The sequence below is a fragment of the Oncorhynchus mykiss genome, chromosome 5 (genome assembly GCF_057628025.1).
Source record: "Oncorhynchus mykiss isolate SJ-2025 chromosome 5, ASM5762802v1, whole genome shotgun sequence".
NCBI classification, from domain to species: Eukaryota; Metazoa; Chordata; class Actinopteri; order Salmoniformes; family Salmonidae; genus Oncorhynchus; species Oncorhynchus mykiss.
This window is the reverse complement of record NC_143026.1, coordinates 22,111,977-22,256,155: the sequence shown is the minus strand read 5'-3', so window position 1 is coordinate 22,256,155 and position 144,179 is coordinate 22,111,977. Positions and strand designations below refer to the sequence as shown.

The following is a 144,179-nucleotide window of genomic DNA, read 5'->3' as shown; positions in this document are numbered from 1 at the left end:
AGACACAAATAGAGGAGAGTGAGAGAAGAGTCACAGTGTGTGTGTGTGTGTGTGTGTGTGTGTGTGTGTGTGTGTGTGTGTGTGTGTGTGTGTGTGTGTGTGTGTGTGTGTGTGTGTGTGTGTGTGAGTGAGTGTGTGTTTTCTAGCTCGTGCGAGTGCATGCGTGTGTCTGCTAGTGTGTGTTTGTACGTGCGCTCATATGTTTATGTGCGTATGTGTGTGTGTCTGTCTTTCTGTTCTCTCAGAAGAGGCTGAATGGACATTCTAGGCCTTAGCTACTTTTTCCCTAACCACACAGTGTTATATAGTATATTGCTCTAGCCACTCCAGAAAATGCAATTAATTCAACTCCCAACCTCCCACTCTCTTTCTCCCTCCCTTCTATACCTCACTCTCACTCTCTCTCCCTTTTACTGTCTCTCTCCCTCTCTCATTCTCAGAATTCTTCATGTTCTTTGGCTTACTGTTTAGCCCTTCATACCTCTCTCCCACTACATTTCATCCTCTATAACTGCATATTCCTGTATATTTACACACAGAGATCACCTGGGATAGCAAGGTGTGTGTTTATCTGTGTGTGTTTATCTGCAGGTGTGTATGTGTGCTTGCATATGTGGGTATTCGTACCATCATTGTTTAAGAGGACAGGAGATCAATAGAACACTGACCTATAGATGTATAGAGTCAATTTAAACTGAAATGTCAAGAGAAACCAGCAGATAGACCAGCACACCATTAGACTGTACTAAACCGCACATTAACTTCTGTTGTGGAAATTCTTACACAGGGACACTCAAAGTCAATCTTAAATTAATCATTGTTCACTATCAGCATGCTGAAGAGGTTCCAACCAACTCAATGCACTATATATACTCATGTCGATCAGGAGCTCCAACGGGGCAGTCCCGTTAGTTCTCTTATATACAGACACAGAAAATAATATTTGCATGATTTAGCTTATTCATTATTCATAAATTAATTTATCAGTAACGTTTGCTATCATTCATGTGACAGACCAATACCTCTTGAAGCCTTTTCTCTTCAAGTCGAGACCTTCAAAGTGAGATATCATTCTCAAAACAAGGGTCTGGGCGTACTGCCAAATTGCAGATACATACTACAGTGCAGGCGTTCCATCAGTCACTTGCATGAACACAGAAATTGGTTATTAGAAAAGCACAAACATAAAAATGTCCATCACACTTTTTTCTAACATGTCTGACAGCACCCAGATTACTAGAAAACCCTCTCTTCCTCTTTTTACATGTTCTATCTTCTTTTTGTCTATTTCCGCCTGTACTCTCCAATATTCTCCTCCTTTCTCCTACTTTCTCTCTCCTTCTCCCATAATTGGTCTGTCCGTCAAGACTGCGTGAAATAGAGGATAGATCTTCTTCACTTTTTCTCTTTTCATTCTCTCTCTTCACTCTCTCCTCTTTACCCCCAATTTCTCACCACTCTCTCTTTTACGTTATTCTCTATCCCTCTATTCACTCTCTCATTTATCCCCTCTTTCTTTCTTTCTTTCTTTCTTTCTTTCTTTCTTTCTTTCTTTCTTTCTTTCTTTCTTTCTTTCTTTCTTTCTTTCCCATCTCTGCCTAAAACTGAGTATGTTTATAGTTTTAACAGGAAGTCTGCAGAAACATCATATGATATGACACATTGTTTGACACATTGTGTGTGTGTGAGTGCATGCGTGCATCCATGTGTGTCCTGTTCCATGTCTGTCCCGGGTCCACACCACCTAAGGTGCTACAAACACCTTGTCAGGAAGCCTGAGTGTTCTGTCTAAACTGCAGCATACATTTCCCATTTGATCCCATTTGTGTAATTTGTGTAGTCACATTCTTATCTGCTCTGTTAATGGGCATTTAATTTTGTCAGTCTAGGGAGACTGGAGCCAAGTATATTAGATTAGATTGTGTGTTTGTTTCTCCATGTCGTTGAGTTACTGTGTCTGTCAGGTCAGGACACACTGTGGAAACGTGATACCTCAGAAAACAATATGGTGAGAGAGAAAACCACTACCATTTTATAGCACAGTTAAATGTGTACATGTAACAGTTTAAGGAGTTACGTCTAATCTACTGGAAGTACAAGGCTCACTTGTTGGATGGAGGCCAAACCTGTTTTAGTTAGAAAGCTTTGTAAAAATGTAGTTTTTTCATGTAAAAATTAGAGAGAGAGAGAGATGGAGATGGAGATGGAGAGGAAGGTGGAGAGGGAGATGGAGAGAGAGATGGAGATGGAGAGGGGGATGGAGATGGATAGGGAGATGGAGAGGGAGGTGGAGAGGGAAGTGGAGAGGGAGATGGAGAGGGAGGTGGAGAGGGAGATGGAGAGGGAGGTGGAGAGGGAGATGGAGAGGGAGATGGAGAGGGAGATGGAGAGGGGGATGGAGATGGAGAGGGAGGTGGAGAGGGAGATGGAGAGGGGGATGGAGATGGAGATGGAGAGGGGGATGGAGATGGAGAGGGAGATGGAGAGGGAGATGGAGAGGGAGGTGGAGAGGGAGATGGAGAGGGAGGTGGAGAGGGAGAGGGAGAGGGAGATGGAGAGGGAGGTGGAGAGGGAGATGGAGAGGGAGATGGAGAGGGAGATGGAGAGGGAGGTGGAGATGGAGAGGGAGATGGAGATGGAGAGGGAGGTGGAGAGGGAGGTGGAGAGGGAGATGGAGAGAGAGATGGAGATGGAGAGGGGGATGGAGATGGATAGGGAGATGGAGAGGGAGGTGGAGAGGGAAGTGGAGAGGGAGATGGAGAGGGAGGTGGAGAGGGAGATGGAGAGGGAGGTGGAGAGGGAGATGGAGAGGGAGATGGAGAGGGAGATGGAGAGGGGGATGGAGATGGAGAGGGAGGTGGAGAGGGAGATGGAGATGGAGAGGGAGATGGAGATGGAGAGGGGGATGGAGATGGAGAGGGAGATGGAGAGGGAGGTGGAGAGGGAGATGGAGAGGGAGGTGGAGAGGGAGAGGGAGAGGGAGATGGAGAGGGAGATGGAGAGGGAGGTGGAGAGGGAGATGGAGAGGGAGATGGAGAGGGAGGTGGAGAGGGAGATGGAGAGGGAGATTACACATCATTTTATTGGTGGATGAGGTAGACAACAACTCAAAGACAGGATGAGGTGGGAAAGGGATGAATGAGTACTCACCCTAGTCAGTGAGCAGAGGCAGCAGGTCAGTGGAGTAGCTGACTAAAGGAAGGCAGTGTGAAGGCCTCCTGCACAGGCTGGAGGGTCATCAATGTGTGCTCTCATCTACCAGGGCCCTGTTGGCAGTGACCTCATCAGGGAGGAACACATGCTTCATCGGAACAATCTGCAGAGAGAGATGGAGGGAAGGAGAAAGAGGCCGGGAGAAAACAGAGAAGGGGAGAGATCAGATCAGTTGGAAAATATGTTTATGAATTTGTAAAAACGTTTTATACTAGGCTGTGAGAACAAATTAACTGTGTCCTTACTATGAAGCCCAGGTCTGAGTTGATTCCCAATTTCACTGGATAATGGTCCTGGGTCATCAAGGCAATGCGCGTGAGTACCTTCCCATGTAGCTGGAAGTCCTCCATCCCTCCACTTTGACTGAAACGAGTTATCCATCTATCTATCCTCTCCTGTCCTCTCCAAACGGCACATTACATTGTTCCAACTTGGAAAATTATTTGAAGTGCAATATAGTCCACTTGTCCGTTTTTTTTGTTGCTAGCTACGTTATGTAGACACGCCCAAATTATGTAGACACACTCAAATGTGAAGAGCTTATCGTTACACACAGAACATGTTTAGGCATACACAAAATATGAAATTGTTTATTAACAGTGACTGGAGTCAGGGGTTGCCATTCACTTCAATGATTTGAATGGAGGAAAGGAAGCCATGAATACGCTGTTGCCTTTCCTGAGGATTTGATGCAGTTTAAGCAGATTTTCTGATATTGCATAAAAACCACCAGAATCACTGAGAAAAAAACATTACATAACAAAAACGTTTTTATATAATTACATTTTTTATTTGGCTTTTTATAACAGTTAAAAAATATTTTGATTATCACAGTGTAAACACTGCCCTGCCCACCCTGACTGCAGTGTGTGTGCATGTGAGTGTGTGTGCATGTGAGTGTGTGTGCATGTGAGTGTGTGTGCATGTGAGTGTGTGTGTATGTGAGTGTGTGGGCATGTGAGTGTGTGTGCATGTGAGTGTGTGTGCATGTGAGTGTGTGTGCATGTGGGTGTGTGTGTATGTGAGTGTGTGTGCATGTGGGTGTGTGTGTATGTGGGTGTGTGGGTGTTAAAAGCAGGACATTCTGATTCTGGGATTTTTCTTGTTCTTTCTTCTCTTTCCAGGGACGGCATTATGGCCTGAAGATATATGGCATTCCACTTTCTCTCCCTCCTTCATCTGTTTTTGTCCCTTCATCCCTCTCTTCTCTCCAGCTTTTATTCCCCCTGTGTCTCATTACTCTGGATATGACTGGGTGCCGTGACAGAGAGGTAGCACATGAACACGCACGCACACACACCCACACACACATGAAAATGAACACACACAAGCTGGCATGGTATTGGTGTGCCCACTCAGAGCGGGTAAGAGGGGAGCCAGTGTTGGTGAGAATTCTGAGAGTTCCGTGGGTGTCTCTGTGTTCCGCCTGGCATGGGGCAGAGGGAGGGAGGGAGGGAGAGTGGTGTCTCTGTGTTCCGCCTGGCCTGGGGCAGAGGGAGGGAAGGAGAGTGGTGTCTCTGTGTTCCGCCTGGCCTGGGGCAGAGGGAGGGAGGGATAGTGGTGTCTCTGTGTTCCACCTGGCCTGGGGCAGAGGGAGGGAGGGAGAGTGGTGTCTCTGTGTTCCGCCTGGCCTGGGGCAGAGGGAGGGAGGGAGAGTGGTGTCTCTGTGTTCCACCTGGCCTGGGGCAGAGGGAGGGAGGGAGAGTGGTGTCTCTGTGTTCCGCCTGGCCTGGGGCAGAGGGAGGGAGAGTGGTGTCTCTGTGTTACGCCTGGCCTGGGGCAGACGGAGAGAGGGAGAGTGGTGTCTCTGTGTTCCGCCTGGCCTGGGGCAGAGGGAGGGAGGGAGAGTGGTGTCTCTGTGTTCCGCCTGGCCGGGGCAGAGGGAGGGAGGGAGAGTGGTGTCTCTGTGTTCAGCCTGGCCTGGGGCAGAGGTAGGGAGGGAGAGTGGTGTCTCTGTGTTCCGCCTGGCCCGGGGCAGAGGGAGGGAGGGAGAGTGGTGTCTCTGTGTTCCGCCTGGCCTGGGGCAGAGGGAGGGAGGGAGAGTGGTGTCTCTGTGTTCCGCCTGGCCTGGGGCAGAGGGAGGGAGGGAGAGTGGTGTCTCTGTGTTCCACCTGGCCTGGGGCTGAGGGAGGGAGGGAGAGTGGTGTCTCTGTGTTCCACCTGGCCTGGGGCAGAGGGAGGGAGGGAGAGTGGTGTCTCTGTGTTCCGCCTGGCCTGGGGCAGAGGGAGGGAGGGAGAGTGGTGTCTCTGTGTTCCACCTGGCCTGGGGCAGAGGGAGGGAGGGAGAGTGGTGTCTCTGTGTTCCGCCTGGCCTGGGGCAGAGGGTGGGAGAGTGGTGTCTCTGTGTTCCGCCTGGCCTGGGGCAGAGGGAGGGAGGGAGAGTGGTGTCTCTGTGTTCCACCTGGCCTGGGGCAGAGGGAGGGAGGGAGAGTGGTGTCTCTGTGTTCCACCTGGCCTGGGGCAGAGGGAGGGAGGGAGAGTGGTGTCTCTGTGATCCGCCTGGCCTGGGGCAGAGGGAGGGAGGGAGAGTGGTGTCTCTGTGTTCCGCCTGGCCTGGGGCAGAGGGAGGGAGGGAGAGTAGTGTCTCTGTGTTCCGCCTGGCCTGGGGCAGAGGGAGGGAGGGAGAGTGGTGTCTCTGTGTTCCGCCTGGCCTGGGGCTGAGGGAGGGAGGGAGAGTGGTGTCTCTGTGTTCCGCCTGGACTGGGGCAGAGGGAGGGAGGGAGGGAGAGTGGTGTCTCTGTGTTACGCCTGGCCTGGGGCAGACGGAGAGAGGGAGAGTGGTGTCTCTGTGTTCCGCCTGGCCTGGGGCAGAGGGAGGGAGGGAGAGTGGTGTCTCTGTGTTCCGCCTGGCCGGGGCAGAGGGAGGGAGGGAGAGTGGTGTCTCTGTGTTCAGCCTGGCCTGGGGCAGAGGTAGGGAGGGAGAGTGGTGTCTCTGTGTTCCGCCTGGCCCGGGGCAGAGGGAGGGAGGGAGAGTGGTGTCTCTGTGTTCCGCCTGGCCTGGGGCAGAGGGAGGGAGGGAGAGTGGTGTCTCTGTGTTCCGCCTGGCCTGGGGCAGAGGGAGGGAGGGAGAGTGGTGTCTCTGTGTTCCACCTGGCCTGGGGCTGAGGGAGGGAGGGAGAGTGGTGTCTCTGTGTTCCGCCTGGACTGGGGCAGAGGGAGGGAGGGAGGGAGGGAGGGAGGGAGGGAGGGAGGGAGGGAGGGAGGGAGGGAGGGAGGGAGGGAGGGAGGGAGAGTGGTGTCTCTGTGTTACGCCTGGCCTGGGGCAGACGGAGAGAGGGAGAGTGGTGTCTCTGTGTTCCGCCTGGCCTGGGGCAGAGGGAGGGAGGGAGAGTGGTGTCTCTGTGTTCCGCCTGGCCGGGGCAGAGGGAGGGAGGGAGAGTGGTGTCTCTGTGTTCCGCCTGGCCTTTGGCAGAGGGAGGGAGGGAGAGTGGTGTCTCTGTGTTCCGCCTGGCCTGGGGCAGAGGGAGGGAGGGAGGGAGGGAGGGAGGGAGGGAGAGTGGTGTCTCTGTGTTCCGCCTGGCCTGGGGCAGAGGGAGAGAGGGAGAGTGGTGTCTCTGTGTTCCGCCTGGCCTGGGGCAGAGGGAGGAGAGTGGTGTCTCTGTGTTCCACCTGGCCTGGGGCAGAGGGAGGGAGGGAGAGTGGTGTCTCTGTGTTCCGCCTGGCCTGGGGCAGAGGGAGGGAGAGTGGTGTCTCTGTGTTCCGCCTGGCCTGGGGCAGAGGGAGGGAGGGAGAGTGGTGTCTCTGTGTTCAACCTGGCCTGGGGCAGAGGGGGGGAGGGAGAGTGGTGTCTCTGTGTTCCACCTGGCCTGGGGCAGAGGGAGGGAGGGAGAGTGGTGTCTCTGTGTTCCGCCTGGCCTGGGGCAGAGGGAGGGAGGGAGGGAGAGTGGTGTCTCTGTGTTCCGCCTGGCCTGGGGCAGAGGGAGGGAGGGAGAGTGGTGTCTCTGTGTTACGCCTGGCCTGGGGCAGACGGAGAGAGGGAGAGTGGTGTCTCTGTGTTCCGCCTGGCCTGGGGCAGAGGGAGGGAGGGAGAGTGGTGTCTCTGTGTTCCGCCTGGCCGGGGCAGAGGGAGGGAGGGAGAGTGGTGTCTCTGTGTTCAGCCTGGCCTGGGGCAGAGGTAGGGAGGGAGAGTGGTGTCTCTGTGTTCCGCCTGGCCCGGGGCAGAGGGAGGGAGGGAGAGTGGTGTCTCTGTGTTCCGCCTGGCCTGGGGCAGAGGGAGGGAGGGAGAGTGGTGTCTCTGTGTTCCGCCTGGCCTGGGGCAGAGGGAGGGAGGGAGAGTGGTGTCTCTGTGTTCCACCTGGCCTGGGGCTGAGGGAGGGAGGGAGAGTGGTGTCTCTGTGTTCCGCCTGGACTGGGGCAGAGGGAGGGAGGGAGGGAGGGAGGGAGGGAGGGAGGGAGGGAGGGAGGGAGGGAGGGAGGGAGGGAGGGAGGGAGAGTGGTGTCTCTGTGTTACGCCTGGCCTGGGGCAGACGGAGAGAGGGAGAGTGGTGTCTCTGTGTTCCGCCTGGCCTGGGGCAGAGGGAGGGAGGGAGAGTGGTGTCTCTGTGTTCCGCCTGGCCGGGGCAGAGGGAGGGAGGGAGAGTGGTGTCTCTGTGTTCCGCCTGGCCTTTGGCAGAGGGAGGGAGGGAGAGTGGTGTCTCTGTGTTCCGCCTGGCCTGGGGCAGAGGGAGGGAGGGAGGGAGGGAGGGAGGGAGAGTGGTGTCTCTGTGTTCCGCCTGGCCTGGGGCAGAGGGAGAGAGGGAGAGTGGTGTCTCTGTGTTCCGCCTGGCCTGGGGCAGAGGGAGGGAGAGTGGTGTCTCTGTGTTCCACCTGGCCTGGGGCAGAGGGAGGGAGGGAGAGTGGTGTCTCTGTGTTCCGCCTGGCCTGGGGCAGAGGGAGGGAGAGTGGTGTCTCTGTGTTCCGCCTGGCCTGGGGCAGAGGGAGGGAGGGAGAGTTGTGTCTCTGTGTTCAACCTGGCCTGGGGCAGAGGGGGGGAGGGAGAGTGGTGTCTCTGTGTTCCACCTGGCCTGGGGCAGAGGGAGGGAGGGAGAGTGGTGTCTCTGTGTTCCGCCTGGCCTGGGGCAGAGGGAGGGAGGGAGGGAGAGTGGTGTCTCTGTGTTCCACCTGGCCTGGGGCAGAGGGAGGGAGGGAGAGTGGTGTCTCTGTGTTCCACCTGGCCTGGGGCAGAGGGAGGGAGGGAGAGTAGTGTATCTGTGTTCCGCCTGGCCTGGGGCAGAGGGAGGGAGGGAGAGTGGTGTCTCTGTGTTCCACCTGGCCTGGGGCAGAGGGAGGGAGGGAGAGTGGTGTCTCAGATTGATTTTTGTATTGACTTTGTCAACGACTGCTCCTCTTTTGGTTTCCCCTGGTAATCCCCTTAACCTTAACAGATGCATTCTGAAGACGCTGTAACGTCCTCTCATACTTTTGTTCAGTAACAGAGAAAAGCAATGAATAAATAAAATGCATATACTGTACATACAGCACCATACAGCACAGTACCTTGCATGCATACGTACAGGTACTGTAACTGCCAAAATAAAGGAAACACTTGAGTAAATGAGGGATACGAAATATAGTTAAAGCAGGTCCTTCCCCACAGATGTGGTTCCTGAGTTAATTAAGCAATTAACATCATGCTTAGGGTCATGTATAAAAATGCTGGGCAGGTCATTATTTTGTCTACCATGCCTATGCCCCCATCCACAGTGCACGACTGTTGACTGAATGTTATGAGCATAAAAATGATATTAACCATATTTAACTAGACAAGTCAGTTAAGAACCAATTCTTATTTACAATGACTACCTTGTTCAGGGGCAGAATGACAGATTTGTACCTTGTCAGCTCAGGGTGTCACAACTTCTGCCAAAGTTGGTTCCTCTCCTTGTTCTGGCGACGTTCGGCGTTGCTGGTCTTCTACCTATCATTGATCCATTTTTAATTTGTTTTGTCACACACCTGGTTTCAATTCCATCATTACATGTTGTGTATTTAACCCTCTGTTCCCCCCATGTCCTTGTCCGGTAATTGTTTATTGTAAGTGCTTGTGCACGTTATTTTCTGGTGTGCAACAGGTTTTGTACCCATTGTATTGATTGTTCTGTTTACGGTGATTTTTATTATTAAACTGCGCCGTTGTAACAGTTTTTGCTCTCCTGCGCCTGACTTCTCTGCCGCCAGTACGCACCCCTTACACGGGGATTCCATCTAGCAACCTTTTGGTTACTGGCCCAACGCTCTAACCACTAGGCCACCATATGTCATGGCCTTCTCAGTCAACAGATTCTCAACCCAACTGAACACTTATGGGAGATTCTGGATCGACGCCTGAGACGCCGTTTTCCACCACCATCAACAAAAAACCCTAATTATGGAATTTCTCGTGGAGTAACGGTGTCGCATCCTTCCAATAGAGTTCCAGACAATATAGAATCTATGGTGCTTTGAAGATGTTCTGCCTCGTGTGGCCCAACGCTCTATTAAGACACTATGTTGGGGTTGCTTTTATTTTGTCAGTTTCCTATACATACAATACATACACACAGGTTTGCACATGCATGCACACTCACAGGACCCTGGTCATCTGCCTTCGACTTTCCTCTAGAAAGTCCTCTAACACTCTGTGTCCCTCGCTATCTTTGTCCTCTCTTCTTCTCTCGTCACTGACTTTCTTTCTTCTGACCCTCCCTCTTTTCCTCCTCTATTCCTCTTCTGAATGTCCTCCTCTTCTTCCTTCCTCTCTCTCTGTCTCTCCCTCCTCTTTACCCCTCCATCTCTACATCTCACCATTTCCCCCTGCTGCTGTTCTGTTGACTGACAGCTTGCCCGCTGAGCAGCTCCTCTCCCTCTTCCTTTCTTACCCTTTTTTCTTACTTTATTCCCTTCTTCCCTCTTTCCATCAGCCAGGTATTAATTAGATGATCTTGTACTCCCTCTCCCCTGGTCTATGATAGCCACGGGCTACCAGTTCCCCCTCCAGTCCAGCTGCTCGTTCTCACGCTCTTTCGCTCTCCCTTTCTTTCTCTCGCTCTCACCTTTCTTTCTCTCGCTCTCTCACTCCCTTTCTTTCTTTCTCTCCCTCTCTCTCACTCCATTTCTTAATCACTCTCTCTCCATAGAAGAGGGTGACTAGAGACATACAGAAGAGGGTGACTAGCGACATTCTTAAGGTTAAGATAGCGACATTCAGAGGCGGGTGACTAGTGACATAGAAGAGGGTGACTAGTGACATATAGAAGAGGGTGACTAGCGACATTCAGAAGAGGGTGACTAGTGTTAGGTTGCGTCAATCAAATCTGGTTTCGGAACAGAGTATGACACTGAGTCACCTAATATGCTCTTGTTGAACTTTTATTAATTATTGTCAAAAGAAAAATGATAAATGGTAAATGCAATCTTCATGTACATGGGCTCACTGTAATACCACACAGGGCAAGACTGGTCTGTTCCTAACAAGATTCTTCTCAAATACTCTGACAGAAATAGTTCCTGCTTCTGAGTTGGCCTATCAGAGTAGAGGCTGAGTGTGGTTTAACCTCTTACAGCCACTTCCCTACTTTTTTCAATTTCTGCCTGAAGACATACCCAAATCTAACTGCCTGTAGTTCAGGCCCAGAACCAAGGATATGCATATTCCTGGTTTCATTTCAAAGAAAACACTCTGAAGTTTGTGTAAATGTGAATTGAATGTAGGAGAATATAACACAATAGATCTGGTTTAGATAATACAATGGAATAAAAATGTTTTTTATTTTTATTGTTGTATCATCATCTTTAAAATGAACAAGATAAAACAAACATTCAGAGGGGATGATGGGGACAATTTCAGTGAAAAGCATAAGAGGGCAACAGTACTTGTGCAAAGTTTCAGAATGATAACTTCCAAAATGAGTGTGCTACATGACATTTATCATGAAGTCACCCAGGTGTCCCACACAAGTAGCCCACATGTACCCAAGTGGCCAAATTGGTGAAGTTATACATTTTGAATTGAATAACTATATACAAAATACCAAAATGGTATTCTAACACACCCTCCCCCCCAAAAATGGAGAAAAAACATGAAAAAAAACGAACATTTACAAAATAACACTTTCAATATTTGGAAGACCCTCAGTCCTCTACACAATATTGTGCTGCTGATGCCAGGTGCCATAGCAGTCTCTTTCTGCTGTAAAGCAGAGAGTCACCAAGTATGTGGTGCAGGTGATGGGGGACTTCATTTTGCAAAGAACACAGCGACGCCTCCATGCTGTGCCCTTTTGGCCCTGAGTCACATCCATGCCTGCAGAAATACATTTGGGCAGATGAACACCACTTGTGGCAGGAGCAGAAGGGACAGAGGTAGATGGGCCAGAACGTGGTGCAGTGGTGCTGTAGCCAGTAAGCTCCTTGATGAGCAGCCCTCTGAAGGCTAGCTGTGAGATGGGGGGCTTTACACAGCTCTTAGCCATTTCCTTGTGTAGGATGAATGCATTCACCACAGCAATATCGATGAAATGATAGAAGAAGGTCTTGTACCATTTCATTGTCTTATGGAGAACATTGTAATAGCCTATCAGCGCATCTGACATGTCCACACCTCCAATGCTCTTGTTGTAGTCCTTTATTGCAGTTGGAATGGGGACATTTCTTGCGGTCCATGCCCCAGTAGCGCTGAGACAACAGGTGTCCGACTGGATGAACCAGCTTCAGTGGGGGATGGACACCTTGGCACTGGGGGCTCCCATTCGGAGTCAGTGTCACGGTGAAAGAAAATGTTCAGTTAGAATAGTTTCACTTATGAGCCCTGTATCAACAGGTATAATAAACAGATATATGTAGAGTACAGGGAACATAAGGTTGAATATATTATTATAGACCTGCTAGATCTACTGTCTCATTTATATTATCACAGACCAGCTAGATCTACTGTCTCTATTATATTATGACAGACCAGCTAGATCTACTGTCTTTATTATATTACAACAGATCAGCTGTATCTACTATCTCCATTTAACTTTGGCCATTGTTGTGGGCCTGCCATCCCCTCAACAGCCTCAAATAGGCTATTTCATGTGGGGGTGGGGTGGGGTGGAGCAACAGACACACGCATCTCGGCCATGCTCCCTCTAATCCACAATATATATATATATATATATATATACACACACAAACATATGTGTATGACCCATAGCCTACTGTACATACAAACATACCCCCACCCACAATGTATAGCCAACGTGTACTTTACACATTTCATTACATTTTTATATATTGGTACTAAAATGTTAAAAAATCACAAATAATATTTTATATTATTAATTTCAAACAACGGCATTAGTATGAGAAGAACTTACCAGTCCAAAATGATGTCCACTCCGTTCAAAAAATATTCCTCCATTTGGTAATCAAAGCTATGCTAGCTAAATGAATCATCCTCCAACAATCTCTGTCTCACTTTCCCGGTCAATTTCTTCTAAAATTGTGTGTACATCTGTATATCTAGACTTAGATTTAGCTTTCCCTTACTTAGTCGCCATACTGATTGATATATAAACAGTTGAACATGCGCTGCTCCTTCCAGTATGAATCTTCAATGGCGAATGACCCTCTTTACGCCAGAGTTTACTACATGGGTTGGTCTTCCAACACATAACCATTACATATTGCCGTTTACCTCAGCTCATTGGCTATCGACCAAGCTAGATTTCAAGACGATCAGTGGTCATTGGGTTAAAATACAGTCAATCAACGAAACAGCGGTCATATCATTGGTGCACAATGATGTCATTACTTGTTGTCTTCAAATCGGTTTCTTTCAGTCAATACGTCCCGTGAAATGACCCATCACGTTTGGTTGTGTTACAAACAACCAGTTGATTGCAATGAAACCAAACATGACTGGAAAAGTCCAGATTAGTGTGTGTATTTACATAGAATGTGTCGTCAAAAATTGAATGAGACGGAATTCACGACACAAGCGGTTCACAAAATGTTTCGTATTAGGCTATAAAAATGGATTTGATCAAACAAAAGACCATTAAATTGTGTAACAATGAGCATTGGGATTGCAAACAGAGGAAGATCGTCAAAGGTAAACTATTTATTTTATTGCAATTTGTGATGTTGTTACGCCTGTGCTGGTTGAAATAGTTGTTTTTTTATGGGGCTCTGTCCTCAGATAATCGCATCGTATTCTTTCACAGTAAGTCCTTTTTTAAATCTGACAACGCAGTTGGATTAGCAAGATTCTAGGCTTTCGAAACACGTGAGACACTTGTATTTTCATGAATGTTTAATATGACTATTTATGTAGCGATCACCGTATGTTGTCGAATTTAATCGCGCTAACGTGTTCGGTGCGCAGAGAGGTTAAATTTGCTCAACCTATTGTTGGCGCACAGGCTGGTCCCAACCCCCAGGCGCTTTCAGTTGGCAGGCGTAGTTGTCGATGTGCAGATTATCTATGTGATCGCACCCTAGAGACTGCTGCCGCAGGCTCAGTTCCTGTTTTCGTGTTCCAACCTAAAATTGACTGTTTGCAACACTTCTTCTATGCATGTGTCAATGACTCAAACTACCGTTTACACCCAAGCTTAACCACAGCCTCTCAGCTAGTTACACTATATGGTGCACACTAGTGACATAGAAGAGGGTGACTAGTGACATATAGAGCAGGGTGACTAATGACATATACACAAGAGGGGGAATAACGACAGAATATAAACAAGAAGAGAGAAGGAACAAAAAGGAGGAGAGATGTAATCAATGAAAAGAACTGTCAGGCAGAGGGAGTGTGTGTGAGTGTCATGAAACAGGAGAGGTTATGAAAACCAGAGAGAAATGGAGAGAGAGAGAGAAAGTGAGAGACAGGATATTATATTATATTCTGCTAGATCATGAAGACATCTTCTGTCTTGTCTCATCTGGCTCCTGAAACCCTCCGATGAGATTTAGAGTCCTGACATCTCAACCTGTCAGATGTCAGGGCTCTCTCTCTCTCTCACACACACACACACACACACACACACACACACACACACACACACACACACACACACACACACACACACACACACACACACACACACACACACACACACACACACACACACACACACACACACACACACACACACACACACACACACACTTGCGTTTGGCAGGTGGCAGTTGTTAATTTTAGTCCCTGAGTAATACACAGGACAACTATGGTTTTCTTTTAGCTAAAAATTCTACAAGGGTGCAGTGGGAAAGGCAGTAAAAAGTGTCTGGCTCATTATCATTGCAGTAGGCCCCAGCGAAACAGGCACATGTACAGGGCAGCTGTGCTATCTCATCTGGCAACAGCTGATTTGCAGCTGCACAACATAGCGTAAACACTGTGTTGTGCTCTCCGTCAAAAGAGTGTGCAAAGGGTGGCTACTTTGAAGAATCTAAAATATATTTTTATTTGTTCAACACTTTTTTGGTTACTACATGATTCCATATGTATTATTTCATAGTTTTGATGTTCTCACTATTATTCTACAATATAGAAAATAGTACAAATAAAGAAAAACCTGAATGAGTAGGTGTGTCCAAACGTTTGACTGGTACTGTATATATATATACTGTACATTGAAATAACAACAGGAAAGAAGAACCGGTCAGATGAACACGTGGATACCATTTTTAGGTGTCTTTGTCCAGTATGAAGGAAGTCAGAGGTAGACTTCCATTCTTTGTGCTAAGTTAGTTAGCATCGTTTTGCGAAACTATCTCTAACTTCCTTCATACTGGACACAGAGACATAAACATTTATTCCCCAAATCCCGAACTATCCCTTTAACAATTGACAGTGAATGTGTCCCAAATTATACCCTATTCCCTTTATAGTGCACTACTTTTGACCAGGGCCCATAACGCTCTGCTCAAAAGACATGATCAATCATCAGTAGAAGAAGCCACAAGGAGTGCTGCTGGTGCTATCTGGCTTCACAACAATACCTACCAGAAGTGACTACAGACAGACTACCTTGTCCTAGAATTAGTGTTAACTATTTGAGTAATTTACATATTGTTCAGTCATTGATGCCTGATTGACATGAATGTCTTGGCACTACCAAATATATGTGTTTATTTAACTAGGCAAGTCAAATCCTTATTTACAATGACGGCCAAACCCTCCCGTAACCCGGACGACGCTGGGCCAATTGTGAGCGGCCCTATGGGACTCCCGAGCACTATGAAAGCAATTTGAATATGTTTTGTTTGGGACATGGTGGAGTATCAGTATCTTTGGTGGAGGTGGTCAATACAATGGTGACAAAGGATGCAGCCTAGTATGGGTTTCTAAACGGACACTGTTGGTCTCTACAGTAGACATTAGCCCTGTTGAGAAATACTTTATTCACCAGCACTCTTACATAAGCGGGTCGTTCCACAAAATGGGTGCCTTTTGCCTCCCTTTGATATTTTAAGTAGGTATTATGCACCAATATGGAATTTTAAAAGCCTGTTATATTAAATGAAGTGCACTTTAATATAGACCACATCGATAATTCAATACATTTTGGATATGAATACAGGCTTGCTAAAGTACAAAAATTCTGCATTTTGACCCTCTGTCAACCCTGTGTCACTCCTAAGAAGATTTCAACCCACTTAATCCCAACATTTCTCCAAGCTTCACCATCATTAGTTAGCTTTCCTTTCAGTTGGGGACAGATTTTCATGCAAATATTCTCAAATCCGCATTAAGAAAATATGTGCATTTCAAATCAAATCAAATTGTATTCGTCACATGCGCCGAATACAACAGGTGTAGTAGACCTTACAGTGAAATGCTTACTTACAATCCCCTAACCAACAATGCAGTTTAAAAAATACAGATAAGAATAAGAAATAAAAGTAACAAGTAATTAAAGAGCAGCAGTGAAATAAAAACAGCGGGACTATATACAGGGGGGTAGCAGTACGGAGTCAATGTGCGGGGGCAATGTGCGGTATAAAGGGGGGCAATGCAAAGACTGAGTATCTATGACAAATCTTTTCAATCTTCTGAGGGGTTCTGAGAATAGGTTTTGTCGTGCCCTCTTCACGACTGTCTTGGTTTGCTTGGACCATGTTAGTTGTTGGAGATGTGGACACCAAGGAACTTGAAGCTCTCATTTTCCCTTCAGTGGTTTGTTTCCACCCAACTGACTTGTTGTGAAGAAAAATCGTAGCTCACCACCAAAAAATGTTGCTTAAGTTTTCAGGTACCGAATTAAAATCTAAAGTTCAATGTGTTTCCATGACATATTCAACTCTACCAATTTAAATAGGGATAGGTAATGTAAAGTGATTGACGTGTCAGAACCTCATTGTTTCTGCAACAAAAGAGATGAGAGGAAGAAGAGAGAAAGAGAGAAAGAGAGTGTGGGGGGCAAATTAAGAGATTGAAAAAGTGCACAGAGGGTGAAAGGAAAGCTTGGGGAGGGAGAGAATGTGAGAGAATGAGATGTGGGAGAGGGAGCATGGGAGAGGGAGCGTATTAGAGTGGGAGAGAGAGAGAGAGTAGGAGAAGGAAATAAAGAAAGATTTAAACTATGCCTCCCTGATTTCACTCACTTCACGCCTCAGCATTCACACAGAAAAGAATATTGCTTGCTCACTCATACTCACACACTGGTGCGTGTAGGCACGCACGGACACACAAATGTACAGGCACGCATGTGCACACACACACAGGGTAGTTAAACATCCCTAAAGAAGGTTCACACGCATACATAAATATATAACCTCATGCACACCACTGGCTCCAAGCATCCCTTCAGTTCAGCATGAAGGAAATAATCATTCTATATGTTAGCATTCTATAGAAATGCCATTATTCATGAGATTGCTGCATCTATTCAAAAATGAAAATGCCAGTATGTAAACAAACATAAACATATAGCGTTTACCAGTCCGCTCCGGGATTCAATACCATACTATTGTAATGACCTGACTAGATCATAAAGGAACAATTGTCCAGACTGAGGCTTGAGTTTACGAATTGACGGTTTATTAACCTCTAGGGGGCAGCATTCGGAATTTTGGATGAAAAGCATGCCCAAATTAAACGGCCTGCTACTCAGGCCCAGAAGATATAATGCATACAACTGGTAGATTTGGATAGAAAACACTCTAAAGTTTCCAAACTGTTAATATAGCGTCTGTGAGTATAACAGAACTGATTTGGCAGGCAAAAATCTGAGAAAAATCCATTCAGGAAGTATTTTTTTCTATTCAATGCCATTACAGTATCCATTGACTTAGGACTCAATTTGCAGTTCCTATGCCTTCCACTAGATGTCAACAGTCTTTAGAAATGGTTTCAGGCTTGTATTCTTATAAATAAGGGAGTAAGACCAGTCTGAATGAGTGGACCCTACTGTGTCACAGAGCTTTTTCATGCGCATTCCCGAGAGAGTGCATTTCTTGTTTACCTTTTATATTGACAACGTTATTGTCCGGTTGAAATATTATAGATCATTTCGGCTAAAGGATTGAATATAAACATCGTATGACATGTTTCTATGAACTTTAAGGATACAATTTGGATTTTTTGTCTGCCTGTTTTGACTGCGTTTGAGCCTGTGGATTACTGAAGAAAACATGCGAACAACACAGAGGTTTTTGGATATAAAGAGACTTTATCGAACAAAAGGAACATTTATTGAGTAAATGAATGTCTTCTGAGTACCACCATATGAAGATCATCAAAGGTAAGAGATTCATTTTATCTCTATTTCTGAGTTTTGTAACTCTTCTGCCTGGCTGGTTACTGTTTGTAATAATTTGTCAACTATTAATCTGACACCGTGGTTGGATTAACAAGAAGTTCATCTTTAAACTTATGTAAAATATGTTTTGTTTTCTGAAATTTTATAATGAGCATTTCTGTATCTGCAAACTCACTGGATGTTGGCCAGATGGGACGCTAGCGTCTCACATACCCTAGAGAGATTAACCCAACTTTACACAGGCTACTGTTTGGCCGTAGCCCATGCCAAATAAATTAAGGATACCCTATAAAACAACCATGAGCTTCTCTTGTGAAGGCCAGACGTAAGAGAGAGAACAATGGCTAAACCTGGTCTTAACTTCCAATGCTCCATCCCCCTGCCCAACCCACCTCCACGCCACTCCGCCAACCGCCAGGATACCCGGCATTAGAACATTCCAGGCATTCCCGTGATTGGCAGATAGCAGGTTGATTGGCATGTCGGACCCCGCGAATACTGGTAAGTACAACACAACCCACTAATAGCCTAACACATAACACACAGCTGTCTGTGCGGGTCGCTACACTATAGTCACAACGACACAATGTATTCCATGGCCATGGTATATAAAATCCACGGCATTAATGGCTGGGAAGCTCAAGACTTTAAGTCACAGGAAAGGTAATGTCACTGGGTGATTCTAAACTGGTCTAACTAGCCAGCTGCACCCTGCTGTGTACATTGTAAATGTTTTTCAAGACAAACTATCGTCAGAAGATGCAAGAGTATATGTGGCAATTGTGTTCTGCCAATTCCATGGGACTACAGATTACAACTAGTTGGGGTAACATTTGAGCCTAATATACTGTGTAAACAACATGTTAACAATGTATTTGATTGTGTCAGGTCCCCATGCTTAACAGATAATATACCACAAATATATGTATTTTACTCTCCATATTGTCCATCATCCAGACAGAGAGTACACTCTTAGAAATAAAGGTGCTATCTAGAACCTAAAAGTTTTTTGGGGCTGTCCCCTTAGGATAACCATTTGAAGAACCCTTTTTGATTCAAAGTAGAAACCTTTTGAGTACCATGTAGAACCCTGTACACAGAGGGCTTTACATGGAACCAAAAATAGTTATACCTGGAATCAAAAGGTTATTCTATGGGAACAGCCAAATAAACATTTTGGAACCCTTCTTTCTCAGTGTACTGTTAACTATAGATGATGGATTTTATGCTTGTCCATTCTTAGAAAAGCAAAACATTCCTAGACTCATATTATATCTTATATATGTGTGTGTGTGTGTGCGAGAGAGAGAGAGAGAGAGAGAGAGAGAGAGAGAGAGAGAGAGAGAGAGAGAGAGAGAGAGAGCCTGTACTGAAGGAGAGGCTAGCCTGTACTGAAGGAGAGGCTAGCCTGTACTGAAGGAGAGACTCTAGCCCTGTACTGAAGGATAGACTGTGTGTTTTGTATTGGTCCTATCGAAGCTTTTACTTTTCACTTTGGGCTGAAAGCAGGTGGTTTGTGTTACTCTTACATCAGACACACTCTTGCAGGCAACCTCTTAAGAGTGTATAAGGAACTGTGTTTGACAGAGTGTGATAATGCAATAAATGCTTTGTGTGTGTATATGTGACTCCGACCTACCAGCTCTCACAGTCTCACGTCAGAATTAGTTGTTCACCCATGTTTCTCAAACGTCAAATGTTGAAGTGTTAAGGTTAAGTTTAGGCATTAACTCCAAATGATTATGGTTAGGCATTAATGGTTAAGGTAAGGGTTCACGCTTGGGATAGGCTTAAAACTAAAATATATATATTTTAAAAAACCAGGATGATAATAGGACCTTCCTGGAATATGATCAATTTCCGCCACTGCACCTTTCTACTAGCTTGAACCAGAAAATGGCTGCTCATTGTCTCGACTCCAGGTGAGTGTAAATGGATGTGTCTGTACTAGAAAGAAGGAGAAGAATCGTTCTCGGTGTGCCTGCCTTCTTCCCCCTCGTTCAGGCTTTCAAATCGCTTTGAGCCCCTGTATCAGCTGACTTCTGCCGGCGGCTTGGGCGTTCCCTCCATGGCTGTGGATGCCCCTCCAGCTACCTCTCCCTGTCCTAGTTAATCCGCTGCCTGGGCACAGCCTGGACCACCACGGCCCCCCTTCGCTGGGCCATGCTCTCTGGATCAGAGCTGTGTCCCTTTGGCTGTTGTGGCCTGCACGCAGCCGGCGTCTCAGCAGCCCTCTTCTCAGATGAGTTCTGTGGCTCTGGCCTCGCAATCTGGCCTCGCAGTCTACACTTTGTGTTTTCCTGGGGCAAAAGTTCAGGATATCACCAGGGGGTTTGATACTGTCATGATTCATGTGGGGTCAAGTGACATTATGAATGGCAGCTCCAGAACAGCTGAAGATGGATTTTAAACAACTGATTGGGTCTCTACTTGACACCAACAAATGCCCCATAATATCTGGCCCTCTGCCCTCCCTAAATCGTGGCATTGAACGGTTCAGCAGACTTTTAGTCCTCCATAACTGGCTACGAGACTATTGCAGCTTTGTGGGTGTAACATTTATTGACAATTTTGATACCTTCTGGAAACAAAGCTTGTATTATAAGGAGGATGCGATCCACCCAAATAATTTGGGTTCATGGATCCTTTCACAGCATTAATCAAATCAAATCTAATTTTATTTGTCACATGCGCCGAATACAACCTTACCATGAAATGCTTACGTACAAGCCCTTAACCAACAATGAAGTTCAATAAATAGAGTTAAGAAAATATTTACTAAATAAGCTAACGTGAACAAATGTAATAAAATCAAAAAGTAACACAAGAAAATGACATAACAATAACGAGGCTATATACAGGGGGTACTGGTCAATGTGCGGGGATATAGGTTAGTCAAGGTAATTTGTAAAGTGACAATGCATAGATAATAACTGTGAATGGCAGCAGTGTAAAAACAAAGGGGGGGAGGGCAATGTAAATTGTCCGGGTGGCCATTTCATTAAATGTTCAACACTCTTATGGCTTCGGGGTAGAAGCTGTTAAGGAGCCTTTTGGTCCTAGACTTCGCGCTCCATTACCACTTGCCGTGCGGTAGCAGAAAGAACAGTCTATGACTTGGGTGACTGGAGTCTTTGACAATTAGAAATATTTTCAGTCTCCAGAGGGGGAAAAGATGTTGTCATGCCCTCTTCACAACTGTCCTGGTGTGTTTGGACCATGATAGTTCGTTGGTGATGTGGAAACCAATGAACTTGAAACTCTCGACCCGCTCCACTTCAGCCCCTTCGATGTGAATGGGCCTGTTCAGCCCTCCTTTTCCTGTAGTCCACGATCAGCTCCTTTGTCTTGCATTATAAGGCTGCATTGAGATAATGACTTATCAATGACCCAAGTCCAACTCACTTGATGATAAAAAGATTGTGGGGGCTGTTTTTTTTAGACTTCAGTGCGACTTTTGACAATATCGATCATAGTCTGTTGCTGGAAAAATGTATGTGTTACGGCTTAACACCCCCTGCTATATTGAGGATAAAGAGTTACCTGTCTAACAGAACACAGAGGGTGTTCTTTAACGGAAGCCTCTCCAACAAAACCCAGGTCGAATCAGGAATTCCCCAGGGCAGCTGTCTAGGCCCTTTACTTTTTTCAATCTTGATAAAATGATTTATATGTTTAAAGATAATGATTAAATACTTCCACTCTGAAACCATATAATTGTATGAAATTCATTAGAATCATAAAACTATAATCTGATGATGTGTGTAGTTTTAGTCAGAATTAGAACAAGGACCTTTTGTTCCTTTTTAGTATGTAAGCAGGGTGGCGGAGGGAAACAAATGATAAGAGGAGCTATCGACAGACAAGTTGTAATACTGTGTTCCTTACATGGACATTCTGTCTCCAGCCGTGGAGGGGAGAAACTGTTTGGCTTGCAGAAAATTATGAAACATGTTGCAGACTAAACAATGTGTCTGTGTAGTGGAAACACAGACTGTCTGAGCAAGGCGCAGCTTAAGATTGGAACTTGTTTGAGTGTGTTATAAAGACTGTGTTTGCATTCTTGACTTTAGAACGTTCTCATGAATAAACTGTACTAACCTTTTGCATAAGCTGAGTCTTTGCCTAATTATTATTATACCCATGGTCTGTTGTTAGTTATTATCATTGGGATTTAAAATTATTGTGACAAATCTTTACTTCAAATTTTATTGGTCACATACACATGGTTAGCAGATGTTATTGCGAGTGTAGCGAAATGCTTATGCTTCTAGATCTGACAGTGCAGCAGTATCTAACAGGTAATATCTAACAAATTCCACAACAAAACCTAATACACAATCTAGTAAAGGAATGGGATAAGAATATATAAGTATAAAATGTATGGATGAGCAGTGACAGAGCGGCTAAGATGCAATAGGTAGTAAAAAATAGATAGTGAAGGATACAATATACATTATATACATATGACATGAGTAATGCGAGATATGTAAACATTCTTAAAGTGGCATTATTAAAGTGACTAGTGCTCCATTTATTAAAGTGGCCAATGATATCAAGACTGCAGGTAGGCAGCCGCCTCTCTGTGCTAGTGGTGGCTGTTTAATAATCTGATGGCCTTGAGATAGAAGCTGTTTTTCATTCTCTCTGTCCCAGCTTTGATGCACCTGTACTGAAAAAATCCCAATGTAGTGTGTGCGTGTGCATGTGTTCTGTGCAATGAGGTGTGTAATGCAGTAATAATGCCGGGTGCCTTGTGACTCCAGTCACGGCAAGCGCTACCAGAGTGCCAAGTCTAGGTCCAAAAGACTCCTTAGCAGCTTCTACCCCCAAGCCATAAGACTGCTGAACAATTCATCAAATGGCCACACCGGACTGTTTGCATTGCCCCCCCACCCCCTGTCCTCACTGTATACAGCCTCGTTAATGTTATTTTATTGTGATACTTTTTTAACTTTCTTAAATCAATTTCGCTACCAGCACATCGCTACCAACACCTTCCCGCCCGTCCAGCATCACTACTCTGGACGGTTCTGACTTAGAATATGTAGACATCTACAAATACCTAGGTGTCTGGTTAGACTGTAAACTCTCCTTCCAGACTCACATTAAGCATCTCCAATACAAAATTAAATCTAGAATCGGCTTCCTATTTCGCAACAAAGCATCTTTCACTCATGCTGCCAAACATACCCTCGTAAAACTGACTATCCTACCGATCCTTGACTTCGGCGATGTCATTTACAAAATAGCCTCCAACACTCTACTCAGCAAATTGGATACAGTCTATCACAGTGCCATCCATTTTGTCACCAAAGCCCCATATACTACCCACCACTGCGACCTGTATGCCCTTGTTGGTTGGCCCTCGCTTCATATTCGTTGCCAAACCCACTGGCTCCAGGTAATCTATCTAAGTCTTTGCTAGGTAAAGCCCTGCCTTATCTTACTAGCTCACTGGTCACAATAGCAGCACCCACCCATAGCACGCACTCCAGCAGGTATATTTCACTGGTTACCCCCAAAGCCAATTCCTCCTTTGGTCGCCTTTCCTTCCAGTTCTCTGCTACCAATGACTGGAACGAATTGCAAAAATCACTGAAGCTGGAGACTCATATCACCCTCACTAACTTTAAGCACCAGCTGTCAGAGCAGCTCACAGATCACTGCACATGTACATAGGCCATCTGTAAATAGCCCATCCAACTACCTCATCCCCATACTGTTATTTATTTTTTCTCCTTTGCACCCCAGTATCTCTACTTTGCACATTCATCTTCTGCACATCTATCACTCCAGTGTTTAATTGCTAAATTGTAATTATTTTGCCACCATGGCCTATTTAATGCCTTACCTCCCTTATCTTACCTGATTTGCACACACTGTATATAGACTTTCTTCTATTGTGTTATTGACTGTATGTTTTGTTTATTCCATGTGTAACTCTGTGTTGTTGTTTGTGTCCTAATGCTTTGCTTTATCTTGGCCAGGTCGCAGTTGTAAATGAGAACTTGTTCTATACTAGCCTGGTTAAATAAAGGTGAAATAAAAATAAAAAAAAAGTATTTTTATTTTTATTGAACTGCATTGTTGCATAAGGGCTTGTAAGTAAGCATTTCACTGTTGTATTCGGCGCATGTGACAAATAAAATTGGATTTGATATGATTTTACTCCAACATCCTCCAAACACACACATTCAGAATCCTTCATCCCCAGCCTGACACACTTACTGAAGAATGTGATGAAGTTACGTAGAACACAGAGCACTGCTTGTATCCTGATATGGTTATGGTACCACAGTGTGTGTGTGTGTGTGTGTGTGTGTGTGTGTGTGTGTGTGTGTGTGTGTGTGTGTGTGTGTGTGTGTGCCAGGGGTGGCGGCTATAACTATAACTTAAGTGGTCCATACCTGAACAGCTACTGTCCACTGTATATATTACAGGCAGCTATAACTATGACTGTAATGGTCTGTAGCAGACATAACTACTATATACCTCTCACATGGCGACGCCAGTCGATAACTTTTGTATAGGAGCCGTGCCACTGTTGGAATGTTAGGAATCTCATTTATGTAGCCTGCATTGTGGTGTGTGTGTTTTGAGGAAATGAACACTCTACCCCCTTTAGAGAAGGAGAATAACAGAAAACAGCAGGCAAAAAAGGTTGTACGCAAGAGAGAAGCACAACTGAGACTAAGATGATTCTCTGCTCTAACTGTTCAACAAATGACCTTAATACTGCTTAAAGAGCCACTGAGACAGTATATCTCCCAGGTAGCAGAAGTCATACAAGCCCCATGATGGCTCATCAGGCTCCTACAGTTGCACCACCCCAATAGGGACAATTCACTATGACAAGGAAACAGAAACATAATGGCAGCCCACGTAGGAGACAGACATCACAGCACCCACGTACAGCACTGAGAGACAGACACACAATGGAGGAGCTATGTGGGCAATGACAGTGTGGTCTTCTGACGCGGATCTTTTATTCGGGGAGGGGGGGGGGGGTCAGTGGTGTCTCTATTGTAGATTCAATGAGGGAGAAGATCGAGAAAACATCTTGAATACAATCATGGTTTTCAGAGAAAGACAATTGGATTCAATCTAATGCGCGTTATAGAGCAGCGCACTATAACCTTTTTTTTCAGGTAATCTACACTTGAGCCGACGTGCAGTGTTTACCATGATTGCAAATGTCTGGGAAAAGTCAGCACTGAATATAATATGTGTTACCTAGTGTACACTTGCATCCACGAGCCAGAGTGGGTGAGATAAGCAGGCCTGCAGAGATTGTGCCCCCAGACTTTGCAGTGTTTGAAGAACAAGAAATTGAGTTGCATGTTCATCTGTCAGCCCATGAAGAGGCAGACCCAACCAGTATTATGTACAGTCAAGTCCAGTATCTTCCGGTCTCTGTGGATGGGGACTTTGAGCACTTAATGAACCAACAGAGGAGTCAGTTAATTCAGTTGCTCGGACATGTTCTCCAATACAGACAACACTTTTGGCTACACAGACCAGGTCAAGCATCGGATATAGACAGGTGATGCAGAGCCAATCATGCAGTACAACTGATGCATCTCCCCTCAGGTTTACCAGGCAATCCTTAAGAAGACCCACCGCCCATGTGAGCATCACCTGCAGTGACCATTAAGAAGGACGGCAGTGTAACGGAGACGCTGAGTCGAGAAGCAGGTGCAACGTTTAATTAAACAACAAACATGAAACAAGACACCATAACAGTAGCGTCTACGCATAAACCCAGGAACAATGCCAACTGAGGAAATAACCAAAGGGAGTGACAGATATATGGGAGGTAATCAGGAAGGTGATGGAGTCCAGGTGAGTTTCATGATGATGTGCAGGTGCGCGTAAGGCTTGATGCCAGGTGTGTGTAATGAGTTGAACGCCGGAGGGGAGGAGCGGGAGTAGACGTGACAGGCAGTGTAAGGCTTGATGCCAGGTGTGTGTAATGCTGAATGCCAGGTGTGTGTAATGATTAATCCCAGGGCCGGTGGTTAGTAGACCGGTGACGTTGAACGCCGGAGGAGAGGAGCGGAAGTAGACGTGACAGGCAGTGTAAGGCTTGATGCCAGGTGTGTGTAATGATGAATCCCAGGGCCGGTGGTTAGTAAACCGGTGACGTTGAACGCTGGAGGGGAGGAGCGGAAGTAGACGTGACAGGCAGTGTAAGGGTTGCTGTGACAATCGTGGATTGAACAGTGTCATACAAGGATGTATCAAATCAAATGTTATTTGTCACATGCACCGAATACAACAGGTGTGTAGACCTTACAGTGATATGCTTACTTACAAGCAAGCCATTAACCAACAATGATGTTTTAAGAATATACCTAAAAAAGTAAGAGATAAGAACAAGTGTTCCACTGGGATGCTGGCCCAGGTTGACTCCAATGCTCCCCACAGTTGTGTCAAGTTGGCTGAATGTCCTTTGGGTGGAGGACCATTCTTGATACACACATGAAACTGTTGAGTGTGAAAATAAAAAAACAGCAGCATTGCAGTTCTTAACACATGGCCCTGGCACCTACTATAATACCCAGTTCAAAGGCACTTCAAAATGTTGTGTTTCCCATTCACCCTCTGAATGGCACACATACACAATCCATTTCTCAATTGTCTCAATACTTAAAAATACTCCTTTAACCTGTCTCCTTCCCTGCATCTACACTGATTGAAGTGGATTTAACAAGTGACACCAACAAGGGACCATAGATTCCTGGATTCACCTGGATTTACCTGGTCAATATATGTCATGGAAAGAGCAGGTGTACTTAATGTACTCAGCGTATATGTTCTATTGATATTAATGGTGATCTACAAAGAGTATGACAGTATTAGCCCTGCCCATTATATTAAATTAGAGGACTGGCAAGACTCACTGTGTCTCTCTCTCTCTCTCTCTCTCTCTCTCTATTTGCTCTCTCTCTCCCTCTTTGCTCTCTCTGCTCTCTCTCTCTCTCTCTTTGCTCTCTCTCTCTCTCTTTCTCTCTTTGCTCTCTCCATTTGCTCTCTCTTCTCTCTCTCTCTCTCTTTGCTCTCTCTCTCTCTTTCTCTCTTTGCTCTCTCCATTTGCTCTCTCTTCTCTCTCTCTTTGCTCTCTCTCTCCCTGACTACCAAGAGCCCAGTAAAATGGAATGCCCTGAAGATCTTCATGACATCAGCCATGGGTGAGAGTAATCTTTATTCTGCTCCAAACCATAATAATAATGTTATGAATCAGACTCTCACAGATGACATTTGAGATGACCTGGAATCACATGCCTCATAATTCCTACAATAAAGCCACTTTTGACTTTGCAGCTGGCCCATCTGGCATACATCGCTTAGTTCTGCCTGCAGGGCAGCATTCATGACAATACACATCAACCTGCACATGTTTCACTATAAATCACACAAAAAAACACCTAGGTGTACCCTGGCAATGATAGAATCTGGTTTGCTCTGAGTTGCTGGGGGACTGAAGTGCCAGAGCTGAGCTAGCAGACGTGGCAAAGAAACACAGATAAAATCATGATGATGGAATAACAAATGGGTGTTTTAAATTTAGTAGTCTGAAGATTCTGCATTTTATGACGGTGGAGGTGAGAACAACAGAAACAACATGTGGTTATGAAATAGGGTTAAAGGGTTGCTGAGAATGTTCTTGTACGCAGGAAATGCAGATAAGCTTTGTGATATGCTGACAATCCGCTCTAACACGCGATTAATTTAACAGTAATGCACTTTACATGTAGTCTAATTTTGTCCAGCTAATAACCTAACCACCGATCAAGCAACATATGATCTACAGTGCCTTGCGAAAGTATTCGGCCCCCTTGAACTTTGCGACCTTTTGCCACATTTCAGGCTTCAAACATAAAGATATAAAACTGTATTTTTTTGTGAAGAATCAACAACAAGTGGGACACAATCATGAAGTGGAACAACATTTATTGGATATTTCAAACTTTTTTAACAAATCAAAAACTGAAAAATTGGGCGTGCAAAATTATTCAGCCCCCTTAAGTTAATACTTTGTAGCGCCACCTTTTGCTGCGATTACAGCTGTAAGTCGCTTGGGGTATGTCTCTATCAGTTTTGCACATCGAGAGACTGAATTTTTTTCCCATTCCTCCTTGCAAAACAGCTCGAGCTCAGTGAGGTTGGATGGAGAGCATTTGTGAACAGCAGTTTTCAGTTCTTTCCACAGATTCTCGATTGGATTCAGGTCTGGACTTTGACTTGGCCATTCTAACACCTGGATATGTTTATTTTTGAACCATTCCATTGTAGATTTTGCTTTATGTTTTGGATCATTGTCTTGTTGGAAGACAAATCTCCGTCCCCGTCTCAGGTCTTTTGCAGACTCCATCAGGTTTTCTTCCAGAATGCTCCTGTATTTGGCTCCATCCATCTTCCCATCAATTTTAACCATCTTCCCTGTCCCTGCTGAAGAAAAGCAGGCCCAAACCATGATGCTGCCACCACCATGTTTGACAGTGGGGATGGTGTGTTCAGCTGTTTTGCTTTTACGCCAAACATAACGTTTTGCATTGTTGCCAAAAAGTTCAATTTTGGTTTCATCTGACCAGAGCACCTTCTTCCACATGTTTGGTGTGTCTCCCAGGTGGCTTGTGGCAAACTTTAAACGACACTTTTTATGGATATCTTTAAGAAATGGCTTTCTTCTTGCCACTCTTCCATAAATGCCAGATTTGTGCAATATACGACTGATTGTTGTCCTATGGACAGAGTCTCCCACCTCAGCTGTAGATCTCTGCAGTTCATCCAGAGTGATCATGGGCCTCTTGGCTGCATCTCTGATCAGTCTTCTTCTTGTATGAGCTGAAAGTTTAGAGGGACGGCCAGGTCTTGGTAGATTTGCAGTGGTCTGATACTCCTTCCATTTCAATATTATCGCTTGCACAGTGCTCCTTGGGATGTTTAAAGCTTGGGAAATCTTTTTGTATCCAAATCCGGCTTTAAACTTCTTCACAACAGTATCTCAGACCTGCCTGGTGTGTTCCTTGTTCTTCATGATGCTCTCTGCGCTTTTAACGGACCTCTGAGACTATCACAGTGCAGGTGCATTTATACGGAGACTTGATTACACACAGGTGGATTGTATTTATCATCATTAGTAACTTAGGTCAACATTGGATCATTCAGAGATCCTCACTGAACTTCTGGAGAGAGTTTGCTGCACTGAAAGTAAAGGGGCTGAATAATTTTGCACGCCCAATTTTTCAGTTTTTGATTTGTTAAAAAAGTTTGAAATATCCAATAAATGTCGTTCCACTTCGTGATTGTGTCCCACTTGTTGTTGATTCTTCACAAAAAAATACAGTTTTATATCTTTATGTTTGAAGCCTGAAATGTGGCAAAAGGTCGCAAAGTTCAAGGGGCCGAATACTTTCGCAAGGCACTGTAAATGTTCAAATTCTGTTTCTGCAGGATTATTTTGCAGCGACAATACGGCTGGCGTTAAAGCGATGCTAAATGTGTCAAACGCAATTTTGTCATGTAAAAACTGGCGCAACTGGCATTTTACAGCATTAACGCCAGATTCTTCAATTTATTTGTCTTATATCCAGTGTTGAAAAAAGTACCCAATTGTCATAATTGAGTAACAGTAAAGATACTAATAGAAAATGACTCAAGTAAAAATGTAAGTAACCCAGTAAAATACTACTTGAGTAATAGTCTAAAAGTATGTGGTTTTAAATATCCATAAGTATCAAATGTAGATGTATTTGCTAAAATATATAAGTAAAAGAAAAAAATAATTGCAAATTCCTTATATGAAGCAAAGCAGATGGCACAATTTTCTTGTTTTTTACATTTTCAGATTGCTAGGGCAACACTCAAACTAAGCATTTGTGTTTAGGGAGTCCACCAGATCAGAGGCAGTAAGCATGACTGGGGGCGTTTTCTTGATAAATGCTGAATTTGACCATTTTCCTTTCCTGTTAAGCATTCAAAATGGGTGTGAGGGAAAATGTATGGAGTGTAAAGTACATTATTTTCTTAGGAAGTAAAAGTAAATGTTGTCAAAAATATAAATAGTAAAGTACAGATACCTGAAAAAACGACTTAAGTAGTACTTTAAAGTATTTGTTCTTAAGTTCTTTACACCACTGCTTATATCAGCTCGCTTGCGCTCAGATGGGAGGGTGGAAATATCTGAGTCGTGTCCTTAAAAACGTGATCCAAAGTGCTCATTTCAGGCAGCGCTGATAGGGATATTTGAGACCAACCAAACGCAGTTGGTTAAGGCATGAATTTTGATAGCGGAAACTCATGCACTTTTAGAAAAAGGTGTTCCAAAAAGGTTATTCAGCTGTCCCCATAGAATAACTATTTTTGGTTCCATGTAGAACCTTCTGTAATAAGGGTTCTACGTGGAAACCCAAAATGCTTTTACCTGGAACGAAAGGGTTCTAGATATGGAACAATATGTGCTTTTCGTGCCTTTATACTTCATATTTAGAAACATAAAACAGTAATGTTTTTCCCCATTTCGCTTTATTTGATTAAAAACCAGGCATATCCTCCTCTCAATGAAGGCTGTATTTTTTTGTATAGCCCAATGAGATCAACTGGTCAAGACCATTGATACAGTGTTTGGCTCGTGAGACCGCTTGGAAATAAATCTTACTCACCAAAGCGTTCAGTTTTAAAATCTAAGTTGGAGAGGAGCAAAACAGTGAGCTGACATTCCCTTTTTACCTATGTATTGTAGGTAGGCCTACGTTATTTTAGCCATACTTTGGACGTGCGTAAAACCCCCTCCATGATGTAGGCTACATGTGTCCATGCCCATTATCAAACGAGAAATGGAAAGATGAGAACCTCGGCGAATACAGGTGAACCTCGTATTTAGAAGATATTTTCCTGTAACAACTGTTTATTTTTCATTTAATTTAATTAACAAAAAAACGTATTTGAATGATTAACTGTCCTGGCTTGGTGAGAACATCCGTGGCGCGCATGCAATGCAAGTTTTAGAGAAGTGTGAATGCGATCTGTAAGATGGTTTGAAAATGTATACCAAACATTCTATTTTGGAGCAGTATAACGGTGAGTGGACATCCTCCCTTTCTCTTTATATTGGATCGTTGTGTTTAGAATTTGATTAGAATTATTCACTCTCTTTTTAGGCCTTATCAATAATTAATTTAATCTCGTTTATTATTGACAACGTTTGGCATGTCCATGCTCAGCCATAATGCAATTTACAGTAGACCTAGCCCCTATATCAGTGTGAATGCTATGTATTTACTGAATAAAAACATAAACACAACATACAACAATTTAAACGATTTCACTGGGTTACAGTTCATATAAGAAAATCAGTCAAATGAAATGAATAAATTAGGCCCTAATCTATGGATTTCATATGACTGGGCAGGGGCACAGCCATGGGTGGGCCTGCCAGGGCATAGGGAGCCAGGCCCACCCACTGGAGAGCCAGGCCCTGCCATTTACAATGAGTTTTTCCCCCCAAAAGGGCTTTATTACAGACAGAAATACTCCTCAAATGTATCAGCTGGTCTCAGACGATCCTGCAGGTAAAGAAGCTGGATGTGGAGGTCTTGGGCTGGCATGGTTACACGGGTCTGCAGCTGGCATGGTTACACATGGTCTCTAAAACGACGAGACATCTGTGGCATTGTGTTGTGTGACAAAACTGCACAGTTTAGAGTGGCCTTTTATTGTCTCCAACACAAGGTGCACCTGTGTAATGATCACACTGTTTAATCAGCTTCTTGATATGCTACACCTGTCAAGTGGATGGATTATCTTGGTAAAGGAGAAATTTTCACTAACAGGGATGTAAACAAATCTGTGCACAACATTTTTTAGAAATAAGATTTTTGTGTGTCTGGAACATTTCTGGAATCTTTTATTTCAGCTCATGAAACATGGGACCAACACTTGACATGTTTATGTTTTTGTTGAGTATATATACACTACATGACCAAAAGTATGTGGACACCTGGTCGTCAAACATCTCATTCCAATATCATGGGCATTAATGTGGAGTTGGTCCCCCCTTTGGTGCTATAACAGCTTCCACTCTTCTGGGAAGGCTTTCCAGTAAATGTTTCTACTAAAATATTTCCCTTCACTGGAACTAAGGGGCCCGAACCATGAACAACATCCCCAGACCATTATTTCTCTTCCACTAAACTTCCAAACTGGCACTATGCATTCGGGGAGGTAGTTTTCTCCAGGCAGGGCATCCGCCAAACCCAGATTCGTCCATTGGACTGCCAGATGGTGAAACGTGATTCATAACTCCAGAGAACGATGCTCCAGAGTCCAATGGCTGCAAGCTTTACACCCCTCCAGCCGATGCTTGGCATTGCACATGAGGATCTTAGGCTTGTGTGCGGCTGCTCAGCCATGGAAACCCATTTCATTAAGCTGCTGACTTTGCTTCCAATAGTAAGTGTTGCAACGCGCTTCAGTACTCGGCGGTCCCGTTCTGTGAGCTTGTGTGGTCTACCACTTCATGGCTGAGCCATTGCTGCTCCTATACGTTTCCACTTCTCAATAACAGCACTTACAGTTGACAGTGGTAGCTCTAGCAAGGCATACATCCCACAAACTGACTTGCTGGAAAGGTGGCATCCTATGACGGTGGCACATTAAAAGTCACTGAGCTCTCCAGTAAGGCCATTTCACTGCCAATGTTTGTCTATGGAGATTGCATGGCGGCGTTCTCAATTTTATACACCTGTCAGCAACGGGTGTGGCTGAAATAGCCAATTCTACTAATTTTAAGAGGTGTCCACATACATTATATATACAAAGGTATTTCCACATTGAAGCCATGCAATTACTAAGAACAACGTGGACTGCAATCAGTTTCAAGTGAACATATTTTGCAAAGACGGGATAGATCTACATTTTGTTCATGTGTTTCTATAAACTGTTTAACAAACTATAATAAACCAACATTGGAATTGGAGTTGATTCCAAGGCAATACATAAAATACCGTAAATACACAACCTGAAGCAACCGCATATTCAACCATGGAGCTCGTTCTGATTGGCCAGTGAGGGGCCACGCCTCGACACACCCACAACTTGTTTATTCTTCAACACCCAGGCCTTTCACGCCAACGCCAGCAACTGTGCTGATAATTGTGCTTGTGAAAATAGCAACAACATTTCTGACACACCCCTGAACCTAGAGCACTTCTGCCCAGCACTTAGATTGACCATTGTGTTAGGTTTGTTCAAATAGATTCCTACATCTGTATGGTAGTAGCTCCACTCATGAAAAACTAAAGACAGTCGTACAATTTATAAATGTTCCCAAAAATATAGTGGGTATTAAACAAGACTATTACATTATTGAGAACATATATACACTGAGTATACAAAACACTGAGAACACCTGTTATTTCCATTACATAGTGACCAGGTGAATCCAGGTGAAATCTATGATGTTACGTTGAAATAACGTTGATTCAACCAGTTTGTGCCCAGTGGGAGAGTTGCTGTCTCAGTAGTAAATGTAATCAAACATCAGTTATCAAAACTCACTGAATTCTTTGGATTAATCATTCTCAGCAGCTAGCAATCACAGGGTTCATCATTAATGAATTCACTGCACTGAAAACATATTGCTCATGTACACACTCACACACACACGTTATGTTCTTCTATCCCAGTGGGGACCTAACATTCATTTCCATTCAAAATCCTATTTTCCCTAACACCTAAACCTTTACCATAGCGCTAACCTTAACCTCTAACCCTAACCTAAACTTCTAACCCTAAACCCAACCACTAACACACTTACCCCATGTTTAACCCTAACCCTAATTGTAACCCTAAATCTAAAACCTAAGCTCAAAAAGGCCTTTGTCCTCATGTCCTCATGGACAAAGGCTATTTTAAGGGGGAATGTGCCCACGAGGGAGAATTTTCCTTGTTTTACTATCTTTGTGGGAACTTTTGGGGATTTTAGGTCCCCACAAGCAGTGGTGTAAAGTACTTAAGTAAAAATACTTTAAAGTACTACTTAAGTAGTTTTTGGTAGTATCTGTACTTTACAATTGATATTTTTTGGGATGCCTTACTTTTACTTCACTACATTTCTAAAGAAAATAATGTACTTCTACTCCAAAGATTTTCCCTGACACCCAAAAGTACCTGTTACATTTTGACAGGAAAATGGTCCAATTCACACACTTATCAAGAGAACATCCCTGCTCATCACTACTGCCTCTGATCTGGCGGACTCACGAAACAAAGAACATCCCTGGTCATCTCTACTGCCTCTGATCTGGCGGACTCACGAAACAGAGAACATCCCTGGACATCCCTACTGCCTTTGATCTGGCGGACTCACGAAACAGAGAACATCCCTGGACATCCCTACTGCCTCTGATCTGACGGACTCACGAAACAGAGAACATCCCTACTGCCTCTGATCTGACGGACTCATGAAACAGAGAACATCCCTGGACATCCCTACTGCCTCTGATCTGGCGGACTCACGAAACAGAGAACATCCCTGGACATCCCTTCTGCCTCTGATCTGACGGACTCACGAAACAGAGAACATCCCTGGACATCCCTACTGCCTCTGATCTGACGGACTCACGAAACAGAGAACATCCCTGGACATCCCTACTGCCTCTGATCTGACGGACTCACGAAAAACAAATGCTTTGTTTGTAAATGATATCTGAGTGTTGGAGTGTGCCCCTGGCTATCCACTAGATGCTATAGTGGTCCATCCAGTAGTGTACTTTAACCTCTGCAAAGAGGTCTGGACCTTAATGACAGAGGTGATAATGTGTTTACCCTATAACCACAGGGTTGCTGGTTCAAGCCCAGGTACTCCTCTTCCCCTATACACTAACAATACCTGCCTGCCTTGTCAGTAGAGCAAAGGAGCACTGTATGACATAACACTGTGGTGAACACATCTCTGACTGCTCAACATTTGAGTCCTGTGAGCACTGGGCTGGAACTGATTTTTTTTTTTAAATTTATTTTACCTTTAGTGAACTAGGCAAGTCAGTTAAGAACAAATTCTTATGTTCAATGATGGCCTAGGAACAGTGGGTTAACTGCCTGTTCAGGAGCAGAACTACAGATTTGTACCTTGTCAGCTCGGGGGTTTGAACTTGCAACCTTGCGGTTACTAGTCCAACTCTCTAACTCTCTAACCAACAGGCTACTAGGCTAATGACAAGCAGTCAGGCTTTAAAACTGCTGAACAAACCCAATACTTTCCTGAGAGATGCTCAGAGGAAGATGACACAATACAGCGTGACTGACTACACAGCACAACACAACAGCAGAAATGTGTGTGTGTGTGTGCACTCACACTTGTGTTTGTGTGAAATACAACAACATAAACCAAAGTGTTCCTTTCACAACTGCCTTACAGAGCCCCGAGGCACCAGCCTTTATAAGACGCTCTGGTAAAAAATGATGTTACACCAGCTACTTTAAGACCTGACCTGAGGTTGGGTAATATTATGTGGGTTTCCCATAGAATTGGCAAGTAAGTCTAAGAAAGGATATACCTGCATTGCTTTGAATTAGGATGTATATTCAATTGCACAGACAGATGCAAATAATCTAGATTGAGATCGATCTATATTGGAATTCAGAGGTATAGATAAGTTGATGCTCTTCCTGCGTACTTGCATATGTGTATGTAGGGGGCAGTCCCAGGCTCCCAGACCTTATTCTATCCCCCATTAGTTTCCACGGTAATGTGGAGTGACATTTAAGTGTGTCACAGTGGACCCCCAAGCAGCACTTCCCCTTGATAACCATGGTAACAGAGTTATTTGCTTTAATCAAAGAGAATTTATTTAGAAACCCCAGCAGACCTGAGTCTTATCGCCTACTCTGGAGAACACCTTCAAGGACTGGAGAAGGACAACAGGAATGAACATATGCAAGCATGCACAAACGTACATATACACACACAAACTCACACACAAGAACGACAATGAAGGACGCTCCTTCTCTGAAAGGACAACACGTATACATGTGTGAGCACGTTTGAGCGTGTGTTTGTGTTACCCATAGAGATTGAAGGTTCTGTATTGTCCTTTTCCTTTGTTCCTGCCCTTGAATATGTTCTTGGAATCACACACACATACTCACACACAAAGATGTTTCGTTTCTGTGTTTCGTGCTGAGACACCACACAACTTTTGCATCAATCTATAGAGCCAGGGAACTAACTGCAACGAGAAGACAAACAGAAAACGGAACAATAGAAATAAACAGGAATGTATTATTCATGTTCAAAACAAATAAAAACACAGTCCTCAAAGTGAGCAGCATCCCTGGGTCTAGTGCTGTTCTTGAGTGGACCACAAAGTGACTGAGTCTTCATTTTGACCTCATACTCTAAACGCAGCCTTGGATTTGTTCCCGAGTGATCTAGTCTCAGAGGGAATTTCAGGAGTGCATGGGGTTTGAACCAGAAACCCTGTGATGTAAAGGTCCAAACCTCTTGGCAGTCTGGAGTCTTCCATCTAATAGACTTAGATAACAGGAGGCTATACAGAACGTTGTTGACTCCCATGGCGTGTAATTGTTATAACATAGAAGTGTGTTTGGGGAGTTGGAGTTGTGTGTTATACGACATTAAAGAGCTCCATACCAATGCTGTGTTTAGAATATGACAGCAGCTATGTATTACGTAACCTGGTTAAATAATGAATACCCCATCCTGTGAGATACACACTTTTCAACTGGCAAGGCGATCCTGGGACTGTGTTCAAACAGACACACACGGGCATGCCCACATTCACACATACACTGTATACATTTACACATACACATAGGAGATCTTTGGCTTGTCCTATTAACCTGGCATCTACAAGTAAATGCCCAAAAAAGGAAACATTTGAGTAAATGAGGGATATAAAGTATGGGTGTGGAATTAACATCCCATCATGCTTAGGTCCATGTATAACAATTCTGAGTGTACCCAGTTTCCTATTATGTTGGCTACCATTGCTAGAGGAGATCTCAGTGACTTTGAAACAGGGGTAATTGTTGGGGCACGTTTAGCAGAAGATTCAGTGGTGTAGACTGCTTTACTTGCTGATATTTCACGATATGCCATGGCCGTCTCAGATCTCAACCCAATTGAACACTTATGGGAGATTCTAGAGCTGCACCTGAGACAGTGTTTTCTGCCACCATCAGGACGCAGACACCAAATTGCTCGTGGAAGAATGGTGTTGCATCTTTCCAATAGAGTTTCAGACAATTGTAGAATCTACAGTATGGCAAGGCTCTTTGAAGCTGTTCTGGCGGCTCGTGGTGGCCTAACACCCTATTAAAATGCTGGTGTTTCATTTACAGTGCATTCGGAAAGTATTCAGACCCTTTGACTTTTTGGATTATATTGTTTTTTCCCCTCATCGATCTACACACAAGACCCCCTAATGACAAAGAAAAAACTGGTTTTTAGAAATTTTTGCAAATGTATGAAAACACAAAACTGAAATATCACATTTACATAAGTATTCAGACCTTTGCTCTGTACTTTGTTGAAGCCCCTTTGGCAGGGATTACAGCCTCAAGTCTTCTTGGTTATGACGCTACAAGCTTGGCACACCTTTATTTGGGGAGTTTCTCCATTCTTCTCTGCAGATCCTCTCAAGCTCTGTCAGGTTGGATGGGGAGCATCACTGCACAGCTATTTTCTTGTCTCTTCAGAGATGTTCGATCGCGTTCAAGTCTGGGCTCTGGCTGGGCCATTCAAGGACATCCAGAGATGTGTCCCAAAGCCACTCCTGCATTGTCCTAGCTGTGTGCATAGAGTGGTTGTCCTGTTGGAAGGTGAACCTTTGCCCCAGTCTGAGGTCCTGAGCGCTCTGGAGCAGGTTTTCATCAAGGATCTCTCTGTACTTTGCTCCATCGGTCTTTTCCTCGATCCTGACTGGTCACCCAATCGCTGCCGCTGAAAAACATCCCCACAGCATGATGCTGTCACCACCATGATTCACTTTAGAGATGGAGCCAGGTTTTCTCCAGACGTGAAGCTTGGCATTAAGGCCAAAGAGTTCAATCTTGGTTTCATCAGACAAGATAATCTTGTTTCCCATGATCTGAAAGTCCTTTAGGTATCTTTTGGCAAACTCCAAGTGAGTTGTCATGTGCCTTTTACTGAGGAGTGGCTTCCATCTGGCAACCCTACCATAAAGGGGAGTGCTGCAGATATGGTTGTCCTTCTGGAAGGTTCTCCCATCTCCACAGAGGGAATCTGGACCTCTGTCAGAGTGACCATCGGGTTCTTGGTCACCTCCCTGACCAAGACCCTTCTCCCCCGATTGCTCAGTTTGGCCGGGCGGCCAGCTTTAGGAAGAGTCTTGGTGATTCCAAACTTCTTCCATTTAAGAATTATGGAGGACACTGTGTTCTTGCGGATCTTCAATACTGCAGAACTGTTTTGGTACCCTTCCCCAGATCTGTGCCTCGACACAATCCTGGTTCGGAGCTCTACGGACAATTCCTTTGACCTCTTGGCTTGTTCAATTGTTCAACCTTATATAGACAGGTGTGTGCCTTTCCAAATGATGTCCAATTTGAGCTCAATTACAAGTCTCATAACAAAGGGTCTAAATAATTATGTAAATAAGGTATTTCTGTTTTGAATTTTTTATACATTTGCAAAAATGTAAATAAACTTTTCGCTTTTTCATTATGGGATATTGTGTGGAGATTGATGAGGAAAATTTGAATTTAATCAATTTTAGAATAAGGCTGTAACGTAAGAAAATGTGGAGAAAGGCAAGTGGTCTGAATACTTTCAGAATGCATTGTATTTTGGCAGTTACCTGTAGGTCACTCTCTTTTTGATTTTCCCATTAAAAATAATTTGGTGGATGCTTATTTTTGTCCTATTTCACACATGTACAAGGGTGAAATAATATGTGTGAATTAGAAATGTGTTTTTTGCATATCCTAACTGTCCCTGAGACACCATCAGAAAGTGGGGTCATGGCAACTGTCTGCCATTATCAACAGCAAACCTGGTGCAATTGGGGTTAAGTGCCTTGGTCATGGGCACATCGACCCAACGCTTTAACTGCTAGGTGACCTGCAGTCTTTTGCTTACAAAATGTAGTCAGTCAACACTATGTTTTTTCTAAATATGGTATACTGTACACTGAGTGTACTAAACATTAGGAACACCTTCCTAATATTGAGTTGCACCCCACTTTGCCCTCAGAACAGCCTCAATTCGTTAGGGCATGGACTCTACAAGGTGTCAAAATCAGTCCACAGGGATGCTTGCCCATGTTGATTCCAATGCTTCCTACAATTGTGTCAATTTGGCTGGATGTCCTTGTCCATTCATCATCTGAATGGCACACATACACAATCCATGTCTCAAGGCTTAAATATCCTTCTTTAATCTGTCTACTCCCCTTCATCTACACTGATTGAAGTGGATTTAACAATAAAGGGTCATATACTGTAGCTTTCACCTGGATTCACCTGGTCAGTCTATGTCATGGAAAGAGCAGGTGGTCCTAATGTTTTGTACACTCAGTGTACACTTTAGATTTAGAATGTATTCAATGTTTTTACACCAGTCTAAATAAATAAATGATTATGGATCCATTGGTTCACACAGAATTGGAGAATGTGTATTCATAGGCATGCACTCTGTAAACCTTGCATGCACACACACACACACACACACACACACACACACACACAGACAGAGAGACAGAGAGACAGAGAGAGAGGTCTTGTGAGTTCTTTACCTCATATATATAAAAAAAACATGAGTGATTTACGCTGTTCCAGTAAAACCCTTAGGCCACTACACTACACACACACCAGTGTTTCCCCTATATTCCCCAATGAATTACATTACTGAGGCCTTGGTCACATCAACAACCCATTCCATATTTAACTTTTCATGTGTTTATATTAATTTCATACTTATATAATAACATATGTTCATTTCAGATACTCAAAACAACACACCCTCAGAGCTGGTTGGTTCCTTTAAAAGACATCCTCCGTTGTGTATGAGTTTATGACAGAGGCTGGACAGCTGGACAAACTGCCTTCACACACTACAAGTTCTAGAACACAGAGCACTCTGGGAACATATTCTACTGCACATGCTCCTGCCCACTTTGTGTCATTGCAGTGGACCGTACCAGGTGATCATGGACACACTCTGTCCTTGTAGTTCATAGTGGCCAGTCACAAGGCTACAGGTAATGGCTATGGGTAGCATTTACCCTGCCAGCCAATGGAATCAACAGAGTGTAACCTTCCTTTCCTTCTACATTTACATTTTAGTCATTTAGCAGACGCTCTTAACCAGAGCCAATTACAGAGGAACAACAAGAGCAGTGTGATACTGTCATTTGAGCAACATGTCCTCATGACTGATGGCCCTGTTTTGTGCCAATCGCTAAACAAGCTGTAAAGGTGTTTGCTTTTTCTCAGACAGATTGCATCACCTTCCTCCTCTTCCACTGCCCCTCAATGTGTACATCAGAGCACGTTCATCTATTCCAGAATTCCAAAGTTCAGCATTTTTCTTATCAGATCGAACACAATGTTCAACAAAGGACAGACTCAAAAGTTTGTCTGTGGTTCCCTACACGGTTAAACTAAAATCTGTCTTTACATTACATCCAGTAAGTCCCCTTGGTGTCTCTACACAGTATCTACTCTAGAAGATCGTCCCCTTGGTGTCTCTACACAGTATCTACTCTAGAAGATCGTCCCCTTGGTGTCTCTACACAGTATCTACTCTAGAAGATCGTCCCCTTGGTGTCTCTACACAGTATCTACTCTAGAAGAACGTCCCTTTGGTGTCTCTACACAGTATCTACTCTAGAAGAACGTCCCTTTGGTGTCTCTACACAGTATCTACTCTAGAAGAACGTCCCCTTGGTGTCTCTACACAGTATCTACTCTAGAAGAACGTCCCCTTGGTGTCTCTACACAGTATCTACTCTAGAAGAACGTCCCCTTGGTGTCTCTACACAGTATCTACTCTAGAAGAACGTCCCCTTGGTGTCTCTACACAGTATCTACTCTAGAAGAACGTCCCCTTGGTGTCTCTACACAGTATCTACTCTAGAAGAACGTCCCCTTGGTGTCTCTACACAGTATCTACTCTAGAAGAACGTCCCCTTGGTGTCTCTACACAGTATCTACTCTAGAAGATCGTCCCCTTGGTGTCTCTACACAGTATCTACTCTAGAAGAACGTCCCCTTGGTGTCTCTACACAGTATCTACTCTAGAAATAAAAGAACGTTTAATAGATTGCAACATTTCGAAAATCGAGTATACTTCAATTAAATGCCATGATGTAATTTTCAAATGTAGGCTGAAGGTGGTTTACGGTCAGTCTATTGACATGTCTGTAGAAAATTGTTGTAGCGACAGCATGAGCATTCTATTGTCGCCCAACATCAAACTTGTCGGTTGTTGTTATGAAAAAGAAAATCAGCAGCCCGATGCACCATATAGCATACCTTCTCTATTTTATCACCAATAAACCCCTCAGTTTAAAAATGAATTCAGTAAATGTCAAGCTAGCAAGCAAGGTAATTAAAAGCAATTTTCTAAACAATGTTTTGATTCATTGCTAGCTGGCTAGCCAGTTCAAATAATGACCAGAGTATAGCTGACAATGTCTTAAAGGTGCAATATGCAGAAATTGCTCGACCATTTCCTGGTTGCTAAGATTCGAATAGTTTGCCTAATTTCAGTTTCAGTGGCAAAACAAGCAATGTAGAGAATCATGTACCATCTGTATCCACTCTACAAGAACATCCACTTGATGTCCTTACACAGTATCCACTCTACATAAACATCCACTTGATGTCCTTACATAGTGTCCACACTAGAAGAACGTCCCCTTGGTGTCCCTACAGAGGATCTTCTTGAAGGCCTTCCTGAAGTCCTGGTTGAAGATGGTGTATATGACGGGATTCAGACAGGAGTTGCAGTAGCCGATCCAGAAGAAGAAAGTGAAGAGGGGAGCAGGGACCAAGCAGGTCTCAGGAAAGATGGCCTTCAGTGAGTAGGAGAAGAAGAAAGGGAACCAACAGATGACAAACACTCCGATCACCACGGCCAGGACAAACGTGAAGCGCTTCTCTCGATTTACCATGGCCCTGCGCCGAGACATGGGAGTGGCCTGTGGCTTCACCGGCCTATCAGAGACCAGCACTGTACCGGTGGGGGTGGCTACAGTATTTTTGGCCTCGTGAGAGGTCAGAGAAGAGAGAGGTGCTACTCCAGACTTTGATCCTCCATTATTCTTAACTGTCCCTTTCCCTCCCCCTCTCCCTCCCTTTCCTCTTCCCCTCGTCTCTGCCTCGGAGCCAGAGCTGAAGCTGTCATCATTGGGGGTGTCTCTATGTTTCTCCTCCTGTATCTCACCCTGTCTGTGGGTCTCCTCATGTTGGCTATCTGGAGAGAGGAGTGTGAGGGAGAGAGCTACGGTGGGTGAGGTAGGCTGGGGTGAGGTGGGGACAGGATTTGGTAAAGACGTCTGGGGTTGACTCTTGGCCTGGGTCTCACTCTGGGGAGGAGGAGACGAGGGGGAGGAGACAGGGAGACTCTTCAGAGGTACGGCGTCCGTAGATTGTCTGTCTGCTTTCCCTCCTTCCCCTTTGTGGTTCTGTGGTTGGCTGAGAGGCTTGAGTTGGGGAATGATGACAGGTCCCGGTGAGGGAGGTGTGGGGTTGGTAGGAGGGTTGCTAGACATGTTGCCAGGGGATTTGTTAGGGTTGGGTTTCTCCCCTGGCAGACATCTTGTGTGTTGCTTGGCAATCTGGTAGATCCTGATGTAGACCCCGATCATGATGAGACACGGGGCGAAGAACGATCCAATGGTGGAGTAGAGAATATACCAACGCTCGTTGTTCAGCTCACACACCTCCACCCCTCCCTTGCTCTTATCCAGGGAGAGGAGAGGAGGGAAGGAGATGACGGCCGAGAGAAGCCAGACGACCACGATGGCCGCCTTGATGCGCGCTGGCGTCCGTTGGATGCCATAGGACACGGGCCGGGAGATGGACAGGTAGCGGTCCAATGAGATGGCACACAGGTGGGCAATGGAGGACGTGCAGAAGAAGACGTCCAACGCCAGGTAGATCTCACACCACAGTGAGCGGAACGCCCAGTAACCCTGCAGCTCATTGGCCAGTGAGAAGGGGATGATGAGGGTAGCGACTAGGATGTCGGCTGCAGCCAGGGAGACAAGGAAAAGGTTCTGTGGGCCATGGAGTGAGCGTGAGGTCAGCACTGCAATGATGACCAAGATGTTGCCGACGATGGTGAGGATCATCATGAGGGTGATCGCCATTGCGAATAACGCAGTGGCCTCTGGGGAATAGGGTGGGATTCGCAGTGCTGTCTGGTTGTAGTAGGGGGCAGATCCGGTGGTGACACTGAGGTTCAGGTTGGTAATCACATTTACCCCTGGCGCTGACAGGCATGTAACTTTTGGGGCCGCAGCCATGGCGACGCCAGCAGGAGCACATATATTGGAGAAAATTCAGAAACTCACGGGGAACATGAAGTATGTTTGGAGTGAGTGAAGGTGAAAAAAATGTATATATAGGTTTCTGTTATCTGCTACCTTAATCCCTTGAGGAAGACTCGTTGTCCAGTGAGAGGGCAGTAAAGAGGAGGGCTCTAACGCAGAAACAGAGACATGGCTGATGGGCTCAAGAGGCATCCCCCTTAGAACTTTACGCACGAGATGATTGAATTAAAATCAGAGAAAGAGAAAAAGCTTGTGCTGCTTTGTCAAATACACAGACAAGTTGTCAAGTGTAAAACAGATCATTTTACTCCTCCAGTCACGCACTCTCTTTTCATGTCTCTTTTCAACACTCAGATGGGTTAAGATCCACGAAATGGTTATTGGATATTCAATGAAAGAAAAATAAAGAATAATCTTATCCAATCATTCAATTAAATTACTAAATATATTTTAACTCACACACACACCGCTGATGCTTGGATAGTTATTCTTCTGGGGGAAATTATTAATTGCTTCAACAAATGCTGAAAAAATGTGTCATTCAAACATAGTCCTTCGAACTGTAATAGTCATTCAGGCAATCCATAGACCGTGCTCGATGTAAATGAAATTCACTGAAGTAAAACATTCATAATTATACCATGAAATCGGAACAGCCCAAATCCCACCCGCGTAATGATGTCAGCCATGGCCCAGAGACGCACGGGATGATACTTGAGCGGATAAAATGCCTTTTAAAAAGTTGCTATTCATATTCGTAGAGTAACCATATAACGCATTAGCGGCGACTTCAGTTTAAAGACGTAAAAATTAATCCAACAATCTGCGTTCCTCAGCTTCCATCTGTCCAAAAGTGGCGAAACGAGACCCGCACTGAGCTGTCATCGTCAACAGACAGGTCCGAGAAGACTTCAGCCACAAACATCAAAATAGTTCATTCAATTGTAGAATAAAAAAAACAAACATATTCCTTCATTTTTCTTTCGTGGTGTTTGATAGGATAGATGCTTTATAGTTCGTTTGAGTGCTGTCAAAGTCGTTAAACTAAAAAGGGTAATGTCAACACTTCACTGATTACATGGTGATAATGTTATAATTATTATCACCATGATACTGATTTATTCCTCCTTTTTCCCAGTTTTTGATTGTGCGCAACTCGACTAGGTCCACTTTCTCTCCATGACTCACGGATAATAACGTCCTTTCCCTTCAATGGTGGTTGAATAATGGCCGTCTGTTGCACATCCCGTTTGTTGTTAAGATCTTGTTCTGTTTTGTAGCGATACTAGCAGGTTACATTTCCTTTGACAAAGACCCACTAGCTCGGCGTCCCTTACGACTGAGCCCCGTTAACTGCCCGGGTCGGATAAATAACCGCACCTCGCTCTCAGCCCCGGGAGTGACATCACGCAGCGGACCCTTTGACCATCACCGAGACATATAACCCAGTACACTATACACACACACGCCTACGATGCCAATTCAACTCATTCAAACTCTATTCAAAGTGCATTTCAATAAACTCCAACAGACACAACACATTACTACAAGCCAGCATCCAAAAACATCGTCATAAATAGTGCAAGAAAGACCTCAAATTTCGCAATGATAGACAGTAATATTGGTTATTATGCAAAAAAAAAATAATAATAATACTTTTTTTACCATCTATAAGGTACCCCCAGGCACCTGTTCAATTTTCCTTCTGCCCGTCTGTTTTTATGCTGGTGCTCCTCTGCCTCTTAGTGGCGGCAGCAGGCTCCTGCAGCCTCCGAGACCGCGTGGAAGACGGGATTCCAGCGGGATCTCATATACTATACGTAACATAGTAAAAGTAAAACCTGGACAACCAATTTAGTATGATATGTTAAGTCTTGTATAGTTACATAAGACAGATGGTTACTTAAGGCAAAACGAACGTAGTGTGGTTGGTCGATCGGGGTAGGCGTATAACGCGAACGTCTAGCAACCTAAAGGTTGCGAGTTCCAATTTCATCATGGACAACTTTAGCGTTTAACTTTTCAACTACACTGAACAAAAATATGAACCCAACATGCAAAAATGCCAAAGATTTTACCGAGTTACGGTTTATATAAAGAAATCATTCACTTGAAATAAATACATTTGCCCCTAATCTACGGATTTCACATGAATGCAAATACAGATATGCATCTGTTGGTCACCGATAGTTTAAAAAAAGTAGGGGCGTGGAAACCAGTCAGTATCTGGTGTGACCACAATTTTCCTAATGCAGCGCGACATTACATCTCCTTCGCATAGAGTTGATCAGGCTGGTGATTGTGGTTTGTGGAATAATGTCCCTCTTCTTCAATGGTTGTGCGAAGTTGCTGTTATACACGTCGATCCAGAGCATCCAACGCATGCTAAATGGGTGACATGTCTAGTGAGTATGCAGGCCATGGAAGAACGATTACATTTTCAGCTTCCAGGAATTTAGTCCAGATCCTTTCGACTTGGGGACATCCGTGCATCATCATCATACTGAAACATGAGGTGATGGGTGCAGATGAATGGCACGACAATGGGCCTCAGGATCTCATCATGTATCTCTGTGCATTCAAATTGCCATAGATAACATGCAACTGTGTTCATTGTCCATAGCTTATGCCTACCCATACCATAACCCCACCACCACCATGGGACACTTGGTTCACAACATTGACACCGCTCGTCCACACCACACCAAACATATTGTCTGCAATCTGACCGGTGCAGTTGAAAGAGGGATTCCTTGAAGGGGAGCATTTGCCCACTGAAGTTGATTACGATGCCAAACTGCAGTCAGGTCAAGTCCCGGGTGAGGACGATGAGCACGTATATGAGCTTCCCTGAGACAGTTTCTGACAGTTTGTGCATAAATTATTTGGTTTTGTGTCAACCCACAGTTTCATCAGCTGTCTGGGTGACTGGTCTCAATCAATCCCGCAGGTGAAGAAGCCAGATGTGGAGGTCCTGGGCTGGCATGGTTACACATGGTCTGCGGTTGTGTGGTCGTTTGGACGTACTGCCAAATTCTTTGAAATGACATTGGAGGCGGCTTATGGTAGAGGAGTTAACATTACATTCTCTGGCAACAGCTCTGCTGGACATTCCTGCAGTCAGCATACCAACTGCATGCTCCCTCAAAACATGAGACATCTGTGTAATTATGTTGTGACAAAATTGCTAATTTTTGAGGTGCCTTTTTTATTGTTCCCCACACAAGGTGCACCTGTATAATGCACCTGTTTTATCAGCTTCTTGATATTCCACCCCTGTCAGGTGGATGGATTATCTTGGCAAAGGAAAATTGCTCACTAACAGGGATGTCAACCAATTTGTGCACAAAATGTGAGAAAATAAGCTTTTTGTTCAAATGGACAATTCCTAAGATCTTTTATTTCAGCTCATGAAACATGGGACCAACACTTTACATGTTGTTTTATATGTTTGTTCTCTATATATTCCAACTCCCAGTCACTTTTCAGCCATTTACATGCATATCTGCCTACACTAACATTCTTGCACACTCACACTAACACCCACCACATACACTCAAATACACACACCACGGGAGGTTGGTGGCACCTCAATTGGGAAGGACGGGCTCGTGGTAATGGCTGGAGCATTATAGGTGGAATGGTATCAAATGCATCCAATTTCACTGGTTCCTCCTTTAAAAGTTGTGCGTTTACATGGCTGGACTTAGATGTACGCAGCATCAAGGCTTCATTGCTCCAGACCACCACAAGGGGGAGTTAGAACACTCATTATGCATTTGGGTCCCAAGGTTTTTATATGACCAATCATATTGAGTGATTCCAATGACGAATTTGACTTGAGACACCCGTCACTGGTGACTTTCTTCAGCAAAGATACCTGACAAAACATTATGGGGGAAGCAAATGTAAGTAGTTATAACTTCATAACGAGTCAAGCAAAACATTTACAATTGAGAGGAATATGTTAGTTAATGTAGAGACAAACGATTGTGCATTTTTTTTGTCATAAAGTTAATTTACGAAAATGGCTATTTAGCAAGTTTTTTTTCTCAGTCATATCCAATACCAGGTGTATCAAACTCCATTCTTTGAATGATGCTGTGTCTGCATGTAGTACAATTATACACTTCAACAGTGTTTACCACTCCTGCTCCTGGGACATCAATGATTTCACATAGTAACTATGCAATAGACTAGAAACATGATTTAAGTAAAGGCTGATTTGTAATTCATATATACAGAATAAAAGTCTTTCTTTTGTAAAATTGTCCATCTCTCTCCCTCTCTCTCTCTGTCTTGGTTAGAGGGGATAGTTCAAAGTGACATTCGTTATAGAATGAATGTTTCGGTGGTTGTCGTTCTTCGCGTTCCTTGATACCTTATTCCTAGCTGCAGACTAGTAATTAGTATCAAAGACAAGTTCTCATTCTGTCGGTATCGATAGTCTAAGAGTTTAACCACGTGGTATGGTTAAAAATATGGTCTACACCTTTAGCCCTCTCGTAATTGAGGTAAGCTTGGTCTCAAACATTTGTCCCCCTCCTAATGGAGAAAAACATGGTCTGCTGATAATTTCTCAAAGTTGGGTTTGATTTAGTTCAAATCCAATTGGGAATTGTATTTTTCTTCATTAAACAGTCCACAATCATATTACACCATTATACAAACAGTATCATACTCACTAATTCATCTTATAAAACAATTAGATGTAAACTTCATATCTGAGGCTATTATTTAAACAGTGTTATGGTAATGTGGCCACACCGTCTCTCTTGAGCTTCCCAAGTTGTGACAAACGGACCAGTTCGTAGCTGGATTCTTCACCGATCTTGTACACTTTCTCTGGAACATGAAATTTGTTCGTACCTCAATTTCTGTGATGTGGAAGGATTTCCTTTGTCCTCTGTGAAAGTTTACCCTCTCTCTAATACCGTATGGCCATGAGGCAGGGTCTTTATGAATTTATGACCTCACTCTGCCCACAGCAGTCTGGTTGTAGAAGCAGAGAGCGGGGGATGGTGCTCGCTGTACTCAAAGAGGGCAACGTCATGACAATATGTTCCTGGATTCCTCCGATGGCATTGAGGAATACACCACATCAATCAATGGCTTTATCAATAAGTGCATCGATGACGTCGTCCCCACAGTGACTGTACGTACAGTACATACCCCAACCAGAAGCCATATATTACAGGCATCATCCGCACTGAGCTAAAGGGTAGAGCTGCCGCTTTCAAGGAGCGGAACTCTAATCTGGAAGGTTTTAAGAAATCCCGCTATGCCCTCCGACAAACCATCAAACAGGCAAAGCATCAATACAGAACTAAGATCGAATCGTACTACTCCGACGCTCGTCGCAGGGCTTGCAAACTATTACAAACTACAAAGGGAGGCACAGTCGAGAGCTGCCCAGTGACACGAGCCTACCAGATAAGCTAAACTACTTCTATAATCGCTTCAAGGCAAGTAACACTGAAACATGCATGACAGCATCAGCTGTTCCGGACGACTGTGTGATCACGCTCTCCTCAGCCGATGTGAGTAAGACCTTTAAACAGGTCAACATTCACAAGGCCGCAGGGCCTGCAGATTACCAGGACGTGTACTCTGAGCTGTGTGCTGACCAACTGGCAAGTGTCTTCACTGACATTTTCAACCTCTCCCTGTCTGACTCTGTAACATGTCTCAAGCCATAGACCCTGTGCCTAAGAACACTAAGGTAACCTGCCTAAATAACCACTGAACCGTAGCACTCACATCTGCAGCCATGAATTGCTTTGAAAGGCTGGTCATGGCTCACATCAACACCATTATCCCAGAAACCCAAGACCCACAGATTATACAATCTCTTTTGCACTCCACACTCCGCCCTTTCCCACCTGGACAAAAGAAACACCTATGTGAGAATGCTATTCATTTGACTACAGTTCAACGTTCAACAAAATAGTGACCTCAAAGCTCATCACTAAGGTAAGGACCATGGGACTAAACACCTCCCTCTGCAACTGGATCCTGGACATCCTGATGGGCCGCCCCAAGGTGGTAAGGGTAGTTAACAACACATCCACCACGCTGATCCTCAACACGGGGGCCCCTCAGGTGTGCGTGCTCAGTCCCCTCCTGTACTCCCTGTTCACTAATGACTGCACGGCCAGGCACGACTCCGACACCATCATTAAGTTGGCAGATGACACAACAGTGATAGGCCTGATCACCGGCAACGAGGAGACAGCCTATAGGGAGGAGGTCAGAGACCTGACCGTGTGATGCCAGGACAACAACCTCTCCCTCAATGTGATCAAGAAAAAGGAGATGATTGTGGACTACTGGAAAAGGAGGACCGAACAAACCCCATTCACATCGACGGGGCTGTAGTGGAGCAGGTTGAGAGATTCAAGGTTCTTGGTGTCCACATCACCAACAAACTAACATGGTCCAAGCACACCAAGACATTTGTGAAGAGGGCACAACAAAACATATTCCCCCTCAGGAGACTGAAAAGATTAGGCATGTGTCCTCAGATCCTCAAAAGGTTTTACAGCTGCACCATCGTGCAACCTGACTGGTTGCATCACAAGCTGGTATGGAAACTGCTCAGCCTCCGACCTCAAGGCACTACAGAGGGTAGTGGGTACAGCCTAGTACATCAAAGGGGCCAAGCTTCCTGCCATCCAGGACCTCTATACCAGGCGGTGTCAGAGGAAGGCCCTAAAAATTGTCAAAGACCCCAGCCAGCCTAGTCATAGACTGTTCTCTCTGTTACCGCATGGCAAGCGGTACTGGAGCGCCAAGTCTAGGTCCAAGAGGCTTCTAAACAGCTTCCACCCATAAGCCATAAGACTCCTCTAATCAAATGGCTACCCAGACTATTTGCATTGCCCTCTTTATGCTGCTGCTACTCTGTGTTATTATCTATGCATAGTCACTATAATAACTCTACCTAAATGTACGTATTACCTCAACTAACCGGTGCCTCCACAAATTGACTCTGTAACGGTACCCCCGTATATAGCCTCGCTACTGTTATTTTAGTTATTTGTTTCTTTAATTTCTTCTTTTTGAGTGTATTCTTCTTAAAAACTGCATTGTTGGTTATGGGCTTGTAAGTAAGCATTTCACTGTAAGGTTGTATTCGGCGTATGTGACAAATAAAATTTGATTTGATTTGATGCAACCACAGGTGTAGAGCGCTCAGACTTTCTGAACATCTAGTTCAGTCCTATGTGTTCTCTGGCCCATCTCTGATATCCTGTTGTGGATATTGGCTATGATGGTGGGTTCCCCATTGACAGAACATACAGAGCTGTGGTGGGAAACCGTGTAGACAGTTTTAGTGTCCATGCGTAGTGCATTATAGACAGTGTTAATGTGCATCCATAGTATAGAGTAGTGAACAGTACTGTCCATAATGTAGTATAGAGGACATGTCGTATGCTAAGTCCAGGGTGTTCCCAGAGTGGTATACCATGAAGCAAGCTAGATCTACACAGGGTCTTTTAAATCTAGCCAGCTTCAGTTAGCTTCACATTCCAGCTCAGATTTCATCTGTACCACGGTGGTGGATATTGCTCGTCCACCTGCCGCAAAAGGCTATCACATGCTTCCCAGTCGAAACAGTTTATGCTTATAAGTTTTTGTTAGTTTAGGTGTTCGTAGTTTTTTTTCAGCTGTTCGCATACCCCAATTTTTTTCTTGAGGCAAGTCGAAGTTTGGTAGTCGAAGTCTACACCTTTCATCTGTGACTGGTTCACAGTAGGGTTGGGAACTATGGATGGGATTCTTCAATGAAGTGTTTGCTATCATTCACTTGAGAAGTACTGCACTAAACAGATGTGTAATTGCGCGACTAAGACCTCTGCAAAACTTTAAAACTTCAATACAGAATTTAGAGGACGAAAATGTTGAGAAGTGTTTCTAGCTATATTGTTACTACGGTGGCTTAAGAGAGACAAACAGTAATATTGCCGCTTCTATTTTTTCAAGCAAAGGTCTTTGGGGAGTGCGTGCACAGAAGTTTTCAAAAGTGTTGTCTTTTATTATCTGTCATTAATGCCTTTGATGTGCATATCAATGCACTAGCACCTTTTCCCCCCACTCCTATCAATACCATTTTTATAAAGTCATTCAAAAGTTTGACTGTGCATGAACTTTGCCAAGATAATCCATCCACCTGACAGGTGTGGCATATCAAGAAGCTGATTAAACAGCATGATCATTACATAGGTGCACCTTGTGCTGTAGCCAATGAAAGGCCACTTTAAAATGTGCAGTTGTCACACAACACAATGCCAAAGATGCCTCAAGTTTTGAGTGTGTAATTGGCATGCCGACTGCAGTTATGTCCAACAGAACTGTAGCAAGAGAATTTGATGTTAATTTTTCTAACATAAGCTGCCCCGAATGTTGTTTTAGATAATTTTGCAGTATCTGCAACCGGCCTCAAAACCGCAGACCACATGTAACCATTCCAGCCCAGGACCTCCACATCCAGCTTCTTCACCTGCAGTGGGGGTGGGTGGTGCTGAGGAGTATTTCTGTCTGTAATAATGGCCTTCTGTAGGGTGTGAGAGTAAAATTCTTATAACTCGTGTGTCCGTGTGAGCTGAAAGTGGGCCTCTGGGAGAAAACTGACAGGATATTTACGATGTCTTTTGGGTGATGAAACTGAGACCGCATTCCAGAGCATGAGTTAATGTTTCTGTTCTAAAGGTACTAGGGAGAGATGACCCCAGGGCCAGACCTTGGTTTCTATGCAAAGAGAATTGTTTTTACAGCAGATACTGTGTTCTGTGAATTATAAGTATCTTTCATACAAATCTTAACATTGTGACCCATTCCATAACCATGTTTGTCATGTAGACTGAAAGGGGTGCATCTTGGCTATAAAAGACCCTTGTGCTTTTGTCTCAGGGCTCTCAACGAATCATGTGAGTGGGATTCCGTCGACCAGCCATGATTATCGTAGAGCACTCAATTAACGTTGTGTGTGTGTGAGATGTAATGACCTGCTCCCTTAAGTGAATAAAGATTGTTTAAGTATAACTCTGACTTGTGATAATTTCTTAATCAAATGAGAGTTAAGGGAAAAAACTCATGATTGGTTGGAGTTGGCGCCCGAGTCAGTGAGCCTATGCCATCCAAGGCCCACCCATGGCTACACCCCTGCCCAGTCATGTGAAATCCATAGATTGGGGCCTGATGAATTTATTTCAATTGAGTAACTTCCTTAGAACTGTAACTCAGTAAAATCTTTGAAATTGTTGAATTTATATTTCTGTTGAGTAAACAATGGCTAAAAGTTGAGCCACTTGTGTGGTACCGATTATCCTGAGTTAAGCTCAAGAGTTGACCAACTCTTCAAACCTGTTTCATAGCGTACCCTTCTGGAGGTTGACATTCAGATTGAGTGAATGATCCCTGCTGTCTAAGTCCTGTGTTACAGCGTCTATGTTTCTAAATAATTTGTTGCGCCTACCGCTTAGCAGTTCGGCAAAGTTTAAGGTATAAACCACCATTAATTTAAGTCGTCTCTCCTGGTACACTAGATCTACTTCCTCTCTGATCCCACCCTGGGACGTATGATGAGCATAGCTGAGAAGGTCCATTCTAGAATGAAATAGAGCACTGCAAGCAACATCACACAGTGGATTCTTTTCAGTCTAGGTCATTTTATTTATTTCCAAGACAAGTGCAGTGGTATAGGCCTAATTCAAGGCAGCGAGAGTACACAGGAGAAATAAAACCACTGCCTGCAGCCAGCCACACGTATAATACATCAGAAAGCTTTAAGGGACTTGTCCAACTTATTCATTGTTGTGAAGAGAAGTTAGGAGGTCAGTGCCATGCGTGTTGGAATCAGTCGGCAGCAGTGGTGTTGGAATCTTCTTCGATGGTGTAATAAATGCTAAACTGTGCATTGTTATTCTGGGAAAGACAGGACAGGAACATGGTTAGAATACAGTGATAATGACTAAATTTACAAAGGCAGCCCAATTCTGATATGTTTCCTGTCTGTGTGCACACGTCTTTACCACATTGATAAAGTTTGTTAAGGCGTGCTATGTCCAGGGGGCTCAGGTGATTTCTCTGTCCAATCTGAACTCCACTCTTCTTGGAGTCAATAGTGGGGTTCCGGTTTGATGAGAAGTAATAACTGCCAGGAGAAACGCAACAATGGGGGATTTGAGGAAATGCTACTTTAACAAGGACTGCATCACAATGTCACCCTATTCCCAATATAGTGCACCTAGTTTGACCAGAGCCCAGGTAAAAAAAAGTTGTGACTTAAATAGGGAGCCATTTGGGACACAGATAAATGTTACTGGACCTAGATAATGTACAACTCATCTTTACTTATTGTTAGCAATTTAAAAACAAGGCGAGGAAAATTAAGACTTCATTGGGAATCAGGAGGACAGGAGTGTGACTGACGTTCCGTAGTGCATTATGGAGTCGTAGTCATAGGGCAGATCCTGAGTGTCTCCTTCCTTCACCTTAAAGTTCTCTTCTTTTCCTGGAAGTTAAAAGAGGCAGACGTGACTGGTGGACACTGCTGGGTGTGATTGTGATATAGGGGAATGAAAGTGGAAATCTAGACAAGTTGTTGAGATGGAAACCATTAAGTTGAACCTCTAGCAGGAGGAAAACTCTACACGATTCAAGGCATGACTATTGCATCTTACCTAAGGAAACCCATAGCGGGTGGCCTTCAAGTTCAAGAGCTTACATGTTATCCCATGATACCCATTACGGGTGGCAACTGTAGATGACAATGTGGTGCTATTCATGTAAGGGGAATTTAGCGAACAAGGTTGCTGGGGAAATTCGCAGGAGTTAACGAATTCAGTTATATTCCACATAATTAGAAATTAGTCTATGAAATACATAGTATTGGTTTCAAACTGAAGAACACTGATGGTTACAGAGCTGGTGCTGTGAGATTAGGATATCAGGATTCAAGGTTACTATGATATTAGGCTATCAGGACCTGCTTAGACAAAGCTATTTTAACAGTAGAGAACAGGGTTGCAATGTATGGGGAAATTAATGGCTGCAGTAATGAGTACATGATACATGGAACATTTAGGCATAAATATATGAACGCCTGTTGTTCTGTCCTTGTGGTGTACTGTCTATTTTTGTTATGTAGGGTTTCATGTTGTCTGGACCCCAGGAAGAGCAGCTGCTGCTTTAGCAGTACCTAATGTCAATAGTTATTCTATACGGTCTTCACTCCAGACTACAAAAAGCTGAACAAGGTGTGCTAGTGTTGGGCTGGTACAAATGCCTGCACACTGCAGCTCTTCATGGGACAAATTGAGCAGCCCTGCCCCTGGTCCACATACAATGCCCGTGAGGTGGTTTAGCATGTGTTGGTGCGAGTTACCGGAGACCACGTTGTCCCACTGTATGGTGATGTATTGGTCACGGTCTGGCCGTGTGTGCTCGTGGTGCAGGCCCAGGGCATGCATCAGCTCATGACACAGGTTCCCCACGTTACAGGCACTACCGAAGTACAGAGGCTGGGCCCCGCCCTGAAAACCTACATACGACGCACAGCTAGAGTTAAGGGAAGAAAGGTGAGAGAAGGGGGGGAGAGAGTGGATATGACAGGAAGAGAGAAAAATAAAGGAAAATGAAGGAGCGGTTGTGAGTTAACTGTAAACTGCTGGGAAGGAGAGTGTGTTAATGTGACCATTTTGGACTCACCCTGTCCCAGAGATTAACTCTATGTAGTTAATCTCATTGGTGTATTCGTGGAAGAGGATACACGTCTGGTCTGAAATCATCTTGAACGCTGCTAGCATAGTTTCCTTTCTGTCCACTGTGGGGGAATCAGAGACAATGCATATCATTCTCACTGTATTAGAAATCATCTAGTGTTAGTGCTCATCTCTCCTACTGTATTCCACACTCACCCAGATCATCGTTGATCTTGTAGGGGATAGAAGTGACGCCTTCATTCTCCGGCCAAAGTGACTTCACAGCTAGTCGGTCTTCCTGTAGAACAAAACACCTAGTCTTAAATCCAGCTGTCGCTAGAGTATAGGCCTCAAATTTAAATTGTTATTTCAGCATTTCCCCTATGATTTTTTTTTACATTCTAAAATGGTAAAACTATTTCAAAGTAAACTTAAATGACTAAAACCAGACTAAGTATGTAGAAAAGATAATGGAGCAATATACACAGTACTTTCCATGACAGACTGACCAGGTGAATGCTATGATCCTTACAGAGGTCACCTGTTCAATCAGTGTATATGAAGAAACCGGTTAAAGGAGGATTGTTAAGCCTTGCGACATGGATCGTGTATATATATATATATATATATATATATATCATTCAGAAATTGGTGATACGAATTGTGCAGAGCAACAGACGGGCTACAGTTAGTCAATTGACAGCCCAGGAAAACATTTGTGCCCTGAGACAATAAAAACGCACAACTCGTAGTACCTTGACACAAATGGGGTATGGAGGCCAACAACCTTACAGAGTTGCACTTCTTTCAGCAAATAACTTGTTGCAGTGGACACAGGGGAACTGGATAAACATCTGGTCTGATGCAATTTCACGCCGATGGGAGGACTAGGGTATGGAGAAAACCACATGCAGCCATCATGCCGTGAGTCAACATGGCAGGCTGGTGAGAGGCAGTGTTGAAAACTAGGTGCATCCCTTCATGGCAGTAGTGTATCCATCTGTGAAGGGATTTTTTAAAGCAGGATAATGCCCCATGCCACAAGGCCAGGATTGTCCAGGAATGGTTCCACAAACATGACAGTGAATTCAGCTTAGTGCAGTGGCCTGCCCAGTCACCAGATCTCAATCCAATTAAGCATCTGTGGGATGAGATGGAACGAGCCATTTCGGATTAGAGATCCACTACCAGCCAACTGGGCACAACGGTGGGAAGCATTGGGGAAATCATGGGGCCAGCATTCCTGTGGAACGCTCGACATCTTGTAGAGTCCATGCCCCGACGAATTGAGGCTTTTCTGAGGGCAAAGGGGGGTGCAACTCAATACTAGGTGTTCCTAATGTTTTGTAAACTATATTTTAAGATCTTCACCAAAAAATAATAATAACTAGTGGGCGTTGCCAACGATTAAATTGAGATTGTCGTCACTGGCTGACACACAGTAAATCTATTATTTGCACGACTCACTCTGCAATAGAGTTTAACATGAATTTTGAATGACTACCTCATCTCTGTACCCCACACATACAATTATCTGTCTCAGACAAGCAGTGAATTTCAAACAGACTCAACTGCAACGACCAGGGAGGTTTTCAAATAACTCGCAAAAGGCACCTATTGGCAGACGGGTATAAAAAAAAAGCAGACATTGAATTTCCCGTCGAGCATGGTAAAGTTAATAATTACACTTTGAATGGTGTATTAATACACCCAGTCCCTACAAACACACAGGTGTCTTTCCTGAGTCAGTTGCCGGAGAAGAAGGAAACCGCTCAGGGATTTCACCACGAGCCCAATAGTGACTAATGGTTGTGATAGGAGGAAACTGAGAATGGAACAACATTGTAGTTACTCTACAATACTAACCTGATTGACAGTGAAAAGGAAGCCTGTATAGAATAAAATTCCAAAACATGCATCCTGTTTGCAACAAGGCACTAAAGTAATAGTGCAAAAAATGTCAAAGCAATTATCTTTTTGTCTTGAATACAAAGTGTAATGAGAGGCTAATCCAATAGATTATTGAGTACCACTTCATATTTTCAAGCAGTGGTAGATGCATCATGTTATGGGTATGCTTGTAATCATTGCGGACTGGGGAAGTCTCAGGATGAAAAAAAAAACGAATGAGCTAAACACAAGCAAGATCCTAGAGGAAATCCTGGTATAGTCTGCTTTCCACCAGACACTGGGAAAATAATTCACCTTTCAGCAGAACAATAACCTAAAACACAAGGGCAAATCTGTACTGGAGTCGCTTACCAAGACAGAATGTTCCAGAGTGGCCGAGTTACAGTTTTGATAAATCTACAGCAAGACCTGAAAATGGTTGTTTAGTAATGAACAACCAATTTGACAGCTTGAATAATTGGAGAAGAATTAAGTGGGCAACTGTTGCACAACCCAGGTGTGGAAAGCTCTTAGACTTACCCAGAGAGACTCACAGCTGTAATCACTGCCTAAGGTGCTTCTACAAAGAATTGACTCTGGGATGCGAATAGTTGACATATTTTTGCATTTGATTTTCAATAATCACGCAAATATTCCCAAAAACATGTTCACTGTCATTATGGGGTATTTTGTGTAGATGGGTTAGAATTTTTATTTCATCCGTTTAGAATTCAGGCTGTCACAAAAAATGTGAAATAGGTCAAGGGGTATGAATGCTTTCAGAAGCCACATACCAGCTTCTGGTATACAGACTGAAACTAATGATTGCAAAATCCTTTCAGTTCTCTTTACAAGCCAGAATGTTGAATAAAATGACATTGAAACTTACTCTACTGGTGGTCCGTGGTGTTGATCCTTCAGATGGTTCAAATATCCACAGGAAAGTACTGTTAACGCAACTTTTTAGAGTGGCGGTACTGAAGTTGAAATTTCTATCACTTAGTAGTATGCAGGCATTGTTTATTTTCCTGTGGATATTTTGGGTCTCAAATTTTGACCATCTGAAGGACCAACACCATGGACAACCAACCGGTAGAGCAAGTTCAAATGTACTTCTAGTCAACAATCTGGCTTGAATTATTTTGCAGTCATTAGCTTCAGGCTGTGTATACCAGAAGGTGGTATCAATCGGATTCATCAGCCTAAAAGACGCAAGTAACAGGAGAGAAAGCAGGGATCATAGACTCACCGAAACCAGAATGTCTCCCTCCATGATAGCAAGGTCGAACTGTAAGTCCTCTGTAACAGAGAGAGAGGGTCTGAAACAACATGTACCATTAAAGTCCAGACCTCGTGATAGAGGTCCAGGATTACACGCTTCATCTAATGAATGTGTTACCTTCTCTGGTTTCAGGTGTTTTATACCAATCTTTTTGTCTGCGACATGGCCCCATCGAGGCAGTAGAACCTGAAGGGAATTGTGAACAAACTACATTTACAATATCATTGTTTATTGATAGATAAACTTGAAGACAACCGATTGAGTTGTTTCTTTGGGCCCCATCACCCCAAGAGACTGACTTGATAATCACTGTATAGGCCTACCTGTGGCAGAGAAAGTCACATTAGTAGAATTGTTGATGGGGTTTTTAGAGTTGTCCACTGAAACACAGAAGAAAAATATTACTAAGCAGAACTGTACATAGTTTTGCAGTACAGCTGGCGTACATTAAATAAAACAGTGAAAAACAGGAAAGAGGCCTAGCTTTCAGCCTATCACCTAACAAAATGACTGGTCCCCAATGCAGGCCTGCCTACCTGTGGCAGGGAAAGTAGCATTTGAAGTAGTAGCATTTGTGAAATTGGCTATGGGAACACTGCCCACTGAAACACACAAGGGAAACATAATACATGTGACATAATAATATGGTCAACCAAATGGCATCTGTGAAATTGGCCTGGCCTACAGTACCTCAAATGAAAAACACTCAAAAGTAGGACGTCACAACAACAAAATTACTGGTCCTACCTTGGACAACCCAGAGAATCAGAAGCCAAACCATGTTGCAACGATGATCGTCCCCCAGGATTTGGGAGAAAAGAACCAAAGAAAGGGCACAAACAAATTCACACACTTGCTCTCTTTCCAGTCAAAGAGTGGGTGGGGCAGCAATCACAAAGTAACAGGTGCTGGTGTGGTCACTTGCTTTTAAGTTCTCAACCTCAACAACATATGGCGCTAAGTGGCTCTCTAATTTCCTGCCATTTCGACCTAAGGAAGAAGAAGAATGTGCCTCGCTGTTAAACAGTAAAAAACGTGCCAGTGATACGCCGTGTTCAAGTGCTACTCGGAACTAGGAAACTCTGAAATGTCAGACATGCGAACTGGTTGTAGTTAAACACACAGTGCTGGAAAAAGTATGCAATAGTCATACTTGAGTCAAAGTAAAGATACTTTAATAGACTCAAGTAACAGTAACCCAGTAAAACACTACTTGAGTAAAAGTCTAAAAGTATCTGGTTTTAAATGTACTTAAGTACAGTGGTGGAAAAATGACTCAATTGTCATACTTGAGTAAAAGTAAAAAGTAAATGTTATACATCAAATTCCTTATAAGGCCGCATGTTTTTAAAAATGTATTTATGGACTGACAGGGTGCACTCAGATCTGGGACACTGTAAAGTCCATGGAGGATAAGAGCACCTCCTCCCAGCTGCCCACTGCTCTGAGGCTAGGAAACACTGTTACCACTGATAAATCCACTATAATTGAGAACCGGAACCTTCCCGCCCGTCCAGCATCACTGCTCTGGACGGCTCTGACTTAGAATACGTGGACAACTACAAATACCTAGGTGTCTGGTTAGACTGTAAACTCTCCTTCCAGACTCACATTAAGCATCTTCAATTCAAAATTAAATCTAGAATCGGCTTCCTATATCGCAACACAGCGTCCTTTACTCATGCTGCCAAACATACCCTCGTAAAACTGACCATCCTTCCGATCCTCGACTTCGGCGATGTCATCTAAATAGCCTCCAACACTCTACTCCACAAATTGGATGCAGTCTATCACAGTGCCATCCAGTTTGTCACCAAAGCCCCATACACTACCCACCACTGCGACCAGAAGAGTTATGATTCTGATGTAGGCCTAGAGCAGCCAGTGTAAATGCATATATTGGTTTCTATTAGGTTGTATTTGGATAACAATAAATATTTCTAATAAAAATAGATGTGTGCTTTTTAATATTCTAATACAAATAGAGGTGTGATTGGATGTATAAGATTTAGTCATAGGGTGGATATGTTAAGGGATTTTTATGAATAATGACTAAATTATGTATACATATACATATCAAACATCTCCAATCCAAAATCAAATCTAGAATCGGCTTTCTATTTCGCAACAAAGCCTCCTTCACTCACGCCGCCAAACTTACCCTAGTAAAACTGAGTAACCTACCGATCCTCGACTTCGGAGATGTCATCTACAAAATGGCTTCCAATACTCTACACAGCAAACAGGATGCAGTTTATCACAGTGCCATCCGCTGTGTTACTAAAGCACCTTATACCACCCACCACTGCAACCTGTATGCTCTAGTCGGCCCTTGCTACATATTCGTCGCCAGACCCACTGGCTCCAGGTCATCAACAAGTCCATGCTAGGTAAAGCTCCGCCTTATCTCAGTTCACTGGTCACGATGGCAACCCCCACCCGTAGCACACGCTCCAGCAGGTGTATCTCACTGATCATCCCTAAAGCCAACACCTCATTTGGCCGCCTTTCCTTCCAGTTCTCTGCTGCCTGTGACTGGAACGAATTGAAAAAAATCGTTGAAGTTGGAGACTTTTATCTCCCTCACCAACTTTAAACATCTGCTGAGCAGCTAACCGATCGCTGCAGCTGTACATAGTCCATCGGTAAATAGCCCACCCAATTTACCTAACCTCCTCCCCATACTGTTTTTATTTATTTACTTTTCTGCTCTTTTTCACACCAGTATCTCTATCTGCACATGACCATCTGATCATTTATCACTCCAGTGTTAATCTGCTAAATTGTAATTATTCGCCTACCTCCTCATGCCTTTTGCACACAATGTATATAGACGCTTTTTTAAATTAAAAATAAATAAATAATTATACTGTGTTATTGACTTGTTTATTGTTTACTCCATGTGTAACTCTGTGTTGCTGTCTGTTCACACTGCTATGCTTTATCTTGGCCAGGTCGCAGTTGTAAATGAGAACTTGTTTTCCACTAGCCTACCTGGTTCAATAAGGTGAAATAAAAAAAACAAACATTTAAATCAGAACTATAACTAAACAGAATACTAGAATACTACTATGTTACTGTATGGATGTATGAATCTTATTATAATCATAATACTGAATGTAATGTGTGTAGTTTTCGTCAAGAGTTAGAAGGACATTCTGTTCCTTGTTGGAAACCAATGGAGCTATCATCAGACTGGCTGGAATGCTGTGTTCCTTACAGGACATCCTGTCTCTATCCAGGGAGGGGAGAGACCTTGGGCTAGTAGTAGATTGTTTAACAGGTGGCAGACAATGTGGGAAGGCTTGTGAACTACACTGCTAAAAAAATAAAGGGAACACTAAAATAACACATCCTAGATCTGAATGAATGAAATATTCTTATTAAATACTTTTTTCTTTACATAGTTGAATGTGCTGACAACAAAATCACACAAAAATTATCAATGGAAATCAAATTTATCAACCCATGGAAGTCTGGATTTGGAATCACACTCAAAATTAAAGTGGAAAACCACACTGGGTTGTTGCCCTCCTATGGCCTCCTCCACGTCTCCTGATGTACTGGCCTGTCTCCTGGTAGCGCCTCCATGCTCTGGACACTACAGTGACAGACACAGCAAACCTTCTTGCCACAGCTCGCATTGATGTGCCATCCTGGATGAGCTGCACTACCTGAGCCACTTGTGTGGGTTGTAGACTCCGTCTCATGCTACCACTAAAGTGAAAGCACCGCCAGCATTCAAAAGTGACCAAAACATCAGCCAGGAAGCATAGGAACTGAGAAGTGGTCTGTGGTCACCACCTGCAGAACCACTCCTTTATTGGGGGTGTCTTGCTAATTGCCTATCATTTCCACCTGTTGTCTATTCCATTTGCACAACAGCATGTGAAATTTATTGTCAATCAGTGTTGCTTCCTAAGTGGACAGTTTGATTTCACAGAAGTGTGATTGACTTGGATTTACATTGTGTTGTTTAAGTGTTCCCTTTATTTTTTTGAGCAGTGTATATTAGCATTGTACATTGTATCTGAGAGGAGAGACATTTATGACAAAATAGGAGCTATATAAACTAATGTACATGATTTATATGTAGTACTCTCGAGAATAAACGCTACTGATTGATTTTGAGACTGGTTTCTGTCCATTTTATGCAAATAAGTATCTTACAACTTCTTAGAAATGGACAGAGTGTTTTAATTGAATTGGTTGATGAACATATAGGAATGAAATTCCTTTAACAACTACCCACCGCTTCGACCTGTACGCTCTCGTTGGTTGGCCCTCGCTTCATACTCGTCGCCAAACCCACTGGCTACAGGTCCTCTACAAGTCTCTGCTAGGTAAAGGCCCGCCTTATCTCAGCTCACTGGTCACCATAGCAGCACTCACTCGTAGCACGCGCTCCAGCAGGTATATCTCACTGGTCACCCCCAAAGCCAATTCCTCCTTTGGTCGCCTTTCCTTACAGTTCTCTGCTGCCAATGACTGGAACGAACTACAAAAATCACTGAAGCTGGAGACTCATATCTCCCTCACTAGCTTTAAGCACCAGCTGTCAGAGCAGCTCACAGATCACTGCACCTGTACATAGCCCAGCTTATTTTGCTCCTTTGCACCCCAGTATCTCGACTTGCACATTCATCTTCTGCACATCTACCATTCCAGTTTTTAATTGCCATATTGTAATTACTTCGCCACCATGGCCTATTTATTGCCTTAACTCCCTTATCTTACCTCATTTGCACTCACTGTATACAGACTTTTCGTTTTTCTACTGTATTATTGACTGTATGTTTTGTTTATTCCATGTGTAACTCTGTGTTGTTATATGTGTTGAATTGCTATGCTTTATCTTGGCCAGGTCGCATTTGCAAATGAGAACTTGTTCTCAACAAGCCTACCTGGTTAAATAAAGGTGAAATAAAAAATAAAGTATGACAACTTGTTATATTGAGGTTAAATTAAAAATATATCGATAGGCTCTTGAATCGGACCATAATGCTTTCCTGCATCAACATTCTAAATAACAAGTACTTTTTGGTGTCAGGGAAAATGTACGGGTGTAAAAAGTACATATTTGCTTTAGAAATGTAGTGGAGTAAAAGTAAACTGTCAAAAATATAAATATTAAAGTACAGATACCCCAAAAAATGACTTTAGTGGTACTTTAAATCATTTTTACTTAAGTACTTTGCCATCTTTTGTGCACATTGCTGTTAGTGAGGATTTCTCCTTTGCCAAGATAATCCTTCCACCTGACAGGTGTGGCATATCAAGAAACTGAAATAGCATGATCATTACACAGGTGCACCTTATGCTGGGGACAATAAAAAGCCACTAAAATGCAGATGTCTCAAGTTGAGGGAGTGTGCAATTGGCATGCTGACTGCAGGAAGGCCCACCAGAGCGGTTGCTAGAGAATATAAATGTTCATTTCTCAACCATAAGCTGCCTCAAACATTGTTTTAGAGAAGTTGTAACCCCGCTGGCTACTATTTCCATCTAATATTGCCCCTTGTGGGGACAAACTCATTCTGATATGCTGGGCCTGGCTGCAAGAGCCCTCCAAGGCCCACCCCATGGCTGCACCCTTGCACTGTCATGCGAAATCCATAGATTAGGGACTAATGAATTCATTTCAATTGACTGACTTCCTTATATGGACTAACTCAGTCAATTCTTTTAAGTTACGTTTATATTGGCCTCCCGAGTGGCGCAGAGGTCTAAAGCACTGCATCTCCGTGCAAGAGGCGTCACCACAGTCCCTGGTTTGAATCCAGGCTGCATCACATTCGGCCGTGATTGGGAGTCCCATAGGGCGGCTCACAATTGGCCCAGGGTCATCCAGGTTTGGCCGTCATTGTAAATAAGAATTTATTGTTAACTCACTTGCCTAGTTCAAACAAATATGTTTAGTATTCCTTGCTAAAAGGTGAGCCACTCTTAATGCTAACCGGTTATCCTGAGTTGAGCTCACCAAAGTTACCTCGCCAAGTCCTCAAACCTGTTTCTTGGTACACCCTCCTAGAGCGCAACATTCAGATTTTGGTGAATCTATGAGCCCTGCTGTCTAAGTCCTGAGTTACAGCGTCATCGTTTAAATAATTTGTTGCCTAGCTAGTCGGCCAAGTTCAAGGTATAATCCACCATTAATTTAATGGTCTTCCTCTCTGATCCCACCCTGGACGTATGATGAGCATAGCTGAGAAGGTCCATTCTAGAATGAAATTGAACACTGCAAGCAACATCACACAGTGGATTCTTTTCAGTCTAGGTCATTTTATTTATTTCCAAGACAAGTGCCGTGGTATAGGCCTAATTCAAGGCAGCGAGAGTACACAGGAGAAATAAAACCACTGCCTGCAGCCAGCCACACGTATAATACATCAGAAAGCTTTAAGGGACTTGTCCAACTTATTCATTGTTGTGAAGAGAAGTTAGGAGGTCAGTGCCATGCGTGTTGGAATCAGTCGGCAGCAGTGGTGTTGGAATCTTCTTCGATGGTGTAATAAATGCTAAACTGTGCATTGTTATTCTGGGAAAGACAGGACAGGAACATGGTTAGAATACAGTGATAATGACTAAATTTACAAAGGCAGCCCAATTCTGATATGTTTCCTGTCTGTGTGCACACGTCTTTACCACATTGATAGAGTTTGTTAAGGCGTGCTATGTCCAGGGGGCTCAGGTGATTTCTCTGTCCAATCTGGACTCCACTCTTCTTGGAGTCAATAGTGGGGTTCCGGTTTGATGAGAAGTAATAACTGCCAGGAGAAACCCAACAATGGGTGATTTGAGGAAATGCTACTTTAACAAGGACTGCATCACAATGTCACCCTATTCCCAATATAGTGCACCTAGTTTGACCAGAGCCCAGGTAAAAAAAGTTGTGACTTAAATAGGGAGCCATTTGGGACACAGATAAATGTTACTGGACCTAGATAATGTACAACTCATCTTTACTTATTGTTAGCAGTTTAAAAACAAGGCGAGGAAAATTAAGACTTCATTGGGAATCAGGAGGACAGGAGTGTGACTGACGTTCCGTAGTGCATTATGGAGTCGTAGTCATAGGGCAGATCCTGAGTGTCTCCTTCCTTCACCTTAAAGTTCTCTTCTTTTCCTGGAAGTTAAAAGAGGCAGACGTGACTGGTGGACACTGCTGGGTGTGATTGTGATATAGGGGAATGAAAGTGGAAATCTAGACAAGTTGTTGAGATGGAAACCATTAAGTTGAACCTCTAGCAGGAGGAAAACTCTACACGATTCAAGGCATGACTATTGCATCTTACCTAAGGAAACCCATAGCGGGTGGCCTTCAAGTTCAAGAGCTTACATGTTATCCCATGATACCCATTATGGGTGGCAACTGTAGATGACAATGTGGTGCTATTCATGTAAGGGGAATTTAGCGAACAAGGTTGCTGGGGAAATTCGCAGGAGTTAACGAATTCAGTTATATTCCACATAATTAGAAATTAGTCTATGAAATACATAGTATTGGTTTCAAACTGAAGAACACTGATGGTTACAGAGCTGGTGCTGTGAGATTAGGATATCAGGATTCAAGGTTACTATGATATTAGGCTATCAGGACCTGCTTAGACAAAGCTATTTTAACAGTAGAGAACAGGGTTGCAATGTATGGGGAAATTAATGGCTGCAGTAATGAGTACATGATACATGGAACATTTAGGCATAAATATATGAACGCCTGTTGTTCTGTCCTTGTGGTGTACTGTCTATTTTTGTTATGTAGGGTTTCATGTTGTCTGGACCCCAGGAAGAGCAGCTGCTGCTTTAGCAGTACCTAATGTCAATAGTTATTCTATACGGTCTTCACTCCAGACTACAAAAAGCTGAACAAGGTGTGCTAGTGTTGGGCTGGTACAAATGCCTGCACACTGCAGCTCTTCATGGGACAAATTGAGCAGCCCTGCCCCACATACAATGCCCGTGAGGTGGTTTAGCATGTGTTGGTGCGAGTTACCGGAGACCACGTTGTCCCACTGTATGGTGATGTATTGGTCACGGTCTGGCCGTGTGTGCTCGTGGTGCAGGCCCAGGGCATGCATCAGCTCATGACACAGGTTCCCCACGTTACAGGCACTACCGAAGTACAGAGGCTGGGCCCCGCCCTGAAAACCTACATACGACGCACAGCTAGAGTTAAGGGAAGAAAGGTGAGAGAAGGGGGGGAGAGAGTGGATATGACAGGAAGAGAGAAAAATAAAGGAAAATGAAGGAGCGGTTGTGAGTTAACTGTAAACTGCTGGGAAGGAGAGTGTGTTAATGTGACCATTTTGGACTCACCCTGTCCCAGAGATTAACTCTATGTAGTTAATCTCATTGGTGTATTCGTGGAAGAGGATACACGTCTGGTCTGAAATCATCTTGAACGCTGCTAGCATAGTTTCCTTTCTGTCCACTGTGGGGGAATCAGAGACAATGCATATCATTCTCACTGTATTAGAAATCTAGTGTTAGTGCTCATCTCTCCTACTGTATTCCACACTCACCCAGATCATCGTTGATCTTGTAGGGGATAGAAGTGACGCCTTCATTCTCCGGCCAAAGTGACTTCACAGCTAGTCGGTCTTCCTGTAGAACAAAACACCTAGTCTTAAATCCAGCTGTCGCTAGAGTATAGGCCTCAAATTTAAATTGTTATTTCAGCATTTCCCCTATGATTTTTTTTTACATTCTAAAATGGTAAAACTATTTCAAAGTAAACTTAAATGACTAAAACCAGACTAAGTATGTAGAAAAGATAATGGAGCAATATACACAGTACTTTCCATGACAGACTGACCAGGTGAATGCTATGATCCTTACAGAGGTCACCTGTTCAATCAGTGTATATGAAGAAACCGGTTAAAGGAGGATTGTTAAGCCTTGCGACATGGATCGTGTATATATGTCATTCAGAGGGGGAATGGGCAGGACAAAATATTGAAGTACCTTTGAACAGGGTATGGTAGGTGCCAGGCTCACCAGTTTGTGTGTGTCAAGAACTGCCACGTTGCTGGGTATTTCACACCCAGTTTCCCCCATGTGTGTGTGAAGGGTCCACCACCCAAAGAACATCCAGCCAATGGTCAAAAATTGGTGATACGAATTGTGCAGAGCAACAGACGGGCTACAGTTAGTCAATTGACAGCCCAGGAAAACATTTGTGCCCTGAGACAATAAAAACGCACAACTCGTAGTACCTTGACACAAATGGGGTATGGAGGCCAACAACCTTACAGAGTTGCACTTCTTTCAGCAAATAACTTGTTGCAGTGGACACAGGGGAACTGGATAAACATCTGGTCTGATGCAATTTCACGCCGATGGGAGGACTAGGGTATGGAGAAAACCACATGCAGCCATCATGCCGTGAGTCAACATGGCAGGCTGGTGAGAGGCAGTGTGACGCGTTCACGGCACACATGATAAAAGTGGAGCAACGTTTGAACGCCACAGGATATCTGAACATCATTGAAAACTAGGTGCATCCCTTCATGGCAGTAGTGTATCCATCTGTGAAGGGATTTTTTTAAAGCAGGATAATGCCCCATGCCACAAGGCCAGGATTGTCCAGGAATGGTTCCACAAACATGACAGTGAATTCAGCTTAGTGCAGTGGCCTGCCCAGTCACCAGATCTCAATCCAATTAAGCATCTGTGGGATGAGATGGAACGAGCCATTTCGGATTAGAGATCCACTACCAGCCAACTGGGCACAACGGTGGGAAGCATTGGGGAAATCATGGGGCCAGCATTCCTGTGGAACGCTCGACATCTTGTAGAGTCCATGCCCCGACGAATTGAGGCTTTTCTGAGGGCAAAGGGGGGTGCAACTCAATACTAGGTGTTCCTAATGTTTTGTAAACTATATTTTAAGATCTTCACCAAAAAAATATAATAACTAGTGGGCGTTGCCAACGATTAAATTGAGATTGTCGTCACTGGCTGACACACAGTAAATCTATTATTTGCACGACTCACTCTGCAATAGAGTTTAACATGAATTTTGAATGACTACCTCATCTCTGTACCCCACACATACAATTATCTGTCTCAGACAAGCAGTGAATTTCAAACAGACTCAACTGCAACGACCAGGGAGGTTTTCATATAACTCGCAAAAGGCACCTATTGGCAGACGGGTATAAAAAAAAAGCAGACATTGAATTTCCCGTCGAGCATGGTAAAGTTAATAATTACACTTTGAATGGTGTATTAATACACCCAGTCCCTACAAACACACAGGTGTCTTTCCTGAGTCAGTTGCCGGAGAAGAAGGAAACCGCTCAGGGATTTCACCACGAGCCCAATAGTGACTAATGGCTGTGATAGGAGGAAACTGAGAATGGAACAACATTGTAGTTACTCTACAATACTAACCTGATTGACAGTGAAAAGGAAGCCTGTATAGAATAAAATTCCAAAACATGCATCCTGTTTGCAACAAGGCACTAAAGTAATAGTGCAAAAAATGTCAAAGCAATTATCTTTTTGTCTTGAATACAAAGTGTAATGAGAGGCTAATCCAATAGATTATTGAGTACCACTTCATATTTTCAAGCAGTGGTGGATGCATCATGTTATGGGTATGCTTGTAATCATTGCGGACTGGGGAAGTCTCAGGATGAAAAAAAAAACGAATGAGCTAAACACAAGCAAGATCCTAGAGGAAATCCTGGTATAGTCTGCTTTCCACCAGACACTGGGAAAATAATTAACCTTGCAGCAGAACAATAACCTAAAACACAAGGGCAAATCTGTACTGGAGTCGCTTACCAAGACAGAATGTTCCAGAGTGGCCGAGTTACAGTGTTGATAAATCTACAGCAAGACCTGAAAATGGTTGTTTAGTAATTAACAACCAATTTGACAGCTTGAATAATTTTGGAGAATAATTAAGTGGGCAACTGTTGCACAACCCAGGTGTGGAAAGCTCTTAGACTTACCCAGAGAGACTCACAGCTGTAATCACTGCCTAAGGTGCTTCTACAAAGAATTGACTCTGGGATGCGAATAGTTGACATATTTTTGCATTTGATTTTCAATAATCACGCAAATATTCCCAAAAACATGTTCACTGTCATTATGGGGTATTTTGTGTAGATGGGTTAGAATTTTTATTTCATCCGTTTAGAATTCAGGCTGTCACAAAAAATGTGAAATAGGTCAAGGGGTATGAATGCTTTCAGAAGCCACATACCAGCTTCTGGTATACAGACTGAAACTAATGATTGCAAAATCCTTTCAGTTCTCTTTACAAGCCAGAATGTTGAATAAAATGACATTGAAACTTACTCTACTGGTGGTCCGTGGTGTTGATCCTTCAGATGGTTCAAATATCCACAGGAAAGTACTGTTAACGCAACTTTTTAGAGTGGCGGTACTGAAGTTGAAATTTCTATCACTTAGTAGTATGCAGGCATTGTTTATTTTCCTGTGGATATTTTGGGTCTCAAATTTTGACCATCTGAAGGACCAACACCATGGACAACCAACCGGTAGAGCAAGTTCAAATGTACTTCTAGTCAACAATCTGGCTTGAATTATTTTGCAGTCATTAGCTTCAGGCTGTGTATACCAGAAGGTGGTATTAATCGGATTCATCAGCCTAAAAGACGCAAGTAACAGGAGAGAAAGCAGGGATCATAGACTCACCGAAACCAGAATGTCTCCCTCCATGATAGCAAGGTCGAACTGTAAGTCCTCTGTAACATAGAGAGAGGGTCTGAAACAACATGTACTGGTTACAAGTCACGACCTCCAGTACCATTAAAGTCCAGACCTCATGATAGAGGTCCAGGATTGCACGCTTCATCTAATGAATGTGTTACCTTCTCTGGTTTCAGGTGTTTTATACCAATCATTTTGTCTGCGACGTGGCCCCATCGAGGCAGTAGAACCTGAAGGGAATTGTGAACAAACTACATTTACAATATCATTGTTTATTGATAGATACACTTGAAGACAACAGATTGAGTTGTTTCTTTGGGCCCCATCACCCCAAGAGACTGACTTGATAATCACTGTATAGGCAGGCCTACCTGTGGCAGAGAAAGTCACATTAGTAGAATTGTTGATGGGGTTTTTAGAGTTGTCCACTGAAACACAGAAGAAGAAAAATATTACTAAGCAGAACTGTACATAGTTTTGCAGTACAGCTGGCATACATTAAATAAAACAGTGAAAAACAGGAAAGAGGCCTAGCTTTCAGCCTATCACCTAACGAAATGACTGGTCCCCAATGCAGGCCTGCCTACCTGTGGCAGGGAAAGTAGCATTTGAAGTAGTAGCATTTGTGAAATTGGCTATGGGAACACTGCCCACTGAAACACACAAGGGAAACATAATACATGTGACATAATAATATGGTCAACCAAATGGCATCTGTGAAATTGGCCTGGCCTACAGTACCTCAAATGAAAAACACTCAAAAGTAGGACGTCACAACAACAAAATTACTGGTCCTACCTTGGACAACCCAGAGAATCAGAAGCCAAACCATGTTGCAACGATGATCATCCCCCAGGATTTGGGAGAAAAGATCCAAAGAAAGGGCACAAACAAATTCACACACTTGCTCTCTTTCCAGTCAAAGAGTGGGTGGGGCAGCAATCACAAAGTAACAGGTGCTGGTGTGGTCACTTGCTTTTAAGTTCTCAACCTCAACAACATATGGCGCTAAGTGGCTCTCTAATTTCCTGCCATTTCGACCTAAGGAAGAAGAAGAATGTGCCTCGCTGTTAAACAGTAAAAAACGTGGCAGTGATATGCCGTGTTCAAGTGCTACTCGGAACTAGGAAACTCTTAGTACCTTAGTCTGAAATTATTTGCACTTATGTACAGTGGTGGAAAAATGACTCAATTGTCATGAAGTAAAAGCAGGATTTTGTTGTTTTTTAAATGTATATGAACAGACAGGGTAGGGTACACTCCAACATTGATTGCGTCAGATCCGAAACAGTATGTAGTAAGCAGTAAGACAACTTGTTATATTGAGGTTAAGTAATGTTAAATAAAAAATACAAAGATAATTATTGATAGGTGCGAGAATCGGACCATATTGCTGTGCTGCATGAGTATACTAAATAATAAGTACTTATTGGTGTCAGGGAAAATGCATTGGGGTTAAAAGTACATATTTTCTTTAGAAATGTAGTGGAGTTAATAATAAAGTACAAATACGCAAAAAACTACTTCAGTAGTACTTTAAATCATTTTTACTTAAGAACTTTACACTACCGTATACACGTACTGCGTTCAAGCTGTTAGCAAGTCGGAAATTTCAGTTTCCTTGTTCCGACTAGCAAATGAACGCAGCAATAGTTTATTCAAGGTACATTTATTCTGATAACATTATTTAACTAAATGTATCTGTTTCTGGATTGCTGTGAAATACATTCTGCTCCAAAAAAAAATCATAAATCACTGATGGCATAGCAGTCAGACGTCATTTGTCTTCGTCTTGTCGTGTCCTGTGTATATATATATTTACATATTTTCCTCGCATATCTTTTTATATATATTTTTTCTAAAAATCTCAACTTCAAAACACTCTCCTGCAACCCGCATCACCAATTTAAAAAAAATAAAGTATTATTCACCTCAAATCTTAAATATTAGAAGCTAGCCAGAAGCTAGCCAGTTTACTGGCTAACGTTAGTATTCAGCTAACCACGGTTGGTGGTCATCAGCTTTCCTTTAGCTCGAGAAGCTAACGGCAGTTTACAGCGACTCAGACCAGAGCATACCGGACCTATTTTCTCCCCATATCCCCGGATTTCTACCGCAAGCTCTGGACATTTACACCTGGATCTTGCAGCTAGCTAGCTGCTATCCGAGTGACTATTACTTACGTCGGTCCCGGAGCAAACATCAATTATCCCGGAGCGAGCCAGCTGAGGAGTTCCATCAGCCACTCCTGGGCTACAATCACCTATCCGGACCCGTTTCACTGCTGATGCGGAGCCCCACCGGGCCTTCACAACTGGACTACCGACATTATCCGCCCGAGGGAGTTAGCCAACTGGCCCCTCCGTCGCGACGTTACCTGAACGCCCATCCATGGCCCGCTAATCGTTAGTTGTCTTATCGGCTGCTATCTGAATAGGTCTATCGGACAATTTTCTTGGGTCACTATAACTATATCTATTTTGCCCATTGGATTGATCCCCTCTACCACACGGAACCCCACTAATCTACCGACGGAAACGCATGAGGTGGCTAAAAAAAAGATCTCCATCCTCTGCTAGCTTGCTACCCATGGCCCGGCTAGCTGTCTGAATCGCCGTGACCCCAACCAACCTCACTACTCACTGGACCCTTATGATCACTCGGCTAAGCATGCCTCTCCTTAATGTCAATATGCCTTGTCCATTGCTGTTCTGGTTAGTGTTTATTTCACTGTAGAGCCTCTAGCCCTGCTCATTATACCTTATCCAACCTTATACAACCACACATGCAATGACATCACCTGGTTTCAAGGATGTTTCTAGAGACAATATCTCTCTCATCATCACTCAATGCCTAGGTTTACCTCCACTGTATTCACATCCTACCATACCTTTGTCAGTACATTATACCTTGAAGCTATTTTATCGCCCCCAGAAACCTCCTTTTACTCTCTGTTCCGGATGTTCTAAACGACCAATTCTCATAGCTTTTAGCCATACCCTTATCCTACTCCTCCTCTGTTCCTCTGGTGATATAGAGGTGAATCCAGGCCCTGCAGTGCCTAGCTCCACTCCTATTCCCCAGGAACTGTCATGTATTGTCATATTATGTCTTGTTCCTGTTCTTTCTCTTCACTCCGTCTCCCTCTGCTGGTCGTATTAGGTTACCTTCTCTTCCCCTCCTTCCCCAGCAGCTCCTCATCTTCTCTAACTACCTCGTTCACCCTTTTCCCACCTGTTCCCTTTTTTTCCCTCTGATTAGGTCTCTATTTCTCTCTCTGTTCCTGCTTCTGTCTTTGTCAGATTCTTGTTTGAGTTTCTCATGCCAGAACCAAACTATCGTCTCGTTTGCTTCACCTTGTCCTGTCCTGTCGGAATCTGCCTGTTCATCTGAGGCTACGTGTGATCAGGTACCTCTGTCCTCTACAACCCAGCTATTCTCCTCTGCTGCTAGAAGGGGAACTCTACTGTGATATTCAGAAGGACTTTATGTTTCATTTGTCGCCCTCTCTGCGGGTTGTTTATTTTGCCATCATATACATTTGAAGAGGATCTATGTCTTACCTGTGTTTTGACATTAAAGGACTCTGTTTTTGTTAAACCGCTTTTGGGTCCTCACTCACGTGCATAACAGGAACTCTCTTTTGATGACTTCTGTAACCGTAATAGCCTTAGTTTCATGCATGTTAACATTAGAAGCCTCCTCCCTAAGTTTGTTTTATTCACTGCTTTAGCACACTTTGCCAACCCGGATGTTCTAGCCGTGTCTGAATCCTGGCTTAGGAAGACCACCAAAAACTCTAAAATCTCCATCCCTAACTACAACATTTTCAGACAAGATAGAACTGCCAAAGGGGGCGGTATTGCAATCTGCTGCAGCGATAGCCTGCAGAGTTCTGTCCTACTATCCAGGTCTGTACCCCAAAAATTTGAACTTCTACTTTTAAAAATCCACCTCTCTAAAAGCAAGTCTCTCACCGTTGCCGCCTGCTATAGACCACCCTCTGCCCCCAGCTGTGCTCTGGACACCATATCTGAACTGATTGCCCCCCCATCTATCTTCAGAGGTCGTGCTGCTAGGCGACCTAAACTGGAACATGCTTAACACCCCAGCCATTCTACAATCTAAGCTTGATGCCCTCAATCTCACACAAATTATCAATGAACCTACCAGGTACCACCCCAAAGCCATTAACACGGGCATCCTCATAGATATCATCCTAACCAACTTGCCCTCCAAATACACCTCTACTGTTTTCAACCAAGATCTCAGCAATCACTGCCTCATTGCCTGCATACGTAATGGGTCAGCGGTCAAGCGACCTCCACTTATCACTGTCAAATGCTCCATCAGGCCTTTCTAATCGACCTGGCCCGGGTATCCTGGAAGGATATTGACCTCATCCTGTCAGTAGAGGATGCCTGGTTATTTAAAAAAAATGCCTTCCTCACCATCTTAAATAAGCATGCCCCATTCAAGAAATTTAGAAACAGATATAGCCCTTGGTTCTCTCCAGACCTGACTGCCCTTAAGCAACACAAAAACATCCTATGGCGTTCTGCATTAGCATCGAACAGCCCCCATGATATGAAACTTTTCAGGGAAGCTAGAAACCAATATACACAAAGGCTAGCTTTTTCAAGCAGAAATTTGCTTCCTGCAACAGAAACTCAAAAAAGTTCTGGGACACTGTAAAGTCCAGGGAGAATAAGAACACCTCCTCCCAGCTGCCCACTGCACTGAGGATAGGAAACTCTGTCACCACCGATAAATCCACTATAATTGAGAATTTCAATAAGCATTTTTCTATGCTGGCCATGCTTTCCACCTGGCTACCCCTACCCCGGCCAACTGCACTGTACTCCCCACAGCAACTCGCCCAAGCCTTCCCCATTTCTCCTTCTCCCAAATACAGTCAGCTGATGTTCTGAAAGAGCTGCAAAATCTGGACCCCTACAAATCAGCCGGGCTAGACAATCTGGACCCTTTCTTTCTAAAATTATCTGCCAAAATTGTTGCAACCCCTATTACTAGCTTGTTAAACCTCTCTTTCATTTTGTCTGAGATTCCCAGAGATTGGAAAGCAGCTGTGGTCATCCCCCTCTTCAAAGGGGGGGACACTCTACATCCAAACTGCTACAGACCTATCTCTATCCTACCCTGCCTTTCTAAGGTCTTCGAAAGCCAAGTCAACAAACAGATTACCGACCATTTCGAAATCCCACCACACCTTCTCCGCTATGCAATCAGGTTTCAGAGCTGGTCATGGGTGCACCACAGCCATGCTCAAGGTCCTAAATTATATCATAACCGCCATCGATAAGAGACAATACTGTGCAGCCGTATTCATTGACCTGGCCAAGGCTTTCGACTCTGTCAATCACCACATCCTCATCGGCAGACTCGATAGCCTTGGTTTCTCAAATGATTGCCTCGCCTGGTTCACCAACTACTTCTCTGATAGAGTTCAGTGTGTCAAGTCGGAGGGCCTGTTGTCCGGGCCTCTGGCAGTCTCTAAGGAGGTGCCACAGGGTTCAATTCTTGGGCCGACTGTATACATCAATGATGTGGCTCTTGCTGCTGGTGAGTCTCTGATCCACCTCTACGCAGACGACACCATTCTGTATACTTATGGCCCTTCTTTGGACACTGTGTTAACAACCTTCCAGACGAGCTTCAATGCCATACAACTCTCCTTCCGTGGCCTCCAACTGCTCTTAAATACAAGTAAAACTAAATGCATGCTCTTCAACGGATGGCTGCCTGCACCTGCCCGCCCGTCCAGCATCACTACTCTGAACGGTTCTGACTTAGAATATGTGGACAACTACAAATACCTAGGTGTCTGGTTAGACTGTAAACTCTCCTTCTAGACTCACATCAAACATCTCCAATCCACCTTTCTTGGTTGTTAGGTGCAACTTTAAGAAAAATATTATATTATAAGAAAAATATTATTATTTCACAAAAGCATGGAACTGGGCCTTTACTAGTCCTGTATTAGCGGACCGATATAGCCATCTGTAGCGTGGGGTAAAAAAAAAAAAATCTAAACAGCAGGTTCGAGTCCCAGTCGGGGCTACCCCAATAATTCACTACATTGGACTATAGGACATAGTGACACACAACCTCTCCTATCTCTTCATTCTTCTCTCTCTCCCTCTGTCTGTCTCTCTGTCTGCCCCTCTCCATCTGTGTTTTAACTGTAGGAATCCTGGCTATGGATTGGCTGACTGTCCGGAGGCGGACAGAGACAGGAGATGGGAAGGGACATCTGCTACCGCTGTGGATCCACTGAACACGAGATCAAAAGCTACCTCGCTAAAATAGACCCAGCACTGGATGTGTGCCTCAACAAGCTGTTGCACTATCGTATGAGAAGGAAAAAGAGAGAAGGGGGGGGCTTAGGAAGGGAGCGATATAAGAGGGAGAGAGTGTGTATCCACCAGTGTGTTGTTTGTTGTACCTATGTGTGAGTGTGTGTGTTGTCTGAGACGAATGGTAGAATCGTGTGCTGTTTTGTTGCGGCTCCTGACTCATTTGTGATCTCCCTCTCTCAGGTGAATCCCCATATGCCAAGAGTTTCATCTGTGGTAAGACTGGTTACATGTCCAGGTCCTGCCCAGACAACCCCAAAGGACTACACCGCAGGTGCAGTAGTCACACACACTCTCAAAGTACTAAACTATGCAAATACATCAAACAGACAATCCATAACATTGTCTCTTCTCCTTAAATGTAGAAGGATGTTGTCTTGTGTGTGGTTCAGTAGAACACATCCAGAAGGATTGTCTGTGTTAGTAACCTATTCTACATACAATATATTTCTCTCTGAATATCCCTCTCTTGTCAGTTCTATACAATATATTTCTATCTGTATGGCCTTCTTGTCTGTTCTATTTAATCTATTTCTATCTGAAAGTTCTGTACAGTTTCTGTCCTTAATGCACTCCAAGATGTTACTTGACTGATGTGTGTTTGTCCAATACCCCTGTAGCTAAGCAAGTGACCTTGGGCTGGCTGTTCAATAACATGAGTACTGACCATGAGGAAGTGCACGTGCCTGTGAAGAAACTCCCTCCCAAACAGGCCAAGGTAGTGATCTTCTGACCTGCCAATCAACCCAAAGGACTCGCCAGATTGGACAGGACTGACTAGCACAGAGCAGACTGCACATCCCAGGACTAAATCCATGAAGGTCACTGTTCTTGCTCAGAGCATTAAAAAAACAACATCCACAGATCCATAGTCAGTGGAAATGGATAGCTTCTCTTGAAAGAGGTCTGTGTTCTCACACCGTGGACACCGTTTTAGGAATGTATATGATTCATATGGAGGGACTAGACTATATTAGACTGGAGACTGTGGTGTGCTGTACACCAGCTAACAGGGGTGTGTTCAGTTCAATTAAACATTTGCCATGTTCAGTAATGGCTTGTACTTAACGACACATTTCCCCAAAACATTCTTGAGCAGCCCAAGTAGTGCCATGGTCTGATGTCACAGGAGAAGGAGAGGTGTGTTGGATCTATGTGAATGATATGATAAGTTCAACTGATATTATTAATTTATTTTGTATATGATGAATTTCCTTTTAATAAAGGAGGAGTTAAACAGTCCCTCTATCCTCTCCTGTATCTAAAGATGTGTTTGTCTGGTAGCCCTCTTTGTTATAGGTTTCCTGTTTAGTGATGTATTCTATCTCTTCCATCCCCAGCTGTCAAAGAGAAAAATCTAAGGTAAAACATTTAGCTTTTATTTGTTATTTACAGAATAGGTTTTGTCATTATGAGTATCATTATGTCACTGTACATTACTCGCATCAACATCTGAAATATTTATAGAAAAATTAATTAAATAAGACCTACACCACATACATGAGCTAAATTTGCTCTGAATAGTTACAGAAACGTCACAAATACATTTTGGGTAACTGCAAATGTAACACCTGTATTAGCAGCCATGGACAGTTCTGTATTGTTAGAATCTGTGCTGCTGTGTCAGTTCACCATCATAGACTCATGCTTAGTGTGTGAGTCAGTAGAGGGTAGTGATGAGGTCTCTCTCCAGGAAGGTGGTACATGCGCTAGCCGTCTCCTCCATAGACTTGGACCAGCCTGCCAGGTTACCTGCTACATACGGCAAAACACCTGACGTCACCTGGTTGTAGTAACACACCTGGAACACAAAATAAGACACCTGGTGTTAACACATTTGATTAATAGTGAGGTCTATGGAGGGCTACTGAAGACGTGATGAAAGCTAACAAGTTATTATACTGTGCTTATTAACCTTATAAAAAAATTCATTTAAATGGCTTTCATTTATCTGCATGACTTTATATTTAGCCTCACGATGAATTGTTTCACCATTTTCTTTTCAGGAAACTAGGGCTACAAGTAGAACCCAATTTGAAATAAACAGTTGCATTCATGAATTGTATTGACAAATGTCCATTTAAAAAAATAAGATCCGCCAAAGAAAAAAAAGACAAGAAAAAGCATTTATAAGAATGTTGTAAGTACAGATGGTTTGCTCTGTGGGAAGTGAAGATCCGACTAGTGAGTGACAACTATGTGAGCTTATTGAAATATTATAGACACTAGGTGGTGAGGGTAGGTAGCAACACATCTGGCACGCTGATCCTCAACACTAGAGCTCCCCAGGGGTGCGTGCTCAGACCCCTCCTGTACTCCCTGTTCACCCACAACTGCATGGCCAGGCACGACTCCAACACCATCATTAAGTTTGCAGACGACACAACAGTGGTAGGCCTGATCACCGACAATAACGAGACAGCCTATAGAGAGGAGGTCAGAGACCTGGCCGGGTGGTGCCAGAATAACAACCTATCCCTCAACGTAACCAAGTCTAAGGAGATGATTGTGGACTACAGGAAAAGGAAGACCGAGCACGCCCCCATTCTCATCGACGGGGCTGTAGTGGAGCAGGTTGAGAGCTTCAAGTTCTTCGGTATCCACATCACCAACAAACTAGAATGGTCCAAACACACCAAGACAGTTGTGAAGAGGGCACGACAAAGCCTATTCCCCCTCAGGAAACTAAAAAGATTTGGCATGAGTCCTCAGTTCCTCAAAGGTTCTACAGCTGCAACATCGAGAGCATGCTGACTGGTTGCATCACTGCCTGGTACGGCAATTGCTCGGCCTCCGACCGCAAGGCACTACAGAGGGTAAAAATTGTCAAAGACCCCAGCCACCCTAGTCATAGACTGTTCTCTCTACTACCGCATGGCAAGCGGTACCGGAGTGCCAAGTCTAGGACAAGAAGGCTTCTCAACAGTTTTACCCCCAAGCCATACGACTCCTGAACAGGTAATCAAATGGTTACCCGGACTATTTGCATTGTGTTCCGCCCCAACCCCTCTTTTATGCTGCTGCTACTCTCTGTTCATCATACTGTATATGCATACTCACTTTAACTATACATTCATGTACATACTACTTCAATTGGCCCGGCCAACCAGTGCTCCCACACATTGGCTAACTGGGCTATCTGCATTGTGTCCCACCACCCGCCACCTACCACCCGCCAACCCCTCTTTTACGCTGCTGCTACTCTCTGTTTATCATATATGCATAGACACTTTAACCATATCTACATGTACATACTACCTCAATCAGCCCGACTAACCGGTGCCTGTATATAGCCTCACTACTGTTATTACTCACTGTCTTTTTACTGTTGTTTTTATTTCTTTACTTACCTATTGTTCACCTAATACCTTTTTTGCACTGTTGGTTAGAGCCTGTAAGTAAGCATTTCACTGTAAGGTGTATTCGGCACACGCGAAAAATAAACTTTGATTATATTTTATTTGATATGTCCTGGGATTTCCTATGATCTTCTACGTAGAGGAACCCCTTACCTTCTACTCTTGTGTGGCTTCTGAGAGTCATAGAGCAAAACATGTGTGTCTGTGAGAGTCTCAGGTTTTCATAGATAGCTTTTAATAGTTTGTAGCGCAAACCAGGAGTTAATGGCCTCTGCCGTGTGTCAGGGGTGGGACTGTAGGAGTTAATGGACTCTGCCATGTGTCAGGGGTGGGAATGTAGGAGTTAATGGCCTCTGCCATGTGTCAGGGGTGGGACTGTAGGAGTTAATGGACTCTGCCATGTGTCAGGGGTGGGACTGTAGGAGTTAATGGACTGTGCCGTGTGTCAGGGGTGGGACTGTAGGAGTTAATGGCCTCTGCCGTGTGTCAGGGGTGGGACTGTAGGAGTTAATGTCCTCTGCCATGTGTCAGGGGTGGGACTGTAGGAGTTAATGGACTGTGCGGTGTGTCAGGGATGGGACTGTAGGAGTTAATGGCCTCTGCCATGTGTCAGGGGTGGGACTGTAGGAGTTAATGGACTGTGCCGTGTATCAGGGGTGGGACTGTAGGAGTTAATGGCCTCTGCCATGTGTCAGGGGTGGGACTGTAGGAGTTAATGGCCTCTGCCGTGTGTCAGGGGTGGGACTGTAGGAGTTAATGGACTGTGCGGTGTGTCAGGGGTGGGACTGTAGGAGTTAATGTCCTCTGCCGTGTGTGCGTGCGTGTTAGTGATGTGCAGTTCGCCAACAATTTGTTATTTTTCAACAACTCTTTTTACTGACTCAAGAGTCCCGATTCGTTTTTCTGAGTGACACGTTCATTATAGTAATTTGTTCGACCTGCTGGCCGCAATGAATTCTACAGCAGGATTGATAAGTGCTCCTCCAGCTCAGTGGCTCTGGAGACATGCTCTCACTAACAACTGTCTGTCACATATGCGCGTAGGAAAATAGGCCATGCTGCAGGTAGCATAGAGAAGAAAAATACATGTTAAGAACTGTTAATTGATCTCATGGTGCAAATATGAATGCAATTAATTGATTATGTATTGTTATGATGGATACAACTTTGCACAGCCTCTGCTCAACAAACTCGAACTCGAGAATGAATGGTTTGGGAGGGGCTTCTGCAGTTCGCAAATTATATTGTGCTTATCACCCTCACAGCAGTCAAGCAGTTGCATGACACCAAGAATCATTCACAATCTAGTCCTGTTGTGGCCGCAACTAGACCTCGTTTCAAAGGAATCAAGGAATAATCGTATATGTATGACTAGCAATCACATGTACATAGTTTAAATCACAATTTTGCAAGGCTGTCACAAATGACAGCGCCAATAAGCCTTTTTTGGTGAATGAGATGTGACTCTGAGAGGCTTGTAGAGTCATGACTCGAGGTTTCAGTTCATCGTTCGCCGGTAGGGGGTCTTGCATGCACTGGGTATTACTTAATCAAATGAACAAAATGAGTTTAAAGATTTGTTCTTTTAACTGAACGACTCAAAAAGATCAAAGTCAGTAAAACGAGCCAAACTTCCCATCACTAGATGGGAATAGACCTTGATGAAAAGGTAGTGTGTGTCAACTAGGCAACTGAGAAAGGCAAAACAAAATCATATAAAGCAAGACTACACGGAGGTCCAAGGGAGTGGCGTAGGCAGTCAGTGTGTTGGTGCGTCTGCCTCACCTTGCAGCTGTTGAGTCCCAGGCTGTGGATGAGGAAACCGGCACACTTGGCCTCGCTACGGAGGAAACCCTCCACATGGGGAACTGTTGTCACAGTTACCGACCTCAGGGCCACCACATAGGGGTCACTGTAGAAGAAACACACATATAGTTACAGAAATCAGAATGAACACATAACCATCACCCCTGTAGAAGACAGGAACACACACACACAAACATCATTCTGAAGGAAACCTTACCCGTCTTTGCAGGGCTGCCTCTTTGATAGCAGGAACACAAAGTCACGGCTCTTGCCTCCATTGATGGGTGGGCATTTAATATGATATACTGTCTCTTCCTCATCCGCCCTCTCCACCTCCTCACAGCTCCTACAGAAAGAAGGGGGTGTGAGAGGTTAAAGGTTTAGTTAGTTTAATGAATATAAAGCTCTGTGTTGGTCATACTTACAGGTAGTGGTTGTCCCAAAGAGGTCGCAGCGTGAGGTCAGCCAGTAAGGTGAAGGCATGGAGGGCAGAGGTCATGACCTCCATCTGAACTTGGACACAAAGCAGCTCCACCTCCTCATGGACATACACAGCGACCTGGATACACAAACATACAACAGAGAAAAGACAACGTAAAAACAAAATGGTGTCCAACTCCAAAAAGGACAGAGAATCTCCTTTACAAAATTGCCATATAATGCCTCCGTTCATGCATGTGTGTGTTTCTTACTCTGTCACTGATGCTGCTGGCTTCCCAGTCTTGTTTCCCAGCCAGTACAGTTAGAGCTGCTACATTGTTATAGCCCAGATACACCTGCAGGGGGCGATAGGAGAGAGAGACAGTCAGCTGAGAAATAATGAGTGTATCTCAGCTTCAAACAACTTGTCATCTGGCATGGCAGCGGTGGTAGAAAAAGTTCTCAATTGTCATACTTGAGTAGAAGTAAAGATACCTTAATAGAAAATGAAAGTCACCCAGTAAAATACTACTTGAGTAAAAGTCTAAAAGTATTTGGTTTTAAATATAAGTAAGTATCAAAAGTAAAAGTATAAATTATTTCAAATTCCTTATATTAAGCAAACCAGAGTAATTTACAGATAGCCAGATGGCACACTCTAACATCCTTTACAAACAAAGCATTTGTGTTTAGTGAGTATGCCAGATCAGAGGCAGTAGGGATGACCAGGGATGTTCCCTTTAAAATACAATAATCCTGTCCTGCTCAGCATTCAAAATGTAACGAGTACTTTTGTGTGTTAGGAAAAATGTATGGAGTAAAAAGTACATTATTTTCTTTAGGAATGTAGTGAAGTAAAAGTAGTCAAAAATACTTAAGTAAAAATACTTTAAAGTACTACTTAAGTACTTTACACCACTGCATGGCAGCAATGTGGCTAGAACAATGGTTGCTGGTAGTGTCATGTTCATTACATGGCTGTAGTACCTGGTTGCTTTTGTCCCAGGGGACAGAGAGAGGAGCCTCCTCCTTACAGGATAGGATGTGCTTTCTAGCCATGCGTATTCTCTTCCTGACAATGGCAGACAGATATCTTCTCTCCCCGTCCTGGGTGGTGTATGTGACTTGGGGGAAGGCAGGTACGTCACCAGGTGTGTTAGCTAGCTGGTAGATGAGGAAGGCACTGTTGATGTGACGCGGTTTGTTCGCGGTCCACTCCTCACAGTTATAGGCCTCCACTCGGACACCTACCTCGATACTATACACACAGGCGCACACACATTTTAAATTCTGTGCTAATTACATTTCCATAGGATCCGATTATCTGAAAGGTAAGACAGATGACTAGAAGTGTTACCTGTTGTTAAATGTGTTGTTGACCACAGCCTTAAAGACCAGTCTGTCACCTACAGAGGAGGGCCCTCTGAAGCGAAACATGTCTACAGACCTCAGAGAGGGGAAGCAGCCACACAGACGACTGGAGAGAGAGAGACAGAGAGGGTTAGTAGTGTGTGTGTGTGTGTGTGTGTGTGTGTGTGTGTGTGTGTGTGTGTGTGTGTGTGTGTGTGTGTGTGTGTGTGTGTGTGTGTGTGTGTGTGTGTGTGTGTGTGTCTACCTGGCTGCCACTGTGGCTGCATTCTCCATCCAGGCCATGATCTGTCCTCCGAAGGTGTTGCCATGGTGATTAGCATGTGGAGGCAGTACCAGCTCGATGCTCTCTACACGCGTGAACTCTGTGGACACAGCAGACAGCGGGTCTCTCCTGCTACACACACCCGGAGAGGAATAGTTACCTGATGGAGAGGAACATGTACAGACATGGGGATTAAAAAGAGATGCAATGACACGCCTAGAACAACTAATCACCAACTCAGCAATAGCCCTCAGACAGACATGTACGTTGCTTCATCATGTGGCTCTGACAGAGAGCATTACACATAGATAACCCACTGGGCACACTGTGTCATTTCAACGTGGATAATTGGGTAATTTATTTATCCGTTATTTTACCAGGTAAGTTGACTCAGAACACGTTCTCATTTGCAGCAACGACCTGGGGAATAGTTACAGGGGAGAGGAGGGGGATGAATGAGCCAATTGTAAACTGGGGATTATTAGGTGACCGTGATGGTTTGAGGGCCAGATTGGGAATTTAGCTAGGACACCGGGGTTAACACTCTTACGATAAGTGCCATGGGATCTTTAATGACCTCAGAGTCAGGACACCCGTTTAACGTCCCATCCAAAAGACAGCACAGGGCAGTGTGTAGGGGCATTGGGATATTTATTTTTAGACCAGAGGAAAGTGTGCCTCCTACTGGCCCTCCAACACCACTTCCAGCAGCATCTGGTCTCCCATCCAGGAACTGACCAGGATCAACCCTGCTTAGCTTCAGAAGCAAGCCAACAGTGGTATGCAGGGTGGTATGCTGCTGGTAACATTTGGTTGAGATGTTGATCAATGAGATTACCCACTCAAAAAGACAGCCAAAGGTTTATTGAATTTCCAATGTGTTATCACTACATTTTCAACCATTCAAAAGAAGAGCAAAGTTCAATTGGGAATAAAATGTCAGATATTTAGTTTATTTATTCAACAGATTAATGTGATATCACTGTACTCCATCTAATAGCAGAACTAAATTACCTGGATTCCAGTTGAGATTACATTAAAAGTGCAAGTGATCCATGCTGTTTGAGATATTGCGCAGATTATTAAAGAAATTGTGAAGATCTCCACAGACCCGCCATCTTCAACTTGCATGACTTATACGATTACATAAGAAGATATGTATAGTCATAGTAACCTCAATGTGGCCATGGATTTGTTACTCATTTTAAGGTTAAATGTTACATAACTTTAGGCTATTTGCTGTATTACAAAAGTAGTATTGAATTGTGTTTGGTTGACAACGCAACCAAATATCAACATTAAAAAGACATATCTACTGCTTGAATAGTTCCATCTGAGCCACTGTTATGTTTGGTTGAGTTGGAGACATGATTCTAATATAACATGTGTTAACTTATCAACAAGTTAACACACTATTTATTGTATTTTAAAAAGTGATAGTGAATTATGTTTGGTTGTCAACACATATAACGTCTGCTTGGATAGTTCCATCTGAGCCACTGACTTATTCTGGCTTTAATTCCAGTTTGTCTACAAACTAATAATTAATATGTTGGAGTCACGTCTCCATCTCAACCAAAAATCTAAGTTACAGAATAGGACTAAATCAAATCAAACTCTAAATGAACTTCAAATACAGTTTGATTTGATTTAGTCCTATTCTCTAACTTAGATTTTTGGTTGAGATGGAGAAGTGACTCCAACATATTAATTATTAATTTGTAGACAAGCTGGAATTAAAGCCAGAATAAGTCAGTGGTACAGATGGAACTATCCAAGCAGAAGATACATCTCCTTCAAATGTTGATATCTGGTTGGTTTGACAACTAAACACAATTCAATATCACTACATTTTAAATCAAGCTTGAAACCCCAGGTCGATTGTATGGTCTATTTTTAGTTGATTACTGGGATCAATCAAACATTTCCCGTTGATGTCTTTGTAAATGCTATATAGGCTTACATAGCATCATTGATGATTGATAAAGTATGGTCACATTTCATTTGCTCTGTTAAACCTACCCTTTGGAATGACTTTGATCGTAACAGTGAATCTATTTTGTTTTGAGATCTTTCAACAATCATTCTCACGATAGCACATTGATAACAGATCTAACAGCTGGGCTTAGTTAATACCTTGGATGTGAGACCAGCAGGTGTATCTCACTGATCATCCCTAAAGCCAACACCTCATTTGGCCGCCTTTCGTTCCAGTTCTCTGCTGCCTGTGACTGGAACGAATTGCAAAAATCGCTGAAGTTGGAGACTTTTATCTCCCTCACCAACTTCAAACATCTGCTATCCGAGCAGCTAACCGATCGCTGCAGCTGTACATAGTCTATTGGTAAATAGCCCACCCATTTTCACCTACCTCATCCCCATACTGTTTTTATTTATTTATTTTTATTTTTCTGCTCTTTTGCACACCAATCTCTACCTGTACATAACCATCTAATCATTTATCACTCCAGTGTTAATCTGCATAATTGTAATTATTTGCCTACCTTCTCATGCCTTTTGCACACAATGTATATATAGACTCCCCTTTTTTCTACTGTGTTATTGACTTGTTAATTGTTTACTCCATGTGTAACTCTGTGTTGTCTGTTCACACTGCTATGCCTTATCTTGGCCAGGTCGCAGTTGCAAATGAGAACTTGTTCTCAACTAGCCTACCTGGTTAAATAAAGGTGAAATAAAATAAAAAAAATTAAAAAAAAGACCAACATGTAGCTGTAGATAGATACATTTTCCAGTAGGAGGTGCTGCCCAGCCTATAGTTTTTTTTCTGGATAGTGGATTTAACTTACAAAATCTTACATTGTTTAAAAAGTACAAATTCAACATAATTTATACAAGGTTTTTGTATTTTGAAATGTGGTTTCCATGATGACATAATACTGTGGTTGAAATTTCACTCTAACAACAGTTTACATTGATTACTTTTTTTAGAAACACTTTTTTCCCCCACATGGTTACGTTGAAACAACGTTGATTCAACCAGTTTGTGCCCAGTGGATCTGAAAAGAAATATGTGTTGGCTCTTCTCTTTGTGTTGGTGTGTATGTGAGTGTGGATGTCTTTCTCTGTCCTCTTGCTGACTCTTAGCCCTTTCCATCAGAGCACTGTACCAAACAAACTCTATCTCTCCTCTTTCTCAGCTACAAAGGTATTTATTTGTTTATATTTGCCGATTGAAAATGAGTTCAAGGGGCAATTATAGTTCCTCTCAGAACAAGATAACCTAAGTCAAGATAACGATACAGATTAGGACACAATATCCCAGGCTGACACACACACACACACACACACAGATGTGAGAGAGGAGCGAGAGAGAGAATGAGAGAGAGAGAAATAGAGAGAGGTCTAGACATAGAGAGCGAGAAATACAGAGAGACTGACCGTTGGCTAGTGTGTGGTAGTCTTGTAGCAAGGTACTGAAGGTCTGTTCATTGTAAAGGCGAAGTCTTCGTCTCTCTGAGGCCAGAGAATGCTGCAGCTGCTCCGCTGCAGAACACAGATCCTCCACCGGCCGCAACAACACCTTCTGTGGTCCCGCTGGCTTTCCAACAAAGGTGGAGTAGGCCACACATACCAACCTCTCCACATGTTCCCTCACATCCTGCACTGACACACGGATTCCAACCTACACACACACACAATTGTCATATTATACATTCAAATATATATAATACTTGTACATGCGTGCATATGTGTGTGTGTGTGCGCGGGTGCGTGCGTGTGTGTAGTCTTACCTCCATGCTAGTGGTGAACGCTCTGTTGACTTTGGACTTAATGGTGATCACCTGACCAACCCTGCAAACAACATTAGAAATATTAAAAACGTTACTTGCATTTGATTGATTGATTGACTGATTGGTTGACGCGTACCTTCCAGTCTCCTCAAACTGGATGTCGTCCATGGATAGTGTGACACATGCCATCCCAGCATGACGCTCAGCTAAGGGACACACACACACACACACACACAGTTATCTCACATTGTTAACCTTTATATTTACAGTATTTATGTTTCATCTCTCCAACTGTGGCCCAAACTACAATTACAGTGACATGCCAATCCTTAACATCCTCATGGTGGATAACACAAATCTCTTATTATGTGTTATTGTGCGCGCGCACACACACACACACACACACACACACACACACACACACACACACACACACACACACACACACACAGGAATGTTAGTAGGTGAGGGGTCAGTGCACTGCTGTTACCCTGTCTGTCCAGCAATGGCCACTGAAGGTCAGCTCTGTCACACACACCCTACTTGCGTAACTGAGGTGGTGTGTGTGGGGGTGTGTGTGTGAGGTGGCAGACACTACCCCTGACATCTAATCCGTTTCTATTCCTGAACTCTGAACTGTTCCTAGTCTCTATATTGTTAACATTTGCTCAGCATTTCCACCAGAGGAAACTGTCCACCTGATATTTAAATATACACATACAGATGGGAATAGCGGTGTAAAGTTTCCATGAACTTTACATGGTCTACTTGTCTGTCTTCTTTGCATGGAAACAGACACAAAGACACACACAGCCACATGCGCGCGCACCAGCACACACACACACACTATATACTGACCAGCGAGGCAGGCGATTGTGTCCATCCATTTGAGTAGCTGCCCAGCACTCAGGTCTCCTTGGTGATCTGCATGGCATGGCTGTATAGACTGGCACATCTGGACATCCATAGGAGCAGGGGTTTGCACACGACATGAGCCCAGGAGAGGAGCAGCCTGAGCAGACCGATGCTTCTGGATCTCTTGGTCCTTATGGGGCTCCACAGGGCATGACCCCCGGTGTACACCCAGGCTCGGAGCATATTGAGTGGGCACAGGGACAGGACCCTTCAGATCCCGGAGGTAGTGGTTGTCCAGAGTGAAGCCATTCTGGAGGCTTTGGGTCATCATGACCCTGTTGCTTCTCTGAGTAAGTGCAGAGAAAATCAGTATACCAGCCTATCTGAGTCCCTGAGTGAGAGCAAGTGAGCGAGATGGCAGTGTAACACCACTCTGTCCCTCCCTCCTTCCCTCTCTCCGTCTGTAAATCTTATCTGTGGTAAATCTTATCTGCGGCTCTAAGCCCTATGACGTAAACACACACCGTTACACACTGTGGCAATGAGTTTCAATCATAGTTCTCACTCAATTTGATGACACGCTCCGACTTTGGGGGGTCTGGCAAGGGAGATGGAAAACTGGACTGGAAACGGCCACCAAACAGCGCCAAACTCAGTCACATGATATGACACACAATCCTCTACATTCTTGAAACTTGGCTGGTACACAGACGTGCGTGCGCACACACATACCTAACACACACTACAGATGGACTCTGACAGCCCGGTGTGCTGATAGTACCTGAATAGACCAATAATATCTATCTGCAGACTGCAGTAACTACAAGGGATAGCCTACCTTATCATGGAGTTTGAGGAGAAACAGAGAAAACTAAATCATACAGCTGTTTTTTAATTTTTTTACATATAACTTTGGATGCTAGCTAGCAAGCAGACCTCCTAGAAGATAGACCAAAGTATCAGCTATCACACCATGTAAAGGAACAACCTCCACGTTTCTCTCAAAAAATGCAACTAACTGGATTTATGTCAACTCCGTCAGAATTTTACAATTCCTGTCCAACAAGTGTTTAAATGCCTTGATTATTTCATTCTAAAATTAGATTATTTAAATATGCAATACAATAAGGGTATTATGGTATGGCTGACCCTGCTCATTTCTAATTCATTTAGGGTTATAGGCAAGTCTGATGGAGTTAACCAACACATCTTTTAGGAATCAACATTTTGAGATAAATATGATTTAAAGTCAAATGGGGCTATTGCAAGAAACTACATATGATCATTTTTCTGTTTGCATCCATTATTGACAGGTTTTAGAATTTTTTGGGGAGAGTTTGAAACTGGTCTCCTTGGCTCCAGACAAGGGTATTTCCAAGCATAGAGCCGTCATGGAAATGAATAGTATCACCAGTATTTTGAGAATATCCCCCCAAAATATTTTCCCTCATAGATTCCCCTAAATTAAAATGTTAAGCTCAAATAATGCAACAAAATACATATTTTTTTCAACTATAAACATTTTTCCCTGTCGGAAAAAGATTGTCCCAGCTTTCAAGAATCGCTGATCTAAATTCCTATTGGATGCTTTCTTCATTCAAAAATAATTTTTATTCAATTTTGATACATTTATTAGCAGAGACCATGTGATATGGAGTGTCATTCTAACTTGTAGGGGACATGGGCCATCAGTTGGACATTGCAGTTGGACATTGATTAGATCACTATATATACACAAATGTATGTGGACACCCCTTCAAATGAGTTAATTCGTTTTTTTCAGCCACATCCGTTGCTGACAGGTGTATACAATCTAGCACACAGCCATGCAATCTCCATGGCTAAACAGTGTAGAATGGCCTTAAGAGCTCAGTGACTTTCAACGTGGCGCTGTCATAGGATGCCACCTTTCCAACAAGTCAGTTTGTCATATTTCTGCCTTGCTAGAGCTGCCTCAGTCAACTGTCAGTGCTGTTCATTTGAAAAGGAAACGTCTAGGAGCAGCAACGCGTAGTGGTAGGCCACATAAGCTCACAGAACGGGACCGCTGACTGCTGAAGTGCGTCTGTCCTCGTTTGCAACACTCACTACCGAGTTCCAAACTGCCTCTGGGAGCAACATCAGCACAATAACTGTCCGTAGGGAGTGACCGAGCAGCCGCATACAAGCCTAAGATCACCATGTGCAATGCCAAGCGTCGGCTGGAGGGGTGTAAAGCTCGCTGCCATTGGACTGGAGAAGTGGAAATGTGTTCTCTGGAGTGATGAATCACGCTTTACCATCTGGCAGTCTGATGGACAAATCTGGGTTTGGCGGATGCCAGGAGAACGCAACCTGCCTCAATGCATAATGCCAACTGTAAAGTCTGGTGGAGGAGGAATAATGGTCTGGGGTTGGTTTCCATGGTTTGGGCAGACCCGTTAGTTCCAGTGAAGGGAAATCTTAACGCTGCAGCATACAATGACATTCTAGACGATTCTGTGCTTCCAACTTTGTGGTAATAGTTTGGGGGAAAGCCCTTTCCTACTTCAGTATGACAATGCCCCCAAGCACAAAGCCAGGTCCATACAGAAATGGTTTGTCGAGATTGGTATGAAAGAAATTGACTGGCCTGCACAGAGCCCTGACCTCAACCCCATCGAACACCTTTGGGATGAATTGGAACGCCGATTGCGAGCCAGGGCTAATCGCTCAACATCAGTGCCCGACCACACTAATGCTTAGCAATGTTCCAACATCTTGTGGAAAGCCTTGCCAGTCATGTAGTGTATCTTCAATCTATTGTTTGATCAGGAACTGGGTCAAGTGGGCAGGTTACCGCACTGGGCACACACTGGTTGAATCAACATGGTTTCCAAGTCATTTACACCGAAATTACGTTGAAACAACGTGGACTAGATGTTGAATAGAGTATGTGCCAAGCGAGACAAAAGGTGCTCTTTGCTATCATCCAGGCCCCCGATCAAGATAGCAATAAAACAAACACGAGCTGTGGAATGACAAACTCTTGTGTTTTTAAATTATCTAGGCAAATTAATACATGAAGGAATTCAATTAATTCACTCATCCTGAAAGATATATTAGTGAAAACACATGTTGGGGATATTATCTTGAAACTCCGTCAGGATAGCAGAAGGGGCAGTGTGTAAACTCCAAATCTGATTGGCTGTTGTCTCATTCCCCCTCCGCAAACGAGATCCCGGAGCCTTGGTAAGAAACGTGTTTTGTTTTGAGAATGCTCTTTTAATTTGTTAAACTTTCTCAGAAACATTGAAAACCTTGAACAGAATGGGCCTATTGCAACCATCGATGACTACCAGGTTATCGCCAGCTGATCTCTCCTTAATAAACAATCACATACAATCACCCGCACAGCTGATCTCATTTGCATACTTTGTTGGCCATCATATTACCATTCCCTAAAGCTGATGTCTGTGTTAACTTTTAATTCTGCATTCAACCAAAATCTCTGTTATAAAAAAAACTTGTTTGCCCCTCACACAACAGATCACTTGATGTCGCTTCGGTGTCAAACAAGCTTGAAAGCAGACAGCTTTTTGGAGAGAAAAAAATATATTGCCTTTTCACTTCCAGGAATGTTGAACGTTCGTCAAACATTTTAAGGTTTACAATCTAGCTAGTTAGCTACATCAATGTAGAACCGCAATATTGCGACAAGAATACACAAAGCATGCATACTAGCTACACTGAACAAAAATATAAATGCAATATGTAAAGTGTTGGTCCCAGGTTTCATGAGCTGAATTAAAACAAACCAGAAAGTTGCCATATAATCCAAAATATTATTTCTCTAAAATGTTGTGCACAAATGTGTTAGTGAGCATTTCTCCCTTTCCAAGATAATGTATCCACCTGACAGGTGTGGCATATCAAGGAGCTGATTAAACAGCTTGATCAGGTGCACCTTGTGCTGCGGACAAAAAAAGCCACTCTAAAAAGTGCAATTCTGTCACCCAAACACATCTCAAGGAGTGTGCAATTGGCATGCTGACTGCAGAAATGTCCACCAGAGCTGTTGCCAGAGAATTGAATGTTCCTTTCTGAACCATAAGCCGCCTCCAATGTTGTTTTAGAGAATTTAGCAGTACGTCCAACCGGCCTCACTACCTCAGACCACGTGTAACCACACCAGCCCAGGACCTCCCCATCTGGCTTCTTCACCTGCGGGATCATCTGGGTCCAGCCACCCGGACAACTGATGAAACTGTGGGTTTGCACAACTGAAGAATTTCTGCAAAAACTGTCAGAAACCGTCTCAGGGAAGCTCATCTGTGTGCTTGTTGTCCTCACCAAGGTCTTGGCCTGACTAGTTCAGCGTCATGGGAAAATGCTCACCTTCGATGGCCACTGGCACGCTGGAGAAGTGTGCTCTTCTTGGATGAATCCAGGTTTCAACTGTACCGGGCACATGGCAGACAGAAACCGTTTCAGGGAAGGTCATCTGTGTGCTCGTCGTCCTTACCAGGGTCTTGGCCTGACTGTAGTTCGGCGTGTATGGCGTCGTGTGGGCGAGCGGTTTGCTGATGTCAATGTTGTGATTAGAGTGCCCCATGGTGCCTGTGGGGTTATGGTATGAGCAGGCATAAACTGGCATAGGCTACAGACAATGAACACAATTGCATTTTATCGATGGCAATTTGAATGCACAGAGATGTTTCCGCATGATAATGCACGGCCCCATGTCGCAAGGATCTGTACGCAATTCCTGGAAGCTGAAATGAAAATGTCCCAGTTCTTCCATGGCCTGCATACTCATCAGACATGTCACCCATTCCGCATATTTGGGATGCTCTGGACCAACGTGTAAGACAGCGTGTTCCAGTTCCTGCCAATATCCAGCAAGTTCACACAGCCATTGAAGAGGAGTGGGGTAACATTCCACAATCAACAGCCTGATGAACTCTATGCGAAGTGTGTTGTGCAGCATGAGGCAATTGGTGGTCACACCAGATAGTGTGACCACCATATCTGTGAGCAACAGATGCATTTCCATATTCCCAGTCATGTGAAATCCATAGATTAGGTCCTAATTCACTTTTATAAATTGACTGATTTCATTTTATGAACTGTAACTCAGTAAAATCTTAGACATTGTTGCATGTTTTTGTTCAGTGTCGTTTCAGTAAACTACCAGCCGTACAGTAAACTACCAGCCGTACGGTAAACTACCAGCCGTACGGTAAACTACCAGCCGTACAGTCGCCTCTGTTCATTCATCCTTGGTGCATTTAGACAGACCCATTTTCATAAATCTCAAATGGCTTTATGATGCTCTCTCATATCTTATTCTGTACCCCATCTCTCTCATATCTCCTCCTGTACCCCATCTCTCTCATATCTCCATCATCTCCTCCTGTAGCCCATCTCTCTCATATCTTCTTCTGTAGCCCATCTCTCTCATATCTTCTTCTGTAGCCCATCTCTCTCATATCTTCTTCTGTAGCCCATCTCGCTCATATCTTCTTCTGTAGCCCATCTCTCTCATATCTTCTTCTGTAGCCCATCTCGCTCATATCTTCTTCTGTAGCCCATCTCTCTCATATCTTCTTCTGTAGCCCATCTCGCTCATATCTTCTTCTGTAGCCCATCTCTCTCATATCTTCTTCTGTAGCCCATCTCTCTCATATCTTCTTCTGTAGCCCATCTCTCTCATATCTTCTTCTGTAGCCCATCTCTCTCATATCTTCTTCTGTGCCCCATCTCTCTCATATCTCCCTCATCTCCTCCTGTAGCCCATCTCTCTCATATCTCCCTCATCTCCTCCTGTACCCCATCTCTCTCATATCTCCCTCATCTCCTCCTGTACACCATCTCTATCATATCTCCCTCATCTCCTCTTGTACCCCATCTCTCTCATCCTCATCTCATCCTGTACCCCATCTCATCCTCATCTCCTCCTGTACCGCATCTCTCTCATCGTCTCCCTAATGTCCTCCTGTACCCCATCTCTCTCATCCTCATCTCATCCTGTACCCCAATTCTCATCGCTCCCTCATCTCCTCCTGTACCCGCTCCCATCTCCTCTTGTACCCCATCTCTCTCATCCTCATCTCCTTCTGTACCCCATCTCATCCTCATCTCCTCCTGTACCCCATCTCATCCTCATCTCCTTCTGTACCCTCTCTCTCTCATCTCCTCCTGTACCCCAACTCTCTCATATCTCCCTAATGTCCTCCTGTACCCCATCTCTCTCATCCTCATCTCATCCTGTACCCCAATTCTATATCTATACCCAATATTCTATACCCAATATCTCCCTCATATTCTCATGTGCCCCACTTCTCTCATCCTCATCTCCTCCTGTACCCCAACTCTCTCATCCTCATCTCCTCCTTTACCCCATCTCTCTCATCCTCATCTCCTCATGTACCCTCTCTCATCTCCTCCTGTACCCCATCTCTCTCATCCTCATCTCCTCCTGTACCCCATCTCTCTCATCCTCATCTCATCCTGTACCCCATCTCTCTCATCCTCATCTCATCCTGTACCCCATCTCTCTCATCCTCATCTCCTCCTGTACCCCATCTCTCTCATCCTCATCTCCTCCTGTACCCCATCTCTCTCATCTTCATCTCCTCCTGTACCCCATCTCTCTCATCCTCATCTCCTCCTGTACCTCATCCCTCTCATCCTCATCTCCTCCTGTACCCCAATTCTCTCATCCTCATCTCCTCCTGTACCCCAATTCTCTCATCCTCATCTCCTCCTGTACCCCAATTCTCTCATCCTCATCTCCTCCTGTACACTCTCTCTCATCTCCTCCAACTCTCTCATCCTCATCTCCTCCTTTACCCCATCTCTGTCATCCTCATCTCCTCCTTTACCCCATCTCTGTCATCCTCATCTCCTCCTGTACCCCAAATCTCTCATCCTCATCTCCTCCTGTACCGCAATTCTCTCATCCTCATCTCCTCCTGTACCCCAATTCTCTCATCCTCATCTCCTCCTGTACCCTCTCTCATCCTCATCTCCTCCTGTGCTTCAACTCTCTCACATCTCCCTCATCTCCTCCTGTACCCCAAATCTCTCATCTCTTCCTGTTCCCCAACTCTCTCATAACTCCCTCACCACCTCCTGTATCCCATCTCTCTCATCCTCTCCCTAATCTCCTTCTGTACCCCATCTCTCTCATCCTCTCCCTAATCTCCTTCTGTACCCCATCTCTCTCATCCTCTCCCTAATCTCTTTCATATCTCCCCCATCTCCTCTCTAGAGACGAGTAGCTGTTTTCTGAATTAGGAAAGGTTAAAGTCCTTTCTTTAAGACCGCCTGGATGGGCCACCCCTAAACTGGCTTCCTCTCTAGGTTTGTTCCCTCTAGGGAGTTTTTCCTGACCACTGTGCTAGGCTGGGTAACTGACTGTAAAGCACTTTCTGACAACTACTAATGTAAAAAAGGGTTTTATAAAACACATTTAATTGATACAAGGGTTCTGAGGATGGCTACCTGAGGAAGACTGCACTGGGGACCGGCAGAAGCAGATCTAACCGAGAACAGGACCAGCAAGGAACCTGTTCAGATCAGCACCAGGAGAGGACCTCCCCTCTCTTCCTCTATGATGATGATGATGATGATGGATCAGTGTGTTGTACACAGTAGTGGTGCTTCTCTACTCCTGCAGCTACTTCACTCCTGTCCTCTACTTCAGAGACTCAACCCTTGGTATGTAGCTAGACAACACTGGCTGATTTACAAGAGAAAGTTATTTTTCTTCTCATCCAGTCATTCTCTTCCCCCTATCTTCCATCTCTCTGTGAAGATTCTGCTTTGATGAATCTCTCTCTCTCTCTCTAAGGGTATGAGGGTGTGTTTAGAGGAGGTATGGGACAGTGTTAATCCTAACTACTACTTCTGTAGACTACAGAATGGACCCTGGGATATCATCACACAACAGGTTGGTACCGCTCTCCTCCTTTTCCCCCCTCTAGACATATCTCTCCATCCCTTTCTTTATTCCCCCCCCCCCCCCCAATCTACCATTCACTCACTTAACACTTCTGTGGTTACCTTTTTCTCCCGACTCTCTCATTTACTAGGCCAGTCGTTCTTTGTGCTCCAACTCTGCAGGACAGAAGTGTTTATGAAGCCTGGAGGTACAGCTATGAGTCAGAGACTCAAACCACATTATATCTGAGAGTAATAAGAAGAAGAAGAAGAAGGTGGCTTATATTTGTACTATTTCACAAGTGTGTATTAATATGCATGTGTGAATTGGAGATGTGTTTTTTTTGTATATCCATTTCCCCGAGACACCCTCGGAGAGTGGGTTCACAGCGAGGGTCTGCCATTATCAAAGGCGACCCTGGAGCAATTAGGGTTAAGTGCCTGGCTCAAGGGCATAGACAGATTTTTCACCTTGTTGGCTCGGGGATTCAAACTAGCGACCTTTTGGTGTCTAGCCCAACACTCTAACGGCTAAGCGACCTGCCGCTGAGTATTACACCTGTATATTTTATTGTGTGTGACCTTTTCCCTCTACCTCGCTCTGTACAGACAGGTGAACTACATAGTGAGCTGGCTCAGTGTGGTGGGTCCTATAGTGGGACTTGACATTCCTTTCAGCTACTGTAAACAGGTATCTGCTGCACACCACACACACTCCCTCCACAGCCCCCTGCCCTTGGGACACAGACAGACTGAGTGGACCTCTCACAAACAAGCATCACATCTAGTGTGGACAACATGTGACACAAAATTTGGCTACAGCTTGAGAGAGGCGTGTTGATGAGGCCTGTCCAGTGGGCAGAAGAGGAGAGTGAGGAGGGTTATGGCTAGAAGGAATACAGCTTTTGTCAAAATAACATCAAGTTTAATTGTTTTGCGTTTGAACTCTAACCCTTTTCTTAACCTTAACCCAATTATCCTAACCTGCTGCATAAATTCTGCTAATCTACTACAAAAAGTCAAATCTGACAAAAACTGTATCCCATCTGGTCAAAACCAGTGACAAAGAGACCGACGCCCAGCAGATCTAAAGAGAACCAGTGTGTGACGCACTGCTGACACCTACTTGTGAGAAAGAAACATTACAATGTTTCAGCCATGTCAGAACTGCTAGGATGATTCAGCCGGGTGGACTAAAGGAGCGGGATCCCCAAAGACAAGTAGATCTGGACAGAGTCCACTATGTGCATGAGCGCTGATATCTGTGAAAAGGAAACAGACACCTTTCCTTCTGTCAGAGACAGAGCAGACCTGGTCATAGGAGACTAGACAACCATGGAGCAATCAAATAGATATTTATTCATTTCTATGGGAGCAACTCTATCCAACTCTATTCCAAATTTGTTTTGGAATAATAAAGTACATTGTATCCCTGTCTGGGGGACTGAAGATTAAATCAGCCATTACAGATGTGTTTCCCATGTCCTCTGACCTTTAACTATAAATACTCCTCTCATTATCACCTAACATGGCCAACAATCATTTTGTAACTGACATTTCTTGGGAATAAAGTTTGTCTAACATATTGTCTCCATTGACTGAGAGCCTGGACCTGTTTCTCATAGAATAACATTGTCGATTTGCTTTGATTTAGAAATTGTTGCATGTTGAATGTATACATGTTGTAACATCAATGCCGGCTGTGTATAATGGCAACTCTCCCATCTCAGTCCAGAAATAACACAACATGTATGATTGTATCTAGTGAAGCTACATGCCAATGAACACAGTAGATACAGTAGGGCTGTTATAGCTAATGCAACGATGGTGATATTGTATGTTTAAGAAGGAGCAGAAGTCAGTCATCAGGTAAATATAGACTACGTCTCGTGGTAATGACTACGGTGCCCTTAGTCACACACACATTCTATCCAATCTGCCCCTAAGACAGAAATGCTCATATAAAATGTCCCAGTGGAGCTCGGGCAATGTTAGATTAGTGTGTGTAATCAGTTATCCATGTTTTAAAAGAATACATGGTTTGTATTTGTATTTATCATGGATCCCCATTAGCTGTTGCCAAGGCAGCAGTTCATTTTTACAGTAAGGCAGATATATACATTAGAATACAATTTTTAAACATTCTAATAAACTTCACAACAGACTTCACAATACATTAAGTGTGTGCCCTCCAGCCACTACAACACACAATCCAGGTGTATATGTGTATGTATAGTTTGTATGTTGTGTGTGTTTGTACCTGTGTGTGTGTGTGACACTTCACAGTCCTCGCTGTTCCATAAGATTTATTTTTATCAGTTGATTTTTGAAATCTGATTTTATTGCTTGTGTGAATTACTTGATGTGGAACAGAGTTCAATGTAGCCATGGTTCTATGTAGTACTGTGTGCCTCCCATAGTCTGTTCTGGACACCAGAGACCTCTGGTGACATGTCTTGTGGGGTATGCATAGGTGTCCAAGCTGTGTAGGTTAAAACAGACAGCTCAGTGCATTCAACATGTCAATACTTCTTACAAAAACAAGTAGAGATGAATTTCTCCTCTCCTTTGAGCCATGAGAGATGTAGCGTTAACATGAATAATATGCATGTATGTGAACATTTAAGGGCAGTAGTTGCTCAATGCCAACCCTGCATAAACAACAATTGGAACCACATGGCTGTTTCTGAACATAGCGAGAGGTCCTGGTGACTTTCAGAGCACTGATTCCCGAATCAACAGCAGAGAGAGAAAATAAACAGTAGATTTTGTGACTGAGCCGTAGCTGATTTTGAGCCTGGGAAACAGTGAATAGGATGGATGAGCACCAGTGAACTGTAGTTATTGTACTACAGGCTGTACGTATGCATTACTATATACCGATACACTGCAGAATTAGTTCTGCATATGTGACCCACTGGGTTCACCTGTGGAAATCATGTAACTGAAGACAGTGTTAGCCCACCGAGCTACAGCCTACAGACACTAGGCTAAGTAAGCCAAGCACACAGCTTCTCACATACAGAGTGAAACAATTCTCTGTCTCGCTCTCCTTCCTGCTTTTATAACCTGATTAGATTTTACATTGATAACAAAGTAAGCTTTAGCTTCAATGAATGCTATAATCTTCTGACAATATTTTCATTTTCTCAAAGACTTGTTTCCTTTAATAAAGTGCTGTGATAATGACATTGACATTTCTCTCTCTCCCTTCCTCTCTTTATGAAACAGCAGAGAATCAGTTTCCTGGTTCCACTCCAACCTCTTAACTGTGGGAAACAAACTACTGGGGATGATAACATTGCTAGCACGCTGAGACACAGAAGACACAGTGTGTGTGTGTGTGTGTGTCCCATTGAAGCCAGAAAAGAGTCCCATGACACTGATGATGTCAGAGCTCTCATACAGGACACTTTCTCTCCGCCTTTCTTATTTGGTCCCTCTTTCTTTTTATCACCCTATTTCTTTGTCATTCTCTTGGTCACAACATACACACAAACACAGTGGTATACAGGAGGTTGGGAGTCATGCTGGTCGTGTTAACATACACCCCCCTCCCCCTCCTCTGATCCAGACTCCAGCTCACGGAAGAGACTCATCTGGAGAGAGTTACTGACACAGACATACACACTAGGGGTTGTAACCGGTTCAGGGAACAGAACCAAAAAAATTACATATTCAGAGGAATGGAAACAGAACCAGGAACGAAAGTGATCTCTAGTGTTATGGAACACAACCGTTATTTTCAAATCTTGAAAACCGGTTGGTAATGTTGTTTTTTGTCACAAAATATTCCTAATGTCTAGTATATAATTCTGTAATCCAGTGGTCTTCTTGCCCAGGGACCCCCTCCCAAGCAAACTGGCAACCCAGGGACCCCCTCCCAAGCAAACTGGCAACCCAGGGACCCCCTCCCAAGCAAACTGGCAACCCAGGGACCCCCTCCCAAGCAAACTGGCAACCCAGGGACCCCCTCCCAAGCAAACTGGCAACCCAGGGACCCCCTCCCAAGCAAACTGGCAACCCAGGGACCCCCTCCCAAGCAAACTGGCAACCCAGGGACCCCCTCCCAAGCAAACTGGCAACCCAGGGACCCCCTCCCAAGCAAACTGGCAACCCAGGGACCCCATCATACGTTAGCAAAAACAAAACAACAAATTCACATCTGGTCTCATCATCAGGTGAATGAGAATGGAGAGAAGTAATCAACAGTTTAAAATGAATAGATTTGGTAGGTTGTTGTCATTATGTTGACTTCCCCACATAACTCCAAACGCATTTTCGCTAAGAGAAGCTGGTTAAACACAGGTTAGCCATGTGTTGGAAAAAATGTATGTCTAAGTCATGAAAGCTTAGAGGCAGCCAGTGGCATTCGTGGGTGCTTTTCAAAGCCTATGTCAGAGACTCCAACGAGTGTAATCTGCTCAATATTAGGAGTTGACGTCATTAAAAAGTTGACAAAGTTGACATCATTAGAAAGATATTCCCCTCTTTTATACTGTAGGTATGTAATTCCGAATGTGTTTCTTCTGTAATTGCTACCGATATTCAGAATAACATTGAAGAAAATAGAAATTCCACTTTTTATATATATATATATATATATATATATACACACATATACACACACATATGTGGACCCTCTTCTGTACTGCATTGAAGAAATGATGCAATAGCCTAAACTCATTCCAACCCACATCACATCATGACACTCAATGCTTCAAGCCGAGCCCCCTCCATGCCCCACCCCTCTCTCTCTTTCCTCACCCGTGGAATTGCAATCGCATCGCACGCCTGCACTTATCTGTCCATCAAACATGTAAACAACTAGCTTGGCCGTTCCATAGCATGCTGCTCTATCCACACTAATTGGTGTTGTAAATGAATGAGCTAAATAAAAACTATATGAAGTGTTCGACCCGGTTCAGAACTTTATAATTCTGGTCTGAATATTGGAACTGAAATAAATACATAGGGGTTCTGCTCAGAACGATTGGAAAATAATTTTGGTTCCAACGACACACAGAGACACACATACACTGACCTTATCTGTGGACGGTATAAATCAGGTTTATTACACACCTTCATTTTACTCCTTTAGTTGTTATTTCCTTATCATTGCCATATCATCTCTTCTATTCTCTCACTATCTTTCTGAGTCTCTCAGAATTCATGTCTGAATACATCAGAACCACCAATGTCTTTGTACTAAAACACACACACACACACAGCATTTTGTATTGCTATCCTTGTGGGGACAAATAATTGATTCCCATCCAAAATCCTATTTTCCCTAACCTAACATAACTTTAACCAAAAACCTCTAATCCTAAAACTATACCTAACCCTAACTCCTAACCTAAACTCTAACCATAACCCTAATTGTAACCCTAACCCTCATCCTTGGTACGCACAAGGATGGTTAAACAAAAACACACATGATACAATCACTATGAGGTTAAAGTGCAGACTGTCAACTTTCATTTGAGGGTATTTTTATCCATATCGGGTGAAAAGTTTAGAAAATTATGGCACTTTTTGTGTACTGAAAAAAAATATAAACGCAACATGTAAAGTGTTGGTCCCATGTTTCATGAGCTGAAATAAAAAAAATCCACAAAATGTTCCATACGCACGAAAAGCTTATTTGTCATACATTTTGTAAACAAATATGTTTACATCCCTGTTAGTGAGCATTTATCCTTTGGCAAGATACGCCTTCTTGATATGATACGCCTATCATATCAAGAAGCTGATTAAACAGCACGTTCATTACATAGTTCCACCTTGTGTTGGGGAGAATAAAAGCCCACTCTAAAATGTGCAGTTTTGTCACAACGCCACAGTTGTCTCAAGTTGATGGAGTGTGTAATTGACATGCTGACTGCAGGAATGTAAAACAGAGCTGTTTCCAGAGAATGTAATGTTCATTTCTCTACCATAAGCCGCCTCCAATGTAGTTTTAGAGAATTTGGCAGATCATCCACCCAGCATCACAACTGCCAGCCCAGGACCTCCACATCCAGCTTATTCACCTGCGGGATCACCTGAGGGGGAGTGCTGAGAGGTATTTCTGACTGTATTAAACCCTTTTTGTTGGGAAAAACTCCTGATTGGCTGGACCTGGCTCCCAAGTGGGTGGGCATATAACCTCCCATAGATGAGCCACTGCCTAGTCATTTGAAATCCATAGATTAAGGCATAATGAATTAATTTCAATTGACTGATTTCCTTCTATGAACTGTAACTCAGTTGCATGTTGCACTGTTGAATTTATATTTTTGCCTTTGTAAAGTATTAAGGCCCCTTGACTTTTTCCACATTTTGTTACATTACAGCCTTACTCTAAAATGGATTAAATAAATTAAAAATCGCAGGAATCTACACACAATACCGCAGAATGAGAAAGCAACGACAGAACTTTTGAAATGTTGCTAATTTATTAAAAATAGAAAACAGAAATACCTTATTTACATACAGTGGGGCAAAAAAAGTATTTAGTCAGCCACCAATTGTGCAAGTTCTGTAGAGGCCTGTAATTTTCATCATAGGTACACTTCAACTATGACAGACAAAATGAGAAGGAAAAAAATCCAGAAAATCACATTGTAGGATTTTTAATGAATGTATTTGCAAATTATGGAAAATAAGTATTTGGTCACCTACAAACAAGCAAGATTTCTGGCTCTCACAGACCTGTAACTTCTTCAAGAGGCTCCTCTGTCCTCCACTCGTTACCTGTTTTAATGGCACCTGTTTGAACTTGTTATCAGTATAAAAGACACCTGTCCACAACCTCAAACAGTCACACTCCAAACTCCACTATGGCCAAGACCAAAGAGCTGTCAAAGGACACCCAAAACAACATTTTAGACCCGCACCAGGCTGGGAAGACTGAATCTGCAATAGGTAAGCAGCTTGGTTTGAAGAAATCAACTGTGGGAGCAATTATTAGAAAATGGAAGACATACAAGACCACTGATAATCTCCCTCGATCTGGGGCTCCACGCAAGATCTCACCCCGTGGGGTCAAAATGATCACAAGAACGGTGAGCAAAAATCCCAGAACCACACGGGGGGACCTAGTGAATGACCTGCAGAGAGCTGGGACCAAAGTAACAAAGCCTACCATCAGTAACACACTATGCCGCCAGGGACTCAAATCCTGTAGTGCCAGACGTGTCCCCCTGCTTAAGCCAGTATATGTCCAGGCCCATCTGAAGTTGGCTAGAGAGCATTTGGATGATCCAGAAGAAGATTGGGAGAATGTCATATGGTCAGATGTAACCAAAATATAACTTTTTGGTAAAAACTCAACTCGTCGTGTTTGGAGGACAAAGAATGCTGAGTTGCATCCAAAGAACACCATACCTACTGTGAAGCATGGGAGTGGAAACATCATGCTTTGGGGCTGTTTTTCTGCAAAGGGACCAGGACGACTGATCCGTGTGAAGGAAAGAATGAATGGGGCAATGTATCGTGAGATTTTGAGTGAAAACCTCCTTCCATCAGCAAGGGCATTGAAGATGAAACGTGGCTGGGTCTTTCAGCATGACAATGATCCCAAACACACCACCCGGGCAACGAAGGAGTGGCTTCGTTAGAAGCATTTCAAGGTCATGTCAATCTCCAGATCTCATCCCCATAGAAAATCTTTGGAGGGAGTTGAAAGTCTGTGTTGCCCAGCAACAGCCTCAAAACATCACTGCTCTAGAGGAGATCTGCATGGAGGAATGGGCCAAAATACCAGCAACAGTGTGTGAAAACCTTGTGAAGACTTACAGAAAACGTTTGACCTCTTGTCATTGCCAACAAAGGGTATATAACAAAGTATTGTGATAAACTTTTGTTATTGACCAAATACTTTTTTTCCCACCATAATTTGCATTAAATTCATAAAAAATCCTACAATGTGATTTTCTGGATTTTCCTTCTCATTTTGTCTGTCATAGTTGAAGTGTACCTATGATGAAAATTGCAGGCCTCATCTTTTTAAGTGGGAGAACTTGCACAATTGGTGGCTGACTAAATACTTTTTTGCCCCACTGTAAGTATTCAGACCCTTTGCTATGAGACTCAATAATTGAGCTCAGGTGCATCCTGTTTCCTTTGATCATCCTTGAGATGTTTCTACAACTTGATAGGAGTCCACCTGTGGTAAATTCAATTGATTGGACATGATTTGGAAAGGCACACACCTGTCTAAATAAGTCCCACAGTTGACAGTGCATGTCAGAGCAAAAACCAGGCCGTGGTTGAAGGAATTGTCCATAGTGCTCAGAGACAGGATTGTGTCGAAGCACAGATCTGGGGAAGGGTACAAAAAATCCCCATGGTAAAGCATGTTTGTGGTAGCATCATGCTGTGGGGATGTTTTTCAGCGGTAGAGACTGGGAGACTCGTCAGGATTGAAGGAAAAATTAACAGAGTAAAGTACAGAGATCCTTGATGAAAACCTGCTCCAGAGCGCTCAGGACCTCAGACTGGGGTGAAGGTTCACCTTCCAACAGGACAACATCCCTAAGCACACAGCCAAGACAACGCAGGAATGGCTTTGGGACAAGTCTCTGAATGTCCTTGAGTGGCCCAGCCAAAGCCCGAACCCGATCGACCATCTCTGGAAAGACCTGAAAATACCTGTGCAGCAACACTCCCCATCCAACCTGACAGAGCTTGAGAGGCTCTGCAGAGATCCTCACAAATACAGGTGTGCCAAAGCTTGAAGCATCATACCCAAGAAGACTTGAGGTTGTAACCACTGCCACAGCTTAATTACCTTGACCCAGACTCCTCTCCTATAACGTTAGCAAACATTAGGGAAGTTAATGTAGTAGAATATAACACATTAGGTCTGGTAAAAGATAATACCAAAAAAAACATGTGTTCATTTTTTTTAAACGCAAGAGAAAGGCCATACTTTCAGATAGGAGTCTAGGTGTAATTTAGATTGGACACCAGATGGCAGCAGTGTGTGCAAAAGTTTAGACTGACCAGTGAAGAATCACATTAGTGCACAATATTTTGTATCAAGTCTGCCAGGAGTTTTCCCAAATGTGCCAAATTGGTCAATTGATTGATTTAAGTACATAACTATAGAGAACATACAAAAATGCTATGGTAATAAAAAAAATGTAAGTTCACACTCCCAGGAATGTCATACATGATGGATCATTAGCTTATACACTAACTTACACACATCTAGATGGCCGGGCGGGGTGGGTGTGGAGCCAGAGACAGCAATAGGGTCAAACTGTAGGCCCCAGTTCCTACATTTTATCAAACAAAACTATGCTACATTTTATCTCTGGGACCCTCAGGACGACAAATCAGAGCAAGATTACTGAAGTACATTATTTACCTTCAGAGGTGAATGCATCAAACCAGTTGCTGTGATAAAAGTTGTTGTGCACTCTCCTCAAACAATAGCATGGTATTTATTCACTATAATAGCTACTGTTAATAAGACACTGTTCGATTAACAACAATTTAAGCTTTCTGCCCATATAAGACATGTCTATGTCCTGGAAAGTTGTCTGTTGTATACAACAACCGTCCCAGTTTAGTGACACTGATCCGGTAGAGGTTAAAGACAATTTCTCAAATGTGCTGCTCTATAATGCACCTTGGATTGAAACTCACCAGGTATTACAATTGAAAACTGAATTGACCCCCAACTCTGGTATACAGTAATGGCTTCAGATGACTTCAATTGAGTAGTTGAGCTGTTTAGTGTTGGCCAATGACACATTTTACCTCCCTTATTCAGCACAATCACCCTTTGTGGGGAAAAGTGTTTGCAGAGATTGGTGAAATCAAAGGCCAGATGACCTGATAATTCTTCAGGCCTTCAACGGTGTGTGTGCATACATCCATCCATGCGTGTCTGTGAGGGCATGTTTGTGTGCACGCGCATAACCACGAGACAGCTTGAAGCTCTTTTCCAGTCCCATCTATTTCTCTGGCAGTCAGTGTCCCCATCATCAAACAAACTATATTGGTTCAGAGCCAAGATCGAGTCCTGGAGTACACTCCCGAATGGGCACCACACTGTTGAGTTTCACAAGGCCTAATGCAGATCCTCAGTGTTTAGAAGTGAAACTGTGGGCTGGGGGGGAATCAAGGCTGGAGTCAAGCCAGAGGTCCCTGCCAGCTCACATATCTGTGATGTTGATTAAGCAACTCACCCAAACGTTTCATCCAGGGGTGGTGGGGGAGGGTCCAGATGGGGTGAGGAGTTGAGGTGGGGGGCTCACATAACAAAAGCACAGAGGGTCCATTCACTAAGGAAGAGGCCTTGTCAGGTTTCCTGGTTTAATTTAAGACAAGTTGCAGTACCCCCAGATGTCTCCCCAAAGCCATCATTTCCCTCCTTCTCCCATCTTTCTTTCCCTCTGTCCCCCAGATGTCTCCCCAAAGCCATCATTTCCCTCCTTCTCCCATCTTTCTTTCCCTCTGTCCCCCAGATGTCTCCCCAAAGCCATCATTTCCCTCCTTCTCCCATCTTTCTTTCCCTCTGTCCCCCAGATGTCTCCTCAAAGCCATCATTTCCCTCCTTCTCCCATCTTTCTTTCCCTCTGTCCCCCAGATGTCTCCCCAAAGCCATAATTTCCCTCCTTCTCCCATCTTTCTTTCCCTCTGTCCCCCAGATGTCTCCCCAAAGCCATCATTTCCCTCCTTCTCCCATCTTTCTTTCCCTCTGTCCCCCAGATGTCTCTCCAAAGCCATCCTTTCCCTCCTTCTTCCATCTTTCTTTCCCTCTGTCCCCCAGCTGTCTCCCCAAAGCCATCATTTCCCTCCTTCTCCCATCTTTCTTTCCCTCTGTCCCTCAGATTTCTCTATAATGGTAAAAAACCTACTACATACCTTTTCATTCCTAGAACTGAGACCAGTCTTAAGTCCACAGCTTCAGTTTCTAGACTCTAAACTCCAGTAGTTTCCCCAGAGAGAGAGAGAGAGAGAAAGAGCGAGGTCGAGAGAAGACTGGCGAGTTTCTGATGGAGATGAGAATCTTTTGAGTAGGCCAAACTTCACAGCTTAATCACCTTGGCCCAGACTCCTCTCCTATAACGTTATCAAACATTAGGGAAGCGTTATGGGAACATTAGCTAGCGTTGTGTAAGTATGTATATGTGTGTGTGTTAGTCAGCAAGGCCTAATGGGGCTGGAACACACAGTAGACCTCAGGTGCTCCATCCCAGGCCTCTGTGTTAAAGTATGTTTAATAAGGACATGTGGACACAGTGCTGCTTTGAGAAACTAACTGGCCAGATAAACCACAGTGAATGGCTTCTCCTGTTACTGTTTAACACTTAAAAACTGAAGAAAGGTTTAATAGAGTCCCATAGTCTCAGTGAAACCTTTATTAGTGGAGTCTGTTAGAGACTGGAGGGGGGATAGAGCGGAGTCAGGGGTGCTAGGTCAGCCTCATTTCTCCCAGCTGTGTAGCTAGCTGTCTAAAACCCTGCCTAAAAGCCTGTCTGACCTGGCTCCCTCTGCATCCATCACCCTCTCTTTTAGGTCACATACGAAAACACTGGCAAACACACTACAGATCCTGGAAAGAGAGAGAAACGGCAAGAACTGACAGCACTGTATCTGGGTTACAGAGCTTACACACGATTCCAAACTCCATCTCTTTATAGATCCCTCTCCGTGGTGTCTGAAGGCTGGAGTTACTAGATCTGCTGAGCCAATGGCTGAGTCTGAGTCCAGTTCTGTCACCACAATAGGCAGTCACTCTAACCCTACACAGTAAGGAGTAACAGACGCATGCATGCACACGCAAGCGCACACACACTGAACTGACTCTAGTAGTGTCTGTGCCCATCACTCTACCCTCACACAGCACAGTAGGGCTAAAGATACTGGACAAACAAGGTAGTTAATGTCAGCAGAATTTATCCTCACAGCTTAGCAGTAGCTGAGGTGGTGTGTGCGTTCTGGCCCACTACTTCTGCCCTGTTGTTTCTCACAGTAACAAGTAGCAAGCAGTGTTCTAACTCTCTAGTTCAAAAATGGTCCTGTTTAAACACAGTAACACAGGGAACTCTTCATTAAAATGGTCCTGTTTCACCACAGTAACACAGGGAACTCTTCATTAAAATGGCCCGTTTCACCACAGGGAACTCTTCATTGAACTTAAAAATGGTGAATCCTAAACAGAAACATTAGCCCTGAACCCTGGAATTAATAATGTGGAAAAGTACATACAGTGCCTTGCGAAAGTATTCGGCCCCCTTGAACTTTGCGACCTTTTGCCACATTTCAGGCTTCAAACATAAAGATATAAAACTGTATTTTTTTGTGAAGAATCAACAACAAGTGGGACACAATCATGAAGTGGAACGACATTTATTGGATATTTCAAACTTTTTTAACAAATCAAAAACTGAAAAATTGGGCGTGCAAAATTATTCAGCCCCTTTACTTTCAGTGCAGCAAACTCTCTCCAGAAGTTCAGTGAGGATCTCTGAATGATCCAATGTTGACCTAAATGACTAATGATGATAAATACAATCCACCTGTGTGTAATCAAGTCTCCGTATAAATGCACCTGCACTGTGATAGTCTCAGAGGTCCGTTAAAAGCGCAGAGAGCATCATGAAGAACAAGGAACACACCAGGCAGGTCCGAGATACTGTTGTGAAGAAGTTTAAAGCCGGATTTGGATACAAAAAGATTTCCCAAGCTTTAACCATCCCAAGGAGCACTGTGCAAGCGATAATATTGAAATGGAAGGAGTATCCGACCACTGCAAATCTACCAAGACCTGGCCGTCCCTCTAAACTTTCAGCTCATACAAGGAGAAGACTGATCAGAGATGCAGCCAAGAGGCCCATGATCACTCTGGATGAACTGCAGAGATCTACAGCTGAGGTGGGAGACTCTGTCCATAGGACAACAATCAGTCGTATATTGCACAAATCTGGCCTTTATGGAAGAGTGGCAAGAAGAAAGCCATTTCTTAAAGATATCCATAAAAAGTGTTGTTTAAAGTTTGCCACAAGCCACCTGGGAGACACACCAAACATGTGGAAGAATGTGCTCTGGTCAGATGAAACCAAAATTTAACTTTTTGGCAACAATGCAAAACGTTATGTTTGGCGTAAAAGCAACACAGCTCATCACCCTGAACACACAATCCCCACTGTCAAACATGGTGGTGGCAGCATCATGGTTTGGGCCTGCTTTTCTTCAGCAGGGACAGGGAAGATGGTTAAAATTGATGGGAAGATGGATGGAGCCAAATACAGGACCATTCTGGAAGAAAACCTGATGGAGACTGGGACGGAGATTTGTCTTCCAACAAGACAATGATCCAAAACATAAAGCAAAATCTACAATGGAATGGTTCAAAAATAAACATATCCAGGTGTTAGAATGGCCAAGTCAAAGTCCAGACCTGAATCCAATCGAGAATCTGTGGAAAGAACTGAAAACTGCTGTTCACAAATGCTCTCCATCCAACCTCACTGAGCTCGAGCTGTTTTGCAAGGAGGAATGGGAAAAAATTTCAGTCTCTCGATGTGCAAAACTGATAGAGACATACCCCAAGTGACTTACAGCTGTAATCGCAGCAAAAGGTGGCGCTACAAAGTATTAACTTAAGGGGGCTGAATCATTTTGCAGTTTTTGATTTGTTAAAAAAGTTTGAAATATCCAATAAATGTCGTTCCACTTCATGATTGTGTCCCACTTGTTGTTGATTCTTCACAAAAAAATACAGTTTTATATCTTTATGTTTGAAGCCTGAAATGTGGCAAAAGGTCGCAAAGTTCAAGGGGGCCGAATACTTTCGCAAGGCACTGTAAGTCAGTCCTCATCCCCATCAGCATAAATAGCCATGGAAGTGTACGTTCCTCTGAGCCAAAGGAATAAAGGAGTGCAGGGTGACCAGTGAGTCAGTTCTACTAACAGGGTCTACAACACACAGAATTACCACTGCAACTTCTAACCACCAAATACAATTCAATTAACATCAGATATCTCTGATGATACGGCCAATTTAGACACATTTATTCTTTCTAGAATGGCTAGATAGTGACTGTACATGTCTTTCATCACCGGAGACCCGAGGCAGACGACAGAAAGTCCTCATTACCTCCAGCTCATCCTGGAAGCCATTTAGACCAGGGTGTGTGTATATGTGTGTGAAGCCAGAAGGGGCGGAAGGATAGTTTAGGGCCTGTGAGTGGAGTGATGCTAAAGTGAGATGGAAGGAAGGTTCCCCTGGGCAGAGGAGAGAAAGAGAGATGAAAGTGAGGAGCGTGGAGTCGAGATCAGACACTCAGACCCTGTTCTGCCAGGGTTAACAAGGTTAACAAGTGTGTGGGTGTGTTAATAAGCCTATTCTGTCCATCAGGTGTGGCTGTAGGCCAGTGGTAAACATGCTGTAGTTGATGTGCGTGGTCAGCATAATATTCAACAGGATTTCGTTTAGGTAGGTCACAGCACTGTAGGCCTCTCTGACACAAAAATGACAGGATACATACAGCAGGACCCCTACAGTACACAGTCAGTCAACCCAGAATTCAAAGGGTCCACTCCTGTCAACTAACTAACTGATTCCCTGCACAAGTAACAGGGACATTTATCGAACTTATGAACTCAATAAACCAATCAGCAGTAGGTTGTGTTAGCAGTAGGGGTTGGAACCGTTTCAGCAAACAGAACCAACACCCAGAAAATAAGAACATGAGGAACAGAATCAGAACCGAAGTGATCTGTACTGTTCCGGAACAGAACCATTATTTTAAAAGCATGGGAACAGGTTAAGAATGTTATTTTACATTCCAAGCATTTTTTCCCCCCAGTCCCACAAAAAAAAAAAAAACACAAGAAAGTGCCTATGCAAAGCCCTCTATCACTCAGTTTTTCCAGCTAGAAATCTTTGCCAGTGTGTGCATGTGTAGAAACAAATCTGGACACGGACTGTAGGTCTAACCTCTAACATTAATATTAACTCCTGCAGAATTAAGCATTTCTTGCAGTAAAATGATACACCAAATGTAGGCTAGGGAACAGGAGTGGAGAAATAGAGGCGCAGCTAGCACCTCTACAGAGACTATCATAAAAGCTGATAGTATTTCAACCACATAAAATATGCATCCAAGCCAAACTGAAATCTAATCAGAAACATGTTGGGTTGTTTTCACAGCTTTCTATTTCCAAACAACCAGTCAAACTGTTGTCATTTGGACATTTTGCACACAAAAAAAAAAACTGGAAAGATTTTTTTAGCAATTGCATTTTCTCCACGAGCCCTAAAAACCTTTGCTCTGCAAAAGAAGCAGAGATTTAATTACTTTACCGATGTCAACTAGATTGAAACACTCAGTCTATTGATTTATGACATTCTGGTGAGCAAGGTTTTATTTAGACTAGGGAAACAATGGCAGAAGAGAAGTTGCATGTATCTAAGTTGACTAACAAATAGTCTACCAAAACGTCTGAAATTATAAGCGGAAACATTTAAAAATCAGACAAAAGATTCAAAAAAACATTGCTCCGCCGTCTGACTGTAGCCTACCACGCATTTTCTAAATTAGAGGGTTACAGTCGAGTGCGGGCCTCAGATTTTCAGGTTATCGCATATAGTCTTAGTCGGGCAGGTTCTTTTTTTTATTTTACCTTTAACTAGGCAGGTCAGTTAAGAACAAATTCTTATTTACAATGACGGCCTAGGAACAGAGGGTTAACTGCCTTGTTCAGGGGCAGAACAACAGGGGCTGACCTCGTCAGCTCGGGGATTCGATCTAGCAACATTTGTTACTGGCCCAATTCTCTAACCACTAGGCTACCTGCCTCCCCTCCGAAGCATCATCTACTAGCCTACTGACATTACAAGCTGTTCGTCTCTGCTGTTGGACCATTCCTAGATGGGAGACATGTCTGACCTGCCAAATGAAATAAATGATCCAATAAATGATCCAGACGTTGGCTGGAGTGAGTTCATTTGTTGACCCACATCAACGTAACAAACTCCAGTACGACTGCCAATCCCTCCACACCAGCCCCCCACCCAACACCAATCCCTCCACGACAGTCCTCCTAAAGCCAATCTCTCGAGAACAGTCCCCCTAACACAAATCACCCCAGCCTTCCGAGAGGGAAAAACTACAGTGCCTTGCGAAAGTATTCGGCCCCCTTGAACTTTGCGACCTTTTGCCACATTTCAGGCTTCAAACATAAAGATATAAAACTGTATTTTTTTGTGAAGAATCAACAACAAGTGGGACACAATCATGAAGTGGAACGACATTTATTGGATATTTCAAACTTTTTTAACAAATCAAAAACTGAAAAATTGGGCGTGCAAAATTATTCAGCCCCCTTAAGTTAATACTTTGTAGCGCCACCTTTTGCTGCGATTACAGCTGTAAGTCGCTTGGGGTATGTCTCTATCAGTTTTGCACATCGAGAGACTGAATTTTTTTCCCATTCCTCATTGCAAAACAGCTCGAGCTCAGTGAGGTTGGATGGAGAGCATTTGTGAACAGCAGTTTTCAGTTCTTTCCACAGATTCTCAATTGGATTCAGGTCTGGACTTTGACTTGGCCATTCTAACACCTGGATATGTTTATTTTTGAACCATTCCATTGTAGATTTTGCTTTATGTTTTGGATCATTGTCTTGTTGGAAGACAAATCTCCGTCCCAGTCTCAGGTCTTTTGCAGACTCCATCAGGTTTTCTTCCAGAATGGTCCTGTATTTGGCTCCATCCATCTTCCCATTAATTTTAACCATCTTCCCTGTCCCTGCTGAAGAAAAGCAGGCCCAAACCATGATGCTGCCACCACCATGTTTGACAGTGGAGATGGTGTGTTCAGGGTGATGAGCTGTGTTGCTTTTACGCCAAACATAACATTTTGCATTGTTGCCAAAAAGTTCAATTTTGGTTTCATCTGACCAGAGCACCTTCTTCCACATGTTTGGTGTGTCTCCCAGGTGGCTTGTGGCAAACTTTAAACAACACTTTTTATGGATATCTTTAAGAAATGGCTTTCTTCTTGCCACTCTTCCATAAAGGCCAGATTTGTGCAATTACGACTGATTGTTGTCCTATGGACAGAGTCTCCCACCTCAGCTGTAGATCTCTGCAGTTCATCCAGAGTGATCATGGGCCTCTTGGCTGCATCTCTGATCAGTCTTCTCCTTGTATGAGCTGAAAGTTTAGAGGGACGGCCAGGTCTTGGTAGATTTGCAGTGGTCTGATACTCCTTCCATTTCAATATTATCGCTTGCACAGTGCTCCTTGGGATGTTTAAAGCTTGGGAAATATTTTTGTATCCAAATCCGGCTTTAAACTTCTTCACAACAGCATCTCGGACCTGCCTGGTGTGTTCCTTGTTCTTCATGATGCTCTCTGCTCTTTTAATGGACCTCTGAGACTATCATAGTGCAGGTGCATTTATACGGAGACTTGATTACACACAGGTGGATTGTATTTATCATCATTAGTCATTTAGGTCAACATTGGATCATTCAGAGATCCTCACTGAACTTCTGGAGAGAGTTTGCTGCACTGAAAGTAAAGGGGCTGAATAATTTTGCACGCCCAATCTTTCAGTTTTTTATTTGTTAAAAAAGTTTGAAATATCCAATAAATGTCATTCCACTTCATGATTGTGTCCCACTTGTTGTTGATTCTTCACAAAAAAATACAGTTTTATATCTTTATGTTTGAAGCCTGAAATGTGGCAAAAGGTCGCAAAGTTCAAGGGGGCCGAATACTTTCGCAAGGCACTGTATACTCAAGATCTGCAAATACAACCATTATTCTAGGCTACCAGGCTTTGGATGAGGGTCAGGGTCCAGTGTGTGTGTAGACATTAGGGAGTAGAGGAGATTTGGCCTGTTTTCCAGTTTCTTAATGTGTATTAGGAGATTCTGCCGGTTGTATGTACAGGCAACAAGTCAAACAGGAAAAGAATCCCTCAGGAGACGACAACAGTTGTCTTTATTTCAGATTTAATGACAGTTTGGCTGTAGTGCTGTCATAATGGGCATGTTCCAGGTCCTATTGATTTCAGTCAAAAGGCACTCGCACATCTGAGCAATCTTTTTTTGCAGGTGTATGGTAACAATTAGACAAGATGAGGGGAAAAAGGAAACTGCACACTGTTCTTGATAGTGTCACTGATCTTTAATAAGCTTACCTATCAGCCTCACGGCCTGTCGCGCTGCACAGACCATCAGATCTCACGACTGCAAGAAAAAAAAGACAACATGGAAGAAAAAAAAAGACAACATGGAACACTACCACAGGGTCACGTTTCACCAAACAGGATCAATCAGTTAGCTAGTTAACACTAATCAAATAAATTCTCATTCAGAAAAGTAGTAAGTTGAATACGGGGTTAATGTTTCTGAAATTTAGCCACCCCAGTGATCAATGAAAAAACTGAATCCTGGGTTACAGAAAGGCACAACTGTCCAATAGTCTAATCAATGGAGTCTTATGTACAGAAAAACAGTCAACACAAAACAAAACACTCCTCCCCAAAATCTGTCCATCTACCATATGGACCTCATTACAAATCAGAGTGCAGTGAAAAACATGGGGCAATCCCTACGGTTAATATCAGAGGACAACAACTGTCAGTGTTTACAGAGAGATCCAGGAGGCCGTTGGTTAACAACTGATTGAGGCTAAACTGTGAAATGGCCAACAGAAGGATGGAGGGAGTGATGGGGGAGGCTTGTTCTTCTCTAGAGTAGGTCCCTATGTGTTACTACAGAACATTAACCGCGGCACCCCACCGAAGAGAAACACAGCTGTGTCCCATACAGGCCTCCTCTGTGAGAGTGGAGATACTGCTGCTGCTTCTCCTGAATGACTCAGTCTTCTTTATTCTGCCACTAGGAATCCCAGTGTGCAGGGCGTGGCGGGGCAGGGTGGGTTGCTAGTCGGAGAAGAGGATGGAGAGGGCCATGACGACACAACAAACGGCCACGTACGGACTCTTCCTCTCACCTGGGGGGCAGATGGTAGAGGTCAGAGGTGATGATTGGAGATTTCAGAAGCTAACAGGGAAATAGTGAATGCTTTCGTGGTGTTCAGAAAAACCTCTGACCACAGTATTTCAACACTCAGTTCTAAAAGTGCAACAACTGGCCATCAGCACATCTTCTAGATCTGGGTTCAACGTACCTATTCTAGCACATTTCCAGAAGATACCCAAGAGGCTGAAAAAAGAAAGAAGTAATTTTAATTAGCTAGGTAAAGAGTAGATCAAGAGAGAGATACAGACAGTCCATATAGACTGTAAGGAAGAGGACAGTCGGTGAACTGACATCAGGGGGTCGTGAGTTTAGTAAACACACATGTGGACTGACAGTGTGTGACTGAGGTACAGTAAGGTGATGCTAGAGGCTACTAATTAGCCCACTAGCCCTCAACTGAACTGGCAGATGGAAATGATGTGTGTCCATATCTTGATGGGGATGATTAGGGGGATCAGACAGTTGAATTCATTTCCTTCCCCCCCAGTAGCGGCCAGAGGAGGAGGGAGAGGGGAAGAGCCCCCCCCCCCCCTCGGCATATGTCTAATTTTATTCTTGACCTCAGAAATAAAGACAGCTGTGCGAGAAGTGCAGCGGGAAAATAAAATCCAGGCCCATGTATGTATGAGGAAGACCAGACAAGAAACCATGTGAGAGACTTGGGACTGAGCCCAACATCAGCTCTGTGACAAAGGTCAGGGGTTATAGGTTAGAGGTCAGAGTGTAGACTGCGCGTAAGCACTCCTCTGGGAGTCGGTCTGCGCTGGAGTTTTAAACCCACAACAGAACACACTATCCTCTCTCCATCACTCATCTCTGTCTGGGTAGAAAAGCTTTAGCCACCAGAACTGCTACTGGAGACAGATTTCACATTGGTTCAGTCAGCACTCTTCCTATTTTCCCCCGTCTTCCCGTCACTTTCCTTTCTTTAGCCTAAAGAGGAGAAGAGCTGGTTCAGTTGCTTGTCTAAACACACTCAGCACCATATCAGTGCTGAATGATACCAGTCCCCTTAGAACACAAATAACAATATCCAATATTTAGATTAGTAGAACACATTTAGAAAGTGGAAAAGATGTGTTAACACCAGCACTGTAATGCCCAGGCAGTGTGTCATTCTAATTTGTCTTGGAGAGTGTGTGTTTTCCGAGCTCAGATCACTGGCTCACAATAATCCCCTAATTTTCCCCTAACCCAACATGTGGCACACAGCTTGTTGCCTTAGCCTCCCTCACTCAGAGGATAGAGGGAAAAAAACACAGTTGTGAAAAGAGAGAAAGAAAGACTGAACTGTTGTGATGTTATCAGCGCTTAGGTTCCCCCTACCAAGAACAACATTGAACTAATGTGATGTGTATGTATGATGTGGTCCCAAATACCAAACTCACTCAGATTCAGAAACAGTCACTTGTCTAGTTTATGATAGTGATAGTGTTGTTTATCACAGCTAGTAGCTGCAAACACTTCCAATCCTCTAAAGGAACACAAAAACACAAAGCTCTACTCTCCTCCCCAGAGCATTACATGGATGAAGTGGAATAGAGTCAACACAGCCAAAAGATCTGAGTAGAGACCTATGCAAAGAGTCAGTGACAGACAGAATAGTCTCTCGAGGTAGTTAGCTGGCTACCAAGTGTGAGATTTGGTTAAGGGTTCCCAGAATGGTGAGAGTGCTTGGAAAGGCATCATGGATTGAGCAATGATGTTAGTGTGGTTAAAGTTGGCCGTTGGGGTAACATTGCTTTCCCTGAATGTTGTCTTTCAGAAGCTAACAAATATAGGCCTCTAGGCTTTAACTCAGTGGATGAACATCACTGTCTGTGTGGGTGTTTTGGTGTGATAGAGAAGAAAAATACTGGGACATTGGCTCTAGCAGGCTAAGTCCAGGGCTGTGGATGGGTAGTTAACAACTAGGGCTTTAGCTCAGTGGGATAACACTGTCAGTACATACTAGAACTGGGACAATAAACAAAAAAGTTTAGACACCGACCATAACATATCGCTGGCATTTTACTGATATTGTTCATTACGATAAGTAGCCTATACTAGAAAAATTATGTTTTAAACAAAATACGTTTGTTAATATGGGTGACTGTTAATCAAACTAGTAGTAGTAGTTTAAAGGATCATAAGAAAAAAACTGGTGCACATTAATGTTATAAACGTATCTTTCCATTTATCGTTAGCACATCTAATACTGTCAGTAAGTACCCGGTCTTGTTCTTGTCCAGGAGACTGGGCGCCATGGCTCTGAGATAGGCACAGGTACAGATGAGCAATAGGATCACTGTCAGCAGGCTCTGGAAGTTAAATATGGCAGACTAGAGAGGGAATGAGAGCGGTTATCGCTGGTTCAACATCCATCATCTTTCTAGGATGCATTTATGACACAATTCTGGATAAATCAAGTTAGCTAGCTGGCTCAGCTGGCTTCGCTGAGGAATTTGCGACTAGCTAAATAGTTAGCCACCTGTCTACCGAACTAGGGACAGTGGCTCGTAATAAGAACGGTTTGAAGAGTGAAATAAATTCCACATAATTCACAAAACATATCTTAATGCGGCGATTGAAGTTATTACATCTATGCTGATGTTTAAGACTCACCATGTCGGAGGTAGGTCCGCTAACTAGCCAGCTGCCACCTCACAATTCCCGTAGCGTCGCAAACAGATGACGTGTACGGAACAAGAGACGACCTGAAACCGCGGCGCTTTGCCATTTAAACTATATATTTTGCAGCGGTTGTAGGGTTTAAATGTCGACCCTCAGATATTACAAGACACATCCAACTATCTAACAACGTAGGCTGGTGCAGTTTGAGGTAGGTCGGACATTCAGGTAAGTGCGACATGTTTTGCATTTAGCCACACGTGTGCAGTGCAAGCTACGTTGCCTGAGCTTTGTTTACAAACAAGCATGATGCATGGAAACAAAGATATAGCAATTTATAGATATCAACATGGAACTAGCATTCGGTTAGGATTGCAAATTAAGTAGGCTGCTTACTATGATAATCTCATGTCAGTCGATCTCTGTCATGTAGTCTATTCGCACTCTGTAACATGGCCCAATCCCGTCTTCGTCATAATCGTCTTCTTCTTGTATAGTGGCGTTCGCAAACAATTAAATGTGCATTCCGCCACCTACTGTACAGGTGGATAATAAAGATCCCAAAAGGTAAAATGAGGGTTACATTTTTTAAATAATAATAATAAATACAATAATAATACATAGAAAAAAATCCATGCAAACTATCAATAATGACATTTTCATTCAACTAAATCATCCTGCTTTACTGTTTTAATCAGGTCCCTACACAGGCTCAGAAGGATCCTGTGAGGGCAGGACATTTCCTGGCGACAGTAGTCCTTGCAGTGCGTCTGCCGTTAAGAAAACTTGTTGGCTGCAGATATAAGGAGGTCTAGCTTTTAGGACGTCTTAGACACTTGTACCGTTAATAACTGTGGCGATAAATGCTACAAAATCCACCTTATTCACAATAAGTGTATCCAGATCACATGATTAACATATAACATTTGCAACTGTTTGTGGTTCATCCGCCGACATATCTTCTTCGGAACTGTGGCCTCTTGTCCCTTCAACACTCTTCACCACCTCCACATAGGGGATTTGCTGTACAGCCCTGATCCTTGTCAATGGCCCAGTCCCAAAACCTAGACCACACTTTAGTCTAGTCTACCCGAACCCTACTCTAGTCTGATTAATCAGGCTGTAATACACAATTCATTGGTATATACAGCCTGAAACGAATGCCTGCAAAATCGTGTATATGTTCCTTACAAGCCAGAATGTTGGATACAATTATATTTAAACTACTGGTTGTCTGTGCGCTTTGTCTTTCAGCTGCTCGAAATTTGAGGCAAAATATCCATCGGAGAGTATTGTTTACCTGACCTTTTAGAGAGGTATTTGTTTTGGTTCGGCACTGATGTAAAGTTAGTTTTATATATTCTCACCTCAAGAGATATTGAATAGGGCATGCCAAGACAATGAGTGTTTATCTGAATCAGGGTAGGATGTAGAACAATCCATAGCTAAGATAATACCTGAAGCCAAGATGGTGCATTTACATTCTCCTTCTCTCCTTTAATGGTGTTGTTTTACTGACTGAATCTATTAATTCCCAAGAGGAGAGTGATTGTTCTCCGAGTTTCCTCAGAGGTTGTTTCAGGACCAGTGTGAGCAGGAAAGAGGAGGGACAGAAAAACACACATTTTAACATAGGAGTGTGGAGTTTTCAGTCTGTGGCAGTGGCACTCAGTGGTGGACAAACTCATGAATTGTGACTTTGTTAGATGGGTAGGTGTAATGGCTCTCGTTGGTGGTAGGAGGAGACCAAGGTGCAGCGTGGTAGGCGTACATTTTCCTTTCATTTTAAATGTTCCACCAACAAAAACAATTCAACAAACAAAAAGCTAGTAGTGCAAACACATGCAACACAAAAAGACAAGATCCCACAACAGAAAGTGGGAAAAAGGGCTGCCTAAGTATGATCCTCAATCAGAGACAACGATAGACAGCTGCCTCTGATTGGGAACCATACTCGGCCAAAAACAAAGAAATAAACAACATAGAATGCCCGCCCCAAATCACACCCTGACCTAACCAAATAGAGAAATAAAACGTCTCTCTAAGGTCAGGGCGTGACAGTAGGAGAAGCTAAAGCCTACTATTACAGAGTTGTACATAGCTGTGGTTTGTTTTGTGGCAGAAATAGAAGCACCTGTGTTTCGTATTTTCAATTTCCCCTGTTCTTTTGAAGTTCCTGTGCGCTCTCTTTCTGTCATTGTGTCTGTCATTATTCAGAGGTTGTGCGTGCATGTGATTGTGAAGGTGTCTGTGTGTTTTATTACAGATTGTGTGTGTCTTTTTGTCAGTCTCTCTGTCATTACACGCCAGCTGGTGTGTGTCTGTCAGTCTGTCTGTCATTACTGTCCGGCTGGTGTGTGTCTGTCAGTCTGTCTGTCATTATTGGCCGGCTGGTGTGTAGATGCTAGGAGGAGATAGTACAGATGTTACTAGGGGTTAATGAATGACTGTCCAACAGGGTGGGTTAAGCTCCATGGTCCTCATTTACAATGCTGCACATCTAAACTTACATCACTGAGCTCTACTGTGTGCAACTTCTTGGTGTAACAGAGTATAGGCCTAGTGAGAGTCTGAAGGGAACCATTAATTACTCTCCTCTCAACTCTCCTCTCAGCTCCGTAGTTAGGAAGGAAACATAAGGGCCTGTTACAGTTTCTGAAGCTGTGATGACAAACCCAGTGAGGCTGCCAGTCACTGCCTGATGCTTTACAGATCCAAACCCCCTCATAGTTACAGTTTCTGAAGCTGTGATGACAAACCCAGTTGGGCTGCCAGTCACTGCCTGATGGTTTACAGATCCAAACCCCCTCATAGTTACAGTTTCTGAAGCTGTGATGACAAACCCAGTGAGGCTGCCAGTCACTGCCTGATGCTTTACAGATCCAAACCCCCTCATAGTTACAGTTTCTGAAGCTGTGATGACAAACCCAGTGAGGCTGCCAGTCACTGCCTGATGCTTTACAGATCCAAACCCCCTCATAGTTACAGTTTGTAAAGCTGTGATGACAAACCCAGTTGGGCTGCCAGTCACTGCCTGATGCTTTACAGATCCAAACCCCCTCATAGTTACAGTTTCTGAAGCTGTGATGACAAACCCAGTTGGGCTGCCAGTCACTGCCTGATGCTTTACAGATCCAAACACCCTCATAGTTACAGTTTCTAAAGCTGTGATGACAAACCCAGTTGGGCTGCCAGTCACTGCCTGATGGTTTACAGATCCAAACCCCCTCATAGTTACAGTTTCTGAAGCTGTGATGACAAACCCAGTTGGGCTGCCAGTCACTGCCTGATGCTTTACAGATCCAAACCCCCTCATAGTTACAGTTTCTGAAGCTGTGATGACAAACCCAGTTGGGCTGCCAGTCACTGCCTGATGCTTTACAGATCCAAACCCCCTCATAGTTACAGTTTGTAAAGCTGTGATGACAAACCCAGTGGGGCTGCCAGTCACTGCCTGATGCTTTACAGATCCAAACACCCTCATAGTTACAGTTTCTAAAGCTGTGATGACAAACCCAGTTGGGCTGCCAGTCACTGCCTGATGCTTTACAGATCCAAACCCCCTCATAGTTACAGTTTCTAAATCTGTGATGACAAACCCAGTGGGGCTGCCAGTCACTGCCTGATGGTTTACAGATCCAAACCCCCTCATAGTTACAGTTTCTGAAGCTGTGATGACAAACCCAGTGGGGCTGCCAGTCACTGCCTGATGGTTTACAGATCCAAACACCCTCATAGTTACAGTTTCTAAAGCTGGGATGACAAACCCAGTGGGGCTGCCAGTCACTGCCTGATGGTTTACAGATCCAAACCCCCTCATAGTTACAGTTTGTAAAGCTGTGATGACAAACCCAGTTGGGCTGCCAGTCACTGCCTGATGGTTTACAGATCCAAACACCCTCATAGTTACAGTTTCTAAAGCTGTGATGACAAACCCAGTTGGGCTGCCAGTCACTGCCTGATGGTTTACAGATCCAAACACCCTCATAGTTACAGTTTCTAAAGCTGGGATGACAAACCCAGTGGGGCTGCCAGTCACTGCCTGATGGTTTACAGATCCAAACCCCCTCAATACCCCTCTCTAATTAGCCCCCTTGATACCCCCTTAAGCCCCCCAAACCCTATCCAGGTCCCTAGCACACCCATCCTGTGGGTTCGGTACAGTCTTTGATACTGCAGCTGCTAAGGGTTTTTTGAGTAAATACAGCAATGCTATATAAAACGTGTTTATGAAAAACAACTGCACAGTGGAAGTAGTAGGCTAGAAGGTATTTGTGTGTGGTTTGCTGGCTTGTCCAAGGTGAGGCAGAGCGTTTTACTGTTTGTCTGTTGTCTAACGCAGCCTGTGCTACCTCCCTGCCAGGAAAATTATGAAATAATGTCTGTGGATTTTTTTCGCAATACTTTGTTACTTAAACAGAATTACAGACAGTTGTTTTTCTGCAGGTGTGTGTGTTAGAGCGGGTAAACAAACACACACACACACCTATTTAAATAATCACCTGAATCTCCCTTCCTTCCTTCCTTCCTTACAACCATCTCCCACGCTCTGTTCATGTCTGTAGTATCAGAGAATGCAGAGAGGGAGGAGGCAGAGGAGTTGGAAGTGCAGACAGAACGTTACATCCAAGACCTCCAGCAGGCCCTGAGTGGGACTGGAACCTCCTCTACTGACTACAGCTTCACCTTGACCTCTAACCCCGGCCTATTCCATGGGTTATGTGGCAAGTCATAACATAGGCTGTGTTTTCTGCCCCAACAAGTTAAGCCATTTAACGACTTTCCTGAACTATAACCCTTCCCAAAACTTAACCCTTGGACATGATCCTTAAAAATGCTAATATCGGAAACCATGACTTGAATTCAATTTGTGTCACAAATGCTAAAATATTAGCATTTGGAAACAGTGCCAGGGAAAATAAAACCAAAGCATGGATTGCTGTCAAACCTTGTCCAAAGACTGTTTATAAGGTAAGGAAACCAATGTAATTTTGTAATTTGGGCAAAATATCTCCTTAATTGTTTATTTTAGCAAGATAGCCATTCGTCATGTGATATCGGATCTGTGTACATTGTCAAATACATTTTCAGGTTAATGTGATTTCATCATGAGAATCAACACTTATGATGTTTTTATATGATGTTATCTTTAAGAGCCGTTAATGGACGTGAGACTAAACTGTGTAGCCGAAAACCTTATGTCGTATCTTATATCATATCCTCATTTTTTCTCAGGACCCTCTAACAAGCACTTATTGAGCTCTAACTAGCACCCAGGAAGGCATTGAACCCAGGAAGGCATTGAACCCAGGAAGGCATTGAACCCAGGAAGGCATTCATGTGGTGAAGTAACTCTAGGCTCTAGGAGGTTGCCATGCGTTAAGAGTGTCATATACCTGAAGGCCAGTGGTGTGATGCAATACCGCTATGTTATTATCACAACCTTGGGAAATTCGGCTTGCAGCTTCACATTATATTAAAACACACAAGTCAGTCAGGCAATCATACCAACAGCGGGGTTGTATTGGTACTACAGTTGATGGATCATTCAGGAGTGTTTGTTGTTGCTTTCGAGTGCTAATATAAGGCTCTGTGATGTCATCCTATGATATTCATGTCTTCCTCCCACTCTGTGCTTTGACAGGAAAATGATCCTCATCACGTTGTAAAGTAGAATACAGCACTATCACTATGGAGGTAAACACACACACACAGCCAACTAACAGCTTAGTGACGGTCAGTGTGCTCAGAGGTCGACCACATGCACACACACACACACACATCTGCTTTGAGCTGTGTTGCCATAGTAATAATGTAATGATAGAATGGAAATCCTAGTGCATGTGTTTCAGTAGAAAATGGAAATGAATAGAATTGACTGTTTCAGAAACGAGAGTTTTGGACAAGGCCATTCACAGAACACACTGTGGTGTATCATCCCTGAGGAAAAAGCGCCTAACATTTTTCTGTTGCTCAACAGTTAATAATAAATATGAATTAATTCATCATAGAGATATGACTCATTACTATTAAAGGGTCCATGTCTAATGTGGGGCGGCAGGGTAGCCTAGTGGTTAGAGCGTTGGACTAGTAACCGGAAGGTTGCAAGTTCAAATCCCCGAGCTGGCCTGGACTGGAGAGTTAGAAACATCTGGGTGGTTGTTGGGTAGGCCTTGATGTAAAGATTGGAATGTGATCTTCATGTTTTTACTGCACATGACTGTCCCAGAGCATCAGCCCCAGGACGGCTCCCACATAGCTGTGAGTGGATTATCACTATTATCGTGCCAGCAGTGATCAGTTTATCATCATAACAGCAACATGCGTTTGACTATAAACGCCCTGTAGCACTCACTTCCGTCATCATGAAGTGCTTTGAGAGACTAGTCAAGGATCATATCACCTCCATCCTACCTGACAACTCAGACCCACTCCAATTTGCATACCGCCCCAATAGGTCCACAGACGACGCAATCACACTGCACACTGCCCTAACCCATCTGGACAAGAGGAATACCTATGTAAGAATGCTGTTAATCAATTACAGCTCAGCACTCAACACCATAGTACCCTCCAAACTCTTCATTAAGCTGGAGGCCCTGGGTCTCGACCCCGCCCTGTGCAACTGGGTCCTGGACTTTCTGATGGGCCGCTCCCGGGAGGTGAGGGTAGGAAACAACATCTCCACCCTGCTGATCCTCAACACTGGAGCCCCACAAGGGTACGTTCTCAGCCCTCTCCTGTAGTCCCTGTTCACCCATGACTGCATGGCCCTGCACGCCTCCAACTCAATCATCAAGTTTGCAGACAACACTACAGTGTTAGGCTTGATTGCCAAAAACGACGAGACGGCCTACAGGGAGGAGGTGAGGGATCTCAGAGTGTGGTGTCAGGAAAATAACCTCACACTCAACGTCAACAAAACAAAGGAGATGATCGTGGACTTCAGGAAACAGCAGAGAGAGCACCCCCCTATCCACATCGAGCAGGGGAAAGTTTTAAGTTCCTCAGTGTACACATCATGGACAAACTGAAATGGTCCACCCACACAGACAGCGTGGTGAAAAAGGCACAACAGCACCTCTTCAACCTCAGGAGGCTGAAGAAATTTGACTTTCACAGTCACAAACCTTTCCAGATGCACAATCGAGAGCATTCTGTCGGGCTGTATCCCTGCCTGGGTACGGCAACTGCTCCGCCCACAACCGTAAGGCTCTCCAGTGGGTGGTGCGGTCTGCACATCGCATCACCGGGGGCAAACTACCTGCCCTTCAGGACACCTACACCACCCGATGTCACAGGAAGGCCAAAAAGATAATCAAGGACAACAACCACCTGAGCCACTGCCTGTTCACCCCACTACCATCCAGAAGGCGAGGTCAGTACAGGTGCATCAAAGCTGGGACCGAGAGACTGAAAAACAGCTTCTATCTCAAGGCCATCAGACTCTTAAACAGCCATCACTAACATTGAGTGGCTGCTGACAACTTACTGACTCAAATCTCTAGCAACTTTTAATAATTAATAATTGGATGTAATAAATGTATCACTAGTCACTTAAACAATGCCACTTTATGCAATGTTAACATACCCTACATTACTCATCTCATATATATATACTGTACTCTATACCATCTACTGCATCTTGCCTATGCCATCGCTCATCCATATATTTATATGTACATTTTCTTAATAATTCCTTTACACTTGTGTGTATAAGGTAGTTGTTGTGAAATTGTTAGATTACTAGTTAGATGTTACTGCACGGTCGGAACTAGAAGCACAAGCATTTCGCTACACTCACAGTAATATCTGCTAACCATGTGTATGTGACCAATAAAATTTGATTTGATTTCATTTGAAACAGTCATATATGTCAGTCTTTTACCACCTAGTCATTGGGATCCCTCAGATCATTGATATTGTGCAACTTTACATTTGATGTGGCATTTAAAAGTACGAATCCAGCATTATTATAGTATGTGAATAATGGAATATTGTTCTTCTCCTCCTGTCCCCTCTGTCTTTTCTCCTGTCTTCTCCTCGTGTCTTCCTCTGATGTATCTTTTCTCCTGTCTTCTCCTCCTGTCTTCCTCTGATGTGTCTTTTCTCCTGTCTTCTCCTCCTGTCTTCCTCTGATGTGTATTTTCTCCTGTCTTCTCCTCCTGTCCCTCTGATGTGTCTTTCCTCCTGTCTTCTCCTCCTGTCTTCCTCTGATGTGCCTTTTCTCCTGTCTTCTCCTCCTGTCTTCCTCTGATGTGTCTTTTCTCCTGTCTTCTCCTCCTGTCTTCTTCTGATGTATCTTTTCTCCTGTCTCCTCCACCTGTCCCTCTGTGTCTTTTCTCCTGTCTTCTCCTCCTGTCTTCCTCTGATGTGTCTTTTCTCCTGTCTTCTCCTCCTGTCCCCCTCTGATGTGTCTTTTCTCCTGTCTTCTCCTCGTGTCTTCCTCTGATGTGTCTTTTCTCCTGTCTTCTCCTCCTGTCTTCCTCTGATGTGTCTTTTCTCCTGTCTTCTCCTCCCATCCCTCTGATGTGTCTTTTCTCCTGTCTCCTCCTCCTGTCCCTCTGATGTGTCTTTTCTCCTGTCTTCTCCTGTCTTCCTCTGATGTGTCTTTTCTCCTGTCTTCTCCTCCTCTTCCTCTGATGTGTCTTTTCTCCTGTCTTCTCCTCCTGTCTTCTTCTGATGTGTCTTTTCTCCTGTCTTCTCCTGTCTTCCTCTGATGTGTCTTTTCTCCTGTCTTCTCCTCCTGTCTTCTTCTGATGTGTCTTTTCTCCTGTCTTCTCCTCCTGTCTTCCTCTGATGTGTCTTTTCTCCTGTCTTCTCCTCCTGTCTTCCTCTGATGTGTCTTTTCTCCTGTCTTCTCCTCCTCTTCCTCTGATGTGTCTTTTCTCCTGTCTTCTCCTTGTGTCCCTCTGATGTGTCTTTTCTCCTGTCTTCTCCTCCTGTCTTCCTCTGATGTGTCTTTTCTCCTGTCTTCTCCTCCCATCCCTCTGATGTGTCTTTTCTCCTGTCTCCTCCTCCTGTCCCTCTGATGTGTCTTTTCTCCTGTCTTCTCCTGTCTTCCTCTGATGTGTCTTTTCTCCTGTCTTCTCCTCCTCTTCCTCTGATGTGTCTTTTCTCCTGTCTTCTCCTCCTGTCTTCTTCTGATGTGTCTTTTCTCCTGTCTTCTCCTGTCTTCCTCTGATGTGTCTTTTCTCCTGTCTTCTCCTCCTGTCTTCTTCTGATGTGTCTTTTCTCCTGTCTTCTCCTCCTGTCTTCCTCTGATGTGTCTTTTCTCCTGTCTTCTCCTCCTGTCTTCCTCTGATGTGTCTTTTCTCCTGTCTTCTCCTCCTCTTCCTCTGATGTGTCTTTTCTCCTGTCTTCTCCTTGTGTCCCTCTGATGTGTCTTTTCTCCTGTCTTCTTCTCCTGTCTTCCTCTGATGTGTCTTTTCTCCTGTCTTCTCCTCCTGTCTTCCTCTGATGTGTCTTTTCTCCTGTCTTCTCCTCCTGTCTTCCTCTGATGTGTATTTTCTCCTGTCTTCTCCTCCTGTCCCTCTGATGTGTCTTTCCTCCTGTCTTCTCCTCCTGTCTTCCTCTGATGTGCATTTTCTCCTGTCTTCTCCTCCTGTCTTCCTCTGATGTGTCTTTTCTCCTGTCTTCTCCTCCTGTCTTCTTCTGATGTATCTTTTCTCCTGTCTCCTCCACCTGTCCCTCTGTGTCTTTTCTCCTGTCTTCTCCTCCTGTCTTCCTCTGATGTGTCTTTTCTCCTGTCTTCTCCTCATGTCTTCCTCTGATGTGTCTTTTCTCCTGTCTTCTCCTCCTGTCTTCCTCTGATGTGTCTTTTATCCTGTCTTCTCCTGTCTTCCTCTGATGTGTCTTTTCTCCTGTCTTCTCCTCCTGTCTTCCTCTGATGTGTCTTTTCTCCTGTCTTCTCCTCCCATCCCTCTGATGTGTCTTTTCTCCTGTCTCCTCCTCCTGTCCCTCTGATGTGTCTTTTCTCCTGTCTTCTCCTGTCTTCCTCTGATGTGTCTTTTCTCCTGTCTTCTCCTCCTCTTCCTCTGATGTGTCTTTTCTCCTGTCTTCTCCTCCTGTCTTCTTCTGATGTGTCTTTTCTCCTGTCTTCTCCTGTCTTCCTCTGATGTGTCTTTTCTCCTGTCTTCTCCTCCTGTCTTCTTCTGATGTGTCTTTTCTCCTGTCTTCTCCTGTCTTCCTCTGATGTCTTTTCTCCTGTCTTCTCCTCCTCTTCCTCTGATGTGTCTTTTCTCCTGTCTTCTCCTCGTGTCCCTCTGATGTGTCTTTTCTCCTGTCTTCTCCTCCTGTCTTCCTCTGATGTGTCTTTTCTCCTGTCTTCTCCTCCTGTCTTCCTCTGATGTGTCTTTTCTCCTCCTGTCTTCCTCTGATGTGTCTTTTCTCCTGTCTTCTCCTCCTGTCTTCTTCTGATGTGTCTTTTCTCCTGTCTTCTCCTCCTCTTCCTCTGATGTGTCTTTTCTCCTGTCTTCTCCTCGTGTCCCTCTGATGTGTCTTTTCTCCTGTCTTCTCCTCCTGTCTTCCTCTGATGTGTCTTTTCTCCTGTCTTCTCCTCCTGTCTTCCTCTGATGTGTCTTTTCTCCTCCTGTCTTCCTCTGATGTGTCTTTTCTCCTGTCTTCTCCTCCTCTTCCTCTGATGTGTCTTTTCTCCTGTCTTCTCCTCCTCTTCCTCTGATGTGTCTTTTCTCCTGTCTTCTCCTCCTGTCTTCCTCTGATGTGTCTTTTCTCCTGTCTTCTCCTCCTCTTCCTCTGATGTGTCTTTTCTCCTGTCTTCTCCTCCTCTTCCTCTGATGTGTCTTTTCTCCTGTCTTCTCCTCGTGTCTTCCTCTGATGTGTCTTTTCTCCTGTCTTCTCCTCCTCTTCCTCTGATGTGTCTTTTCTCCTGTCTTCTCCTCCTGTCTTCTTCTGATGTGTCTTTTCTCCTGTCTTCTCCTCCTGTCTTCCTCTGATGTGTCTTTTCTCCTGTCTTCTCCTCCTGTCTTCCTCTGATGTGTCTTTTCTCCTGTCTTCTCCTCCTGTCTTCCTCTGATGTGTCTTTTCTCCTGTCTTCTCCTCTTCCTCTGATGTGTCTTTTCTCCTGTCTTCTCCTCTTCCTCTGATGTGTCTTTTCTCCTGTCTTCTCCTCCTCTTCCTCTGATGTGTCTTTTCTCCTGTCTTCTCCTCGTGTCTTCCTCTGATGTGTCTTTTCTCCTGTCTTCTCCTCCTGTCTTCCTCTGATGTGTCTTTTCTCCTGTCTTCTCCTCCTGTCTTCCTCTGATGTGTCTTTTCTCCTGTCTTCTCCTCCTCTTCCTCTGATGTGTCTTTTCTCCTGTCTTCTCCTCCTGTCTTCCTCTGATGTGTCTTTTCTCCTGTCTTCTCCTGTCTTCCTCTGATGCGTCTTTTCTCCTGTCTTCTCCTTCTGTCCCCCTCTGATGTGTCTTTCCTCCAGTCATTCTTTTGTGTTCAGAAGAGCTTTGTGTGTGTGAGGATGTGTGGTCTCTCTTTGTGTGTGTGTGTGTGTGTGTGTGTGTGTGTGTGTAGTGTCACAGGTCTAAACTACCCCTGAACCGACTGATTATTCTCTCTGAGGCCTGCTTTGAAAACCACCTCCAGAACCAGCATGTGGATCCATTTACACCAGGACTGTGTGTGTATGTGTGTGGCATGGCTATGTGTGTGTGTGTGTACAGTGTGTGTGTGATAGGGCTATGTGTGTGTGAATGTGTGCACAGTGTGTGTGGGGCAGGGCTATGTGTGTGTAAATGTGTGTACAGTGTGTGTGTGTGTGTGTGTGTGGCAGGGCTATGTGTGTGTAAATGTGTGTGTGGCAGGGCTATCTGTGTGCAAGTGTGTGTACAGTGTGTGTGTGGCAGGGCTATGTGAGTGTAAATGTGTGTGTGGCAGGGCTATGTGTGTGTAGCAGGGCTATGAGTGTGTAAATGTATGTATGTTTATGGCATTGGAGGTTAATGGTTTTCATCCCCAGTAGATGGACCAGTGTAAAGAGAGTACCTGTATGATCAACCCGGGACACAAACCTGTGTTCACAACAACAACATTGGACTTGACCTCCTCTCCCTCTCTCTACTTTCTATCATCCTGTTATCTGGTTACCAGTCACCTCACCACCTCTACACTCCACTGTGAATTTCGCCCAGAAACAGCAGTGGTTACAGCAGTGTTTGTGACTCCTATAGGAGTAATCCAGTTTAATATAGGACACCACAGTGATGTAGGAGCGACAGGCTATCTAAATTGCTCCTAATTCTCTCCAGTAGTTAATAATTGAATCTGAGTCACAGAGAGCGAGAGAGAGGGAAATCGAGAGAGAGTCTGAAACAGTAGCGTTTCTATGACAACTTATGGAAGCTCTGCCCAAGTCAACATTTTGTAGCCAACTTGTTGCGATACATCATGATACCGGCCAATAGTGTTCTGGGCCAAATCATTGTTGACCAATCGTTTTACTGCCCATGTCTTTACCGGCCAATTAAGTAACTGTCCAACTCGTTAGGGTCCAGCTAGCCTTACTGAGGCCTGTTAGTCCTAACTAGGGCCCTGAGGTTTCCCTTGTCAGGTCACATGGTCAGGAAGAACTCTAGTATTCAGTGTAATGTTAGTAATATAGGTAATATTCAGTCTAGTATTATTAGGTTGATGTTTAGTCTGCTGATGTTTACCTAATGTTACTCAGAGGAGATTAAGTCATGACTGGCACATATTACCCTGCTGTAAATATACCAGAGAGAGGGGGAAGGAGACAGAAGAGGGGGGGAGGCAGGGAGGGAGGGAGTGTGTGGGTGTGTGCACTAGTATATGTGTGTTACAGGTGCACAGATGAACTCTTTCCCTTCCCCAATCTTGCCCCTGTCTATCCCATCCCTCTCCCTCCTGGGTTCTATGTTGTTTTGTGAGGTTCCAGAGCCAGTGGAGGTCAGAGTGTTACTGACTTACGGTCTAGAACGTGGAACCCCACTGCAGAACTTCAACCACTCACTAAAGGAGGAGAATCCAAGTTATAGACTGTTTTCTCTGCTACCGCACGGCAAGCGGTACCGGAGCATCAAGTCTAGGACCAAAAGGCTCCTCAACAGCTTCTACCCCCAAGCCATAAGACTGCTGAACAATTAATAAAATCGCCACAGGACAATTTACATTGACCCCTGTAAATAGCCTCGTTATTATTATTGCGTTACTTTTTATTATTACTTTTTATTTTAGTCTACTTGGTAAAAAAATTCTTAACTCTTCTTGAACTGCACTGTTGGTTAAGGGCTTGTAAGTAAGTGTTAGGAAAATTTAGTTCTAGTGTTCATTAACCAATTCAATTAAACTACTCATTCTGCTATATCAGGATTTGTAGGATACTGATAGAAAGGAAGACAGACAGAGGCCCAGTCTACAATAGTACAATAGTTAAATGTTTATTCACGGGAACGTTCTCCCTATAATTTCCGGTACATTGGTCTATATACCTCACATTTCGTCATAAATGTCCCTCCTCCTCTCAGATACTATGGCGATATAGTTCACAAGTTCTTCTCACATTGTCTGCCACCTGTTAAACAATCTACTACAAGCCCAAGGTCTCTCCTGGGTGGGGACAGAATGTCCTGTAAGGAACACAGTATTCCAGCCGGTCTGATGAGAGCTCCATTCATTTCTAACAAGGAACAGAAAGTCCTTGTTCAAATTCTTGACTAAAACTACACACATTATATTCAGTATTATGATTATAATAAGATTCATACATTCATACAGTAACAGAGTAGTATTCTGTTTAGTTATAGTTCGAAGTTAAATGTATACATAATTTAGTCATTATTCATAAAAGTCCCACAACAATAAGCATTTCACATCAAAGTCTACACTTGTTGTATTCGGCGCATGTGACAAATAAAGTTTGATTTGATTTGAACCACAGACTCAGACATGAGCTACAAAACATCAATGCTGAGTAAGAACACACACACACACACAGCTCACTTCCCTTCTTTCTAGGGGTCATTATCCTATCCCCATAAATCTACAGGGTGGGGCCGCCACTGCACGTCACATTGTCTAGGGCCTGATGTCACATGCGTGCGTGCCGTGTGTGTGCGCGTGGCTGCTGAGACTGGAAAAGAGCGCTGAAAGGGGGCCTCAATGACGCACAGACTACAGAGCTCAACACAGAGACAAAGATCAAACACACACACATACACACACACACACAAAGTATGAGGGAATCCCTCCCAAGTGATTGTTGAGTGCAGCTCCCATCACGTAGAGTGAGTCCATGTGTTTCTGATCATCTCACTGCTGTAGTTTCTCTGATTCTCAATAGAAAATAGAGGGATTGGGTTTCGGATGGGGGGAAAAAAACCTTGTCTAGGTTCCTTGGCAACCAATACCAGACGCAACAGACCCAAACCCTGCCTGTATTCAGAGGGAAGGGGTGGCTAGTGGCTGTGTCAGGGCTGGGCTATTCGATTATGTCCCCTTAGGTTATCACAAGGTTATCTAAGGATATAAATATCCCAGTCACAGTGTTGCTGCATTTTCTTCCATCTCCTGATAACTAACTCTAACCAACTCTAACCCTGCTCTCCTGTTCTGGCTCTGATAAGTTGGGGCGGGGGTTGCAGTGGTACATCAGTGGTAAGGAGACTAGAGTCAGAGCTGTACTCTCGCTTTTTCCTGGTGTTGAATGACAAGAAAGCCAAGATACACAGTCTACAGGAGAACACCACACACCTGCAGGAGACCAGGTACATAGTACACACACATCCCCCATCTATGACCTAACCTAACGTTACCCCATAGGGGTTTGTCTGCACGTGAGGAACCGCTCATATAATCAAATCAAATCAAATTTTATTTGTCACATACACATGGTTAGCAGATGTTAATGCGAGTGTAGCGAAATGCTTGATGTCCACACCCCTCTGAATATATGTCTCCTGTCATATATTCATCATCTATAGAATGTGGTAACACCTTGTGATATCATGATGTTGTTAATCTGGTTGCACATGCTAGTATGGAAGGTGTGATTTATCCAAAACCATACTGTTCAATATAAACTGATTACAAGACCCCCCTACCCTAGGCAGTCACAGCCTGCCTCAACAGCACCTACCCAGGGTATATATATATATACACACACACATTTATTATCACCATAGTAGTTGTAAACAGGAAAGGAAGTTATTTGTTATACAGAGCAGCCTGGTCTTATCTTCAAGTAATAGAGGGGAAACAGTTAGAGATGTTTAGTACACTAGGCTGGTATAGTGGGTATATTACACTAGGCTGGTATAGTAAACTAGGCTGGTATAGTGTGTATAGTAAACTAGGCTGGTATAGTGTGTATGGTACACTAGGCTGGTATAGTGGGTATATTACACTAGGCTGGTATAGTGGGTATATTACACTAGGCTGGTATAGTGTGTATAGTAAACTAGGCTGGTATAGTGTGTATGGTACACTAGGCTGGTATAGTGGGTATATTACACTAGGCTGGTATAGTGGGTATAGTACACTAGGCTGGTATAGTGGGTATATTACACTAGGCTGGTATAGTAAACTAGGCTGGTATAGTGTGTATAGTAAACTAGGCTGGTATAGTGTGTATGGTACACTAGGCTGGTATAGTGGGTATATTACACTAGGCTGGTATAGTGGGTATATTACACTAGGCTGGTATAGTGTGTATGGTACACTAGGCTGGTATAGTGGGTATATTACACTAGGCTGGTATAGTGGGTATATTACACTAGGCTGGTATAGTGGGTATATTACACTAGGCTGGTATGGTGTGTATGGTACACTAGGCTGGTATAGTGGGTATATTACACTAGGCTGGTATAGTGGGTATTGTACACTAGGCTGGTATAGTGGGTATAGTAAACTAGGCTGGTATAGTGTGTATGGTACACTAGGCTGGTATAGTGGGTATATTACACTAGGCTGGTATAGTGGGTATATTACACTAGGCTGGTATAGTGTGTATGGTACACTAGGCTGGTATAGTGGGTATATTACACTAGGCTGGTATAGTGGGTGTATTACACTAGGCTGGTATAGTGGGTATATTACACTAGGCTGGTATAGTGGGTATATTACACTAGGCTGGTATAGTGGGTATATTACACTAGGCTGGTATAGTGTGTATAGTACACTAGGCTGGTATAGTGGGTATATTACACTAGGCTGGTATAGTGTGTATAGTACACTAGGCTGGTATAGTGGGTATATTACACTAGGCTGGTATAGTGGGTATATTACACTAGGCTGGTATAGTGGGTATGGTACACTAGGCTGGTATAGTGGGTATATTACACTAGGCTGGTATAGTGGATATATTACACTAGGCTGGTATAGTGGGTATAGTACACTAGGCTGGTATATTGTGTATAGTACACTAGGCTGGTATAGTGGGTATATTACACTAGGCTGGTATAGTGGGTATATTACACTAGGCTGGTATAGTGGGTATATTACACTAGGCTGGTATAGTGTGTATAGTACACTAGGCTGGTATAGTGGGTATATTACACTAGGCTGGTATAGTGGGTATATTACACTAGGCTGGTATAGTGGGTATATTACACTAGGCTGGTATAGTGTGTATAGTACACTAGGCTGGTATAGTGGGTATATTACACTAGGCTGGTATAGTGGGTATGGTACACTAGGCTGGTATAGTGGGTATATTACACTAGGCTGGTATAGTGGGAATTGTACACTAGGCTGGTATAGTGGGTATAGTACACTTGGCTGGTATAGTGGGTATATTACACTAGGCTGGTATAGTGGGTATATTACACTTGGCTGGTATAGTGGGTATAGTACACGAGGCTGGTATAGTGGGTATAGTACACTAGGCTGGTATAGTGGGTATATTACACTAGGCTGGTATAGTGGGTATATTACACTAGGCTGGTATAGTGGGTATTGTACACTAGGCTGGTATAGTACACTAGGCTGATATAGTGGGTATAGTACACTAAGCTTGTATAGTGGTTACATTACACTAGACTGGTATAGTGGGTATTGTACACTAGGCTGGTATAGTGGGTATAGTACACTTGGCTGGTATAGTGGGTATTGTACACTGGGCTGGTATAGTGGGTATTGTACACTAGGCTGGTATAGTGGGTATAGTACACGGGGCTGGTATAGTGGGTGAAGTACACTAGGTTGGTACAGTGGGTATTGTACACTAGGCTGGTATAGTACACTAGGCTGGTATAGTGGGTATAGTACACGAGGCTGGTATAGTGGGTATATTACACTAGGCTGGTATAGTGGGTATATTACACTAGGCTGGTATAGTGGGTATTGTACACTAGGCTGGTATAGTACACTAGGCTGATATAGTGGGTATAGTACACTAAGCTTGTATAGTGGTTACATTACACTAGACTGGTATAGTGGGTATTGTACACTAGGCTGGTATAGTGGGTATAGTACACTTGGCTGGTATAGTGGGTATTGTACACTGGGCTGGTATAGTGGGTATTGTACACTAGGCTGGTATAGTGGGTATAGTACACGGGGCTGGTATAGTGGGTGAAGTACACTAGGTTGGTACAGTGGGTATTGTACACTAGGCTGGTATAGTACACTAGGCTGGTATAGTGGGTATAGTACACGAGGCTGGTATAGTGGGTATATTACACTATGCTGGTATAGTGGGTATAGTACATTGGGCTGGTATAGTGGGTATAGTACACGAGGCTGGTATGGTGGGTATAGTACACTAGGCTGGTATAGTACACTAGGCTGATATAGTGGGTATAGTACACTAAGCTGGTATAGTGGGTGTAGTACATGAGGCTGGTATAGTGGGTATAGTACGCTAGGCTGGTATAGTGGGTATATTACACTTGGCTGGTATAGTGGGTATAGTACACGAGGCTGGTATAGTGGGTATAGTACACTAGGCTGGTATAGTGGGTATATTACACTTGGCTGGTATAGTGGGTATTGCACACTAGGCTGGTATAGTGGGTATAGTACCCTAGGCTGGTATAGTGGGTATATTACACTAGGCTGGTATAGTGGGCATTGTACACTGGGCTGGTATAGTGGGTATTGTACACTAGGCTGGTATAGTGGGTATAGTACACTTGGCTGGTATAGTGGGTATAGTACACTAGGCTGGTATAGTGGGTATATTACACTAGGCTGGTATAGTGGGTATTGTACACTGGGCTGGTATAGTGGGTATTGTACACTAGGCTGGTATAGTGGGTATAGTACACTTGGCTGGTATAGTGGGTATAGTACACTAGGCTGGTATAGTGGGTATAGTACACTAGGCTGGTATAGTGGGTATTGTACACTAGGCTGGTATAGTGGGTATAGTACACTAGGCTGGTATAGTGGGTATAGTACACTAGGCTGGTATAGTACACTAGGCTTGTATAGTGGGTAAAGTACACTAGGCTGGTATAGTACACTAGGCTGGTATAGTGGGTATATTACACTAGGCTGGTATAGTGGGTATAGTACACTAGGCTGGTATAGTGGGTATATTACACTAGGCTGGTATAGTGGGTATAGTACACTATGCTGGTATAGTGGGTATTGCACACTAGGCTGGTATAGTGGGTATAGTACATTTGGCTGGCATAGTGGGTAAAGTACACTAGGCTGGTATAGTACACTAGGCTGGTATAGTGGGTATAGTGGGTATAGTACACTAGGCTGGTATAGTGGGTATATTACACTAGGCTGGTATAGTGGGTATAGTACACTATGCTGGTATAGTGGGTATTGCACACTAGGCTGGTATAGTGGGTATAGTACATTTGGCTGGTATAGTGTGTTGTGGTTGAGATGGTAGATAAGTGCTGTAGTAGGGGTGTATAGTCAGTTATGTTGGCCGTTCTGACTGAGACAAGGTTTACTTACTTTTCTTATATTTGAGGCTTGTAATGGTAGGTATGATCCCTATTGGTCTCTCCCAGCTGTGTGCTGTTATTGAGGTGGTGGATTAGAGTTGCATCATGGGCATTTGGTTGGAAGGTAGGTAATGGATAGTGGTAGTCTTTTTATAGGCACTAACTCTGCCATGATTCGTTGGACAAAGCCTATGGGAAAAAATAAATAGTGTTTTTGTAGGGTTTTGGATAAATGCAGAAAAGAATGGTTAGGAGGTAATATATGTTTTGTTCTATGAGATAATCTTCATCAGCTAACGTCACTTTTTGTGAATTTTGACAAATGTATATAATAAAACAAGCACATAAAGAACTTAAAGGCTTCATTATTCATAAAGGTCATGTTAACTGAATGACATTATCTCATGGAAGCAAACGTATAAGATCTCCTAAGCCTGTGTTAACCTCAGACCTTATTTTTGGTGATTATTCCCAAACCCTTTTCTTTCTCCGTTAATGTTTCCCATAGGAATGGCTGAACGAACCAGAGGTAACTCATTTCCGTCTTTTAGCACTACAAGCTGGTGTGCTCTATTCAATGACTATTCACAGGTTCTTGTGTTGCTTTGGTTGCTACGACAATGAGTCAGTTTGTTGGTGTGTTGCCAGGAAGGGCAGAGGGGATAGGGAAAAGTGGTTGTTTTCACTAAGAGTTTGAGAAATACAGTGTGTGTGTGTGTGTGTGTGTGTGTGTGTGTGTGTGTGTGTGTGTGTGTGTGTGTGTGTGTGTGTGTGCACGACTGTGTGTCTGTGTGTGACAGGGTTTATCATGACCTAGGTGTCACATAGACTGACCACATATACCCAATGTCTCACCCACTGCAGTTGTTAGCTTGTTATGGTATATATACCTGCCTGCCTGGCTACCAGCTGCTTGCCTGCTTGCCTGATGTGATGAATGAAGTCATTTACCTTAACACAGTGTTTTTACAGACCGCCAGCCTGAGTGACCTTGAGACTCATGTTGCTGTTACACACTGAATAGGACTCTACTAGTCTATGTGACATACTACAGTATATTAGTAATACTGCTAAAACAGGAATATGACCTGTAATTGGTTTAATGGAATCATAAGCAAGCAACCATTTTGATGATGGTGATGTGTCATCTCTTCCTCTTCTCCTATCCTCCATTCATGTGCCTGTTTCCCGCTCTCCTCCTCCCTCCATTCCTCCCTCCACTTGTCTCTTTGGGCACGTTTCCCTATCTTCCCATCAGTCAAACATGCTGACCCGTTTAAGGAAGGAAGACACCTGTTCTCTCTGAGACAGAGAAGGGGGGGGGGGGGGGGGGTTAGAGGAAAGGAAAGGAGAAACATACAACAAGTCTGTTTAAGAAGCTGAGACACATGTAGCTATGTAGTGGAAGTTTTTAACATATTCTATAGTAGAGTCAAACATTCTGTTGTAGACGATTGGTCTGAAACCAATCTTACAATTGGACTCCGTATTGACTCTATGTGACTCAGTAGCTCAAAGGTTAAGTTCATATATTTAACCTCTGTACTGACTCCTGCACGTTCTCTCCTCAGGGACATTGCGTAGCCGAAGCCCATTGGACGACAGTCTGAATGACATCACAGACATGGTGCCCTGCCGTAAACGCCACTTCCGTCACCTGCAACCTCCTGACACGGTTGCTAAGAGACCAACCCCAGAGCCAGCGCAGAAACAGACATACTGATACAACGCACACACACACACACAGCCTCACTCACTCACACTCTCCCTCTCGCACACTCTCTCTCTCAATTCAATTCAAAGGGCTTTATTGGCATGCCAAAGCAAGTGAAATAGATAATAAACAAAAGTGAAATAAACAGTAAAAAATAACAGTAAACACCTCTCTCTCTCTCTCTCTCTCTCTCTCTCTCTCTCTCTCTCTCTCTCTCTCTCTCTCTCTCTCTCTCTCTCTCTCTCTCTCTCTCTCTCTCTCTCTCTCTCTCTCTCTCTCTCTCTCTCTCTCTCTCTCTCTGCGGTAAAGTCTCTCCATGTTTCCTTCTCAGATATGTGTACTGCCAAACTGTAAATCATTAGGTAATCCTCAAATGGGTCTACCTAGTGAGGGTGCCACCCCCCCCCCCACACACACACACACACGCACTCACAGACACAAATAGAGGAAAAGGTGGCTGAGAAACAGAGGGGTGACGTGATGATGAGTTTCCCAACATGGTCTCCTGAAAGCTTGTTTCCAGTCTGCCAAACACACATCCACTGGGATTTGGTCTTTCCCTGTATTCCTCTTCTCTGAAATAGACATGTTACTTCGTTGCCCCCGCCCTCCCCCCACACACACACTTCTCTGCCTCTCTCTCTCCCTCCCACCCCTCCTCTCTCACTGTCTGAAACTTTGCCAGAGACATGTAAAAGGCTTTTCCACTGGAAGTCTGTTTCTGTCTGTGTTTATGGATGGTTCAGCTTTACACTCCTAGCTTCAGATGAGCTCTCAAACTAGACTGCCTCTTTAATAGCCACAACATAGGGACATACTGTACCTTTGAAAACCAAAATATTTGAGCCAAATGGCGAATGGGATTTACATGGTAGCTGTCATAAACTGGTCCACTGGCCACTTCACATTGGTGACAACATCTCTCAGACAGAGTGTGTGTGTGCGCTTGTGCACACGTGCACACTGGAATGTGTGTGTGAGTCAGTGCGAGTGCGTGTATAAACATGTGACAGAGCCTCTCTCCCTGCTCTTGTCCAGGAGTCACACATGACAGGCAGTGAAAACATTTCATCACCAGGCCAGCAGTCTATGTTTACTGTGAGAGCTAAAGAGCTCAAACTTTTGGCTGACTGACTGAAGTTAAGTCACTCTTGGACCGACTCAGAGGGTCTTGGAAGAGCCTGACTTTTAAAAGTACCTTAAATAATCCCTATAAATAAAAACACCCTATAACCTACAGACAGTAGCTTGGCATAGCAAACAAACATGGTGTATGATGCAACATTAGATGAATCCAACAATGCTCCTGGTCTGTCGCAATTAACTCATCACTGTTGGTTTATAGAGGAGGAGACAGGAGATGGGAGGAGAGGAGAGGAGAAGACAGGACAGAAGAGGAGAGGAGGAGACAAGACGAGAGGAGAGGTGACAAAAAGAGGATCATGTTCATAACGAAACCCTTTGATATTTCCAACCACTTTAATAACTTTTTGTTGACAAGATTAGCAAACATAGGTATGACATACAAACAACAAATGCTGATCCTTCATATTCATGCATAATTGACCAAATAATGAAAGTCAAGCAGTCGTGGCTAAAAGTTTTGAGATTGACACAAATATTAATTTTCACAAAGTCTGCTGCCTCAGTTTGTATGATGGCAATTTGCATATACTCCAGAATGCTATGAAGAGTGATCAGATGAATTGCAATTAATTGCAAAGTCCCTCTTTGCCATGCAAATGAACTGAATCCCCCCAAAAACATTTCCCCTGCATTTCAGCCCTGCCACAAAAGGACCAGCTGACATCGTGTCAGTGATTCTCTCGTTAACACAGGTGTGAGGGTTGACGAGGACAAGGCTGGAGATCACTCTGTCATGCTGATTGAGTTCGAATAACAGACTGGAAGCTTCAAAAGGAGGGTGGTGCTTGGAATCATTGTTCTTCCTCTGTCAAACATGGTTACCTGCAAGGAAACACGTGCCATCATCATTGCTTTGTGCAAGGATATTGCTGCCAGTAAGATTGCACCTAAATCAACCATTTATTGGATCATCAAGAACTTCAAGGAGAGCGGTTCAATTGTTGTGAAGAAGGCTTCAGGGCGCCCAAGAAAGTCCAGCAAGCGCCAGGACCATCTCCTGAAGTTTATTCAGCTGCGGGATCGGGGCAACACCAGTACAGAGCTTGCTCAGGAATGGCAGCAGGCAGGTGTGAGTGCATCTGCACGCACAGTGAGGCGAAGACTTTTGGAGGATGGCCTGGTGTCAAGAAGGGCAGCAAAGAAGCCACTTCTCTCCAGGAAAAACATTAGGACAGACTGATATTCTGCAAAAGGTACAGGGATTGGACTGCTGAGGACTGGGGTAAAGTCCTTTTCTCTGATGAATCCCCTTTCCGATTGTTTGGGGCATCCGGAAAAAAGCTTGTCCGGAGAAGACTCCAAGCATTGATTATGCAAGAATGGGCTGCCATCAGTCAGGATGTGGCCCAGAAGTTAATTGACTGCATACCAGGGCGGATTGCAGAGGTCTTGAAAAAGAAGGCTCAACACTGCAAATATGGACTCTTTGCATCAACTTCATGTAATTGTCAATAAAAGCCTTTGACACTTATGAAATGCTTGTAATTATACTTCAGTATTCCATAGTAACATCTGAAAAAAAATACCTAAAGACACTGAAGCAGCAAACTTTGTGGAAATTAAAATTTGTGTCATTCTCAAAACTTTTGGCCACGACTGTAGTTTTGAGTTTCACGAAGTGTGTGTGGAAGAGGTTAATTTCTTTTTGCTATCTATAAATAAGGACAAACCACCTGGTACCGACAACCTGGATGGTAAATTGCTGAGGTTGGTAGCGGAATACATTGTGACAAAAAATAAATAACTGAGACACTTAACATAGAGCTCCAGTCAGTTTAAGAATGGGTAACTAGCAATAGGCTGGTGATAAATATCTCAAAAACTAAAAGCAACATTTTCGGGGAAAATCACTCTCTCAACACTAAACCTCGTTTAGATCTAAAATTGAATAATGTGGCTATTAAGCAAGTTGAGGAGACGAAACGGCTGGGTGTAACCATAGATAGCAAGCTGTCATGGTCAAAACATATAGACTCAATGGTTGCTAAAAGGGGAAGAGGTCTGTCCATGATAGGCCAGGAAGCTCTGCCTTCTTGACATCTCAGTCTACCAGACAGGTCACAGGTAAATTGCAGTTGGTCCAGAACAAAGCAGCACATATCGCACTTACAGTTGAAGTCAGAAGTTTACACACACCTTAGCCAAATACATTTAAACTCAGTTTTTACAATTTCTGACATTTAATCATAGTAAAAATTCCCTGTCAGGTCAGTAAGGATCACCACTTTATTTCAATAATGTGAAATGTCAGAATAATAGTAGAGATAATTATTTATTTCAGCTTTTATTTCTTTCATCACATTCCCGGTGAGTCAGAAGATATAGACATACACTCAATTAGTATTTGATAGCATTGCCTTTAATTGTTTAACCTGGGTCAAACGTTTTGGGTAGCCTTCCACAAGCTTCCCACAATAAGTTGGGTGAATTTTGGCTCATTCCTCCTGACAGAGCTGGTGTAACTGAGTCAGGTGTGTAGGCCTCCTTGCTCACACACACTTTTTCAGTTCTACCAACACATTTTCTATGGGATTGAGGTCTGGGCTTTTTGATGGCCACTCCAATACCTTGAATTTGTTGTCCTTAAGCCATTTTGCCACAAATTTGGAAGTATGCTTGGGGTCATTGTCCATTTGGAAGACTCATTTGCAACCAAGCTTTAACTTCCTGACTGATGTCTTGAGAGGTTGCTTCAATATATCCACATAATTTTCCTTCCTCAAGATGCCATCTATTTTGTGAAGTGCACCAGTCCCTCCTGCAGCAAAGCACCCCCCACAACATGATGCTGCCACCCCCGTGCTTCACGGTTGGGATGGTGTTCTTCGGCTTGCAAGCCTCCCCCTTTTTCCTCCAAACATATCGATGGTCATTATGGCCAAACAGTTCTATTTTTGTTTAATCAGACCAGAGGACATTTCTACAAAAAGTACGATCTTTGTCCCCATGTGCAGTTGCAAACCGTAGTCTGGCTTTTTTTATGGTGGTTTTGGAGTAGTGGCTTCTTCCTTGCTGAGCAGCCTTTCAGGTTATGTCGATATAGGACGCGTTTTACTGTGGATATAGATACTTTTGTACCTGTTTCCTCCTGCATCTTCACAAGGTCCTTTGCTGTTGTTCTGGGATTGATTTGCCCTTTTCACACCAAAGAACATTCCTCTCTAGAAGACAGAACGCGTCTCCTTCCTGAACGGTATGACAGTCGCGTGGTCCCATGGTGTTTACACTTGTGTACTATTGTTTGTACAGATGAACGTGGTACCTTCAGGCATTTGGAATTTTCTTCCAAGGATGAACCAGACTTGTGGAGGTCTACAATGTTTTCCCCCCTGAGGTCTTGGCTGATTTCTTTTGATTTTCCCATGATGTCAAGCAAAGAGGCACTGAGTTTGAAGGTAGACCTTGAAATACATCCACAGGTACACCTCCAATGACTCAATTTATGTCAATTAGCCTATCAGAAGCTTCTAAAGCCATGACATAATTTCCTGGAATTTTCCAAGCTGCTTAAAGGCACAGTCAACTTAGTGTATGTAAACTTCTGACCCACTGGAATTGTGATACAGTGAATTTTAAGTTAAACAATTGTGTAAACAATTGTTGGAAAAATTACTTGTGTCATGCACAAAGTATTTGCCAAAACTATAGTTTGTTAACAAGAAATGTGTGGAGTGGTAGTGAAAAACAAGTTTTAATGACTTACAACCTAAGTGTATACTTCAGCTGTAGATGTACACAGAGAGAAAGTGTCAGTAACATGCATGTCAGTCTCTCCTGGCTCAAAGTTGAAGAGAGATTGACTTCCTCACTATTGGTCTTTGTGCAAGGTATTGATGTGTTGAAGGTGCCAAACTGTCTGTTCAATCAGTTGGCACACAGTTCGGACACTCATCGGTACAACACAAGACACAGTCCCCAGGTCCAGAACAGAGGCTAGGAAACGCACAGTATTAAATAGAGCCATGACTTCATGGACCTCTCTGCCACCCCAGGTAACTCAAGATAGCATTAAACCAGTTTACAAAACACATTAAAAACACATTAATGCACAAAAGGGACTGGGAAGAGACATAGCCATTTTATATATATTGTATTGTAATTTGCACTTTACTGTATTAGACCTATATACAGTATTAGACCTATATACAGTATTGTGTGTATGTACTGATATGTACACTGTGTGATTTTAAAAAATGTATATATTTCAGTCCTTGGCTAATAATGTTCTGTACTATCTATTTGTTCATGTTCATGTGGACCCAGGAAGAGTAGCTGATGCTTTTGCGGTGGCTAATGGGGATCCTAATAAATTCCAAGTGTCATTAAAGAGGCTAGCTCTTAAGGATCTCTTATTCGTCATTCTGTCACCACGCACTTAACTGTGTGACATCGTTCCTGGTGTCATGGATCTGCTTGTGGCTGTCATGCAGTGACAGATGAAGAAGACATAATGACACTGCCTCCTAGTTCTGAGGAGGGGAGAAGGAGAGGAGATTCAACAGAACAGAACTGTCACGTTCTGACCTCTATTTCTGTTGTTTTGTATTTATTTAGTATGGTCAGGGCGTGAGTTGGGTGGGCAGTCTATGTTTGTTTTTCTGTGTTTTGGGGCATTTCTATGTTTTCGGCCTAGTATGGTTCTCAATCAGAGGCAGGTGTCATTAGTTGTCTCTGATTGAGAAC

The 144,179-nt window shown here is 43.7% G+C and overlaps 6 protein-coding genes and 1 pseudogene across 7 annotated transcripts; 2 read left to right on the top strand and 5 right to left on the bottom strand.

Moving 5' to 3' along the window:
- Positions 1-31,819: 31,819 nt before the first annotated feature.
- On the bottom strand, positions 31,820-44,922 carry LOC110523423 (alpha-2B adrenergic receptor-like). Its single transcript, XM_021602099.3, has one exon. It carries the CDS (start codon positions 43,442-43,444, stop codon positions 41,819-41,821), a length of 1,626 nt encoding a protein of 541 aa, XP_021457774.3. The 5' UTR covers positions 43,445-44,922; the 3' UTR covers positions 31,820-41,818.
- An 8,203-nt stretch (positions 44,923-53,125) lies between these two features.
- On the bottom strand, positions 53,126-59,232 carry LOC110523421 (astacin-like metalloprotease toxin 5). Its single transcript, XM_090236604.1, has 11 exons — positions 59,096-59,232; positions 58,885-58,950; positions 58,672-58,728; positions 58,466-58,534; positions 58,316-58,365; positions 55,393-55,474; positions 55,184-55,298; positions 54,861-55,033; positions 53,906-53,987; positions 53,506-53,627; positions 53,126-53,398 (listed from the first exon to the last, which is right to left on the bottom strand). Exons 1-11 carry the CDS (start codon positions 59,127-59,129, stop codon positions 53,394-53,396), a joined length of 855 nt encoding a protein of 284 aa, XP_090092730.1. The 5' UTR covers positions 59,130-59,232; the 3' UTR covers positions 53,126-53,393.
- A 5,381-nt stretch (positions 59,233-64,613) lies between these two features.
- On the bottom strand, positions 64,614-70,964 carry LOC149983200 (astacin-like metalloprotease toxin 5). The gene is made up of 11 exons (XM_090236603.1): positions 70,832-70,964; positions 70,621-70,686; positions 70,405-70,461; positions 70,195-70,263; positions 70,019-70,068; positions 66,871-66,952; positions 66,665-66,779; positions 66,342-66,514; positions 65,393-65,474; positions 64,994-65,115; positions 64,614-64,886 (listed from the first exon to the last, which is right to left on the bottom strand). The coding sequence occupies exons 1-11, from the start codon at positions 70,863-70,865 to the stop codon at positions 64,882-64,884; spliced, it is 855 nt and encodes a 284-aa protein (XP_090092729.1). The 5' UTR covers positions 70,866-70,964; the 3' UTR covers positions 64,614-64,881.
- A 6,809-nt stretch (positions 70,965-77,773) lies between these two features.
- Positions 77,774-88,942, bottom strand: LOC110523420 (acetyl-coenzyme A thioesterase). Its single transcript, XM_036977048.2, has 12 exons — positions 88,242-88,942; positions 87,520-87,589; positions 87,384-87,444; positions 87,031-87,274; positions 83,611-83,788; positions 83,353-83,472; positions 82,983-83,253; positions 82,268-82,351; positions 82,001-82,134; positions 81,793-81,921; positions 81,555-81,681; positions 77,774-78,211 (listed from the first exon to the last, which is right to left on the bottom strand). Exons 1-12 carry the CDS (start codon positions 88,567-88,569, stop codon positions 78,071-78,073), a joined length of 1,887 nt encoding a protein of 628 aa, XP_036832943.2. The 5' UTR covers positions 88,570-88,942; the 3' UTR covers positions 77,774-78,070.
- Positions 88,943-93,184: 4,242 nt separating this feature from the next.
- LOC149983199 (ubiquitin-like-conjugating enzyme ATG10) lies at positions 93,185-96,899 on the top strand (annotated as a pseudogene).
- A 17,370-nt stretch (positions 96,900-114,269) lies between these two features.
- LOC110523419 (protein kish-A) lies at positions 114,270-118,249 on the bottom strand. 2 transcript variants are annotated; one of them, XM_036977047.2, is made up of 5 exons: positions 118,155-118,249; positions 117,753-117,844; positions 117,360-117,469; positions 115,297-115,331; positions 114,270-115,119 (listed from the first exon to the last, which is right to left on the bottom strand). In XM_036977047.2, the coding sequence occupies exons 2-5, from the start codon at positions 117,753-117,755 to the stop codon at positions 115,049-115,051; spliced, it is 219 nt and encodes a 72-aa protein (XP_036832942.1). In that variant the 5' UTR covers positions 117,756-117,844; positions 118,155-118,249; the 3' UTR covers positions 114,270-115,048. The 2 variants fall into 2 exon arrangements, with proteins under 2 accessions (XP_036832942.1, XP_036832941.1); XM_036977046.2 differs by having other exon boundaries at positions 117,753-118,249.
- A 3,977-nt stretch (positions 118,250-122,226) lies between these two features.
- On the top strand, positions 122,227-138,493 carry LOC149983198 (uncharacterized). The gene is made up of 4 exons (XM_090236587.1): positions 122,227-122,490; positions 130,557-130,850; positions 132,330-132,509; positions 138,186-138,493. Exons 1-4 carry the CDS (start codon positions 122,314-122,316, stop codon positions 138,357-138,359), a joined length of 825 nt encoding a protein of 274 aa, XP_090092713.1. The 5' UTR covers positions 122,227-122,313; the 3' UTR covers positions 138,360-138,493.
- The last annotated feature ends 5,686 nt before the right edge of the window (positions 138,494-144,179 follow it).

Coding starts and splice junctions, on each gene's coding strand:
- LOC110523423 (XM_021602099.3), bottom strand. CDS start 43,444: ATGGCTGCGGCCCCAAAAGTTACATGCCTGTCAGCGCCAGGGGTAAAT.
- LOC110523421 (XM_090236604.1), bottom strand. CDS start 59,129: ATGGTTTGGCTTCTGATTCTCTGGGTTGTCCAAG. Junction 58,729..58,884: donor TGCTACTTTCCCTGCCACAG/GTAGGCAGGCCT, acceptor TCTGTGTTTCAG/TGGACAACTCTAAAAACCCC. Junction 53,988..54,860: donor GTGGGACAACGTGGTCTCCG/GTAACTCGCACC, acceptor TTTAACTTCCAG/GAAAAGAAGAGAACTTTAAG.
- LOC149983200 (XM_090236603.1), bottom strand. CDS start 70,865: ATGGTTTGGCTTCTGATTCTCTGGGTTGTCCAAG. Junction 70,264..70,404: donor TGTGACTTTCTCTGCCACAG/GTAGGCCTGCCT, acceptor AATTCCCTTCAG/GTTCTACTGCCTCGATGGGG. Junction 66,780..66,870: donor CAAGATCAACGATGATCTGG/GTGAGTGTGGAA, acceptor ATTCCCCCACAG/TGGACAGAAAGGAAACTATG.
- LOC110523420 (XM_036977048.2), bottom strand. CDS start 88,569: ATGATGACCCAAAGCCTCCAGAATGGCTTCACTCTGGACAACCACTAC. Junction 87,275..87,383: donor CGTTCACCACTAGCATGGAG/GTAAGACTACAC, acceptor GTGTGTGTGTAG/GTTGGAATCCGTGTGTCAGT. Junction 82,352..82,982: donor CCTGGGACAAAAGCAACCAG/GTACTACAGCCA, acceptor CGCCCCCTGCAG/GTGTATCTGGGCTATAACAA.
- LOC110523419 (XM_036977046.2), bottom strand. Junction 115,332..117,359: donor CTGGACAAGAACAAGACCGG/GTACTTACTGAC, acceptor TTCTTTTTTCAG/CCTCTTGGGTATCTTCTGGA. Junction 115,120..115,296: donor CTGGAAATGTGCTAGAATAG/GTACGTTGAACC, acceptor TCTGCCCCCCAG/GTGAGAGGAAGAGTCCGTAC.
- LOC149983198 (XM_090236587.1), top strand. CDS start 122,314: ATGTCTGTAGTATCAGAGAATGCAGAGAGGGAGGAGGCAGAGGAGTTG. Junction 130,851..132,329: donor TCAACAGCTTCTACCCCCAA/GCCATAAGACTG, acceptor CTCTAACCCTGC/TCTCCTGTTCTGGCTCTGAT. Junction 132,510..138,185: donor CCAGGTACATAGTACACACA/CATCCCCCATCT, acceptor CCTCTGTACTGA/CTCCTGCACGTTCTCTCCTC.